The 144179-nt window shown below is 32.0% G+C and overlaps 5 protein-coding genes and 1 long non-coding RNA gene across 10 annotated transcripts in view; 4 read left to right on the forward strand and 2 right to left on the reverse strand.

Moving 5' to 3' along the window:
- The first annotated feature begins 6756 nt into the window (after positions 1–6756).
- LOC108766999 (neo-calmodulin) lies at positions 6757–58283 on the forward strand. 4 transcript variants are annotated; one of them, XM_018516615.1, is made up of 8 exons: positions 28666–28752; positions 37179–37220; positions 49262–49504; positions 53795–53828; positions 55899–56000; positions 56097–56232; positions 56708–56856; positions 57514–58283. In XM_018516615.1, exons 1-8 carry the CDS (start codon positions 28666–28668, stop codon positions 57543–57545), a joined length of 825 nt encoding a protein of 274 aa, XP_018372117.1. In that variant the 3' UTR covers positions 57546–58283. The 4 variants fall into 4 exon arrangements, with proteins under 4 accessions (XP_018372119.1, XP_018372117.1, XP_018372118.1 ...); XM_018516617.1 differs by lacking the exons at positions 28666–28752; positions 37179–37220 and adding an exon at positions 6757–6794 and having other exon boundaries at positions 57514–57545; XM_018516616.1 differs by lacking the exon at positions 37179–37220 and having other exon boundaries at positions 57514–57545.
- LOC108767099 (uncharacterized) lies at positions 19688–27968 on the forward strand. Its single transcript, XM_018516795.1, has 2 exons — positions 19688–19967; positions 27613–27968. The coding sequence occupies exons 1-2, from the start codon at positions 19688–19690 to the stop codon at positions 27624–27626; spliced, it is 294 nt and encodes a 97-aa protein (XP_018372297.1). The 3' UTR covers positions 27627–27968.
- Positions 58284–69528: 11245 nt separating the features above from the next.
- Positions 69529–73359, reverse strand: ERp44 (Endoplasmic reticulum protein 44). 2 transcript variants are annotated; one of them, XM_018516623.1, is made up of 7 exons: positions 73141–73359; positions 72213–72294; positions 71946–72101; positions 71502–71802; positions 71278–71325; positions 70496–70791; positions 69529–70411 (listed from the first exon to the last, which is right to left on the reverse strand). In XM_018516623.1, exons 1-7 carry the CDS (start codon positions 73195–73197, stop codon positions 70065–70067), a joined length of 1287 nt encoding a protein of 428 aa, XP_018372125.1. In that variant the 5' UTR covers positions 73198–73359; the 3' UTR covers positions 69529–70064. The 2 variants fall into 2 exon arrangements, with proteins under 2 accessions (XP_018372125.1, XP_018372127.1); XM_018516625.1 differs by lacking the exon at positions 71278–71325 and having other exon boundaries at positions 69546–70411; positions 73141–73358.
- Positions 73360–73878: 519 nt separating this feature from the next.
- On the forward strand, positions 73879–80526 carry Glg1 (Golgi apparatus protein 1). Its single transcript, XM_018516775.1, has 15 exons — positions 73879–74042; positions 74178–74539; positions 74609–75171; positions 75318–75735; positions 75917–76018; positions 76221–76499; positions 76654–76823; positions 77059–77176; positions 77260–77462; positions 77539–77758; positions 78297–78623; positions 79291–79470; positions 79635–79863; positions 80027–80133; positions 80217–80526. The coding sequence occupies exons 2-15, from the start codon at positions 74225–74227 to the stop codon at positions 80379–80381; spliced, it is 3396 nt and encodes a 1131-aa protein (XP_018372277.1). The 5' UTR covers positions 73879–74042; positions 74178–74224; the 3' UTR covers positions 80382–80526.
- Positions 80527–91004: 10478 nt separating this feature from the next.
- The window catches only part of LOC108767069 (uncharacterized), a 93044-nt gene continuing 39869 nt past the window's right edge, over positions 91005–144179 (forward strand). The window contains exons 1-2 of the mRNA XM_018516749.1: positions 91005–93345; positions 116157–116340. Coding sequence (XP_018372251.1) covers positions 91362–93345; positions 116157–116340 — 2168 coding nt within the window. The 5' untranslated portion in view covers positions 91005–91361. The remainder of the gene's footprint in view (positions 93346–116156; positions 116341–144179) is intronic.
- LOC108767070 (uncharacterized) lies at positions 130351–134439 on the reverse strand. The gene is made up of 3 exons (XR_001940412.1): positions 134425–134439; positions 133229–133302; positions 130351–130475 (listed from the first exon to the last, which is right to left on the reverse strand). It is a non-coding gene; the product is annotated as an uncharacterized LOC108767070 (long non-coding RNA).

The following is a 144179-nucleotide window of genomic DNA, read 5'->3' on the forward strand; positions in this document are numbered from 1 at the left end:
TATCGCTCTACATTACTATTATTTTTAATATTGTCAATAATTTTTGTTATATCAATACGTTTATTATAAGATTATAACTTAATTAAATTTGTTCATAAAATGTGTACGATATCGAGGACTGGTCGACGGTACGTTATGTTGCACTATGTACGCATAAACATTGTATAGACACCTTTGTTAGAATATCTAATTTTTCAAATCCTTATTTTTATTTCGTATTCTATTACGACGTTTTACAAAACCGATTGTTTAAATGTGTTAGGGGATCTTATTGACCTATTATTATTATAATATCAGTTATTAATTATTATATTATTATTATATTTTGCTGCTAGTAATTACAATTATTATATGACTATTGCTGTTATTATGAGTACTATATTGCTATTATCGCCATTCACCACTACAATTATCTTTTACAGCTAATACCGCTACCGCTACGTAATTGATATAGCTATTATAAAAAAAGAGTATATTTATTCGAAAAAATTCGTTGTGACGTATGTATTTCGTCCGCAAATCTGAGGCGAGAAGGAGGGAGATACATAGTCACGACGTGTGTATAAAGACTTCGACTCACAAATCGCAAGGGACGTCCGCTTATGTCATAAAATATTTGCCGACGCGCACGCGACAATGTATCGATCCCTTTTTATCGCTACATTGTAAGCTTAATTTTAGTTGCATCATCGTCACAGAGATCATAAGCTGTCGAAATGTAGAGCGGGTCGTAGAACGCAAAAGGATCCACGTGTTGCAAGAGCAGAGAAGATCATAATGATTTTTAATTTGTCGATTTCTTTTTTATTCACAATAAAATTCTCGTGTCTGGAGGAGGTTGAAGAGCATTAATGGAAATACGAGATTATCGCGAAGCGGAAGCAGTTCTAGCGTGGATTCTGCTTCTTACATTTCGTTTTGCATTTGCGTTTCTTCACCATACTCGAATCTTGACATAATGTTTAAAATCAAACGAGTGAATAACTATGCTATATTTCTCATCTACAAAATTGAGAAGTAAGGAAATTGCAAGGCTTGACGCGAAAATCCGAATATGTAACTTTTCTTTTCTCCACGATTAAAGATGATTGAAAACATTTTATGATACTATATAGATATTTACCTTAACCATTTCTAGCCAATTTCTAGCTGTGAAATAAAAATTTCAACCACTTGCCAAGTACATTATCGAGTGACGATTAATATTTAATTTTTTACAATCTTTATTCGACATTTAATATTTATTTCCCTTGAGTGTTTAATTTTATTATCGCTAAAAGGCAATGACATTTATTTTTCAAAATTATCTCAAAGTGCATTATATCGCGATTCGAGTGCGCCTACGCTTTTTACATCCCGTCGTATCAACCTATTCATTGAAGTCGAGCGATTTAATTGTAATAAAAAATGACGGCGTCTCAACACGAGTCCATATTAAGTTTTTAAAGCAACGGATCAACGCTACTCGACAAGAATTTCCGCACAATTTCGCGACGTTGTGGAATCTTCGGTGGACAATCACGGCCCGACTATAATTATAATGTAAACAAAGTGCAACACGCTGCCTTGCTGAACAGTACAAGTACAAAACGAAATACAAATACATAAAGAAAAAGAAGAAAAAGAAGAAAAAAAATCGCGTCTTCGATTTAATGGACGGGAACGATTACCGGTAGTTAAGGAATATCAAAACGAAGATAAAAACGATGACAAATTGTTAAGCCGTTAAGTGATGGAAGAGAACAAAAAAAAAAGATAAATAAATAAATAAAAAGAAAGAGGCTCCGTTGTGCATGTGACAACGGCTCGGATCCGTCGATCATACCATGCATGCACGAAGGCTAAATCAACGACGGTGAAAATGCGTTTGTTCACAGATACCTCAGTTGCCGTGGCCTCAGACCCTTTCGAGTTTTACAAATCACTTTTCGCTACAATACGTGTCTTGTCCGTCTGTCTGTCGCATTTATGATTTAAAGAGAGAGAGAGAGAGAGAGAGAAAGAGAGAGCGAGAGAGAAAGAGAGAGAAAGAGAGGGAGAGAGAGAGAGAGAGAGAGAGAGGAGTGTAGCGTGGAGTATCGTGCATTTGTGTAAACTGATGGATCGTGTATATAGATAATATTGTGTATGTACAGTCGTCGCGATAATTGTGTTAACGCGCGTCTACTTGGCTGGCTTGCGTCATTTTGTGTGTTTAGCGAGAATAATATACCGATATCAATCCTTGCTTCGAGTCTGCGTCCGGATCGTATAGAATGAACGATCGCTTCGACTATCAGTAACGAATGTTTTTTTTTTCTTTTTCTTAAACGATATATGCAGATCAAATTCGAGCAGATGATCAATTTGATCGGTTCGAAAGGTGTAAGAGATACAAGAATATGTAATTGCACTATAATCCAGCATCAAATTAGCACACTTCAACGTTTGAACGCCGAAAACGGAATGGATTTTTGTATCTCCTACGTCTTTTCCTGCAATATAATTTGAATTAGTCACGGGACACGCAATGGATATACACGTGCATATATATTTTTATCTCGTGAATTACATGCATCTCTTCTTCCCTCGCTGATCGTTCTTCCGTCACGCGTCTCCGAGCCGAAGAGATCCGTCGTGATCGTCATAAAACCGACCTTCGTGTGTAACGACTTCCGTAATTAGTATATACATATACGAGGCTCTCCCGTCGAGCGGTTGATTCCAAGCGTACCTCCGTCTACATTCGCGATATAATCGAGATTAAGATGAAGCAACATTTATTCCGACGAAGCCTATCCGATAAAGAGCCTAATTACGCCTCCATGAAATCATAATCCGGATTAGCTCCGGAAAAAGAGATCTACGCACAAATGCGAAGCTTCCCCGGCCACCGTCGGGTACGAAGCGAGACGACACTGCCAAAAAATCTATTGCATACAGCTCGTTAGGATCATGAAATTCCATCGCCCATCCTCCCACCCATGAGGATCATCCCGAATTTGTCTAAATAATGGATGTATAATCTTCCGCGTCTGAGGCTCGGCAATAAGATATACTTCTCATCATAAGCTACAATAGTTGTTGTACTTATTTCTTCTCTAATTTTTATCATCAGTCTCTGGATGTTAATGCGGCTACGAGCAACACGTGCATCGTTCGTATGCGACGGACTCCCATAAGAATGCACGGGAAACGAGTGATAGAACGACGCATGTGAGCGCGAAACTCGCCGTATTATTATTATTATTATTACTATTATTATTATTATATTATTATATTTTACAGAATGCGGATATTAGATATAAAGATATGTATAGATAGACCGTACACAGACAGAGACGTACACACAATGCGAGCGCGCAAGCACGCGCTGTACACGCGCACACATGTACACATATTGTTCCGTTATCGCCGTTATACCATCCGTGTAACATAACATTGCAAATAAACTTGCAGTTTATTAACCGATCAAACCTGTGACTCTTTCCAAATCATCCTGTTCTATATATATGTAAGATAATCGGAAATAAATGTTTCTCGTCTGCTTGGGCAGATCCGATTTCAATAGACATATTTCGTATCCAGGAAAGATCGATGAAGGTGAGAAAAAGAGGATTTATTTGAAGGTAAAATTAATTGCTGTATTTTACGTACGCATTAGTAAGTATGATCATTTATTTTAATATATAATTTAGATTGTAAGATATAAAGGCAGATAATTTCGCTCATTTAAATTTTCAGTTTTTGCTATAAAATATAAAAGAAAAGTTATTTTAATTTTAATTAAAACATTGTAAACAGATATTTTCAGTGCAGGGAAAACATTTAAATGGATTCAATAAAAGTGTTTATTTAGTTCGAGGATGTGTCTATAAATATACTATTCGAAATAAATATTTTGTGTAGTGAATATAAAAGAGGCAAATAGTATTTATTATTTACATTAACATTTACTTAAAATAAGATATTTATTTGACATTTTGATATTTCGTGGTTAAATAAATTCTATTTTCTGTATTTCTCAACAGCACAAAATATAAAATAGTAAATGTATCTCTATATCATATCTAGATATATGCATAGAAATACTGCTCACAATACTTTTGATTACCTATTCATAATAAATAATAGCTATTTATAATAAATAGAGCTATTTATATAATAAAATAAAAATATTAATAAAATAATGTAATGAGTGCAGTCTTCGTGGAATTCTTTGTCGAGCTTCCCGGCACAAGGATACTACAAACATGTGCTATCTTTTTTTACTTTTATTATTTTCTATTTATACTATTAAGAAATATAAAATAGTAAATAACAAATAGAAGAATTTATTTAATCATGAAATATCAAAATTGTAGTTGCGAATTATAATTTATTTTCCAATGCACATATATAAAATAAACTAAATAACATATACGTTTCGACCACCGAGTTTTCGGTCCTCCTCAGTATTAACGTTGAGTAACAAATGAAATACTGTATTACATACTAGACGTTGTTCTGTGACTTGTTTGAAATGCGTTTCCGTCGATAAGATATCGTTTAACATCAATAATTATGCTTAGAACAGTCAAGGTATCGCTTACATCGAGGAAGTCTAATGACGTTTCTATGCACGATTCTCGATGTAAGCGATATCTTGACTGTTCTAAGCACAATTATTGATGTTAAGCGATACCTTGTATAGTTAGAGTCTTTATACTTTTTTGATTGATCAAAATATTAAATAAATATCTTATTTCAAGTAAATGTTAATGTAAATAATAAATATCGTTTGTTCTTTTTATATTTATATGTAAAGTACTTATTTCAAATAGTATTTTTTATAGATCCTTTAAATAAACATTTCGACTAAATTTATTTCAATTTTTCCTCATACTAAAAATATTAAATAAACAAAAATAAAAAAATATTTAGGATGCAGATATTCTCAAAGCGTCGATTTAATCCCTATTATATAATCTGCTAATTTGAGGATTTCGTCAATCTGATAATTATTAATTATGTATGTCACAAATCTAATATTAACAGACAATATTAATTATACCATAGTTTTAATTACTATCATTAGCAATATTTCACACATATGATTTTGATTAGAACTGCGATAAATTCTATATTTTAAGTAATTTATTTTCTTTCATTATTTATTCTATCAAAAATAATAACTAACGTAATATATTATTGCGAGTATGAATTATGAAGTTACAAAAGTAATTGCGTAAAGTTATAATTTAAAAATAATCAGATTAGATATTAATCTAAAATAAATATGTCGTATATTGAAAAGAACGATTTTGTGAAAATTTAAAATTTAGCTTATATAGATACAAATCTAAAAATAATTTTGTTGGACCAATCAAAATAGTTACGTAGGAAACTTAAATATAATGAGCAATGCTACAAGTTTTGACATTTTACTTATCAATTTCTACGTGCTACGTAATTATTTTGATGATCGAACTAAATTATTTTCAAATCTCTATTTAGTTGAATTTTTTAGATATTTTAGTATGTCACAAACCTTCTTTCTGTGTATTTGAACTAAAATCGATCATGTAGCAGATGTAATATTCGTGATTGAAACCTGAGGTAAATGTTGAACGAAGAAGATGAGTAGTAGAACGACATGGATTGCTAGCAACTATTTCCACGAATATAGACCACGTCTCCACCCATCGAGCGACGGACGAAATATCGACGCATCGGCTTTACCATGAAGTCTCATGGCCTTGAACGAGGGGCGCAATCTTCGACAAGGCAGTATGGCGCCGGGGTGAGTTTGCGCGAGCGCGGCATCGGGTGGTTCCCCTATCATAGTCATAGCAGCATACCTCGTTCTAGTTGGATCTTTTCCCAATTGACCCTTAAGGCTAGATTTTAACTCTTAAACGTAGCGAGATTACGATAATAATATAATTGGGAGAGGCGAGATTAAGTTACCGATAAACGAAAGTAATTTAACGTTAATCAATGTATATTTGATTTGTGGATGTTGCTTCATGTTATTAACGTAGATCCATACAATTTCTCGAATAATTTTTAGGTTCTGAAGGAGAACCTAGAAGCCCTTCAGATATTGCGATTCGTTATTTTCCATTTAGCTTTTACACGGGCGAACGCAGGATGGAAGAAAATCGGGGAAATCGCGTGGGAGCGCGCGTGCGCTCGCTCGCACGTGTGAGAGGGTGTGCGCTGGATTAGAATCGACTGGGGGTAGGTGCGGCGGCAGGGAAGACGCACTGGCAGGGGTAGAAGTGAAGGAAGGGTAGAGGAAGAGCGCGCGGAAAGGAGAGAGAAGCAGACAGATACGATCGGCGCGAAGATTTAGTCAACAACGCGCGACCACCTGTAGTTGTAGCTTCCAGCCATCCCTGAGAGCTACCCTTCTCTCTCTCTCTCTCTCTCTTTCTCTCTCTCTCTCTCTCTCTCTCTGTCTCTCTGTGTCTCTCTCTCTCTCTCTCTCTCACTCCGCGTCGCGCACTCCGCAACTTTGTCCGTCCCATCGTGATAGCCACGAGAGTCTCAGTTCGCCAGTTCCGGGTTGCTAACTCTAGCTGACATCCGGGTCAGATAGAACGGCCGGACGGACCGCGGGGGGTCACCGACGACGATCTCGCGCCGCGACAAACGGCGGAAACGGAACGCGGGAGAACGGCTTCGGCTCCGTCCGAGAGCTGCGACGACGGCAACGACGCTGGCGGAGGCAGGTGACCCCGGACACCATCCCGATTTACATCTCGTAGCAAGTTGCCAGGATTACCACCAAAATGAAGACATCTTCGTTCTCTCTTCGCGTGATGCGCCGGGTGAGTACAGATTCCATCGTATATCCGTATTTCCAGCCGCCAATGGCTGACCGCCGCCACCGCCGCCGCCGCCTCGCCAAGGGACGAATTTCGAGAGGCGTCGGTGGAGTACTTTCGATGGGAAATTGCCTCGTTACTAAGGCACGGTTGAAACGTTTACTCGATGCGGATGGTTCCTTTTCGCATCGAGTGTCACGAAATAAATTAGGAATTGATAATTGCTGGGATTGATACGATTGTAAATTTCAGATTTTTATAGTGTAATTTTTTTTATAAAAAAAAAACAATTAACATAAAGTAGCGCAAAAGAAAAATTAAACGTTAACGTTATATATCGGTTATCTCTGGTAAATCTCGATAAATCTCTGAAATAAACTTGAAATTTCAAAACTGTATATTAATTTTTATGTGTTTTTTTTTTTATGTATTACACTCGTTGGGAAATAATCGAGAAAAAACTAATAATGGTACACACTATATGGGTGACTGTTGCTACTTTTGACCTATTTTATAAACCTAGTACGCTTTGTGGAAGATACCTATTCCTACGGAATTTCATTTTAATCAACAGCATGATTGTGTGAAGCGCGGACGGAGATCGATGCGACGTATCGCTCAGTACATTAATATTTATGAGTTTCCTTCCGGCTAGGAGAGAGTGAGTTTATCACAAGGTTCAAGTTAACTCGAATGCGCTCGAATAACGATCGAAGTTAGCGGTGAAGTTTGCAATTTTACGAAAAATTTAATTCGTAAAAAGGAAACCTTTTGCATAAATTTTCACGAGAAATTTATATGAGAAAGCCTGGACAATCGACAGTAACGAATGAAATCGAGATACTAGAGTGAAGATACACTCGAACAACTCGATCATCCTGGAACAATTGCGTAATTTGATCATTATGTTTAAACGTTCTCGGATTTCGAGTGTCGAGCGCGCAGCAAGCTTTGAAAGTACCGTTTATTCAGAGCCTTGGAGCTCGGCGTTGTCCTCTGTGCCTCACGAGACGTAAGGACGTGTTCGTTTCATAAGAGGTGAGAAAACCGACAGCACCGACCAGCTCGAGTTTCCTGTCGTGGTGTCGATTTGCGGATTTATCACATCTCCCTTGGATTCAGTCGAGAGTGATAAAATCGTAGACGACACGGTCGATAGTCCGCTCAATTTGCCACTCCCATCGGGTTTTCGAATTGTAGTGCTCACATAAAAAAAGAGATGAATAATAACGTTTACAAAAAATTTTTTTAATGCAACTTTTTTTCTTTTTTTAAAAGGCGATGCTGGAGTGTCGGACTTGATCGATGTCGATAGTACAGACTTTTTAATTTCAAATAAAAAAGGTTGATAATAGTGATAGCTTTAATTAATTTTTTACATGTTTTGTCTCATGCAAACGCATCTGTTCTTATCTAATATATTGCAACGCCATTTTTTTGCAAAATCGAACCCCTACTGCTAGACATAATTGCTGCTTTGTTTATCATTCTGAATTTTCGATCAGCATACGTATACACGTAATTTGCAGATCAATATAAATCTTTTTTTTTAAGCTTTTAATCTTAGTTTCATAAACTCATGATATTGTTCGTTCATGTAATCTGAAAGGCGGTGCATTGTTGTTTTATCCACGCTATAAAACTTTTGTATTAAGAAAACATCTATGTCAGATGACAGCTCTACGAATTGAAAATTGAAAAATAAGTAAGTTTTTAATTTTTTTTCGATTTTAGTATAAAATCCATTGCAGCACTTCTCCCAATTTTGCATCTACTTTAGTCCTGTAAAAGGATTTTTGATTCTATTCAGTTAATTCGAAGATTTTTATCGATCTGCAATGTGTCAGCAATTTGGTCGCTCCAGCATTCCTTTAAACTTTGAAATTAAAAGATTAAAAAGATATTATATACAGTGTATGCAAAGAACTCAATATATTTTGGTATTTTAGTTTATGCTCTTAATTTTCATGAGATAAGTACACACTGACTGATTTGTGTGTAATCGATTTTTCCTCCCTTCCGATTTAACGATTGTTGTAACTTAAAAAATTAGTAGTTGTAATTTTTACTGAAAATCTATTTAAAAATCGTTAAAAATTGATCAGTAAAATTACGATTATATTGCAGAATATCTTCTTATATAGAATTATGTGCCACGAAGTTGTTTACTTAAAATAAAAGACATAAACATAAAAAAGATGATAATATGAGAAAGGCAAATTACTTTTTGATAATGAAATTATAAAATAGAACATATATAAATTATGTATTATTTTATGTAATTAACATCTTATATTCTACATATTTTTACGGATAAACTCTCTAATCATATTACACAACTTTGTTTGAACTACAAATGAATATATAATGAGTCCAATTAATTTTCATAAGACTTTGCAAACTCGAATATATGTATACCGTGTTTACTGTCATAAAGTTAATATGAATATCCTCGCGTCATGATATGCGCGTGAGATTACCTAATCTATATATACTTATATATATATCGCACATTTTTAATAAAAATGTAACTACTTTTTTGACTCCCCGTGTCTCTCGCACGACCTTTGAGCAAAATTTTAAATCGAAAACCTTTATTCGCATCACTTTGATGTCGAATGATAACAAAGTTGACATGCAATACTCGACTTTTTCTTTCGATGCTCACTAGTGGGCGGTTATATACCACCAGTCGTCACATCGGGAAAAAGCAGATAGGATGTGCGCGAAGGAGAGAATTCTAACTGTATAACATATATACGCGTATATATATATATGTATATATATATATATATCTATCTATCTCCTCCAGTTTCCCAGGCAGCCGTAGGGCTGTAGGATGGGATTCTCGGTACGGCAATTCAGGACGTGACCTTCGGCGTCGTTTCTAATCATCTCGGTACCTTCACAAGAGAAATAGACTTGTACATCTTCTGCTGTCAGACTCAGAGATCTATGTTTAATTAATTATAATGTACGACAACTAGATATACAACTTTTTCTTACCATAAATTGGTAGTGGCAATCGTTTTAATGACTGTTATTGTTTCATTTTTTACATTACTTTGTAAAACAAATTCGAAAAGAATTTTAAACACACGCACACGCTAATTCTTATTCCATCGAATATTACAATATAGTTCAAAATTATATTTCTTGCCTTCTTTTTTTCCGCCATTTTTAATCGGTAAAGCATTTGAAAAGTGATTTTTATGTGTGACAACGTGATTATTTATAGCACACTATGATATAAAATCTTGGCAACCTTTAAATGGAAAAGGTTACAAAAGGGCGACTAACACATTTGTTAAGCAACAAGGTTGGCACTTGTTCAGCCAACTTTCGATGTTAATTTATGGCATACACCAGAGATTTCTGCTCTGTGGAGTATACCGGTATAACATGATATTATTGGCGCATAGTGTTAATATCAATAATGGACAGTAATTGTTTGAACGTTACGATGCAAGAAATATGTATGTCGATAACGTTGTATTGAACCAAGTTAAAGCCATGATACAACTTTGCTTCGATCGCGATGGCAAATGAGGACAATTGCGTACATCGCTAAATCGATTAACATAAAAAATTATGAAGGATATCTTTAGCGAAAGATGATAGTCGGATACTCTTGTTACGCAATCTTTTTTTTTTTATTCATTACGATCTGTTCGTTTATTTCAAAACGTATTTCAGTTTCAACTGTCTCGAGTTCAACATTTCAGTGCACTTCTATAAACGTAAATGGTGCAAAATATTCTATAGCTTTGTGCATGTTCAACTACTATAATCAATTTTTATAGGAAATAACCAGTAACTTCTAAATGAATTTCGTTGCGTCATTGACAAATTGGGTTATTCTATATAAATAACTCTAAAACAATTGATATTTTTTAATTAAATTTATTTTTCGCTTTTTGCGATGATCGAATAATCAATTTACAATTTATGGTGATATTATACAAAGATATCGTATCGCATACATAGAGTAGAGAAACCGGAGCCGGTTATCATACGGGAGATTGTCAAAAAGCTAATAACTCAATCAATATATGGCAGAACATTCTCTTCTTGTTACTATAGATTGCTGATATAACATTAAATTACATAAAATGGTTTATGCCAAAAGCGTCGTGTATATTATTGTACTTACAACGACTTTTTAAAAAATGAAATTAGTAATTAAATTTTTCTTATCTCTTATTTTATTTTTTGATAAGTTTTTAGCATTACGAACTTTAATTTTCCTATAATCGTAGAAAATGGTATGTCTTAGGTAACTTTTACTATAGTTAATTAATCATTATTGTAATAAAGTTTATAAATATAATATCTTTTACTAAAAACGGTCATAATTGACGAAAATGAGCCGAGGTCAATTTTAATCTCTTTAAGTCGATATGTTTTTAGATAATATGTTTACAAATATTACATAATATTTCATATAGATACATATATGTGTTGTTTCATTTTTCGTATAAAAATTATAATATAAAAGCAAATTACATATTTTATGATTAAAATAATTAACAAATTTTGCTTGTATTAATAATATTTGCTTGTATTGTAACATATAATTACTATTATTTTCTAAAATACAGAACATTAAAATAAAAATTGTACTTTTTATGTTTTATCCATAAAAAATTATGTTACTGGCAACTTTGAAACGTGTCATAATTAACCTCAACTATAAGGCTAATTATCACATTTTTGCAACTTTGTTTGAAATTAAATAACTTAACAAATTAAAAGAATTCTAATTGGGCTCTTGAAATATAATCAAATAAAGAACGACTAAAAAAGGGCAATTAAGAGCCTTAAACGCAGTAATTAGTGCGTGAATCAATAGTATAAATATATTTCTAGTTAATATTCCATACGTAGTATACAAATCTGAACGTTTAAATAACTTATTTTTGATGATAATTCAAGTATTCAAGTATAATATTTTATTTTTACATCTAAGGAATGTAAGTATATTATAGCGTATATAGTGTTTCAAACAATCTTACATTCGCTTTTTTCTAAAAATCATTATACATATAAAGCTATGACAACCAGTCCCGGTCTCTCCTATTCCCTTTGAGAAGAGGGAGAATTATACTCTATGATCGCTTGTACTGACAATCACGGTAGCTTGAAATATCTTCCTGTTCATGAATTATATACGGAAACATATAAAGTATCGAACTGGCCTAAAGGACAACAGCCCACCTGTTGCTAGGCCTACAGACGCGATATAGTAAACACCTCTGCGTTTTGCGACTCGCTATCGAATACCTTTATCTTTGACTAATCTTTATCGCATTTAAAATTGTGTCGTTCAATTTCCGGTTTTTACTTAATTTTGTAGTGTTAACTATATAAATAAAACTATTAAAATATATATATATATATTTGATACGAACAATGTGGCATACAAACATATAGACCATCACCTCCAATTAAATTTATGAAAATTAATAATAATCTTCATGGATACAATAAAATGATGGTAATAATAATAATAATAATAGTCCGTGTAAATATACTATATTGATCACGTCGCAAATATACAGGATATTTTTAGTCTAAATCTATTAGAATATTTAAAAATCCTTAAGTTTAAGACAGAAATATTTTAGACAGACAAAAGTAGCTTAATTAGGAGGAAAGAAGATAGTTGATTGATCTTAAGAATATATTTTTAGGTCAAAGTCCTTAGGTAAAATTTTTTTTAATTGCAATCTCCATTTTTTTATTCCATATTTATATAGCTGACTTTACAAGACACTAATATATTGTAATATTTTTTAAACACTAATATAATATAATATTTTTTCATTAAATACTTTACAAGTTGTAAGGTTCGAAATTTAACAGATCAACATTCAGTTAATTTACAATCTTAATGAAATTAAGCTCGAGACGAAGAGAAAATGATGATTTTTATTAACTTTGACATGCTGTTCTCAAGCTCAAATCGAGATTGCCTTGAATGTTTTAAATTCATTTTTTATCCTACCCTATTGTAAATATATTTTTTATCGCATCTTATCGTGAAAGGCAAGGGAAACTCACATTAATAAAGTACGCCGTTGGCATAAAGGGAATAGAAAACTACTACGTTCGTTGTTCTGGATAATGCTAAAAATAGAATAAAAACGCACTGAAAAAATTCAAGGTATACGAATATAAAACAGAGAAAATGGGGGTGTTAATTAAAAAATATTTAAGTGATCTTGTTCTGTCCTTCAAGATCTTATGGTCAATCAAAATTACCATCTTCTCTCCTCCTAATAACTGAGCAACTTTTGTCTAAAACATTTTTGTTTTAAATTTAAGGATATCCTAGTGGATTGATTAAAATAAAAAATTGTGTATATTTATCACGTTGTGCTTAATTAATTTAATAGATGATTCTCTCAGGGGTATCGCTTAGCTCTTCCTAAACTTATTCGGCTGTATATGTAATGTATATTTCTTATGTTTCTATTATACAGGCCCATCGCGGACCGACGGTTGTGCAGGTACTTAAAGTTAAGGAAAAGTTTGGGTTGTTTATTACGATACAGCTTAGGCGCCTAGATTAGTTTTGAAGTTATAGAGCCGTAACTCGCCGCCCTATTAGCGCATAGATCACAGCCTTCGAGACCGTTAGAGCAGATCTCGTTGCCAAGCAATTAATCTGTTTCATCTGATTATAGTTATTCTAGCGTGTAATCATTCTTTGGATCTCATATGATTCGGTAAAGCCGCTTGCGTTTGTAATTTGTAAGAAACAATTTGTGTTTCTAGGACTTTTACGTTCTATATTTATATAATATCTGACTATAAAATATTTCACAAAGCGGGATTTTCTGAAAAGTCGCATGAAACGCATCCTTGACGACTCGATATAATTCTTATCAGTCTATCTCTGCTCCCCTCCCCCCTCTCTCCCCTCCCTCCCTTCCTCCTGCCCCTCTCCCTCCCCCCCTCCTATCTCTCTCTCTGTCATGTATATTCGCCTGTATTAAATGCGGATGTGCAGAGGTATAATTAAAAGCCCTCGGTGTACAGCCTATGTAGTATAATCGCCTCATTCGCGCTAAGCAAGTTCTATAGAAAAAAAGTGGGTAGTACTAGGGTCGACCTTTGAAGTTATAGATCAGTGTTACTCAACTGTCGTATAGTGTAAAGGCATATTTTTTCCACGCCTTTTTACACGTTGTGAAACGCCAGAAGGAAATTGCGAAGATACCGTATTGATTTTATTTTTAATTATAAGGAAAAATTGAGGAACACTGAGCTGGATAATTTGAAGTTAGAGAAAACTTTATAAAGTTGTATTAGAAACGTTTTTGTACCTTGTGTGACCTTTAATAAAAAAATTCGAATGCGATATTTTATATCTAGCCTGTAGTTCGTATAGCATGAATGATATTTTAAGATGCATGAGACTAAGAGATAGTATTGAATCAGCGATTTCAGTTACTTTAAGAGCATGTTTTTTATTTACATATGTATACTGAACCGTGCTGCAGCATACGAGATATTTAATGCTCTTTTTCTGCAGATCATATAAATATACCAAACGTAGTCTATTTCAATTTATGTTTTAAAAATTTCTTTTAGTTTTACCTCTCTGGCAAAAGTTTTCTTAGAATTTTTCATGTAATTATTCAAAATTCTTAAATTTTAATTTCTTAGAATTTCTGTATAATTTTGTTTATTTTGGTAGTTTTCAGAAAATTTCTCATTTTTTATATAAATTGAAACATTTTTCAAAAATACTGAAAAATCTACATCTTTTCTAGAATTCTTCATAAGTATATATGAATTTTGAAATATTCTCAGACTTCTAAGATTTTTTATTCTATAATTTTTGAAGAAAGTATAAAAATTTTAAGTAATTTGTTTAAAAATATTTATGAATTTAAAATATGACAAATTCCTAAAAATATTATGAGATAATATAAAAATTTTTGTTACCAAGGAATGTTTATGGAATACGTTACATTGTATATGAAATACGTTATATATATATATATATATATATATAAGGAGACCTAGCTATTCTTATGTATTTTGAGTCGCTAAATACGAATCTGACATAAAAATAGGACCATCCAGGGCAAATTTTCAATCTAGAGCGAAAAATGGGTCAAAAATGGGAAAAATGGGTCATTTTTTCGCTCTAGATTGAAAATTTGCTCTGGATGATCCTATTTTTATGTCAGATTCGTATTCAGCGACTCAAAATACATATAAATAGTTGGGTCTCCACCCCAGCACAGGGTATTTTTTTTTGTGAGCCTGTGTTATTTTCAATAATTATTTCTGAAAAATAATTTTGCTAAAATATCTCGGGAAAAAATGTTTGATATATAATTATATATAATTATATAAAGTTATAAATAATTAAACATAAAATATGTCCATATATACAATTTTTTTAATTTGGTTAAATATACAGATATGAAAATTTTGTTTGAACTTTCAAAATAATTACGTAGGATGCTTAAACGGTTGCTGAATGTTTAAAGAATGTTAATCTTTCGCAGCATTGTCATCAATGTTTAAGCGTTCTATATATATAATTATTTCGATGGTTCAAAATAAAATTATTTTCAGATCTGTATCTAAGTTTTTAAATACTTTAGCAAGATTGTTCTTCCATTGTGAAACATATACTATCTCTTGCATTTTTCAAAACTCTAATCGTACACACGGCTTTACTTATGTATTGCTTTCTGATTATCTATTTTGCATTTTCTCTTTCGCGGTCAGTGATTTCCAAACTGTGCATTTGTTCACAATATATAAGTTTGTTGTACATAAATTGAATTGTAAGTAATGTTAATATCTATATATGATGCTCGAAGTTATATATTTATATTCTATAAATATATTCTTTTATACTAAAAAAATTCTTATTTGTTTAAATATTTAAAAAAAGAATTAAAGGCAGTTTTGCAGTGAACTGTTCCTAATTGAATACATTTGAAAAACACTGACAACTTTGTTGAATTATATGCTGCAGTTTCTCTCTCTCTCTCTCTCTCTCTCTCTTTCGATAGACTAATTGAGAAAGAAAAGAATCACTCCTCTAATGCGTGCCTCTTTTTTCTTTTGTAGGTAAGTGTGTCGCACAGCGCGCAGCTTTCGCACACCGTCGGTAAGTCATGGCTTTTTTCCCTTAAAAGTTGCAATTTCGTCGCGGATGTGACGTGTTCTGTCGTTCCACATGCTGAGAAGCTCCCCGGTGGTATTACCGCATCAGTCGGTACAGTTGAGAACGCACGAGATCGTTCGAGTCGTGAACGGGTTACCGACGCATACGCGCCACCCGGTATATATGTCGGTGTTGTGCTATTGTCGTACTACTAGCGCGCACTCAGGATTGGAACTACTCTTGCCTGTCCGTCTATGCCTGTCTGTTATTGTATCCGATGCCGCTTCCGGCACCTTTAAAAATGCTTGATGTCGCGTGCAACTCTTTCCTTTCGTTAAGCACCACCAGGTGGGTATGACAACTTCATTCATTGAAGTCACAGTATAACTGTGCTGAAACTTACACTCATCGTATCTTGCAACACATAATTATGCGTTATACATTCTGTTGGACAGATTATATATTCATGAGTTAGACTATGGATCAGTAATTATATTTCATAATTTACACATTGCGACCTCGATCTTTGAACAGCTTTGAATAATTTGACGAGATTGTACCAGAATTTAGCGCTAATTATAATCATGTATAGAATAAGTATTCATTACGATTACGTGATAATGATCATACGAGGCTTTCCCGATGAATTCACTGCACTTATTAAATAGCTATATTTCGTTATATTACACTACTATTTATTTATCATTATAATTATCATTATTATTTTTGTTACTATTGCTGTTGTCATTATTGTTGTTATTATCATTGTTATCGTTGCTGTCATTGTTATTATCTACATGATGTTTATAACGAATACAATCTATTGATAAATAGCATCGATCTTTTTGGGTATTACGCAAATCGTTTATAGAGCCAAGCGATTAAGTAGCAAACTGCCTGCATCGTCCGTCTAACGCGATACTATACTACTTTGCCATTTAAGTAGATTGGTCAACTTATATCTTTCGCTGAAGATAAGTTTCTGCGTTAATTACAATTTCCATTCGCGACAATAATAGAAATTGTTAATTAGTTATCACAGTTAATTGCAATATGCAAAATATAAGTAATTATCTTTAATAAATTAAATAAGATATATTTTTTCTTTTCTCTACTAATTTTTAATTAATTAAAAACGTTATAAATATACATTTGTAAATGTATAGTTATTGTAATACTTTTTGAGATTCTCTATAGATTAATAACTTCAAAGTACAAAATGTTATTTTTTAAAGGACGAAATGTTATTTATTGCATTTATAAATACCACAAATTTACTTAAAGAACTCAACTTTTAAAAACATTGTTAATCCTTTTTTTGCAACATGAATGTGAATAGTTATTTCTAACGTATTTTTATCTATTGAATGTGAATCCATTAATCAAATTTGACTATCACGTTACTATTGTGAGAAAAATACCGACAAAGAGACTAAAAAAACCGACAATTTGAGAATTTTTCATGTTGTAGCTTCGACAGCAAATTTTTTTTCGAAATTTTATTAGCGCCACACAAAAGTATCAATTTTTAATTTTAAAATGCATTTTATTTTATTTTTACTTTTAATTTTATGGTTTTTTATTTTCGAGATGATAGTAATTTGAAAATAGTTCTTTTTCCAAGTAATAAGTATATGAAAAAAATATATATATAGGTATATATTTATAATTTTTAATAGCTATATTTTTATACTATGCTACATCTTTATGATTTATACTTTACATTAATAGTGGATTAATGCGTTATAGTAAGCTGAAAGAGACATGCCGTATTCAGCCGCTTTAGCAGACAGATACTCTTTTACGGCTTGTCAACGTTACTTTTACAAAGCGGGAAGTGAATAGGGAAAAAATTCGATAACGAGTGATCCACATTGCGAGAAGACAAAGCGACTATGCAAAGTGAAATGTCAAGACCGTGATACGTCTCATTTCGTGGCAAGGATTTTCTCAACTGTCGAGTTGTCGCGACTGCGAAAGCGATTGGCGACACCATTCTCGTTGGTCTTCCAAGAATATTTGGTAGGGATGAAATGCGTTTATCGCCGTTTATCAGACGCGGTTAAGAGAACAATGAGGAAGCGAAGGGACTCTCGCAAGCAATTTACGCAATGTGTGCAGCGATAGCTCGTTTGACACCTGCCGATACTTAACAATGGAAGATTCACAAAGGCACGTGGTAACTCCTCGGAACTTTACTCCGCCGCGATACAAAGCGTATTGTACTCGACGCTTTCGATCGTTGATAGTGTTCTCAATTTTTCTTGCACAATCGTTCTCTTCCCGCGTTCTTGTATTCATTGTAGCCGTCATTCATTATATGTTCATTATTTATGCGACGTATTGTGGCGCGCTGAAAGAAAATATATCCTTGTTGAATAAAATTTTATATATACTTACGGGGATGCTGGAGTTATCCTGTTTGACCGATAAAATGTGATTAATTTTCAAATCCTCCAATCTTTAATTACAATTACACCAGAAAAATCCTTTTGCACATAATTGAAGTATGGACAAAACACAGTGCGCAGACAATAATTTCATACGAAAAACAAAAAGAAATTGAGAAAAAATTATAATTATAATATAATAATTATAATTATTATAATTATAATAGTTTCGTTATCGGCTTCTGCAGTCGATTCGTGATAACATACGCTGTATATGAGAATTTTAGACTTTCTTGTTACTTTGTATCGATTTGGATCGAAAACGACATTTTTCTCTTATTGTAGGTGTTTTAACAATTAAACAGTATATGAGAAATAAGACTGATAAAAATAAATCTAATTAATTTTTATAATTATACCATTTGATGGAGCAAAATTGCAGCTTTAAACATCTGTTTTCTAAGTTGCGTTACGATGATTTTGAATGGAGTTAGGCACAATCAAAAAGTTAAAATGCTCCTTTTATTTAATCTGGATAACTTAGTAACAAAAATCTTAGCAACATTAGAAAAAAAATGATTTTGTAAATTTTCTACTTTATCAAACTCATAGTTTTCTATAAAACTAAAAATTCCAAGCTCACGGAAACTTGAAAGACACAGTGACCTTTCGCGAAAATAGAAGTTTTAAACTTTCAAACTTTTTTTTAAATTTAAATTTTGTTAATTTTAACGAAGTTACGTATTGCTGTTTGAATTTTAAAGTTCATAGCGCTACGAACTTTTGTTCCAATTACCTAATATAATTCAAATGAAGAATCATTTGCGGAGCTCTGGACAAGAGAAAACGTAATTCGGAAAGACAGAGATGAAGGAGAAAAAGCTTAATAAAGAAAGAATGTTATGAAATGCGATAGAAAGATCGAGTATGGCAAGAGGCATTCCATTACATCAACGCGAGTTTGCTGCATAAAAATAAGAAAAAGATGTACGACGAAATAGCTGAAAAATTACACTGAGAGAAGAAGGCGGGCAAGAAAAGACGCAGCTAATATAAATAGATGAATACTAAAATACTAGGTTTTCTTCCTAGTACCAATCCATTAAATAATAAATAAATTATATCGAAATAAAAATAGAAAAATCAATTTTGAAAACAATTTAAAAATGACATAATTCTTGCATATGTAAACAACTTTAAGTAGAACAGTAATAAATAATTCTTCGGACATAAAAAGAAATTTTATATAAATATATCATGTGATTTTTTATTGCCTCGTATTTCATAATAAATTTTTACGATTTTACGAAGAAAAGATCTAAAGACCGAGATTAGAGAAGGAAGCTTTAGTATAACCGAAATAGGCCATGAGCGAAAGTTTAGCACGAGATAAAAATGTAGGACTCCTCGGTACCACACCAATCTTGTGGAATAAAAGGGTAAAGTCGAAGGGAAAGAGAATCGGCACGAGTAAGAAAGAAAAGACTACACTGTACAGTACGCGAGTGCGAGGTGCTGGCGAGGGCGAGGGCGAGGGTGCATGGACCTGCGCGCGAGCGACCGCCTGGAATTCGCAGCATTGGCTGCGCGAGGGCGCGTGGTGGATCGAGGGTGTCAGTCATAGACCATCTGCTCAGCGACGAGCACGTAAGTTAGCAGAACGTACGGTAATCGCTATCGTCTATGAATGAAATGACTCGCTGCAATCGCACGCTTGCTCGTGCGTCGCGACGCGACGCGACGCGACGCGATGCGACGCACCTCGCGGCGATCCGATCGTACTTCCGGAAACGTCGTCGTCGTCGTCGACGATGACGAAGGGTTTCCGCTTCCGCGGCGGACCGCGGCCGCGAAGTCCGCCGGCGGTTTCTGTGATTTCCTCAAAAATGGCGGGTATCAGGCACGAATACCATCGACGGCGCCAGCCCCGTTGGTTCCGCCTCGAGGACAATCGCGGGGGATCGCGGATTGCGAGTGTTCTTACGGGTCGTCAGCGACCGACAACTCGTTTCCGCCGGACGAGCCGATCGCGTACCTTCGCCGAGTGGTCAGTGAGTTGTTTCGAGGAGCACGGTGTCCGTTCCTGTCTTTCCTTCTGGCTACTCTTTCCTCTTTACCACGCTTGCCCTATTATATATATGTGTATCTCTTCATTCTAATTGTTGTCGCTAGAAATGATGTTTTAGATAAAGGGTAGATCATTCTCTCCTGCTAGATTTTTACACGGGATTCATAAGACGGTACCATTTTCTATCAGTCTGAATTCTAAACATTGCTCACAATTCCTCTCTGTGTCTTTTTGGTGACTGTTTCCTCGATGTAAGATTAATTTTTTAATCATATTTTTTTTGGTTTGACAGTTTAGGCTACTTCTTTTAATATACCACCTTTGATAGAATACATTCTATTATTAATTTCAAAGTTATGTTATGTATTAAAAATTAACATAATGCTACTCATAATGCAAATGTGTTTAAGGGGCCTGTTCTGTATTTATTTGTCTGAGCAGATTATATTGTTATTCGAAAACTTCGAGTTTTGTAAGAGAAACATTTCGTGCAAATTGGAAAAAAGTTTAGGATCTATTAGACAATATTATTGTCGTTAAATATAATAATAATGTTAAGGACATAAACGAACGAGACCCGCAAAATTTACATTTGTACGATGCACAGTGGAATAGTAGTCGGCTTATAAAGTATAGACGAGTATAATTTGATGTTTTCACGGGGGACTCTTAGGAGAGAAAATCATTATTCGCGATCCTTATATAATATAAAAATATTACGTTTGAAATCTGTGACACACATTTTCACAAAACAGATTTTCAAAAATAAATTATTTCTTGTTACATTTCATGAAAATTACGTTATACAAATTTGAAAGAAAAAGTAAAATTAGAAAATATTGAACATATAATAAATGGCCTTTTTTAATCAAGCTTTCTTATTGAATGCGTATTTTTTATTTTTCAATTGCTTAGTCGTAATTTTGAAAACGCTTTGCGTATCTAGAATGTTAATAAATTGCTATCGTAATATAATTATATGTATTAAATAATTATACCTGTAATTATTTAATTACAGAGTTCAGTATTATTAACGTTAGAATAGTTGATAACCCTTTTATATACGCGCGATATTTCAGATACATATATTTTAAATGATATCGTGTGATTTTCTTCGAGAAACAAACACATGTTATCATTTAAATTCACAATTGCACCTTTGATTTTGGCCTAGAAGTAGCTCATTATTTCGTTATCAACGTAACGAAATATTTTTCGGAGTGAGCTTCGAAGATTTTAACGAGCGAAAGTTCTGATTGTATGAAATTTCTAACTTTTCGCTCTTTTAAGAGTAATAACGATAAATTGGAACGTTCCCAGTACACTATATAAAACCGCGAAATTGAGAAGCTACATTACCGTAATGAGGACTTTGCTATATTGCGATAACTTACAAACATCGTTGTTTAAGTAAAAACTATGAGAATTCAAGGCTAGCGCGAAATATGAAACCAGCATTTAAACTTTCATGTTGCTAAAGAGCTTTAAACGGAATTACATTGCATGCATGTCGCACGCAGCGAAACAGTAATTAACTAAATTACAAATTATATTGTATCGCGCCCCAAAAATTCGAGGAATGTGAACAACTAATGAAAAATCTACCAATTATTATTTGTTGTTGCAGTTATTAAATTCCTACAATTTTGTCACACGAGAGGAATTAAATTATATATGCAAAATATTATTTCTAGTTATTACAAATTGGAATAGCAATCGATAATATGAATGAAAACTGAATTATATTTTCTGTCCATGTAACTATAAAATAAATATTTGAATTGATAACAAGACAGATAAACTAAAATATACATTACTGTAGTGTTAACTGAAATATGAAGGAGAGAACTTTTGTGAAAATATTAAATTTTGAATATACATCTTGAACATACACATCTTCGTAATAATATAATTTATATTATCAAGATATGCAATACTTAGAAAATATTTTTGAAAGAATTTTCGATTCATAACTTTATTCCAAGACGCTCGTCACAGAATCTAGAAAGGTTCAGGTTCGAATTTTGACTGAGGTAATGTTTTTAACAATAAATTCTTTACAATATTTTAAGAGATATTCATTATATCACTTATTAATTTAAATTTGTCATATTACTATCCCATTTTCAGTTCAAGACTGGATTTTAAGATTGAAAATTAAATCCATAGTATACAGAACTAGATATATAAATTTACACTAAAATATTATACCAAGATCTAACTTAAATCGAAAAAGCATTTTTCTACTGTATAATTTCCTATTGTATAATTTTTGTATTATTAAAAATACAACTATAACTACAGTAATCATATATCATATTTTATTACACAATTTTATTAAAATTATTTATATGACATTTGTATTTATATCATAGCCACGCATATTATACACCGGAAAATGTCTGGTTTACATTAATTGAAATTCTAGTGGAAAATGTACAAATCAACATTTTATTAAAAAGTTAAATCTATCAAATTCTAATCAAGATAATCGTTGTCTGATTATAATGACCAGAATTCTGATTGATATGATCAAAACCTATTGGTTCATTTTCAATCAGAAATTTTTCTCAGTGTATCATATCTTTTTAATTATAATTTAAATTTTATTTTTTAATTGTTTTACTCAAAAACAATCATAATATATAATTGAATTTTGTTGAACGAGAATTTTGTTGTTCGGTATTGATCAACAGTTTATAGCGATTGAACGCCCTTTTGTATTTCTTTCAGTTCATTGCCGTTGAGATTTCGTAGTCCTTTTTCTTTTTAAACTGATGTGTGATCGTTTTTTACCTTTATCTCAATAACAAATGAAATCGTTCTCATATACTGTCGCAGAAATAATTCGAGTTTTTTATATACATGCGAATTTCAGTTCAATTAATCAACGCGTGATACTCGACGTTGTTGTAGTGAATGATACATTTTACATTAATCTTTTCCCATATAATAAATGGTGAAATAACAACTGGAGGAAAAAAAATACCCGTTGACAGGTATTACAAAGGGCATGCAAATAAATGCATGAAATATCTACGTTATGCTTTTCAACGGTTAACTGAAGCGACAAATAGTAAAATTCTGCCTTCTATATCCGAGAATTCAAGCTCGCACTTTCATTTAATATTTGATCGATCTCACGAACATCGTACATATTCGTGGAAAACTTATCAGCGTTTTCCATGTGCTGCAAGGAAAATGATATCGCGAGAATTAATACTTGGAATTCTTTTCGAACGATGTCTATATTTATCGTCAGATTTTTCAAATTTAATAAAAATTATTAATAATTAGGAAAAGATATCTGTTGAGAGAAAGAATGATAATAATAACACAAATAATGATGATGTTGTTTTAAATAGAAATAAATTTTATTTATATATTGTGTCGTTTTATGTTAAATTAGAAACGCATAAAAAAAGATAATAAGACTTAAGCAGTAAGCAAATCGGCCAATTACAATAGAGAACGTAAAGTATAATTCTTACCATAATCTTATTTAATTTAAATAATCCGCGTGTCTCTCCAAACTGAAAAACTGGGTCTCAGAATAAAAACTTGGTGTTATACAATATTAGGAAATTTACATGATTGAGAAATGTGCTCAATATTATTCAAGGTACAGTGACATAGAGTAATAAAGCAGGGCATTACAATTCGTAATTACAAGCGAACGGTCAATGGCAGAAACGTTTTGCGGGACGGCCAACTCTCGTGCAGTTCGATATCGTAAGTAGGACGTGAACCTGGATAATTGTGCGCGCGCACTTACGTGCGCGCATACGCATGCATATTTCCGTTTTCCATCTAGGTACAAATATTTCGCAAAGTGTTCCGAGTCGTGGAACATCACCGAGATGATACGTTGTCGATCGCGATATTAAACTTTGATCAGATCTGTGATATCACGCGCCATCAACTGCGTTCAAGAGTCATTATGGTGGGCATGCAGTTTCTTTGTATTATCGGCAACAGGTGTAAATTTAGTATATAGTGGACTTTGTCTATGTCCACTTATGTACCACCTGATCGCCCGAAAAAGTTGATTCACTTGAGAAAAGTTATATTATTAATATAGTGCGATAGCACCGTTGGAAACTTTTTATCTCTTAAATTTTGTTTCAGTAATACACGTTAGTTTCCTATATTTATGAATGAAATGTATCTAATGTTTGACTATAATCTCATTATTACAATATTTAATGTAACAAGTAATTATTATAATTGAGTTAAAAAATTAAGTAATTATTTTTTATTAATTTATTTTAATCAAGATCGGATTGTAAAGTAAATTTAGCTTTACTATAAACAATATATAGAATTTTACAGTCGATATGTTAAAAAGAATTTTTTTTGTACGATTTTTTTTTCCAAATGTGACTTAGTGACATGAAAAAACGCAAATTTCCGATGAAAAAGCACATCAAACGTGATATCGCGACGCCTGCGGGCAAGAACAAAGGGGCACGATGTCGCGATGCAATCCGTGGGGAAGGAAGGGAGTCAGATTTAGGTACAGAGGTCGGAGGTCAGAGATCGGAGGTCGGAGGACGCGAAATGATGGTCGGAGGATGGGGCCGGGGGCCGGAGAGGCGGGGAGGGAAGAAGGGGGCTGCAGCCTGGGAATGATCAATACTACTCGTACGCCAAGTTCCCACGAGAGTAGCGAAGATGGGTCGAGGAGCACGAGAAATTGAACGTTTTCGATTTGCGAGAGTGATGAGAAGCTCGTTTACAGGGGAGTAGGGAGGGGGACGTATAAAATGATTTCCTGTCCATTGATACTTCGCTCGTATTGTGCTACACGTCTCAACCTCTCTGATTCTCTCGGTGGTGTCTCTCCTTATTTTTTAAGATAAATTACTAGAATGCTATTCAAATATAAAAAATCACGTACACTTGGTATATCACGGCAATGGACAAAATTGCGTTTGAAATTCATGTTTTCACGAATTTGAGCGCATTCGAACGCGGATACGCAATTTTAGCATTTTATTACGCACTCATCTCTCTCTGGAGATTATTTCAATATATCTGATAACAGCCACTTTTTCCGCTAGCTTTATACAAACGAAGTAATAAATTTCATTTTATAAATTGAATTAGCTCCGAAGTTTTGTTATCTTTATTTCAATCAAATTTTAATATAAAAATTTCGTTTTATCAGTATCGTACGTGATGCAAATTTTAGTTCTACATGGCGTATTTATTAGTAAATGTAGAATTTATATTTTTTATTAGTACAAATTTAATGAGGTGTTGTTATCCGTTAAAATTTTTTTAAATAAATATGTTGATATAATTTGAAGGTAGCTTCAAACGTAAAATTGACAAAGTTTCAAGGACGTATTAGATCGAAGAAATTGAAGAAAAAATCTCTCTTTTAGTTTATCTCAAATGAAAATTGCTCTTTAACAAAAATTTATAATTTTAAATTTAATCATGCTCTTAAAATAATTTATACTGACAATTTTTAAGCTTCGTAGAAAAGATTGATATTAAATTCAAAGAATGTACCATTAAACGGAGAGATTGTGAATTAAGGACGCTTTGTAGTTAAAATCCATTTCCTGAATATGCAAATACTCTTCCGCATAAACCTGAGATTATATTACTATTCCGTGAATTATTCTTACAGTTTCAAAAATATCGTTCTTTCTAAAAAGGAATACTTGATAGTTTCCTTCTCAGTTGTTCCTCGAAAAGCCACCCGTGTTACGCGTAGCGAAATATTCAATTGATGCCAGTTCGCCACTGCTATCGATTTGTCATGGATCAGCGATGCGCGACAGAGATTCTCCGATCAGAGCATCACGGTGGTGCAAACGATGTGTGTCGCTCGTTCGCGTGAAATGCATGTTGCCGGGCGACGGCGCGACATCATGACCAATCATGATGTCCAATAACCCTGAAATATTAACGATACGTGGTGCACGTGGACTCTCAAGGTTCTCTCTTGGTCTCTCTCTTTCTCTTTCTCTCCTCTAGGCGGTTAGAGAAATACATGAGTGCGGAACACGACGATGGCGAAGTGCGAGCACCCAAGCGAGTAACCGATTTCATGATATGTTGCATTTTCACATCATACGAGCGTGGAATTTCGCGGCATGCATCGTCGCACGAGTTTCGTGAGTTTCACTAGAATGCTGAGAATGATACGTGCTTGCGGGACATTTGATTCAACGAGGATCTAACGCATATTTGGGTTGCGAAGTCTCTTTGCAGAGAGATAAAATAGATATATAGGTACATAACAGAGAATGATAATCGGGAAGTTGCTGTGAGTTTTGAGAAACTCGTTCGACACCGGAGCGGACGTGCTTTCGCTTCGGTCCGAGTATTGCATCTTAATATTTTTGAAAAGTATGGCCGATTTCGAATTTGTATTGTATTCGTATTGAAATAAATTAAATTATTCTGTAAAAATAATCCCATTCTGTTTTTATAGCACACAACGTAAAAGAAGAAAAATTACAAGTTTTTTTTACAATATTTAATTTATTTCATTAAAGTGTTTGATTTATTTTATTTGGTTTGATTATGTCATCAAATAACAACGACTTAGTTTCAGCAACTTTTCGATTGTCAATTTATAGGCATAATTCAATTTATAGGCATAATTCAATTTATAGGCATAATCAAAATTTCTGTTAAAATAAATTACGTTTATTAACATAAAATGAAAAGAAGATATTTCATCTTCCAACTTTTTCGGTTTACATCCTTGAAATTTTGTTTATTAATTTTGCGTTTAAAGCTGAGTTATCAAGATAATTTATTTCTAAAAATTTTAATAAATAATGAATATATTTATGCTAAATATCCCGCATTTATCATGTCAAAGTTATCGATTAAACTTATTCCTCTTAATTCCCACACGATTTTTATACTTTTTCGTTGTATGCTTAAGCTACAAAAGAATTTTTTGTTTCATTTTTAAATCGATATATTCCTGAATTCTAATATACTTTTGGTGTTATAAACAGCGTCAACTGGATAGTTTAATTGCCAAGTGTCGTGATCTACATTATCCTTATTTCTTGCCCCGAAAATAAATTCCTTTCAATGCTCTCCATCAATTTATCGACTTCCGGTCGACTCCTCCGCGGGAAACGAGTTGCTGCTAACGCGATTGATTATGCGAGTCTCGCGTGTAGAATGTAGACTGCGCGCGTAAAAGCAAGCCACGAACCACCCTCTCCTTTATCTCTTTCTTTCTAGATCGATGGTTGTAATTAGGATAATCGTCGGCTGATTGACGCAACGGCACGCGATCATAATCACAGAGAGAAGTCACAAGGAGCACCAAAACCGTGAGAAATCTCGCCGTCGCATCCTCGCGAACGGAACGGAACGGAACGGAACGGAACGGAAGAGAATCGAATTGAACGGAAACGGAAACGGCATTGTCGATTCAGAAGCGCGTAATCACCACGTTACAGCGAGGCAAATGTTCCCGACGAGCTTTCGCGAGATTCCGCCGCCGAGTAGTACATCCAAGAAAAATCGCTGCCGTCGCCGGCAGCAGTACGACATCGGCATTATTGCCAATGCACTTCCGGTACTATCAATCGGACCGTCGCGATGAAGTGAGTCCTACCATTGACTCATTGGCTCCAACGACGATGCAGTTCACAACCGTCGGTTGTATCCGCATCCAAGCTCTTAAAACGTAATCGATAGTGTTCAGCGTCCGTCGCGTGTCGTCCCAGGTCAACCGATTTGAACGCGCTCCGTTTAAACGAAAGACACCGGAAGCGGGAGTACTTGCAGTCGAGAATAGAGATACGTTAAAGGGAATAGATCGGGGTCGAGAGACAAGGGGTCTTGCGACGACGTCGGCGGTGAGAACGGGAACGGGAACGAGAACGGGAACAACGACGACGATAACGATACGGGGCGGTAGTTAAACGATAACGACAAGAGGATCCTGATAAAACGAATATAGTGTGATCACGACGTTATAGCGTCGGTAGCTTTCGCATAAATTACCATACGTGTATATACAGGTAAATGCATACGAGCGCACAAGTATATAAGCGAAACGAGCAAATATACCTTCAAATATTGTGATACGCATACGTAACTATAAGCACGCGCACGCAGGCGTGTCGATCGACAAGCAATAAGAGCAATAAAAAGATATTATACTCTGTCGGATCGGTGATTCCTGTCACCCTGTGTTCGAAAGAAGCTCGTTAGTCGCTAAACTGATCGACGGGGTTTACCCTTTATTTTACCGGGACCGTCGGAAAAGAGTGCACCGACGACAAGATGGCGTTCGCCGCGGCAAGGATGATCCTCAAGGACAAGCGCAGGAAACCTAGCAAAGAGGACTTCGCACCGCGAAACAGAAGCAAGGTAAAATCGCATACGATCATGTGTATCAGACTGATTCTGTTTCATCATTCATGTATCGCGCTCCATAATCGAGCGGCGAAATTCATCAGGCTGAAATTCCATCCGGGAACAAATCGCGTAAAGGGGGAGGCTTCTTGGCAAGTTCTTAGTCTATGTGTATACATATATCATGTATGCCCTGAAAGGACGATTTAACTCGCATCATCGATTCCTGAGCAATCGGCGATCATTTTTCATTTTGAAGGGAACACAAAAAAAAAGGCGGTCTTATAGACTACTTCTGCAAAAAAGGAGAAAAGGAGCGCGAGTAAGGGTAATCAAGAGGACATTGACACACTAAACTATGATGTCATTAGAGCCGTAATTACATTAGCGATTACGCGACTGTGATCGGTGATTAACGATTAATTACTTTTCAACAACTTAAAGTAAAGCAATCACCTTTAATTGCTCTGATTGGTTGTAAGTAATCGCCAATCGCTATTCACAATTGCGCAATTATATTAGTGTGATTATGGCTTAACGCGCACCTTTATCGCAAAGTCGTTGTTGTGTTAGTGGAGTTATTGCATATGCTTGACTTTCCCATGATGACGATAATTCTTTTAGATAGCATGTGAGAGAAACGCTGGGGAAAATGCACAATGATGTTATCGACGCGGTAGCTGAATCACGCGAGACGTAAAATAAAAACGTATTGTTTTTATTAAGATAATTAATTTCGCGAAACGATCGTTGCGAGATACGAAACTTACCTCTATTTTGTCGAGCATCGGAGTGAGTGCCAAGTTTTTTAAGAGCGAGTGTCGGGTTTTTTTTAGATACGCAGGATTGATTGAAACATCGCGCCATGTTCCAATTGAAAACCGATATTACGAAGCTGATAAATGCAGACTTTAATTGCCAGGAAAACAATTGTATGTGGTCGTCTAATAATACATTAAGCGACTATGCATAAAAAGAGAGCCATTCATATAAATTAACTTGAAAGGCTAGATTTGCGTATAATAAAGCCATTCTGGATTATACTGTTATAAAAACTAAATATAATTTCTAGAAAGAACTAAATGTTAAATCTACCTTTAAATTATTACAGGCTTTGTTGCGATTTAATTCTTTGTGGATTTAAATATGAAATAATTATAAGAAAGTAATATATATACATAGTTATAATCTGTATTTTCTTTGTAGATATATGTAAGAATTTTGAAAGATACATTTAAGAATTCCATCATTTACAATAAAAATTTATTGGAAATGCAACAAACAATAAAAATAGAATTTGAGCATCGTAAAGATTCGAAGAGCCTGTAGCAATAATCAACGTGATATAAATGCAGAGCTATGGAAATATTTCTATAGTAGATGGCCAAAGAACTTATATCTTCAGAGAAAAAAACTTGATAGAGAAAACCGAAAAATAAAATCACAGTTTTATTGCTTCGATCCGTCGTCTTTAGACATATAGATAGATAGACAAAAATATATAAGTATAAGACAAAAAAAATATATAAGTATAAGACAAAAGTATAAGACAAAAAGTTGAAGACGCTGTCCGCATGAATTTATTACAAGTTAATTCGAGGGAAAAGCATAAATAACGTGTAATTCACACTTATATATACATATGATTAACACGTACACATCATGGTAATGAAGAAGAAAAAAAGGATTTTCTTTGACAATGGTCGAACGATATCGACTTTTCGAAGATTTCACACACACATACGCTTGCACATTGCTCTAAAGTTCTATCAAAATTGCATAACTTGTTCTGTCAACATTCGAGGCATTTTTCCGATATGCGTCCGTTTACGCTTCCGTTATTTCATGCAGCATCTGCACATTATCACCGAAACTTTTTGGGGTTTGATATTTTATTCGTTGATTCGTAACGCGGCGTGGTGTTACATCGTAAAAGCGATCAAATAAATAATTTTTTGTTTTTTAAATATATGTTTTTATTATATTAAGATGTCTCCATAATTTCTAACCGTACAATACTTAAATAGTATATTCTGGAGATTGATTAATTTCAATAAAAATATATTTTAATGTAAAAGTATTGAGGTTGCACTAATTTTCCATATAAACGATCAAATTTAGCACGAGACTATTACATAGAATTAGCGCACCAAGTCTTTAACCGCACCTATATTTACTATTAATTTTCATAGCTCTGGTGATATTGTGATTTTTATTCTTGAGCTGATTTTGTCTTCTCTTACACACAGAGACTATATAAATAACTATATAAATAACAAACCAAATAATAAAAAATTATCTAACGGTTGTTCCGCCGACTCGATGTCTCCAAATCTTTTTCTTTTTTTTTTGTTGTACACAACATCCACATTTTCAAATACAGTTAATTACGATCGTACATTAATCACTAGGAAAGGACAGTTGTATGATATTTTATACGACTTTCTCGACATTAATCACAAGTAACAGAAAAATGATGGATTTTGTAACAACAAAAGAATAAGTTTATAACATGAAAAAGTATGGTAATAATATCTGCGAATTAACACAATCAATCTAGCGAATGAAAGGAAGTCTTAAAACATTATCGATATATAAATATCGAATTTATTTTACACGATTGATAATTATTTGAATACATTGGGATGCTGCTCGAATCCAAATCAATTCGTTCTGTGTCACAATGTTCCATTGATGATTGAAAAATTCGGAAATAATGCAATTTCACTCTAATACATGATACTCAATAATTAATGCTTCATTAAGATATGATGAACTGTTTAAAAATACATAATCAAAATTCAATATTGCACACACAATATGCATCAAGTACATAAATTACGAAATGCATTTGTTGTTTATAAATGATCGATCCATCGCGGTTTTTTATTACACAAATTACTCGATTCTGCGATTTATTATGTACTACATCGAAAAATAAGCAAATTAGGTAAATATATAATTGATCACCGATTTTATTACTTTTTAGATATGTTAAGAGAGATATGTTGTTCTGAGTAATTCACAAAACTGAAGTAGGGAACGATATTGGTTTAGGTGATATAACAAATTAAAGTATCACAATAAGGCATGTATAAAGATATTTAATTTGTTTTTTTGTTATAGTAATGGATTTACATATTTATAATTTTCCATGCAAAGCAAAGTTTAATTCAAACCTACGTGTCTATTTTGTAGTCCTCTGAAGGAGGGTGCAAAGCACACTGCTTCTACGCATACACTTTGGATGCCTTCCAACAAGAGACACACATGACCCGGTGTGACACGGTGCATCATTACATCCTTGTTGTTCTACACCATTGTTAAACAAGGATGAGATAATCACTGTGTTATACGGAGTCGCTTGTTGTAAGGCACCCTTCATAACACAAAGCGAGGTTCCATACGGGTTTACAACTTTCTACGCAAAACGAGGTTCAATCTAAATCTATGTATGGAAAGTTTTACATACATGGAAACTCGCTTTGCATCGTAAAATATATGATGCGTAAAGACATTTCTATTCTCCCTCTCCCCTACAAAGAAGCTCTACTTTTAAAAAATTAAATATATAGGTTGAACTTCGCTTTGCGTGAAATGTTGTAAATTATTATATATAAATCCATAATAAAAAGACACAGTTTTTAAATATCTTTATACAAACCTTATTGTGAAATTTTAATTTATTATGACTACACTGTTCAAAATGTCATGAAATTTAATGTTCTTTTAAGAAGAGAGAGAGAGTTACATAAATTAAATTCAATTTATGACACTAAATTAAATTTAATGTATTTGCAAATGAAAAGTATATTTGTGTACATGTACATGAAATTTAGTGTACTTTTCATAAAATTTTTCGAAGTTATTTTATGTAGATATGCATGAAATTTAATGTAAGTAAACGTTAAATTTATGTTACTTATAACTTTATTTTCATTGAAAACATTAAATATGTTTAATGTACCTGCTTGAAAGTTGCTTCCGTTACATATAACAGTGTTTTATAACAGTGTACTGACCAATACCGACCGCTACTTAATTTTTGCAGGGAATTGCTCAGAACAATCTCTCTCTTTCTCTCTCTCTCTCTCTTTTTCCCTCCCTCCTTCTCTTCCCTCTTTCCTACAATATATCTAAACGGCAATAAAATCGGTGGGGTGTATATTTAAACTGTATTTGCCACAAATTATATTTGAATCAATTGAAAAATTCAGTTCAATACATGGTATATTCGAATCTACACTTCGTTGAGACACATAATCACTGCCTATAAATATCACAAAATCATAACTTGTAATGTGTATTATCTATTCGATTTCTTCTATATTATATTTACCTTCAAAAAATAATGGCTTCGATATTCATAATTCCTTGATCGGGAAAATTAATCAGTCGCATAGAATCGTAATTACTAATTGTTCTTATTATAGAGAGTGATAAGATTTTTTTTTATCCATCGCATAATCATGAGATGATACTGCGACAACAACACAACTATGAAACAACACGTTGGTATTTGCTAGTTCGCGCTGCGCGAATGGTTAGCACAGCGACCATGTGTAAACATTCACATTGTACGCTGTAAATAAAAAATAAACACCGATTACCCGTATCTGGTAAATCATTTTCTCACTACGAAACACTTACACACTATGAAACAAATGGATATCGAGTATTCTCTGTTAAACGAATTAACGAATAAATTAGCACTGCGCATTAAGTCTAATATGAACATATATAAAGTATTTGCTTTCCTTGTAAATTTTTATATTAAAAAATGTTTAATAAATTAAAAATTTTGCACATAATTTTAATAAAGAAGTCAAAATTATATATTCATATGATATTCATATATTCATATGATTTATTATTTATTAATTTATATTGTACGTTAAATTGACATAACTAAGTAAAATTTACTTAGCACGAAAATTATGTAGCAAGAATATAAGTGGGATTAGTTAAATCCTAGATAGTCTTCTTATAATTTAAATCGTAATAACATGAAAATTTTTAAATATTTTAAATTTAATTATTGGACTCGCAAATTATGTCAATAAAATGGTTAAAATTATGTTCAAGTATTTTTTACAATAGTGATAGAGTAATTATTCGCAATTTGTCATTGTATAACATTATATAGTATTTGAAATTTGTCACCTGCCTTAGTAACGCAGATTAATGGTTGAATTAGTCATAAATAATTATTTCATATGTGTAATAATTATTTCTTAACATATTGATTATTTTTTAAATTGCTATGATTTATGTATATTTTCAGTTAATATTTTAACTTTAGTTTTTATTACATCTCCGCAGTTATATATCATATTAGTGACTAACTTCCTTTTAATAGATCTGTGAAAATTTTATCAAATACCTATATGTATGTAAGAAATATATATATATATATATATATATGTATCAAATTAAAAGCTCAAGATTATTAGACATAAATAAAACATTTACAAATCCGTTTTGTGTATATGTATGTGTACGTATGTATGTGCCTGAAAATAGTTAGACTGGGACAGCTTACTATTAATATTTTATCTTGAAAATACGTACATATATGTCTGTGATTGCTATTATCAATTTACGCGAATATACGCTCATATATATAAAGAGGTATTTCACAGACAGAGTAAATTGGGTAAAAAGTGATAAATATCTAATGATTATAGAGTGACTTTTACAAATATCTCTAAAAATCTGGAAAATATTTTCTCTCTTTACTTTTCTTCAAACACTTTACGCAGATAAAATTATTATTCACTTTAGAAAGCTATGAAAACATGATATACTTATTAATATTATTTGAGTAAATGTGTGAATATCATTATAAAATACATTAACTAACTGAATATTTCAATTTATTGCTTAGATTGCTTAGATAAATAATGGAAAACGACAAGCAGAAGAGGAAGAGTTTAAAAGAATTAAAACTATAAAAAAAGTACAACAGTAATATCATTTTCATTTTATACTTGAATATTTACTTAAATTTACATATAATAATTAATATTTTTATTAATTAATAAATACACAATTCGTCAGTTGTTATTACACATATAAACTAATTGCTAATCACTATAGTGCACACAATATAAGAAACAAAAAAAAACTCAGTTGAAAATTAAAAATCGATATCACCAGGACTACGATAACGAATAATAAATTATTCGATAGATTAGTAAACAGAATTACAGATTTAAGTGAGCGGACTATACCAACAACCATATTAAAGTTGATTGCTAATTCGAAAATGATTATGACCTCAATATTTATGTATTCATGGTTTAGTATCCAGAAATAACGAGCTCTTTTACGATGGGGAATCATTAAACGAGTGCGGTAAATCTTGTGGTATTTAGTCGGATTCTCCCTCGTTCGAGTTTGTGACGAAACGTAATGACATTATTGTGAAGAAAACGTAAAATAGGTCCCACGTTAACAAGTAGTCGGTCTCGATTTAACACGCGACGTAAACGGTCACACCGGGTGTGTCAGAAAGGAAACAGTTCCGTCGAAACATAAAAGCGGGGTTCGATCAATGCGTCGTACTTTGCTCGGTAAACCCGTCACGACTCGCTGACGTGACAGCTTTCCGATTTGATAGTCTCTTTTTTTCTTGCAATAGATGGAAGCGAAGCCGATCATCAATTAAGTCAAGCTTTAGAGAAAGCTTTTCCAATAGTAAATGTATCAAATGGTAGCAGATCGTGTAATGTTTCTCGTAAATGTAATTATGTTCATATTCTCATGCGGACAGCGTACTCATTAATTATAAAAGATGCAAATCTAAATATTCTTCCATTTTGAAATTGCAGGAAATTATTACTATCATTATATGCTTCGCCAATAATGATTACAGTTTAGTTTTTAAATATTGTAAATTTTTTTGTTTTTAGCGACATTTATTATATTAGATTTATTATATTCATAAAAAGTTTTTATGCAATTTAAAAAAACAAACAAAATCTGTACTTTGTGATTAAATATGTTTGCGAACTTACGAGATTAACAATCCATTTATTGGAGAGGAAATATTCCGCACAGATAGCACAAAGAGTCGAAAAAGAATTCTTTTTTGATTCTCGACTTACGAAATGAATTCCTGTTTCGTCCTGTTTTTGTTCTAAAAGTATTCCTGAGAGTTCCAAAAGATATCACTTTTATGTTACTAATCGTGAGTGATGTTATCAATTTTCCAAATTTAAAAGATATTCTTTTTGTAATCTTTCTCTATTCCTTAATTTTATATAAGAAATTATATTTTGATTTTTATGCAAATTAAATATTACTTTTATTAAAAATAACATGCATATATATAAATATAAAATAAATATATTTATATAAATTTTTAAGTTTTTTTTAAGTTCATTTCGAATAGAATGCTCCAAAGAACTTAGGAAGATGAATATTTTTAAATTGAGATCAATTGTGCTATCTAGGTGATCGATTGATAAAAGGGTTTTATATGCTGATAATTTGGTGCTTTAACTTAAATATTGCATTGAATTTTTGATTAATATTATATATGCAAGTATAATCTTTCGTGAAAGATTATTACTCACTAGCGTGAGCGATCACAGCTGTTACTTCACGTTATGCTGTCATAACTTTCAACTTCTGCTATATGTATATTTTTGATATGTGAATGATAATGAATATAAACCACTATCCCGATATATGATACTCTTTTTTTAGCCGATATGGAAAGTTTTTGAATACGTATAATAGATTTGTTTGTTATTGCTGCACTGGACTGCACACTAGAACTTTTTTTTCCGTTTTTGTCAATTATATCAAATAGATACCTATTTTATTTTGAATACAAAGAGTGTACATTACACTAGTTCAAGTGTAAAAAAATCAGATTCTAATATTCCACCGTGTTGTTTAACAGAGAAAGAAGTTATTATATTGATTAGAACATTTTATATTGATTTAAATAAAACAGCATTGAGACGGATTTAATTCTACTTTTTTCTGGATATCTTGAAAATTCATTTTTCCATAGAAGGACTAATAAATCATACTATAGAATATATTTTTAATTTCTGATACTCTTTTTCGGCTACAACTGTACCATAGTATTTAGAAATGTTATTCGAAAGAATCATCAATGCCGACATCAATTGCAGATATTAATATTTGAACTTTGTCATTCTTCTAGCTTTTAATAGATTTTTATCATGAAATACGTATACAAAGACTTTCCTTACAGCACACGTTATTTGCATATCAAGTGCGAGTTCCGTTCTGACATTTATGAAACATTACTTCTATTCCTTCTATACAAATCGCACTTGTGTGCACCGTCAACCAATGCAACGTATCCGTAGTGTCGTCAGTGTTATATCATATCTTTATCTATACTTTTCTAACTATAGTGGCGTGGTAATTGGTGACCTATACTGTACTTGTGTTTGCAGGCTCGCAGCGCCAGCACAAGTAGCTTTAGAAGCCTAAGCCAGGTATATACCAAGATAATAATCCAGATCTAGTTGAGAGATTAGTCACTAGCTATTTAGCTAGATATAGTCATTCATTTATTACTTACTTACTCATTTTTAGACATATAGATACCATTACTCATGCGTAGAGGCGTAGAGCACGCGCATTTCGCTAAAACGTTCGACATTGGTCTGCAGATTGTTTCATTAATTGAAGATTCTCGATATATTATCACAGATAAAAATCGGATTGTGACGACATCGTACGAATTCTTTTATCACATCCTGCTTATTTGGATGCATAAGGTAAATGAAACGATTTGTGCGATTTATACGATTGTTGTCCGACGTGGTTACGAGAGATATGCTGCAAGCTTTCGGTAATCTCCTTTGCAGTGTCGACCTGCTGCAACACTCGTTCGCTGATAAACAACATTCGAAACACGACAGATTGTTGACGGATTTTATTGTCACTTGCGCATATTCCACGAGTTTCGATTTCTGCAATTTTGCCTCTCCATACGAACGTCTGATATACCTGTCTCGGCGTATTTCCGATAAAGCTTCCGATAACATAATCGGCTCGGAGTACAATTTTGGTTTTGGATGAAACACACGCCGTGTCGTTTCAACGGCGATACAATTCTTAACTCTCCGGAGCTGACGTGGGTCTATTGGACCCGCTCAATTATAGATTTATTTTTTATTCCTGTACTAGATTTTGTACTAGAATTTTCTTTCTAGAACTTCTTTCATCAAACATCAAACATATACTTATTTCAGTAGCAAAAGTGTTCACTAGTCCAGCTATAGAAAACAGATCTTCTATTCCTCCGAAGCTGGACGATGGGTCTGTTGAGTCCCCTATACAGTGATTGTTTGGTTAATAAAGATTTTTATGATTAAAAATAATTCAGCTTTTTCTGTGAAGTAGAATTAAAATGAAAAATATATTATTATATTTGAATTTGCTATCAAATCTTAATTTTTGCATGAATTATTGTAGCAGTTATACAAAAATGTCAAATAATTCAATTCTCTTTATATTTGCAAATTTGGATTGTCCTTATTAAAGCAAATTTAATATTTATCACAGTAAAAAAAATTGTGTATTTGTGTTGGAAACGGTCCACTCACGTTCTTGTTTGAATTTTTTAACATATTCGAGTGTTGTTAAATTTAACATAATGTGATTATGTCGTTTAAAGATTTTGTGTTAAATTGATATTAAATGTTTCAAAATGACACAATTTATTAGCAAATAACGCAAAAATAAAGTATTTTAAATTCTAAGATGAATAAATAAGATATGGGTTAATTTAACATATCGTAAATGTTAATTTTAGTTAAAAAAATATGCTCCCACGATTTATTTACAAACTGTTGATATTATCTTTTTTGTGTTTATTCTCTTACATAATATTTGTATAAAATTCTAACATATTCGTCTTGTGTTAAATTAATCCAAAAATTTGAGTGGACCGTTTGGGACATGCGATTTACGTTAAATTCGACATATTTTTTTCAACAGTTCTTTTTATATGAGTTATGTCATTTTAAGTACAAATAATATAAAACAGTCAAGGACTCTTAAAATTCAATAACAATATATAACGATAAAACAGGCGAGAATCGACTCTTATTTATCAGTTTTATCGTTATATTGTTATAATGTCATTTTGATTCCTTGAAATAAATTAGTACCTTTTAATTAACATACAATATATTAATTGGATCAAACTTATCCAGTATCCGAAACTGTTTTACGGATTTTGGCGTCAGCTCCCTAAAGGGTTAATCGAACGGTTCAGAACAAAAGTAGACGAGAACATAAAGTACGCAATCCAATACCGCATGGCACGTACTTCCTTCCGAGATTTTCGTCGACGACAAATGCGACCGCGCGTAGAAATACATGTCCCGTACTTTTGCTCCGTCTCGTTTCCTCTTTCCGCAAAGTTTCCGTGGAAAACGGAACAGTAAGTATATCATGAGAGACTCGGGATAGTGGACTACCGCAATTACAGTAGAAATGCCTCGCGAGAAAAAAAAGAAGAAAAAAAAAGAGAGCTTGCGTCGGGAAACTATATCCTTGTCGCAGCGCGGACGACGACACGAATATGTCGAGGAGCGACCCGTTAATGAGCGCATTTATGCAAGTCGGCCTCGTTAAAACCACAATACTTCCGTGCTTTCGTCGCTCTTGAATTACTCGCTCCTTTTATCTCGATCAACGCTTTCCCTTGCGCTAATGTTAATCTCGCGCGCTTGGCATGCTGTAATTCTAATAATGCAGCATTTTTTCTGCACGATTTCGTAGCGCGTTACAATGTTCGTGAAAGGACATGCTGCTTGTTTGGGTAAAATAAATAAAAGTGCGCACCGAAGAAGAGAACTTAATCGGTATTTGACTGGAACGGATCGATTAACTGACAACGTAAAAGTGCCGAGTTTGCAATTAAAACCTTGGTATTCATATTGAAAATGCCACAAACGTTAAGAAAATTTCAGGATAATCTGTGAAACTAATATTTATATACTAATATTTATATACTTTGAAAGGGTGAAAGCAAATATTCTTTCAAATATGCGTTTGTCATGAATATCTTTACTGCACTCATGATTTTATTGAGTGCTGTTGACTGTATGTAAGCTTATTTTTACAGTGCAAACAATCTCGTTATGGCGCTTACAGATGTGTTTTCAACAAATGAAAACCACTGAGAATAATATTGAATAAAGCATTATCCTACATTATTCGCGCTTATAGCTACTATTTTATCTATATATCGACTAATGTATCTTTCTTTTTATACATACATAATCGATATTATTGTGAAATTAAATGTATTTTAATATATTTTTAACACTTTGAAAAGTGGAATTTTTTCACAAAATAACTTATAAAAAATTTTGCTTTCTAAAAATGTTTAGGGTTGCTAAATTTAATTTTGGTTTCAGAATTGTAAAATTTAAATTTAAAAAAAATTATGTGATTAAATCGTGCACTATTGAAAAAAATGTATCGAATTTAACATAAATCGCATGTCTCAAACGGTCTACTCAATTTTTTAAATTAATTTACACATAAAGATGAATATGTTAGAAGGTTATACAAATATTATGTAAGAGAATAAATACAAAAAATGGTAATATTGACACTGTTTGCAAACAAACCGTGGCGTGCATTTTTAAAAAAATAATATTAACATTTATGATATGTTAAATTCATTCATCTTAGAATTTACGTTTTAAAACACATTATTTTTGTGTTATTTATTCACTTACTCATAAATTGTGTCATTTTGAAATGTTGTGAATATCAATTTAACACAAAATTATTAACATAATTACATTATATTAAATTAACATTCGAATATGTTACAAAATTCAATACAAACTGTTAACAAGAACGTGAATGGACCATTTCCAACACAAATACACACACACACACACACATACAATGTTTTTTACTAAAACTCGGTTTAGGAAGAGGTATCTATGGTATCTATGATTTAGGAGATGGTTCTTGGTATCTTTGAATTTGAATATAGTCTGAAAATATCGAAAGGATCATTCATGAAAGAGGATCTAGTGGATTCATAATCAGAATTCAAAAGTCAGTTTGAAAATCAGTATCATATATATAAATCTTTAAGTATCACTGATGAACTTTAAATAAAGCAATACTTAATAGTACTTCGAAATTAAAAATCGTCTAAAATCAAATTTTATGATAATCAAATTATTTTTTTTAATTCTGTCCGTCATATTCAATCCATCATTAAAAATTTTTTATTTTTCATCTCAGAGTCGAATAAAGCATTATCAAATTTTCCATTTTGTAAATGTTGAACGAGAAGTTTATAAAAGAAAAGGAGGTAATCTCAAACAGGAGTTATCAGAGTATAAAGAGTAAAGTCGCAAAAGATAGATAATTTATTAAATAGAAAAATGACATTACGCGGAAATAAGAAACGGGCTGTAATAAGCGTAGGAAGTTTAATACGAGCGATGTAGAATTAATTTTATTAATTGTGAATAAATGGCTATTGTCTACTTGATTATGTCGATTGATACATTAACTAAAATTTCACACAGCGAAGTTTTGCGTGCATGCTTCTATATATATGTCTAACACGTAAATATCGTAGGTCAAGGACTGTTTTTCGAAAGAATGAACATGCGGGAAAAATCGTTACCATGCTTCTTGTGAATTCGAACATAAATTACCTCCCTCTCTCACTTCTGTATTTCTAAAAACTATAAAAATAAAATAAGAGAGAGAGAGAGAGAGAAAATAAAAAAAAATCGGGATATTATGAGATTTAAGCGAAATGCTCTACTGCAATAAAGATTTAACGGTGTTTATTAGACCGTTAAATTGTGGAAAAATGAATAAAGGAACTTGAATAAATGCAACAGAACTGTTCCTCGAAAGAAAGCACAGAGATGAATAATTTTTTAAATCACTACTTCTCGCACATTTTAGTCGCCTCTAAAGAGTGCTCTAAAAAGAAAAGTGAGTCCGAGAAAAGAAATCCTCGAAATTAAATTGCGAGATTTAATATGAAATTCTCCATTGTAATCACAGAGTCTAATTTACTAATTCGACATTACCTATTGTAATGACTCAACATTTTCATATCATAAGTTCCACATTAAAAGAAAATCAAAGTAAAATCGAAAATGGACCGAGATTATTTGAAGTAATTACGTTCAGCGTACTACGATCGAGCCTCCTTTAAAATCTTATTTCAAAGATAGATATCTCAAATACCATTGCAATTATAGGAGGGATTTAATTTAAAAAGCATATGCGTTTTCGTAACGCTTGAAATGATTCCTAAATCTGGCACACCCTTAATACTTAGCAAAGATTAATCGTTCGCGTTCGTTATAAGAACAAACGAGAGATCGTCACGGAAGAGTCTCGGGACAAAAGCAAAGAGGAGTGTTACCTCGTGCTCATGTCAGGCATGGTCTAGAATCGAGAATGAGGATCGATGCCTTTGACCATCACAGTGCCCTCTCTCGTTGCTGAAGCGGCTGCGTTATTTGATTTAATTATTAATCAGTCGGTTCTAGACCTTGCACGGAAAGTGCAGTGACACACTTCAAGGACAAACGCTTTTCTCCAGGATTGTTTCTGCATATGACAAATTAAGCGGCAAATACGTATCGTTTGTTCTTGCGATACTTCTCCGATTAGTCATCACCGTGGCCTGAAATCGCGGTTCGTGCTCGTAAATCTTGCCACAGGAGACATTATTCAATCTGGAAAATCTAGGCCATCAATGGCTTCGCAATTTCAACAAAGGTTCGTAGTTTCGGTGTAAATTTGTTTCCGAAAATCTTGGAGCACAGTCAGAGAGATTTAAAAAGACTCCATTTTTATTTCGTTATGTAACGATCACGCGCGTATTCGTGTAATTTATTTCAGTTTATTTTTATCATTGAAAACGGATTGCTATCATCAAAATCTTTGCTCAAAAATTTGCAATTAAAACGAGACATTTACACGCGAAAAACGCAACGTACGCTATGGAATATTCGGAAGCTTTACGACTGGGAATACATATATGGAATCGATGAAAGCGACTCGACTTTTACAACGGCAATCACCGTTGTTTCTGTTTGGTTTATGATGCTCCAGTGTTTCGCAAAGTATAGCGTTTCAAGGGTACTGCAATCATCCCCAATTATTGATCCTTCGAAAGAGGTTTCCGGGTCTCGCTCGCAAACACTTCGAGCAAAACTTGAGTTGGTGAAATATTCGAGACAAAATTTAATGCCGTACGGTGTATGTGTGTGCGGTTACGCAGCCAAAAAGGACAAAAAAAAGGAAAGAAATCGATAGAATCTTCGTTGGATAATGTGTTGCAAATATCGAAATATTTATTACTGATGGACTTTTTCGCCTCTGTTTAATTCAATCAGAGATCGAATAGTTTAACATATTAATATTTTGAAAATAATGTTATATAACTAAAATAAATAGCCTGTTAGTTTCATCATAATAAAACAATGTAATAAAATATTAAACGGGCTAAAAATCTAAAAATTATAGTTGCTCAATCAAAAATCATACAAATTTAATATATCAATTTAACATTAATTATACATGCAATGAGCAAGTTTCAACTTCATTAATAAGGAGACTGTCGAAACTGTTCCTCTCATTTTAATGGACTTTGGGTATGTCGTAATTGTAAATCATCAAGAAATGTTAGACTCATGCTTTTTTATCTGCTTATCTTAAAGTTTAGGAGCTAAACTTCCTTGCTATAGTATTTTGAGTCGCGAATTTTGGAACACTCTGTATAGATCAGAAAGTTAAAACACAAAATAAATAATAAAATTAAGAAATGAAATCTATATGAACAAATGACTAACGTAATAAAAGGTCGCATCAAGACTGTCATGCATGAAACTAGTAACCAGGTCACTAACAAATCGCGTTAGCATTTAATTCGTTCATAATTGAATTATGAAAATTTATTCCCACGATATCTTTTTTATCTATATCTATTATATTCAATGAATCGTAACACTTGCAATCAGATGATTTTACAATAGAAAACATTCTTCACATAAAAAGATATAAGAAACCGTGTTATACATATCAATACTACGTACTCTCTCTCATCCTTCAGAAATATCACATATTTTCGTGATATTATGGCATATAATATCTATTGATAATGTAAGAAGATGCATTCAGCTACGATACAAGGTAAACTATGTATATTTCGTAATACTATTTTCTCGATTTCTATTAAGAACATTTTTTGCATCCGTTTCTGCAGGTATATTATCATCTTTTTAAAGATGAAAGTAATAGTAACAAAGGGAGACAAAGCTAGCCGTATTGACGAAAGAAAAAAGTGGCGTGCATAACGTTATCTAAGAAGGCAACGATCTAGATAAAGCTTTGCAATGTGCGACACGCGACTTCACTTTGTATGACCCTTGTTTTCCTTTAGAAAAAGGTTAGCTGCGGCGCGTCTCGTGGCTTGAAAAAAGTGTCTGAGAGACTCATTTTTCAAACTTACAACAATGCTACAGAGGTTGTTGATTTGCACACGAGTGCACTCGAGATTTTATCTGATTGGACAGTGATATTAAGATGACGGAAACAAGTCCGATGATAAATGGTTTTATAAGTATAGTCATTAAAAACTTTTTGTCTTGTCAATCTGTTTCGACAAATTCTGCAACGTTCTGAAGACATTGATTTTAAATTGATATTTAAAAATCCGTTTATTCCAATTATGTACAAAGAGATTATTAATACGCAAAGCGTTAGTGATGCAATTTAATGGAAATCAAAACTAATTTTTTTATCAACATATCACAGGCGATGCTCCTATCGATGCATTAATAATAATACCTACCTCGAGTAAATGATCGCTTTGACCTAAAATGCGTCAAAGTGTAAAAGTTTAAAGGCAAATTAATTATAAAATTGATAATTTGACGTCAACAGAAATTTATCATTATATGCAAATTGAACATGCAAAACGTGACCAAGAGACTAGATATAATAGTCTTACGCTTTATACTCTTTCATATTTTCTCTGTAATATGCAAATAAAGTTTATTACTTTAATAAGTTTTTACGATTAAGCTTCCAGCGTAATTAATTATTTCTTTTCATTTTTTACGATGCATTTAATATATTTTAATATATTAATGTACGTGGTTTATTCTCTCGACTTATTCAACGCTACATTTCTAGTATTTAATATCGCTTTCTGTTGTCGATCTATATATACGTCACGGGATTACGTACATATATGTAAATAGACGATTAAGTAATGACTATCAAAGTTCCATTATTGTGCGGAGTTTACTCTCTCAGTTTATTCAACACTATGTCTCTCTCTCGGCATTTCATATCGTTTTCTGTTTTCGGTTTACATACATCGCGGGACGATGTACATATATCTACGTAAATTGACGATAAGTAACGACGATAAGTAACGACTATCAAAGTTCCATTTGGGACTCATAAAATCGATAGTCCCTAAAGGCTAATCAACCCTTTAGTCGCACTATTCCATAATGTAAAACACCCGCAGTTAGCGACCTAAATCCACATTTCCGCGGTCGCTACTCAACGTACATACGTAACTGTGTTACTATGACACACTATGCGCTGGCGTACGAACGATAAATGGACACGATGCACGCGCCATCCGATCTAATCGACCGGATGAAAGTAAGTCATCCGCCTCTACACCCCGCACCACCAGCAAACTTTCGTAAGCACCCATTAGCGATCGTTATTAATTTCCTTCCCCGGGAGCGAGACTACCTACGGCTAGCTCGCCTCTGCAATAGCGAAAAACGAACTTTGCAAACAACACGGCAACGGATACGAAAAAGACATTGAGTGGTCTTGAAACCCCAGTGAGCCGACTGCCACTCGACGCAAGTCGTAACAAGTATATTGGCCTTCTTGCCGTTTTCGATTAAGAAAATAAATGTATTGTACAGATCGAGGACGTTGTGTGGTTGCACGAGAATTACGAAGTGTGCAACTCGTAACGAAAGAAGATTCAAATTGATAAACACTTGTCTTAGCTCTGCTTTTGAAATTGTCAACTGCTTTTGAAATTGATACTGCATATGAATTATATATCTAACGCAAACGGTAGAGAGTCAAACCGATAATTATAAATGATCTGAAACAATAGTAGATACTAATTTGTTAGTATAGTCACATGATTATTTTTTTATGTAAGTGATCACCTAATGTGTTTTTATATTTACACCCCAATTAAAATCATCTATCGTAAATTAACAACATATTATTGATTGTTTTACGATTTATTAATATTTAAGATTATGGATATGAATTTAATCACAATTTTCTGAAAAAAATAAGTAGTAACCAGATAAATATTAAACAGAATAAGCACGTTAAGTAGCTTATTATAATAATATTTCTAAAAAAGAATGAAGATTTTAATAATATTAATGTAACACCGTTTTTTTTATTGTAAATTTTTAATAAAATCGTATATTTAAATTCGTGAAGAATATTTAAAAAAGAAAAAATATGTTAATACACAATATCTATACAATATTTTATAATAATTTACATGTTTTCATCCCTGGAGTGTAAAAATATCTCACACTCTAAAAAATATCGATGTAAATTTAACATCAATGCGGTGTCTATGTAATTCTCATCGTTGATGTTAATATTAATATCAATACAGTGAGAATTATATAAACACCGCTATTTTTTAGAGTGCGGATAACGATTTCCGGATTAATCACATAACGGTAATAAGATGTGCAGAAATTTTGATCTTAGCAATATGATTATGCTGTATTTTAAAGAAACACTTAAAGAATGTGGGAATTACATACACGGAATAGATGATTCAGCAAAGCTATAGCTTGCTGGTGCAAGTTTATAATTAAAAAGATTTGATAATTTAACAAATAAATTATATCTATAAGCACACAACTATTACAAAATTTCTCGGGATACTACATTTACCACTAATTTATCTGCTTATACTGACAGTTGTAAAAATGTATTTGAAAATTTTAGGAGCCACCGACTAATAAATAATGAAGTAAAACATTTCCAACATATCTTGACTTTAAAAAAATTTTAGAAACTACCCAGCAAACGCATTCGTTTCGCCAGAATGGAAATTCATAAGACATACCGGAGTCGTGCAAGGTCGTGCATTTGATACTTCCAAACCTGACCGAGTTGCAGTTTAATTTTCCGAAATGCGCTTGCGCCTTGATAAAGATGGGCGGAAAGACAAGAAAAGCGTAACAATGAAAATTACTACGCATAAGCGAACACAAGCAGCTCCGTACGGGCCGTCTCGTAACGGTCGTGCACGCGAGTCCCACAATTAAATCGCCTAGCGCGATTTACATTAACTGTTTCCCTCGATGCTTGTGGATTCCTTAATACGGCTGCGTGCGGGGATAAGCATGTGGCTGTCATATCAAACAATACATTTGTTTTAATACACTTTTGATATACAACCGCGCGATCGATCCGTTCGTGGCGTCGCATGCGCAACGAACGATCACACTCAACGTATGCCCGGTCCGATCGATGTGCCGACTATTTTCCATGTTTTCGTACGAATCTCTCGCGACAACCGCAACCCTGGTTATTATCGGGTTGTTACCGGAGTGAGAGGATGAAGGAGAGCTCTGTAGCGATATTCTGTGTTCTGTGTTAACACGTGTTGAGATGTTTGATTACTGAAGAATATAGCATACGGTAATTGCTGTAATACTTTGTAATGTATAATAGTATTGTAATACATTGATAAAATATATATAGATGGACTCCTTTTTTAACGAGTAATTGAAAATATAAGATAAAATTTATTTATACGAGTGCTATTTGGAAAATATTTTGGAAGTATTTCGAGGAAAATATGACTTTGAGGAGATTGGAAAGTTAAAATAAACTCAAGTATAAAGAAAGTTAAATATAAACCTTATCTTGGCTCGGGACTTTGCTTATTAACAAGATGTAGAATCTCGCTCTGAAGGTCAATTAAGATGATCTTAATAAAATTATGAAGAACTTTGTACAATGATAAATCACAAATTAGGTAACGAAAAAACTAATAAGTTTTTACAAAACTTTGTACAAATTATCTTACATTGGGATGTAACATTTCGCACGTAAAATTTATTTTATTTTATTTTTAAAGACATTCCGCTTTCTCAGGAATATACGTTGCTTCATAATCGCTACATTAGTGCATTAGATCATTGTTTCATTCATAAGGAATGCTATTATTAGTCGTGTATACGTAATTCGATTCATTATGATATTATGTAGTTACTTACATTACATTTTATATTTACATTGTTATAGACATTTAGAATAGTCACGTAAATTTAGAATTAATTTATCATTCAGATACTTTTTTCTAGAGTAGACATTTTCACTTTGATAATAAATTTAGTATTTAATTCAATACTTATGATATTCGATAAAAAATTGTATAATATTTAGTACAAAAGATTTTTAAAGCATGAATTTATGTTCTCTGATATATTGAAAATATTTGAAATTAGAAGCTGTCTGTGGATAATCGAACAAATGACTGTAAGTACTGAGGATTGTCTCACGAAAGTAGAAATTCCGTAGCATTGTCGTACGCTTGAAAAATCTTGAATTACGTATTTATGCAATTTGTGTACATAGGAAACTCTGTTTGTACGTAGACTCTGTCAAGATCACATTAGACAGTGAGATCTATAATTATCTCGTTGGCATTCTCGCCCACGCGAAGCATTCAGTTTCTTCGTTCAGTTAATTATTAATTAAAAGGTTTATTTTTAGGTCATCTAAAGAGTCATAACGATTCGATCCTGATTTAAACGTCTTTTATCTCGAGTTGTTGACAAAAAAGTCAACGTACTTCCTGTTTTATAGATTTGCTATTTTATACATATATTCGCAGAATTTATTTTCACTTTTCGAGCAGCATAAAAATTTTTATCCACAACGTATAAACAGACTAACGTGTAAATAATTTTCGTAAACATACTGAATCGATTTTGACACAGTGAGTTAATACGATGATTATAGGTAAACTGAAATGACATTAATTAATAATAATAATAATAAATATAACATTAAATTAACATATCGGGGTCATATTATCCAGATAATTCAATTGTGATATAATACTTTAGGGAGGAATATTTTAAAATATGTGTAAGTTACACATGTAACTACATAAATATACAATGTATGTTATAATTTTTAGAATTCTAAAGGAAAGAACTTACTATAACCGAAAATTTCACAAAATATGACAGTTGTCAATTCATTAATTTGCTTGCAAAATTTATAATGCAAACATAAAGAATGGAAAAATTAAACGTTAAAGAGAAGGAAACTTCGGCATCGTGCTTTACTCCGACAATAATCTGGGATATATGTATTATACATACATATGTACTCGGTCCTACATTTGTTCTACTTGATTGTCTCTAATAAAATGTGTTGTACTTAACGCCTGACAGAGGTTTTGTCTCTTAAACTACAGGCACGCAACAAACCAGCGGATGGCGTGGGTCATGTAAACCAAAAAGGTGCTTCCGGTCAGAAAGCGCCAGCAGCTGGTCAGAAGGTTGCGCCGGGTGCTAAAGGCGCAGCGAAACCAGCCCAGAAGCCGTCAGCCCAGAAAGGTCAAGTGAAAGTAACACCCAAGGCGGCCTCCGTGAAGACCGGCAAAAATAAGAAGAAGGGACAACGACAACAATATGATCTCATCGTTACTATTAATCTGGTGAGTGCGTAATATCACCAATCACTTATTCTAGATCAAAATGTTTCACCCGGAATCGCTAGTCATTTATATACGTAAATTTTTTTAGGCTTGGTCTTATTTCAAAAAAATTAGGTTTATATATTTAATATGTCATAACTCATAAATATTTTTATAAATTGTTTCTTTAGTTCAAAAGTGACATAAGTTAAAAAATTAAGTTTCTTAGAAAAGAGGAAAACTATTTTTTTAATTGATAGAAAGTTGATTAATTAAATAATATCAGCAAAAAACATATTTTTAACAATTAAATGTTATTTTTGTTTCACAACTTTTTTGAATTGTGACGTTTTTGACGATTATTTATAAAATTAAATTATTCACTTTTGATTGAGTAATAGGGTAATATATTTCTTAACGTTTTTTTTTTATCATCCTTTTTTTAATTGTGTAGATTTTTTTATGAAGTTAAGCTAGTTTACATTTGATGATTGATAAGGTAATGTTTACGTAACTCGATTATTCATATGACTCAAAAACATATTTTTTAATTTGTGTCACCTTCGAAGTATAAGGAAGTGAAAATATAACAGATTATTTCGCAAAATTCTGATCTCATTTTAATGACGAATTTGAATTCTATCTTGAGTAAAATATTGATATTTTTTGTAGTTAAGGTAAAATGAAGTAGATTGACAGAAATTTTCAAATTGTATAAGATTGGGATCGCATATATATAATCTATTCAATTAAATATATAAAACATACACTACTGATAATGTATGTTTTGTATGTTTGATTGAATTCACTATTCAATCTTTTATACAATTAAAAAATTTCTGTTAACCTGTTCAAATTATCCCGTTTTACCCCACAATTCATAAAAAAAGAAATAAAGAATTTTTTTTCGCAAACTAAACTTAAATGATTAAAAGGATCCTAAAGTCATCTGTTTTATTGATTAAACACAATAATTTTCGTAAAGGATTATCGCATATATTATGTTTATAGATTTGGAAATTTTTTTCCAGAATTAGCGTGGAATTTATGCTCAGAAAAATTTTTGAAATTGATTTTTTTTATCATTTCTTAAAATTAGATTTAGACATCTAATTTGATACAATAAATCTTTATGAAAATGTAGGCGTACGTGTGCATGCAACATTGATGTATATATAATAGTACGATGTATAATTGTATATAATTATAGTGATGTGTCAATTGTCGATAACACGTAAATCATATGTGATAAGTCTTATATCGGTAAAATAACAATTCAAATCTCGTTTTTTCTGAAATATATCTTTACAGAATTTTAGTATATAATTTAATTGTTCATCAATATCACCTAATTTTGATTATTTCATATGCTTAACAAACAACTTTTCTTAAAAATTGCCTTCAATTTAATGGAGATTGAGCTAAAATAGAGTTTAATATTGTATTTTTTTAATAGGTTGTAAAAATTCGTTGAAAAACGTTACATACCGTAGTTAATTTCGACCAATTACTCAGTCTGCCTTAACATCATTAGCAATATTCCCAAATGATTTGCGTGAACAGGCCACCTAATTATTTCTGTTCGTAGAAATAAGAGCGAAATTATCGGTGACAAATCGAATCGCATCATAAGTCGCCTTTTGTCAACTTAGCGTGCACTTCGCGTAATGCGTGCACATTGGCAATAAATACGGCACGATCTGACCCAGTTGAATACGCGATGAGCGATCGATAAGTTGCTCATGTTCAGCTAATGTATAACACGTACGTGTTGTCAAGATATGCCGAAGGAAAATAATGTTGTTTTGTCATTATTGGCATAATTAGCGACAGTTCATCGATCGCGTTACTCTATTTTGGGATTGCAATTCCAGATTGACAATTTCAAATCTATCTGATATTTGATCTTCATGCAAATTGCGTATGCATTACGTAATTTTAGCATTATTATTCTCTACACTCATTATAAACTATTATTATTACGACTATTTATGTTATATGCCCGTCTATTATATTTGTTTCGCATAATTTCGATGTCATACATAACCATATAGAGGTATTCATTCATTGAGAATTTATTTCTTTTCTACTTTTATTTTTATCCCGTATGATTTAATTATTATTTTAAATTACATTAAGTATAATCTTTTAAGATTTAATTTATACTCGAAAAATTGTTCCCGCTTTATTTTTTGATGGTTCATATTTGATGTATCAGATTTTTTTATTCTTCCATAAAAGTATTTAAAGTAATGTCAAACGAAGAAATTTTTATCAAGATAATTAAATTTATAATATCTTCAAACAGAGTTGTATCATTAAATATGTTTTCTTGTTAATATTGTATAACTTTTTATTAATATTACTGCTAATATTATTAAAATGTTATGGACTTTCTACAATAAGCCTATTACCTAAACTTTAAGTCTTAAACCATAAGAAATTGACCAATCACAATAAAACGTGAGAAGAATAATTGACTATTAGTTATGTAATTAAATTATTATAGAAAGCTTAATTATTATGTGCTAGATCTATCATATTTGAATGTTGCATACGAATAAACGCCAAAAATAGGAATATATTACAAGTCTTTCGGAAAGTAAGAATCGAAAAGTATTGATATTTGAGATTGTCGAAAATATTATGATTAAAGACAGTATGTAAGTGATTACCGATAATTTATTCTTGTTAACGCGCAAAGTTATGACAAGCAAAATATCTGTCCATGCAACGTCGGAAGCGGGGAAGGGAATAGTCACCTAAGCGTCTAACCGATAGAGGGGACCTGGTAGTTAAAAACAGACTAAGGTTGCCAAAGTCCCAAACACACTCTTTGTCATCTTGCAGACACAGTGCTCAATCACACTCGACAGTCGACATCCGAGCGTTCGGAAGTCGCGCCGCGCGCGGCGGCAAGCGGTGCTCCTTCGAGGCGTACGCGAAATAATGTGCGTGTGCGACCGCGAAAGTTGAAGTCGTTGAAAAGTGAAGTGACGAGGAGGAGAAACGAATCGCGGCACGTTCCTCGATTTCATCCGGTCGAATCGCGAGGCGCGCGAAGTTCGTATTCCAAGAGCGCGCGTATTTCTCTATGCCACACGTGCATCGCGTCGGCTATTTTTACTCATCTGCGAGCTATCACATCTTCGAATAGTGTCGCCCATGTGATTACCACGGAATATCGTGCACCCAGTTGCCCGATTCGATGCGATCGTCTCTTTCGACGTTTCATTTTATTGAGAAAAACGACGAGATAGCTTTAGAACCGGTCCAAACATCGTCTTCTCAATTTTACTCATCCGAATAAATGTAAAGTAATCGTGATTGATGGCAAAAAAAAACGGCAGGAAGTCTAAGTGTCTTTCGGATTGCTTGCATTTCTCGGCAATAGTAACGGCCTTGGAAAAGCTGGCGAGCTTAGTATTAGAGTTCGGTTTCTATATCCTTTCTTCTTTCTTATTCGAATAACTTTCAACGAATCCGCGAATATATACGTTGACTTCGATTTCGAAAGATTGCGATAAAAGTGCGGTTTACGTATCTTTTTTTTTATTCTTTCTTTTTGCGCATTGATGGTCGGACGTCGAATATGACGTGCTTGTAATGGGAGGGAAATGTCGGTCTCGATGGCGACTCGACGGTAATTGGGACGAGACACCAGACGCTAGACATAGCCACGGAATCCGCAGTTAACGTATAATCTGGCATAATCTCATCATCGGTCACTTCCGACACACATTCCCGACAAGACCGGCGTGACACTTGAACCATGGCGGAAACAGAAAAGAGATACACGCACGCATATGGACAGCTGCGTAGATTAACGAGCACGATAGACGGTCAAATTAGGCAGTTGAGTGTAAGTAAGAGTACGGATCTCTTTGAACCGTGGCGGAAACTTAAAAGTGTGCGTGAAGTGTTGAAGTCGAGAAAGAAATTTTTGTTAAAGAAACTCGTGTGAATATCATTGAAATAAAACGTATTCGAACACAGAGCCGTGAGACTCGCTATCACGTTGCGACACGTTATTATTAATAATTCATTACACGACCTCCCTTCGCGCCGGAGTTTCTAGCGTTGGGCATCTCGCCAAAATTTCTTCAATATCTTCTCATACGAGTATCATTCGAGAACAGATCGTAGAGGAGTACTAGTTAAAACAAGATCATTCGCCTATAAGAGGCAATATATTATAGATGCCGCTTGGTGCTGTATGCATATGTAATAGAAATTTAATTCATAGATCAAACAAAATTGCATTATGCGTTATACGAAATGATAGGTGTTTTGTCCTTTTCTCTGTTTCAGTCCGAATATGGACTCACAGAAGATCAGGTAGCAGGTGAGTTAACGATTGTGAATAATTCAATAATTATAAAATAGGTCATAAAATAATTAATAAATCAGTAATAATTAATGTTTGTAATAGAATTAAAAATTCAAAATATTTTTTAAATTCGTGACATTTGTGCTTTTAATATTTTGTATTATAAAATATATAATCTATAAAATATTTTGTAATATAAACGGTTTTTTAAAATAATGAATATAGATACATGAAAGGCATAAAAATTATTGTTATGTGGTGTGTGTGCCAGTTGGCAGCAGTTTTTCCTGTTTACCTAATATCTTGATGCTGAGTCAGTTATAATGAGAGTTAGAAATAATTTAAAAGGGACAGAACACATAGTACATAGATTCAAAAGATACCGAACAATGAAATATTTCACTAGATGATCTAAACGAACAAATTCTCTGAACGTAAATAATTGATGTATAGTTTACGACACGCAGATGGGTCATTATCTCTAATGATATCATCGTTGACGCGCAAGAATATTGATTACATTTAACTCACGATCTAACTTGCTGCGACATTTGCATTTTTCTAGTTATAATTTCTTATTCTTCAGAATAATACTAGACAGAAGGGAGATAGAAAAATTAAGAAAACTTTCATAGATCAATTTATTCCTAGCCTATATAAGAGTATATATATATATATATAAAATTATTTAATTATTAAAAATTCAGATATTAATTAACCCTTCATTGTTCTCGCTCGACAAATGAACGTACTCTCGTATGAACGCCACGTCGTGCCTGTGTATATGTTACTGTATAGTGCATCGTTGCCATATAATTTTCTCAGGTCACGTCATTTCAATTTTCTCAGAGCAGGTAACGTTAAAAGGAAAATTAATAATAAAAAGAATAATAGTAGAAAATAAGAATGAATTAAAGTTATATTTACGTTTTAAATCTTTTTATATTAGTTTATCTCGATGTGTTAGCTGTATCTTTTTATTTTTCTATAATAAATAAAAATTGCACTAGCATTTTTTAACGCAAAAGTTTTTTATTATATAAAAAATTTAGTTTTGCTATTTGATGTTTCACGTATCATACTAAACAATTATTTACAGTTAAATTAATATAAAAATTTACCTTTGCGTCGACAAAGTTAAAAAGAAAAAGATGTCGACTGGTTTATTGATCTGTTATAGTAAATTTCAAGTTTGGCAACAGCTGCGCGAGTCGCGTTACGATTCATGCATATTACGATATTGCTCTCGCCATGAACGCCACGCTTAGATATAACGCGCGTTAACACCTTCAAAATTTTTATTAAAAATTATTTTTAACGAAATTGAGAAACAATCATACAAATATAATCTAAAAGGTTGTAAAAAAAGTTTCAGAAGATACAGAAAGCTATGTGGTGTGTGTGCCAGTTGGCAGCAGTCAATATTTGCCACATCCGTGCAATTAAAAAATCAAATTTGAAATGATCGTTTGCCTTACGAGAGCAGTAGAGGGTTAAGGAAATTTTATGTATAAAAATCTGTACGTATAAAACAAATTACATCGATTTGAAAGAGTAATCACAAAATCTCCTGTTTTCGATTCCGCGATTTTGGAACTGAATTGTGTGTCAAATGACCTTACGATAAGACATCAATCATAAATCAAGTTAAGACTAGAATTGAAGAGATTTCGGAAGGTCAAAGTTCATTAAAGCGTCAATCCATATACTTTGAAGCATGAATTTTTGTGTCAGTCCAATAATTTAAAACTTCGTATCCGAAAGTTTTGCTGGCTGCTGATGATGAATTTGAGGTCAAATTTTTAAAATTTAAAATGACCGATTTAATATGATGAATTATATATTTAAAAAGAACATTTTTTATTTCTATGAAAAATATCTTATTATTAATAGAAACGATTAATATAATAACAAAGATAAAGCCAATTATATTCATGTACTTATACATGTTTTCATCGAGCTTTGCAATTAACAATTAATCAGTGCATAATAAGAGAAATCGTTTCAAATACATCAGACAATAACTATTTGTCTCGAGTACGGTAACGATTGGCATGGTAACGACGAGGAACTCCGTTATTTCAGAATTCAAAGAGGCATTCATGCTCTTCGACAAGGACGAAGATGGCACGATTACGATGGCAGAATTAGGGGTCGTCATGCGGTCTCTCGGTCAAAGACCATCGGGTGAGTAATTTGCTCTTCGCTAATCTCGAATATATTCAGGATGCATGCGAGCGAATGTCCGGATAAATAAAGCAAACGATAATACATTTCTTTCAGAGACAGAACTGCGCGACATGGTGAATGAAGTGGATCAAGACGGAAATGGTACCATCGAGTTTAATGAATTCCTGCAGATGATGTCGAAGAAGATGAAAAGCGCCGACGGAGAAGACGAACTTCGCGAGGCGTTCCGGTAATAAGCTCTCTACTATACATAAGAACTCCAAGTACCTAATTGCTTCTGGGACAATTGCATTGAAAGAACGTCCCGAAGCAACTTTTGTTCATGGGGAGAATAGAGCTTTTAAGGATCGACAGGAGAGGAGAGACTTTTAGTTAAAGACGAATTTCTTTATGCTAAAATTATGACTAAAATACTGCATGAATAGCGTTTTAATTGCGATATTCATAATCAAGAAAGTCACCTGAAGGCTCGTACAGAGATTTTTTTGAAAAAAAGATAAAATAAAAATTCATTCTGCTATCTCATCCCGATGTGTACTGTAGTGTAAATGGAATGCATATAATTTTATTTATTATAATTTTTTAGAAATCAATTTGCAAAATCCGGCCTGTACGTACCTTCGCAGCTTCATAAAAAAAGAAGTCAGAAAGCAAATTTGGCAATTGGCAAAAGGCAATTTGGCATTTTGTTCGTTTCGTTTTAGAGTGTTCGACAAGAACAACGATGGCTTAATATCTTCGAAGGAGCTGCGACATGTAATGACGAATCTCGGTGAAAAATTGTCTGAAGAGGAAGTCGACGATATGATCAAGGAGGCTGATCTAGATGGCGACGGAATGGTCAACTACGAAGGTAACGCATTTTTCTGCTTATATGTTTCTTAATGTATTTCTGTGTGTGTTTATAATTTACCCTAAGCATTCATATACACGTTTCCATGACGTAGCTGCTAAAAAATATTAATATGAATGTAGATACGTATATAGAATCCTAAAATTCACGCCTCAAAATACTGTAATAAGAAAGTTCTTGAAAAATTAAGTAAAACAGTCATTGCTATATTTTTATTTTAAGTAGTTATTTATGAGATAATAAGGGTTTAAATATAGCCAATTACAGACTACGTTTATAGCTTGACATAATAATTATATATAGAAAGTGCTACAAAAGAGAGATATTAAAAAATATGAAAAAAATATTTATCTACATGTATTTTTAATATTACGGTACGGTATAAAATTGTAAAATCTGTCGCGAAACAGATATAAACAGTTAAAAATAATGAATGAAAACTATAAATATAATAATAATACGTAATAAAATGAATGTACGTGTGTGTACATTATATGCTTTTCAGTTAACAATTAATCAGTGCACAATATAGGATGTGAATATTAAATTTTTTATAAACTTGATATTCGGGTTGAATACACATATAACATTTGCATAATTGTTATCACAAATTATTAAATTATACGTTGAATTATGTGTTAATCACTCGTGTTTCAGAATTCGTGTCGATCCTAATGTCGAAAAATTAGTTCGGAGATCGAAAGAAGGATATAGATTCGAAAATAACGAAGGATCCTTGACGGAGAGCAAAAATGAATGGATCCGCCACTCAAGTTCCTCGACTTCGTAGGATTGCAGCGAGAAATCGTTTCATGAAACTATAATCGCAACCGTCGAGGGAAAAAAATCAAAAGCTCGACGACTGATCGACCGCGGGATGTACGACATTGTGAGATCGCGAAAGCGAATTGCACCAACATACCAATTTTACTCTATAGCTAAGGCTTCGTGAGAACGACCGGCGTGTTGAAGATTTCGCGCGTAAGTAGCGCAGGTAGACGATTGAGGAGGCATCGGAAGTCTTTTCTGGCTTCGAGCAGGATGCGCGAGTCTCGCCGTGAATAGTAAAGGCTTCGGCTTTACGGCCGGAAAACTGAGAGGAGAGACTTTCTTCCGCGAATTTTGCACATACGTACACGCATTATATACACAGATAACACCTCGCGCTCCTTCGGACTAATCTTATAGACGAGAATACTTGAAATTTTTAGATATAACGGAAACGTAACGTAATGTTAAAATAAAGAGAATATGTCCAAACGACGGGGGAGGGAGGCGTGACCCGCCGCTACCCGGAACAATCAACCGAGCTTCGTTTAGACTTTTACGTACTCCCTAATCTTTATCTCCCCCCTCCCCTGATAATTTTATGGAGCGGAGAATTTAAGAGTTATCTTAGCTTTCCCCATCGCCCCTTTCAACATCCCCGCGAGAAAATCCTGAATATATATATATTAGTACACGATATGTTTACGTGAGATATATATATATATATATACATATATACATATTATATATACATATGTTATTATATTATTACTATACGATATTCCTTTTACGTCGCTCATTTCCTTGCGAAATGCAACGTCCACGAAAAGTACTGTACTTGGAGTGTTTTTACCGCTTGTACTACAAGAGCAGAGACGCGCGCAAACCTAATGTAGTGACACACACGTCTCCCGTCCTTGCCGTTGCCCTCTCATTGCCATCACTTCTCTAATTGTTTAGCAATTTTAGAGCGGGCACATTGATGACACGCTGAAGAGTGATTGATACTATCGCTTTCGCACGTAGCGTGAACTGGCCGATAATTGTGGTGCCGCGTTTCTGTAATCGATCACCGTCGGGTGGACGAGTGACCTGGTTGAAAAAGAGAGTTTTGAAAGTCTAAACGCTCAAATTACTGCGACATTTCCTGTGGGAACAATTTAAGCAAAGCACTTGTTATCTAAGCGTGCAAGATTTGAAGAGATTCGTACGATGTTCGTTCCTTGATTATCAAAGGAATAATCTAACGATCTTTTTATCCACGGGCTCGTTGGTGAAGTTCCAAATGGAGTTAATTCTGTGACTGAATTGACAATCCCTCGTTACACACCCAATGGCTATATAGGTGCCATTATGATAATTAACAGGTGCCCTATAGTCATTAGGTATGTGACAGTGGCTTTTAAAGATAAAAGAACAAGAATCTAAGCAGAACAGAAAATCATCATGACATTAAAACGGAGTAAAAAAATGATTCCAAAATGATTATTAAAAGTCACTTTTATTCGATTAGTTACGGTTCATTTGAACATTAAAGTGGCATTATCGCGACTTGTTGTTCTGCTTGGCAAGCTCCTTGCTTTGCAAGCCGGGAACAATTCAACCAGGATGATTAACGCGAAGCGCGAGCACTTCTTCATTCATAAATACGAAAGGGATTATACAATGTGATCCCCTTAAAAGTTGAAAAAAATGGCACGACGTGTCTCCGCTGTCGCACAATCAGTATCGCTCGCCGCACGTCGGCGTCCGGATTCAGGAGCGTGTATGTGCGCATTATGTTATGGTACCTTTAGACGAGTTACGTAAGAGAAAATGAAGCTGTGCGCGTTAACACGCGTGACATAGACCCATAGGTAGTACCTAGCGACCCATAGTGGTATACATATAAAGAAACACGCGGTCGCAAGTATAAACGATAAACTGTACACGTGAATTATTATATATTATACGTGATGATGTTGCTACCATGAAAAAGAAGAGGAAACATACATGAAATACGTTCTAGATATAATTATATACATACGTCCTCTCCGCCGCCCGTGCTCCATACACATACACGCCCGCACGCACGCACGCACGCATGCACGCGCGCGCGTAATCCGATCTGAACGCGAAGCGGAAGTTTGATACGCGCGAGTCGCGGGAGGGATCGAGAGATCGAAGTGATAATAACGCGCGAGCGCATCTGTGGCGTACTATCAATCGGAGTCATTTTCTTCCATTTTGTGCACGTGATGTTCCGTTATTTTATTCAACTTTCCGTTATCCCTGATAACCGTTGTGATAACGTGCGTCGAACGCGTTTGAAAAAAAAATACGCACGCATTTGATTGGAGTAACCCATAAAGATGATGCTTATCTGACGTGTGATGTAACGTGTAATAAATGGAAATCAATGGTTATTTGTTTATATTCGTCTATTTGTATAGCGTGACTCTTCTGCGTGTTTATCTTGTTTTAATCATAATTTGTGAACTTTTATAAAAGATTAGATTTTCTATTTTCTATAAAAAAGTGTGTATGCACGTGCATACATATGTATACATATATGTATACACATTTTTCATATACTTTCATAATAAAGTACTAAACATTTGATTAAGAAAAGTTGCATACTTGGCAAATATTTAGTATTTGATTAAGAAAAATTGCATTGCAAATCAGTCTTTATTTATGCTTGAAAAGATTTTATTTGATATGTGGGAATGATCTATTATTTTTTCTTTGATTTTCTTGAATTTTGTCATTTTCTGATAAGCGTTCATAAATTAATGATATCATATTTATTGTGCTTGCTAAAATGACATTTAAATCACTAAAGTAAAATAAGCTACAGTAGGATTTTCCAATTTACAATTTCTTTCATGATTTTTACAAGAGTAAAAATATGAAAAACCATACTAGCTAAATAAAAGTTTATGGTAACAATTTTTTAAGGAAAGATATTAGAATAATTATTCCAAATTTTGACTTATATCCAAGTACTATCGTTAAATAATAATCGGTTAATTAATAAAATATGCAAACAAACTGTTATCATAATATATAAATAAGAAGTTTAGAAATACGAATTAAAATGCTCTTTTTTTGTTTAAGCACACGCGTTCTTTAATGAATCAATCTGGATTTTGCAATTTTTATTTGGACTTGTTAGTCCTTTCAAAGTATTTAAAAGCTTGAATACCATCGTGAATAACGTACCGCGAAAAAACCAATTTAAAACCTTATACCGATTGACTGTACGTACATGCGCTAAAAGATAAAACGGGTGAAAGAGCGAGAGAAAGGATAGATAGCATTTTTTTTTTAAGAAGAGAATCCGGGTGAAACGCGCGTGTTTCGAGATCCGGGCAACTCGATCACTATTCTTTCCAAATACGAGGAAAACATGAAAGGCGATTACGGCCTGAAATATTTGTCGGACGAAACGGTGATTGCGGGTAGGTACACACAGAGGCAGATAATAAAATCTGTTGCTCTCTAATCCGATCGATCGACGATTACGTTACATTTAACGGCGAGCCTACCGTATTATCACGGTACGAATGCGCGTTTATTTCGAAAGGATGGCACAACAGCGATGGGAGTTCAGGTTGTCGAGAATGCGAGGAACCTCGATGATTTAATAGATGCGATTACTTGTACATATGACGCGTGACGTATGATTAACATAAACTTATATTACTTTTGCAGGCGAAAACTGTGATTTTTGATAGAGCCGTTGATTTCTCGAACAATCAGAAACGTGGACAGGTTTACTACAAAGATAATCTAAATCAAAGTTTGAAGGTACGATCAATTCAAATAAGAGATGTATGCTTGACTAATGACCTAATCCGACGTAATGTATCTGTCTTTAAATCTTCAGAATTTGACTTACATTATTTTCAAGGTAAACAGTTCACGTCGCGCCTCCGATAGAGTACTGCCATAAGACGATGAAGATACTCATTTTTGAGCTTAAAGGTATAATTAAATTAATTTGTAAAAAGGTTTCAACAATTTAGCAGCAAATAAAATTCGATATTACTTCCACAATTCTAAAGAATTAATTTCTATCTTTTTTTAAATTAATTTAACAAATATTAATATGCTACTTCCAAAAGTAATTAAAGTAATTAAATTTATGACAGTCTCTTTTCGATGGTGCAGTACAGTTTACGAAGCGTAATAAGCGAAAGAGAAAAAAAGCAGGAAAAGGAAAGGTATACTTATGTAGCCGACGTTCATAGACAGAGACGCTTCGACACGCGAAATATGAAAGCGAAGTGATAGCCGCGTTTTTGACAATAATATATTTTCTTAACGCTTATATATCTCGAAGCGAGATGTCCCACCGCGCAGTGTCTTTCTTTCCATTGGGATAGCACCGTTTCATAGTAAACGCTACGTTCATTATGGTTTTCGATCTACCAATGCTCGTGATGATCGATTACGCTTATTCGTCGACGTACGAACGTTCGCTCTCTCTCTCGCGTTCGATGGTAATGCGAAGTACCAAAAGCACCGCGACTCGAAACACCGCGACCTGGAATTTGGAAAGTCAGGCACCTGACAGCGAATCAGCACGGCGAACAGCGACACACTGATTGATAAGGAAGAAAGTAAAGTGTCAGCTTGATAATACGTCACAAATAGCAATGTATAACGTCCGAACGACAATATCTCTAATGGTTTAACTGAGAACTTCGGTAAGAGTTCCCGAAGAAACAGATATATACGCAGGTCCGTTCCAAGCATTAAGTATCCTAAATTATATACCTATACAGCGCAACAATGAGATAAGCCACTGCACGTCGCTATTTGTTCGTCGCAACGTCACGCATATTAGATTTCCTATTAACCCTTCGCATCTCTCCTCTTTAAAGAAAGTTACCGTTAATCATTTTCGGGAATGACGATACGCACCCGTGAGTTTGTTATGTACGACTTGCAGAAGAAATGGTTAAGTTATAATGCGGAATACGTACGGTCAATAGTGGCAGTTATTAATTGCCATGTAAGGACCGTTTAGGACAGACAAGGGTTACTTTGAACCTTAAGGATAACTTCACAATTCTAATAGTAATTTAAACTTTTTTTATGAAACTCTGTAATAAAATTTTTTTTATTGAATACTTTTCTTTTATTGTTTAAACAATTTTTCGTCGTAGGATTCCCTGCTAATCACGAACAAAATGCAATGCTCGGATTAAACAGAAATTAAAAAGATCTCTTGTTTTGATATAACCGAGGTTATCCTTACGAATCAGAAAATGTAATTGTTTTTAAGGTATCAAGGTTTCCGAAACAATTTTAGGGATTTGAAAATGTGAATTTGCTTATACTGAATTTTGCGAGAAATTTTGTAACGCGTGTATACGATGTGACTTTGTCTAATTTTTGTCTACTATCAGTGTAGTGACAGTGCGACACGCGCAAGTGTAAGTACAAAAGGATTGCTGACGTAAGCATGCAGTGAATTTCTATACATATGCATAAGAAGAATGGATCGTCTGCCGACACGATTGAAAAGAACGTTATCGCGAAAAAAATGCAGGAATCGTATCTGTACGCTCAAAATGCAGCGTAAAACGCTTTTTAGATTTTAATTATATTAAACGCACTTTATATTTGAAAATGATAATTATCCTAACTATTTGAGGGGCAAAAGAAGTCAATGAGCATTTGGTACATTTATGCAGAAAGATATAGACAATTGTTATTATTACAATATCTGTCATTTTAATCACATTTTATCGATATGAAAACTGATAGTGATGTGCCCATATTGTACCACCAGTTACGTAATCTTATATTATAGTTATTACTAAGTGGTACATAAATTGTTCCTATCATCCCTCAAAGAGTCAGGAGATCAAACGTTCTTTGCTCGAAGTGAAGATTCTCTCTCCCCTGTCCCACACCTCCGTGATTACATTTCTGTTCAATGCGAGAATCGATTTCTCGGAAAACCGAGATATTTATTATTATATTATCGTTTGTGCGCTCCAGAGCAGAGCAGAGATATTTTTATAGATTACATTTTACGCCAAATCCTGCTGTGCAGAGTAATACGGATCATACGTTGAATGTATTACATTTTTTACAGGGTGTATCGAAAGTTTCGCGCGGTTTCTTTCTGCTACAATTACCGCAGATTGAAGTCACAATAAATTAAAAAATGAATTAAAGTATAATTTAATGTAAAACAGTAAAAAATAATATAATTTTCTTATTAATTTTTGTTAAACATATTTTTTATCCAAGGCTCTTATTTACCCAAATATTTAATAATTAAATGATTGTGAAATTTAATCGAATTTTCTATAATGAATAGCTTACTAGACATTCATCGTACAATTTCATGCAGAAAGAGTGCAAGATACTTGATGCACCCTACACACGTTAATTGTATTATATTATACATATATACGCATATATACAAGTTATATATTCTCTATCAAGTTATTTTGCGAGCTGGAAATAAATTCAAGAACTAACGTTCTTGGCCACGTTCTCGCAGATCTGCCGTTAATTGTCACCTATGTACAGGATGTCTTGGAAATACGCGCTTGTGTAGAAAATGGAAATTTTAATTATCTGTGCAAACATATATCTCGTATATCTTAAGCGCAGAGGAGAGTACGCGTATATTTTCATTATATATTCCTTAGGACACCCTGTACATTTTAACGTTGCCCTCCAGAAGTAAAGGTGAGTCTTCCTTCCGACGTGTATTTAATTGAGACTTTTCTCTTTTATTGAGATTTTTTATCATCGATCGTTGTCCGCGTGCAAGCCATTTGAATAGAGAGCTCGAATGGTTAACCGTTGCAATTATAAATGGAAATTATAGAAATTGTGGAAATCAATGAGATTTTCTTACAATTTCTTGCACGGATACTTTGCGTGATGTTTAAACGAAATTTCATGACTCATCTTGGCGATCGTAGTGGCATCGACTAGCAGAGCGAATCATTTCATTAGTAACTGTCTCTTGCGTTATTTTTATTACTGTTACGAAATCTAGGGCTAGTTTAAGGGACAAATTTTTTCACCAAATGTATTTTATCACAAAATGTATCGACTTCGTTATCAATATCTCGTTGGCACGGAGAAATATAGTTCATAAAATACATATTTAATAATTATTTAAAGAGGGAAGAATTATTAAAAGTTGTCGACGTATTAAAGATTATTTATATTTATGTATTGTTACTAAACTAAAGAGAATTTACATAAAAATAAGAGAAAATGAACGCTGATGTAAATAACTCAAAGAGTTGCATTTTCCCTTAAGCATAACCCTATTTGAAACTGTTATATGTTTCCTCGAAAATTTATGAATCGCGCACTGAGCAAATGTATTTACATCTCTTTACGAGAAGACGTGTCCATAAGATTGAACAGTGCTGTTATTTCCTGTTCCCGATAATCAAGATCACGTGTTTGATTCACTCATTTTAACGGTGCTTCGCGACCTTTTGGAATTCGTCCCAATTTCAAATCAATATTTCAAGCGTAGCCTGTAAAACGAGCGACTTCGAGGCACCTAAATCACTTCGAGGATGTTCGAAGTTCGCCTAAGCAACGCAAGCAAGCAAAAGGTGTAATATCAGCTAGCTTAATATCAAACACACGTTGAAATACCGCAAACACATAATAATCAAATTACATATACGTTAAATAGATATGCGTGAAAGAACCTGATTACCTTAGACGTATGATAATTAAATGATAATTGTTAAGTAAGTGTAACTAGATTATAATCGGCGAATGGAAAGTTACTCTTTAAAAGTAACAAGTTACAGTTACTTGTTACCGAGTAGAAAAAGTAACAAATTACTATTACTAGAGAAAGTAACTTTTCGTTACTTTTTTCAAAATTGACGACCACCAATCACGGCGGACGGGTGTCTAGAGGCTTTCTAGTCTCAAGCACTATGAGTAGCTTGTGTCCAATCGTATGCAAAGTAACGATAAAAGTAACTGTAAAATTCGTTACCATTACAAAAAAAATGTAACTACGTTACAGTTATGAGAAAAAATAACGCAGTTATCAGTAAAGTTACCCAAAAAGTAACTTGTAACTGTAACTTCGTTACTAGTAACGAGTAACTTCCATTCCCCGGTTATAATACATAATTGCGAGGGCTGTCGCTACTAAGCGACACGATCTTCCGTTCATTAAGGATCTGCGATTTTGTCGTATTATATCGGTCCGTATTACACCGCTTTCTTACGAAACGATTTATAGGGTGTGATTGTAGGCAACGTGGGAAATCGTATGCTTGGCATGCAACATTTTTGTAACGTTGTATCTTTTGGGCGTCGTTTGAGAAGTTGCGTCATTTTCTAATTTCTCCGCTCATACCAATTACTTTCAGGAAGCTTTTTTGCATCGATCAAGGGCGGTTCGTTACATTAATTTCAGCCAGTAACAACGGAGAGACGAGCTCCGCACGTTCTTTGTGATTGTCTTTTCATCGATCCTCTTTTTTTTTTAGCCGCGTGATGAAACTTCTTTGCGCCTAAATGCCACGCAAGATAAAAATTAGATAAAATCGCGGGAGCAGGCAATAATCGTGTACCATACAATACCGCGGCCGAGACATAACGATGTTCAAACTAGTTGTAATAAGGAAATGTCTTTCATCAACTTTGTTAAACGTTATGGGAAGTACAAGCCATGTTACTGGACAAGTATGTGCGTGTATTTCTATATTTCAGTCTAGTTAACAGAGTGAGAAAACGTCTGACAGGGATTCTGCACAATCGATATATTGCATCTTCAGTGGAAGAAAATCCCAACTGCTAATTATTTTTCTAGAAATCAATTAGCAATGAAAGAAAGAAAAAAATATTTATATTATTAAAAATATTTATTAATTAATTAAATAATTTATAATCTAGTTATAGAAAAGTAATTAATCACAAAAATAAATTATATTAAACGATACAACCGAAAAGAAACTAAAGCGAAACTGTTTATCGCAACAATTTCAGCTTTCATTTTCTATAAATTAATTTTTCATCATATTTCTAGTAAAAATGGTAATTCTTATAGTTGCGATTTTTTTCTACTGAAAATAATATCAATCCTGAAAAACACGGTGCAAGGAGACGCACGAAGTAAACTAATAATGATGAAGCAAGTTGTGATTGAAGATTATAATCGGGGGACGTATTAAGAAGATAGGGTAAAAAAGAAAACAATAAATGGATCTACATGGAGAGTTATATCGTGCTGTGAACGAAATATTTATATTTTTACTTGAAAGAAAGAAAAGAAGGCTATGAGAGGAAACGTTTGTAATGTCGAATAACCGCGATAAGGAATGCGATAAGGTGCATGACGTTATTTTTCTAGACTCTAGAGTGAATATCTAAATAGTTATATTATTGCGTTATGGCGAAACATATTCTCAAGCGACAAGCAGGCCTAAACGCGACTTTTTACGATGATAGACTTAATGCGTGTACGAGCATATTTGGTAAAGAAGGAATACGTTTGTCGTTTATTTGTTTTGTATGTACTACTTGATGTTGTGCGTTGCTAAAGTTACTCCGCAAATTATACGACATGTTTCCTATAGATCGTGAGCGACTTTCCCAACCGGTTTGTATCCGTGTTGTTGCTGCGAGTTTGGTGTAATTATTCAAAGCGCTTGTACGTCTAACACTTGAGCAGTTACGTTTTCAATATAACTGCAGCTTTTTGGTATTATAGTCGCTTAATTGATTTTTCATTTTAATTGTGCTTATCTTATTCGAAATTTTTTCAATTATATGCTTCCTTTTCCAACGTCATTTATTTGAGAAGCAAATTATTACTTATTAATGATAAATAAAAAACTATTCGCGTAAGATGATAATTATGATTTTGCGTACGCAGTTGAGTGCATTCAACGCACATGTATGTATATACATGTATGTAATAATGAGATAAAGAATATATTATTCTTGTTTTTTACGCTTAATTGGCTTCTTTGTAACAATTTAATGATTGATGAGGAAATTCGTAAATATATCTATATTCTACGATAGTAAATTAATAACAAGTATAAATAAAATATATTATCTTGACGGCAGATGCACTCAATAATTTTCGAGATAACTTTGACTTAATAATCAAAATTTAATAAAAAAAATTCAATATTATAGTGCGAGCTAAAATAGTTAAGCCATAAAGACTGGCTATTGTAGCTATCATTCATAAAATATACGAATAATCAAAGGATTAGAGGAAAACAAAATAACGATATTTTAATATAATTAAAGTCGAAATTTAAAGAAACAAAATTACGTGAAATAGGAGAATAGAATAATGAAAACAAGTCCGTTTTAGTTGTCATTTTTAAAACGTTATTTAGTTACTTTTTTAACCTGTTTATTAACTGCGACTTTTCAAGTGAATACTCTACTCGCGTTTCGTCCTAGATAGGAGAAAAGTCAGAGAGGACAGGAATTCAGAAAAGAGTACTGTATGTCTGTTTATGCATGTGTGTTTGTGTGTTATGTGATGTTAAACGTACGACCATGTTACTGTGACGTTATGTACTATAATATAACACAACATAAAAAGTGGTGAACACTGTGTACTGGTGAAATGCAATACATGTATAATCGAGTTGCCCCTAAATACAGCCATTTTATAATGGATATTCGTCCGTAATTTCATTTTTTGACTTTAACCTTGCGTCAAGTTTATATAATAAAGCCTATTCTACAATGTGCTTTTTGTTTCTTGTTTTTTGCTTTTTACTACTTTTTACATCTTGTCTTCTTGCTTCTTATTTCTTATTCCAATTTTTTGTTTTATGTCGCCCGAGATAAAAATTAACGAACTTCGAAAAAAACAAAAAATACGTAGCAAGCAACAAAAAATATGTCTTTTGTAGTTTAGACATCGCTGAAAGTGATTCAATCCTCACAGATTAGATTTCTCGACGCCAAAGACATTTCAATTGATTGAAAATGAACCGCTGTAAGCTGTTTTTTCGACATGTACTTCTTCCAATTTTCACCAATTAGTGCTCTGCCTGTGTTAAAGCGCTGTTGCCTGGATGAGGATTCGGGCTCAAGCGACCGAAAAATGTTTTCTCGGCCGTTCGGCGTGTATCAAGAGGCATGGGGACATTCTAGATAAAATAACTTTTAATAAATCGTAATAATCATATACCTCTCCCATTAATCTAGAATATTATAAATCATGTATACACATTCACATGTATATTTTTATCGCGTTTTAATAAAAAACCAATGTAAAAATACAAGAAAAATCTCGATCGATTCTGGCGTAAAAAAGTTAGACAAAGTGATAATGAAATTGCTTATAATGAGATACTTCTGATAACAATTCGCAAAGTTTACTTTTAAAAGGACGATCGTAAGAAATACGGAATAGGTTAAACGTGATTTATGTGGAGAAAAGTAAGCAATGTCATACTATTAATTAATATATAAAACGCAATTGACTTAGAAATTGTTTATTAACAGGCAAAACAATATCATCAATCATACAAATAATCAATAATGCATCCTATAACTATCTTACGAGGGCACGCTGAGATTTCACTTACTCGAATCATGCGATAGACAAAGTACTCTCTCTCTCTTTCTCTCTCACTTTCTTTCTTTTCTCTTTTATACACTTCATTCAGAAACAATTGCCCTATATGCAATACGGTCAAAGATATACGCATGCATGCACGCATTAGATAGTATTGTATATTCTCGAACACATTTACACTTCGGATTCTCGACGAATATAATCGCATATAAATGTTACTAAACATTGTGGTAAAAGTTCTAACGTAACAGATGAGATACGAGAGAGGAGAGATACATAAATCAAATCTATTTACATATAAAGATCATCTCGCATTTATATCGGAATTGTAAAAAAAACGATATTAAGTTGCACGATTGCTTTATAACATATGTAAAAAAATCTGATACGTAATTATTGACACTGGTAGATGCAAAGTTTCACAGTCAATATAAAAATGTTCTCAGCAAATCACTTTTTCAGAACCACAGACATATTTTATCAAAAAGAAAAGAACTTTCTGTTCTTTGTCGTTCGTTTGCCGACAATAAATCGTACAAACGCGTGAGATTTTTTTATAAAAAATAAATTGCTATGTTGTATCTTGTCTATATGGATGTGAAAATCATATATAATTAACAAATAATCTCTATCGACATTTTTAATTAAATAACAAGTTAGTAAATCAAGAAATCAATCTCATTCCACGAAAAGTATAGAGGGAATAAGTTGTGGAGGAAAACGGATTCGTCGAGGTCTGAGAAGACTCGCGTTACAAACGCACTACGAAAATAATATATATCTATATCGAATGTTGGAAAATCCCCGATTGCAATTCACTTTTTCTTTAGTATACTGCATATAAATTAATTACGAAAATTCCACTGTATTGCGCTCGATCTCATTACAGTTCATCCTTAACTATTGTATACCTATTTTTGCTTGGCGCCAATTTTTTAAACGCGGACTCTGGAGGCGTTGTAGGCGTTTTTACTTGTTTTCCAGTAACTGACATTTCATTGTTAGTGATATCAGGACCGTAGTGAAACTCGCGATGGAGCTTTCCAGAATACAAGTCCTGTAGAAAAGCTTTCAGTTTTCCTTCTACAAAAATGTCATTGAAATCATTGAATAGGTACATGTGTCTAAAGCTATCTATTGCAATCAATGGCAAGTCTGCTGTGCTTTTCCCTAAATGGTGCAGCGGATGCGCAAATTTCAGGCCGTCGGCGGTTAAGAAATTTATATTCTCTGGAAAAAAAAATCAAATCAGCATGATTTGAAGCTTTACGAAAAAATAATATAAATAATGTAAGCAAAAATAGAATGACATACGTTTTTCACTTAATAATGACTTAGTTACGATATATTTGTATTGCTTGACGCTTTGTAAGTCATCAGGAGCATGAAACAATATAAGAAATGGCAAGCCTTCCTCTGTTAGTTCTTCAGCATTTTCGAATGTTATTTCTCTTACAAATGGTACACACTTCTCCTGCGCCCATACATTTAATTCGTCATAAACTGATAAACTTCCTTTGTAAGTTTCATCCATTTCAACAGATAAAGCCTTGTCTGATCGGAAGGCAATGATAGGCTCTCCAGGAGGATGCATTGCTTTACTTGCATTCCTACACATATTTCAATATATTCAAACTACAGATCTTTATTCAGTAGTAAATATATATTGTTTCAGTCACACATTAAAAACATATAGAAATATAATTATAAAAGGAAGTATTCTCATATTATTCAATCTATACAATATAAATAAAGCATTTAATTGAACTAATAAAATCTCATATAATTAAAATAAATTATTAAAAAATAAATATCAATTATTCATTCATCTTGTGTTAAATTAACATAAAAATTTGAATGAATCGTTTGTGAAATGTATTAAATTCAACAATTTTTCAACTGTGTACTTTGATATACTATGAAAAACGTGCCTATAAAATAATGATATCTAATATAACCTTTACAGACTAAAAAAGATACAATAAAATTGTATATTATGCAGAAAATAAAGAAACAATATAAAATAGATAATAAAAAATATAATTTTGTATATACTCAGTACAAAAGCCATGAGCTTATGTATACCACTTACTTACAGCAAATGTAAATGCTGACCAATTTCACAGTTTTGATTGGAACATGTGCTTGTTAAATAAAATATTATAATTATAATATTATGATTATTAAAATGCAGATTATATGATATTGTTATGTTAGCAAAAAAAATTTCTTATCAGTTTTTTAAAGAAATATTTGTATCATAAAGAAAAATTTTTGTTACAATAATATTTTATTGTACCAAAAATAAAAAGAATCTTACCCAAAACCAACATAAAATTGGCAATCATCCTTCAAATTAGTGGCAACTTTTCTGAACAATTCATATTCTGGTACATCTTTTCGTTCAAAGTACCCTATAATCATACGTTTTTTATCGTCAAGCTGTTCAAGCTCTTTCAAGTCGGAAAATTCTTTAATGGGATCTTCCAACTGCTTTCTGACAAATTCTTGGAATGCTTCTACTGATCGTTGTCCTCTGTATTCTCTCTTAGTCGGTTGACCATTTCTTATTACTTTTAACGTTGGATATTTGGTTATATGAAACCTAGATGCTACAGAAGCTAAGAAAAAAAAAACTTGTATTAATTTAAATGTATACATATAAAACCTAATCTATTTAATATATATATATAAATTAATATTCAAATTCTGCTTATATCTGTTTATACCATGCATTTTATAGTCACATTTTAGATATATTTACTTTCGCGGTCACAATCCACTTTAGCCATTACTACTTTTCCAGACTGTGGAAATTCTTCTTTAACCTTATCTGCAGCTTCATCAAATATTGGTGCTAATAAGTTGCTGAAACGACACCATTGTGCATAAAAGTTGATAAACACCAGTTCATTGTCAGCTGCAAACATTCATAATTAAAAAAATAGGTACTACATTCAGTTATATTTATTAGCATTAATATTTACTACACATCATGTATATGAATCATCATTTAAATAATGTATTTTACCTAATGTTTCGTCAATATTTTTACTTGTGAGTGAAAGGGCACCTTCTTTTACTTCCTCTGCTATATTGTTTGGCAAACGTACCTAGAAATACACAGTATTAATTATGCATCATACATCTGTTTTATTAAAATCTATATCCATATTCATAGTTAAATCTTATATTTAAGGAAGTCTTAAATATAAGACCTGACTATATGAATACAGGCACTAATGTATGTCACGCAAGTTGATCTTTTACCCTCAGATTCCACAACTCAGGATTAACCGAGATTTAAATTATTTTTTATCTTTTTCTAATGCTAGAATTGAAAAGAGATGAGTTGAACCTCGGTTAAGAGTTAACCATGAGCTGTAAAATTGGGTCTTAGTAATAGTTATGTATTATGTATTTTGGAACAGAATAGTTAAACATTGTCAGATACATATAATTTACTTTTATCGATATACGACCTTTATTCTGAATCATAAATCCTCTACCCTGATGATTTTTAGGCCATTATAAATATAGATTACAATATGATAAATATTACAGAACTACAGCAATAAGCATATAAATAAGAATGCTATCTGTTATCTACAAAGTATTCCAGTAACGTGGAAGTATGCGAGGATATTTTAAATTACCTTTTTGCAGCAAATCATGCAAGATCTTTTTTTTAAAATCAATTTATGTGTAGATTGATTAGATTGCATTTTTTCATATACAAGATTATTGTATTACGACGGTAGAGGTTATGCAGCATAAACACAACAAGGCAGAAGCAAATTGTTGATTTGTGCAAGGTGTTTAGATAAATAATAATTGGGAGATAAAAAACAAACAGAAACATACGTTGTGGGTGACTCCCGTTAATAGGTAACTATTAAATTGACACCTCGCAAGACGTCAAATGACGTGGCAACGCAACGACGTATTTAATTACTTACCAGCAGACACGCGAACGTAAGTACTTTGAAGTGAAATATATCACAGTGGGACAGCATTTTGCGATTTCGCGACGACTAACTCGACGGTACGATGAGTTTTGGAAACACCATCAGTGAACGACCGCCTGTGCGTCAATTGCTACGAGCTAGCGGCACATCGTCAAATCGAGCGTGGAGCAATGAGCATCCTCGAGACTCGAGACATCGATTATCGCCGCGTCTGCCGATGATGTTTTTCAAAATTCCAGTAGATGGCACCTCATAATTACACGCCCGCGAGTATTCTACAGTTGCGTTTCATCTCGCTTCGATTTTTTAATAATAAATATAATCCTGAATAAGTTTAATTTGCTATTATTGATATTTTTAATTTGGAATTAAAAAGATTTTAACATCAATCAGAGAGACGAAATAAGATATCTTTCAAAATTCTTTATATATGTCAGCTCTTGAGTCTGAATCATTCTGTATATATGTAATAAATAATAAATAATAATTAATTTTTTGTCGTTGTCTAACCTAATAGCATAGAAAAGAACTACAAAAAATTATTGCCTACATTGTCAATAAATAAAATGAACAGCTTTGTCCAAATTTCTACGTTATCGACAATTGAACAATTTTGTGCCGACTCGAACTATTAACTATCGATAATGTACTGCTAATAATATACAGTATGCTCTGTAAGATGACGTTGTAAAAACATACAACCGGTAATCTTATATTCTTATTTCGTACGTCATATTATTTCGCTCCAATCGTATCTCTACTTGTTCACTGACAATTACTGGTATCAGTACCAATCTGTATTTACTCGTTCATGACGTTCACGTCATACGGTAGATGATCAACAAGCGCAGAAAAGAATATAAAAAACCGGCTACGGCGTAGAGATCTGCAAGGTCGTGTTTTTCTCTTTTGTTAAATTTTCTTTAATTAAACGATACTCTAATCTATTTCTAATGTTAAATAATTCTTAATGATTGAGTGACATCAAGTAATTTCGAACTGCGTTCAATGATGTATTTTTTTTACAGGATAATGATTCGCTTTATTAGCTTATTGTAAGGTTTGAGTGTCAAGAATGGAACACACGGGACAAGTACTGTTCGCGATACTCATTTTGTCGGTGTTGCATTGCACAACTTCAACGTATTTCGGAGATGTATTCGCACAGCAAGCTGATGAGCCCTCTAAAATTGGTTGGCTCTTCTCCGATAACTTTGTCCAAGTTAAGAGGATTCAAAGATCTCCATACGATCTTAAGAGAGAATCCGAGGATGATGGTTCGCCAAAGATCATCAATGGTCAATGCCGGGATAAGTTGAATCAGCTTTGCGGGGATATAGATAGGAATAACGATGAGCTTATGCTGCTCGAATGCATTCAGACTTTCAAGGTATATGTCTACACTATATAAAAGAGCAGGATGAATATTAGATCTAATTGTTGTTGTAAACTTTTTCAGCCCACTGAGATATCTGGAATTAATCAGAAATGCCAGGAAGCAATTTGGTTCTATATCCAAAATATCACAGATAATCAAAACATAGAAAGGCTAACTAGAAGAGTGTGTGGTTCACAATTGGATAACTTACAGTGCTCCAGTTCTGACAAAATCCATGGAGCTTATTTATCTTGTCTGATCGATAAACGAGAGATGGTTAGAGATCCTGACTGCATCACTTATATTCAGAGATTAGAGTGGATTGCTTTCAGCGATTTCAGAATTCTGACTCCCTTCAAGACAGACTGTGCAAATGATATTAGAAAGTTTAAGTGTGACAGTTTACAACCATACAGAGATATATCACAAGGTCAGATATTAGCTTGCTTGCAAGAACACGTCGAACAACTGCAGCACGAGTGTAGGAGGCATATTCTCCATGTATCTGAAATTCAAGCTGAAAATATCAGATTAGATCGTCAACTGTACATGGCTTGTACTCATGATCGCACTAAGTTTTGTCCTAATATTCGACCAGGCAGTGGTCAAGTCTATAAATGCTTAATGAAATATAAAACTGACAGGTAGATATTTAAATGATAATCTAAATGTATATAAAAAGTTAAATATTGTTACTTTATTGGTGTAAGAGATTTGTTAATCTAGAAATCTTCTAGATATGTACAATACATATACATATATGTATTTGAGATTATTTTTATATTGACAGATCGATGACTGCACAGTGTCAGGAGCAATTAACAAGGAGAGAGAAGCTTATTGCTTCTGACTACAAAATTAGCAAAGGCCTTGTTAAGGCATGTAAGGAGGATATTAGAAATAATCACTGCAGGCGGTCCGTGTCCGAGGATAAAGAGATTAAACTGGCGCAAATTTTGCTTTGTCTGGAGTCTGCAATGAAGAATGGCAGCAAAATCGATGGAAATTGTCAAGCGGAAATGTTTGATCACAGGAAATTATTAATGGAAGATTACAGATTATCGCCAGAAATTGTACACAAATGTGCCAACGACATTACGACTTTTTGTAACAGTCTCGAGGTCGGTGGTGCCACAATACATTGTTTAATGGAACATACGAGAACAAGGAAAAGAAAATCGAGAGTCGCGCCGGAATGTCAAAGAGCGGTAAATAATTGATAGAAGAATTAAGAGTTTTTTAGGATGGATTTTTTTCTAGAATTAATAATATACTTATTTACAAAATTCTTTGACTGATCTTCTAATATTTGTAAAAATGTTATGTTGCAAAAAGAAATTTCATAATCTTTTAATGAAATATGTATCACGTAATCATGTAATTTCACAGTTAGAAGAGTTAATTATAGAAGCTGATGCTGGCGAAGATTGGAGAATTGATCCAGTTTTAAGAGAACAGTGTCAACCTGTGGTCAATTTAGCTTGTAGAGATGTAAGTGACTTATTTTTACATACCTAGAATATTATAGATTTTAACCCAGCTTACATAACTAGTGATTTTGTATAAAAAATCCTGGACTCTACATAAAATTTTAAACTTGCTTTTTTTATTCAATTATATTTTGCAGCTTATGTATTTGTCAAATGCATTTATTATTTCTTGTTTTTATTAAATATTTGAATATTGAATTTAGGTACACGGTGGAGATGCTAGAGTAATATCTTGCTTAATGGAACAACTAGGAACAGAACGAATGACCGAGGCCTGTGAAACTGCCTTGGTGCAAATACAGTATTTTATCGCCAGAGACTTCAAACTTGATCCGCAATTGTACAGAGCGTGTAAGTTCGATGCCGTTCGTTTGTGTCACGCAAGAAACGCATGGACTGGCAATGGTAAACAAATGGATCCTGAAACTGGACCACTGGTATTGCCATGCTTGTATCGGCATGTGTACCAGAAAAATATGACAGTAAGATTATTAAATGTATAATTACTTCTTAATTGAAGTTAAAACTTAATAATTTAGTTTTCAAATTGTAAGAATTTACGTTATTAACACTTTATTATTATATTTTTACAAAAAATCTCGTTCTTAACTATTTCTTTTTTAATATTCCATTTAGTTGAGAGCGGATTGTTTAGAAGAAATTAGACGAGTCATGAGGCAGCGTGCTATGAATGTTGATTTGCAACCCGAAATAGAAGAAGTATGTTTCAATGAACTAGCAACACTTTGTTATGACAAAACTGCAAAGGGAGAAGAAATTCTATGCTTGCAGGATAATTTAGAGAAGTACTGATTATCTTGAATAATAGAAATTACACAAGAAAAATTTGAAAAAGCTTGAAGAATTACACTGTTGATAATTTTTAATTATTTTATAATTATCTCTCGCATACGTAATGTTTTGATGAATATTTTTGTTGCAACTTTTTCAGAAGTATAATTCCGAGCTATTTTTTTTATATTAAATTTTAGTTAGATATAAAAATATTAAATTTTTTGTTCAAATTTACATTAATTATAGCTTGAAAGAAAAATGCAAGTTTGCAGTTGGCAATTTTACTGAAGAACAAGCTGAACGTGTTGAATTGAATCCCATAATTTCTTCCGCATGCCAACATATTATGGAACGTCATTGCGAGGTACGCCTTTAATTATTCATTTTATTGTTAGTATTTATTACTATTATTTTTATTTTATTGTTAATGGTGTTTACTCTTTTTAGGAAGTATTAAATATAAAATATGGAAAAGATGAAGGAGATATGATGGAATGTCTTATCGAGCATAAAAACGAGCTGGATGCACGCACCGACTACAAATGTAAAGCAGCTGTGGAACATTTTCAATTGATATCTTTAAAGAATTATCATTTTACATACAAATTTAAGGAGGCATGCAGGCCTTACGTTAAGAGATGGTGCCCTAAGTAATTCAATTTCTTAATATATAAAAATTTTAATATTTTGAACGTAAAATAAATTGTGTAATATATTATAACATAGATCGAAGACAAAGGCCAATGTGATAGAATGCTTAAGCTCCATTGTACAGGAAGATATAATGAAAGATTCTCAGCATCGTGTTATGAAGGATTGCAGACAACAGCTGCGAGCACAACTTTATCAGCAACGAGAAAATATTAATTTCGATCCGTTCCTGCAAGCGGCCTGCGCATCAGACGTCAAACAATTCTGTTTTAATGTGGAACCAGGCAATTCACAGGTATTGACAGTGTTTTGATATACACTGAAAATTTATAGTATATACGTAACATAAACTATAGATTTTCAGTACAGGCAGTGTATATCAGAAAACAGCTAATGTCATTTAAGACAATGCTTTTTTTGTTTTTTTTTTATATACAATTTCTAATTTTCGACTAATTTTCGACAATTTTTAGTAATTAATATCTTGTTAACTATTACGAAAATTGTAAAATGGCAAAGGACTTTTCTTTTCAGTTTAGTCCATTTTGCCCTTATGCAAAAGATTTTTCATTAATTATCAAACACCCTGTATATCGTATACATATGTATAAATGTTGAAAATGGAGAAAATATTTTTATTAAATATTACATTTTTTCAAGTTAGAATATAAACCTACTTAATACTTATTATATTTTCATTGTTCAATATTTGTTAATAACAACTGGTATCTGTTCTTTGTTTTCTAAATTCTGTTGCTGGCTCTTTGATTAAATAGCTGCTCTAGCAAATTCTAATGTTATGATAAACTTTACTGAAACTTAAGTTATTTTAGGTATTAGAATGCTTGGCATCACACAAGTCTAAACTATCGGACATGTGTCATAAACAGCTGTTCAAGATAAGGAAACAGGAGTTTCAAGATAGTTCTAGTGATGTTCCTTTACTGAGCATCTGCCGAGCTATGATAAAACAGTACTGCCATGATGTGAGCAAATCACAAACTTTGGATTGTCTTAAAAGATACAAAGACGAACTCACTTTCGACGATAAATGCAAAAACATTGTGGTTCGAAGAATGATTGAACAAAATACGGATTATAGGTTCAATACTGCATTGCAAAATTCGTGTGGCTATGACATCGAAAGACACTGCAAAGAGGTAGAAAAGAAAATCTATATGTAACTAATTTAATCCTCTAAGACCATCCTGAATTTTATCATCTCAGAATAGTCAGATCTATAGATCACGGATCGCGGAGCTCGCTGAAGAAACTGTTGTGTTTTTCGAAAGGTTTTTGGATTATAAAAAATCTGAAAAAAATCCCGATATACTCTTTCAATATTTAAGAATACAAATGTACGGTTTTATGATCGAAAATGTTTTTTGGTACATGTTTGAATTTGAGGTAGAATCGGAATAAAATGTAAAATGCATTTGTTGCAATAAAAATTTATAATTTTTTTTATATGTGTATAAAAAAAATCTTTTTAGTCTTAAACAGTCCAAAGATAATACTTACGAAAAAAAAAAAATAATAGTGGTGCCTGCTTCAAAAGAGTATAATTTTTGATAACCTAAAGATAGTAATTATGGTTTATAAAAAATACTTTTCCAAAAAAATCAGTATTTTATTTTAGAAATGATTACTTAAAACAAATATAAATAGTTTGAAGAAAAATGTATTTATTACGTATACATATGTGATACTCCCACCTTAAGTACGGGCGAATCTGTTCTGAATTTCTACTTCTATTATGATGCCAAGTAGTTCACGGTGTGGGTTAACATAGTTTAATAATTAATTTATGAATATATATTACTATAGGTTATAATACACGAACGCACTGACAAAGAACTCGAAGGAAAAGTAATTAGATGTTTGAAGATCAGATTTCGGGAATCGAAGCTGACAACTAAATGCGAGCATCAAATGGCTAACATTCTCAGAGAAGCTGCATTAAATTATCATTTAAATCCGTTATTAGCAACGATGTGCGCGCATGAGGTAAAAAAAAATCATAAAATTATAATTTACTATTTATCTCATGAAAAATTAAGAATTTATATTGAATAATTTATGTTGAATACTATTGCATAAGACTTTATAGAGAGAGTTATTATAGAATTCAATTTCAAACAAGTTTACGAAATTTCTCTTCTGTTTTTTAGATTGAAACTATATGCCAATCGGATGAAAACGAGCCTGGTGCTGTTGAAGAGTGTCTTAAAAGGAAATTCAATGCTGGAAATCGAGATATGAGGGAAGAGTGTCGTTTGGAAGTTGCGGATCTGATAGAACAAAGCAAAGCTGACATCAATGTAGATCCCTTATTGCAGAAAGCTTGTGCTGTGGATATCAGCAAATATTGCAGTGCTATACCTCAAGGCGCGGGAAGACGTATGTAATATTGTTTATTAGTAACTACAGATTGAAAATACAAGGTAATTTCGTCAAGAACGAATCCTTCCAAATTAAAATCTACTAAATTTTATTAATTTTTGCATGTACATGTATGTGTTAAATATAATAGAATTAATAATTTGAATAATAATTGTATTAGATATAATGTGCTTGCAAAATGCGCTAGAAGACAGTAATAAATCCTTGCAACCTGATTGTTACAAAATGTTGACTACGAGAATGGAAATGTTTAAAAATGCTGCCAAGGTCTGTAAAAAAATACCATTATACATATCTATTAATTTTTTTGCTTATCTCGGAATAATTGTATTTTACTTATTGCATTACAGTTAATCGCGCCAAATACGTTCGAGGAATTATACACGACGGTAAATCGTTCTCCAGCGAGGCGTTACTTCATAATCGTTGGTTTTACTATAATCGGAGTGATTTTCATCGTTGGCATGTTCTGCGGTCGCGTGACCAGGCGGACGATGATTATGAAAAACAAGTGACGACACACCCGTCCACTAGTGAAATGACTTTCGTGAAATTAGTCGAAGGATTGTAATAGACTACACATATGTGTTGATATGATCGGAGTGCAAGTTCACGATAAAAGAAAAAACATTGGTCTTTTTATACCTTTGTTTATGAAATATTTTAAAATGCGGACCTTTGTATTAATAATTAGGGGGGAGGCTACGAAGTTTTTAACGTGGCTGTTACATACACGCGATATTAAATGCAAAACGAAGATCGTAAGCGTCTAAGAATATACGAATATTCGAGGATTTAACAACATAAGAAGATTTAAATATTTAGATATATATTATACTGTAACATTATGATTCCAAAAATACAGGGTGTTCTATAGGATTTGTAACAAACTTAAAGAGCTCATTTCTTTATACTCGTCGAAAAGAACGCTCTCAAGTTTGTTACATGAAATAACGAAAGAAATTATGTTGTTTGATATTATTATTTTATATTCTGTACATGTATTCTGTACTGTAGAACGAAAGAAATTATGTTATCTGATATTATATTCTGTAGATTGAGATTACCGCGAAAGAAAGAGGTAATTTATTCATTTTCTCGTAGAATTTATTCGTAGGATTTTTAAAAAGCAATAATTTTTTTCTTAAGGCGAGCGATATTTTATCTTTACCTGCGAGCAATTTATTTGGAAACAAGGAATAAAAAACAGTGGAATAAAATAACCAGCGAATTCATTCGCCTTTGTTAGCAAAGACGCGATTTTAACGAGAGAGCTGCCGACATGCCAAAGATTCTTGGAAATATATGCCGCCCAAGAGACGAGTGTGTGTACTGTTGTTGCCTAGAGTCCGTTCCGATTAAAAAACCTATACGCGGAGAGAGATCGTAAGTGGCAAAAATACGAGCACCTAGTTATTTGAAGTGCCGGGGGTGTTCTGTCTCTTCCTTCTCCCAGAGGTTTCGTTCAATCTTTGCGATGAAGTTGGAGAGAAAACGGGAGCATACATGCCTGAGGGTTCGTCACGGTGCTGGTTCTCGAATAACCAGTTTGAAGCGACTGTGCAACGATTATTCCCGAGAGACCCTCGAGGTCATCCCGCGAGAACGACTCCGTGTACAAGCCTTCCCATGACGACAGAAGGACAAGTTTCTGCGACTCTGATGAGCTTTCTGTACCTCGTGTAATATGAAGATTCTGTACAGAGCTTGCGAACGAAGTGTGTTTCTAATTGATTTAAATCCAAAGAGACACACGCTCGATGGGCACAAGTTAGTCCGAGTCTTCCATTCTTCAAGCCTCAATTCCTCGCCTGTGACTTTAATACAATGTGCACATATACGCCTATATCTTCGGCTCTCATGTAAATATATACAAGAATTATAAATTTTTATTTGTCAGAAATATATATACGTATATATAATATACATATATACATATGTGTGTGACGAAATAGCAGCATCAATTATTTACCACATTTCTAATTATCTTTTCTAGATGAACGAGTAACTTAATTGCGATCCTAAATAAACGAACAATTCTTTTACAGATAAAAAAATATTAAGACGAAAGCATGAATTTTTGCGTAATAATCACGCATAATTTTGTCGAGGTCGAAGAGAAACGCGCGCTTTACTCTAAAATGTTAAACTAAAAAAAAATATAATTTAAAGCTCATCGTTAATTATATATAGCATGTATAATTGACGATGAGCTTTCAATTTTTATTATAATTAAAAATGTTACGAAAAGGTTTCGGATTAATTACGATTACATTAAATTGTATAGGAAAATTATCTTCTATATATGCGTCACTTTAATTGCGATCCTATATAAATACATAAGTAATTTGAGTAATTTCACAAAAAATATCATTGACAAAAGCATAAATTTTTGCGCTCATAATCACTGGCTTTCATCAAAACAAAAGACACACTAAAATGCTAAACTCGAAAAATATAAAAAATTGAAAGATTTATTAATTGTTATTGTCCATTATATCCATTATTATTATTATTATTATTATTTATTTTAATCCTTGCCTTGCGGCTTTGGATGGCTTCCAGTCTACATTTTTCCACATTGTTCTTAATTTAATAAACATATACATATAAATATTTATAAGATCTCTAAATACATCATTATATCCATTATATTTTTAATATTAAAAAAATAATACTACATATTTTTTCTGCTGTATTTTTAATATTTTAAATATAATATAACATTTTTTTTAATAAAAAATGCATTGCGAGAAAATATCTCGGACTAATTGCGGATGTTACATTAAATTTTATGGAATAGTCGATCGTTTACCATTGGTTGTGTGCATGTTATCAATTTTTTAACGCAATCCGCGATAGAAAGTAAACGCGTTTAGCTGAGTGGTTCACCGCGACGGAGAGCCCGCCATATTTACTTTGCGCCGCGTCGCATCAGTTCGAAAAATCGTCACGCCTCGCTCGCGTTTTTCAGTCCATCACGAGTTAATTGCCTGGTGAAATACGAAGTTCCTTTCCCCTGCGCTGAAACGGGGCGCATAATGGAGTTAATTAGCGCATGCTACCGTTGCAGCCAACTGTGTTGCTCAATATTCGCAATTATCCACACTGATCACGCGCGCAACATCGCGCGCGGCAACAGCAACAACAAAAAAAGAAGAGAGAAATAAAATAGGTAAATAGAATAGAGAAATAAAATAGATACTAAAAGAGAATAAGCGCGAATTTTTTTTAATTTGTGAGACTGAATTTTAATCCTTTGAAAAATTATTGATTAATAAAGTTTTTAAATAAATTTGCGGCGCAATTTTTTTTAGGTTAAGCGAGAACGTTGACAGGCTATTCTTTTAGCGCTTTCATTTTTTTTTTTTTATTTGTTTCAACAAAGAGGAGTTATGATAAATTTTTTTATACTTTTATGTTCTATGAGGGAAAGCAAAAAAATTCGGTCTTGTTCCGAAATATAATCTTTTTGTATCGATCCGTGTTTATAACGTAATATGTTAACAAATCTAGATTTTATGTATGAGATAATCTGTATTTACATTTTACTTTTATTAATTAATATACACGCATTTATTTTTTAAATTCTATATGTAACACAAGATTGTGCATTTACGTGCAAAATATAATAATATACATTTATGTATATAAGTAAATTATAGATATATTATATTTTACGCAAACCCTCATTTATGTAAACAATCTATGATTCATCGAAGCTTATGTTCTTTGTCGTTGCACTAGAGTTTTTATCTTTTTTTTATGTTTTTATTTATGAATATTAAAATTAGATGCATTAATTAACAATCGTAAAAATTTATGTATTTTACATTGCTTGATTCGTTTATATAAAAAGATTCGTGTAAACTTAACGTTACGTAAACAATTCCATGTAAACTTAATCATAAAATATAGGGCAGGACCTTGATGTAATGTAAACTGCGTGCTAAATGTGCACATTTATCGATATAAAAGTGAAGTGTGAATACGAACCATATATACAAGAGAGCCTCTCACAGACTTGTTAGCGCGCTAACATTATAAGCACGTTCTGAATACGGACCTACGTCTCTTGTGATAAATCGATCGCAATAATCAAGATATCAATACGTACTTCAATACGTACATTCTCTCGCGCGTACAGTATATTGATATCTCAACATTCAAAAGATAAGGTCTTCAAACGCAGAGATAGAAATGAGAGATATCAGAATTTGGCGATTTTTGACGAAACTCGAGGTGTGTTATCGTCATATTTATCGGTTTATGTGGGTGCATGCATGCACGTAATTAGGCGTTTGTTTCCGGGTTGAGCTCGCAAATCGACATCCTTATTGGTAGTAATCAGAGAGATCTCAACTTCGATATTCTCGGCGGAAATTAAAAAGATTTGATTGTATAGCTTGAAATTAGATGAAAATGACAAAAGTGAGCACATTTATTAGAGACTGACTAATGAAATTATAAATATTCTAATAAATTTGCTCATTTTTGTAATTTTCATCTTATTTTAAGATACACAATCGTTCTGCTCAATTTTATCGTCTGTTTTCAGGCGGAAGCTGAATGAATTTCGACCTCAGCCCCTTTCCTCCTTTTCGGAAGTTGAAATGTCGTCAATAATTGTGTGAGACAACTCGGTAAGTGGATCCTGCACATTGAAATTATTTGTCGTCTTTGTAATAATATGATCGCGCGACAGATCGTATTATTTGAAAGTTGAAATTTATTAATTTATACCTTTTCAATAAGATTACAATCAGATTAATATTAAGCTGTTCGTCTCCAAATATAAATTTTAACACGTTTTTCGTATCTAATTTTGTTTTTTCATACATTTTTCGTACTTCTGTTTCTTTTTTTTTTCTTGGTCGAGCCACACATTTATCTTTTTTTTATGATTCGCACTATCCCGAGTGGCCGATCGCAATTCGATCAACTCTCTGATTTTTGGGCTTCCTTTTTTTCATCTCGTCCGAAGCGTGCATTTTTCGCACTCGAGAGCGAAAGGGTGTTTGGTTGGAACTAGAAAATTATAAAAAATATAAAACAAGGAAGCCGTACTCTCCCCAGTGACGTTAACTTACACATCACGTTGGAAATACTATATCAATAACTTTGTATGTCATACGACATACAATACGATACGGTCAACATTTTTCGGAACATGGATTAATTCGTGGAATTTTTGTAAAACTAGAAAACTTGTGTTTGAAATGTATTCAGATTTTATATAAAGTACATACGTTTCAAGTTAAACGTATATTAGCTAAGATTTCTAACATCGCGTGATAAATCTCGTTGAAATTTTCATAAAAAATCATAGAAATGTCCGAGTTTCTTCTTTCTTTTTTCTCTTTTACAGCTGTGATTAATGTAACAATTTTGATTGTTTATCGAAATTAGCTTCCCTAATCTGTTTACCTCAACTACCGCAATTGTTTATTTCCTTTATCACGATATAATTATGCGGCTATATGTTATATTTGGAATTGAAATTTATTGACTCGTGCTTTTCAAGCTTAATAAGCTTAACGGGCTTAATATTAGTCATCCCTAAAAGCTTAATATTAGGCTTTTAATCAAATATTTACGATACGGAATGAAACGAGATGAATCATAACAGGCGAAAAAATCGGGTCAAATGAATAAAGATGATATTAATACTCGAAAGCAGAGATAAAAGAGTTTGTTTTCTCAAAGTAAGAACATGTAAACACGATACTTATTTTTAATTATTTTTTAATATTGATATATACGTTTAATTTCTGATTTTCGTATATTTTTTATACATAATTTTAAAGATTTACACTTATACAACAAGCGTATATGGAGTGTTTTATATATATAGAAAAAAATACAAGCAGATAATGTTATATTAAAAATACGTCAAGACAAAATCAACGATTAAATGTAAATTAATATATACATTAGAAAATAACTAAAGATAATAATAGCGTTGAAATTTTAAAATTTGCAGGATAGAATTATTGACCAGTCAAGAGAAAATGTAAAATGAATATAATTCTTTTAAAACAAATAACAGCGTTAGTTATCTTTTTAAAACTTTTTACAATAGTAAATAAATAATCGTGTCATTAAAATATATTATAAAATGAAATATAGAAGTTCGTAAAAGAGATATATATTTTTAGCGCAAACATTTCCGAAGTGAGTTCTAAGAACTTTAGTTTTATCGAGGCGGGCTTGTGTTTTCACAGATAATAAATTTTTTAATTTGTTTTTTTTTATAAAAAAAGTTGTTTATACCCGATGAATGTAACTATTTATTTATGTCTTCGTGATGGTCGTCTTTATCTTTTGCGTTTAAAAGCGGGAGCATCAAGTCCTTTAAATATAGGATACACAATATAGGCTGCATGATGTGAATGGTTCAGATAATAAATTAATTAAATACATATTAAGAAGGGCTACAAACCAAGTGAAAACACAAAAATGTAAGTGCTAAGCAAATATATTAGTAAGCGCTAAAACAAATTAAAACAAAAATAAATAGAAATGAATATAAAACAAACGGCATTTCGATTCCGATGGGGTTATTATCAATGTTAGGCATGTAAAAACTTTCAATAAATTAATAGTATAAACATATTTGAAATAGCAACGGCCTATAACTAAAAATTACAAACTACGAAAATAAAAACTTTTTTAATTAATACTAACTTCAGCTGAATGTACAAAAAGATATCTAGTAAAATAACATACTATGGTTATCGCAACGGTATTAAATGGTATTAAAAATATTGCTGTTGTATCCAATAGAGATCATCTTTGTAATTGTGCGTAAGATGGTCAGAGAAAACTCGCAATATTTATTTTATTGCTGTACATATATCGGCGCACTGTTTGTACTTTGAGTTTTAAACCTTTTGTTTTACTAATATTTTTATATTCTGACTGATATCATTTTATTTAACATTGGAACTAATTTTAAGGTTATTTATTTTAAGATTTTATTCCTTTTTTTGTATGAGCTCTTTATCAACGAATATTTTGTCATACTTTATATTATTTTAACAGACTGATTGCTTTTTGAATCTCAAATTTTTATACAACCGATATTATATTTTTTCACATTCTGACTGATGTTATTAATACTTAGCATTGAAAATTTGAAGGTATTTATACTAACGATTTTTTTTTATGGGTCTTTTATTAACGAACATTTCTTATTTTATACTTTATATTGTCATTTTGACAGACTGTTTTATTAGCTATTTGTCATCAACATGAACTTAATATGTTAACTAACGTTAATTATTGCGACATGTCTATAGCGAATTTTCTCTGTACCATCTTGCGCACAATTACAAAGATGATCTCTATTGGATACAACAGCAATATTTTTAATACCGTTGCGATAACCATAGTATGTTATTTTACTACCATTTTGTACATACAGCTGAAGTTAGTGCAATTCAAAAAGTTTTTATTTTCGTAGTTTGTAATTTTTAGTTATAGGCCGTTGCTATTTCAAATATGCTTATACTATTAATTTATTAAAAGTTTTTACACATCTAACTTTGATGTAATGACCCGATCGGAGTCGAAGTTTCGCCGTTTGTTTTATATTCATTTCTATTTATTTTTGTTTTAATTTGTTTCCGCGCTTACTAATACATTTGCTTAGCACTTACATTTTTGTATTTTCACTTGGTTTGTAGCCCTTCTTAATATATATTTAATTAATTTACAATATGGGATGTTTCGTGTCTTCGCACTTTTTTTAATTAGCTAATTTCAGTCGGTTTTTTTTTACATCGGGGATGAACGCAAATGGAGTGTCATATACAAAACGAAATAATTCTAGTTTTTGAAAATTACATTCCGTAGCTGCCATCGGATAAACGAAATTTATTCTTAGAATAATTTCATTTCGGGTGTAGATGTAATAAAACGTGTAACATGTGGAGAATGTTAAAAGTTACTGAACGTTACGTTAAATTTTCAAAAAGGCAGTCTGGCACGCCCTATACGAGCGTATATTTTGTAACTGCACGTTCCTCAGCCACGGCGGAATGGATCGTGGCAGGGGCTCCATTCGTACGTCCCACTAGGAAGCATAAAACGGCACGGAGATGGCGTACCGAAGATGAAGATTAAGATCTAGATTAAGCGACGGAAGACCGTCGGGATGCCGGCGCGAGCGAGGCTCGTTGCATCGCTCGTTGCAAGAGAGAGGGGTAGAGATCATGCGCCCTGCATTCACACATTGGTTGGTACGAAGGGTGGCGGGTTTCCCAACCCTCGTCGTCAGTTTGACGCCGCGTGCGAGCGCATACAGATCTGTCGCGATCGCCGACTCGCGCGCGCGAGAGGGAGCAGAATTGGGGAAACTGAGAGAGAAAGTTCGTTGTTCTTCCAGGGAATCATCGTAAAATGATCGCCCGCAGGTCGAGTCTGTACACTCGATCAGTCGATCCAACCTGAAACTAGATAAGAGAGCCCGATCGAGAAGCGCGAAAGAAAGAGAAATCACGCCGTCAGAGATTCTCTTCTGTAAGGTGGATCGCACGCGATTTTTTTTTTTTTAGGAAACACGAGATTACAAGGAGATTACACGTAGTTCAATTCGTGCGATTGCGATTGCAAGAACTATGTCGATACACGTCCGTTAATCCGATTATCAATCTCGAACATTTATGACAGATGACCGATTATGAGCGATTCATGTATAATTGTTCGAAAATGATTAATAACGCCAGTTTAAAATGGAATTCTATAGGATATATTATTGATTTATCAAATTAATTAAAAAATAGCGTTAGAATTTTGTTTTTGAAATTTCCACTCTTTAATTTAAAAAATAGATCGAATATGACACGATTCAATTTGTTGTAATAGAAAGAATGGGATTAATTGTTATCAGATTTTCAAAAATGAATGCATTTTGGAACAATTTTTAATCCGGAGAGATAATGCGGCTTTGTAAATCGAATTTTGAAGACAATTTAATAAGAATTGATTATCAAGAAAATTGCCGTAGCTTTTTGGTACTTTAAAAGTATTAAAATTATAAAGAAATTCCCTTCGCGTTTCTTTATTTTGAAAATATCGGTTAAATTCTTGCAATTTTTATGTTTATCTTTTGTACTTTTATGCTTTTTTATTCACGAAAAAATAGGAGAAAATTTGAGAAAATTGCCGAAGGAGAAGCCAAATTAATTATCTGATATTATAGAGGAGAGAGGGAGAGAGAGAGAGAGAGAGAGAGAGAGGCGAGGGGGAGGGGCAATTGTCTTAAAAAGATTATTTATTAGATCGATTAAAATGCGATATTCTACTTGTAAATGGAATTTTTGTGGTCTTCAGTATTTAGCTGATTATGAGTGAAGTTCTATATAAAACCGCGGGGCATTTATCGAAAGATCATATTAGTTAATCTGTAATCGAACCTCGAGTACACTTCAAAGGAAAGTTATTAATTTACGTAATTACGGAACAATATGCCGATGTGGATTTAATTTTCGCTAATAGAAATTGAATTGTATGCAACTTTTAACGTCAATTTTGCATGGACATTATTTCTGATGAAATCATGGAAATATTGTGCTAACTCTCAATATTTTCGCAGAAATTGATGATTACCATATAATTGAAGGCACATTTAATTTGTATGATTTATTATTATGGCAATATGCGTTTGTGTATTCTTGCTCTCATTTCGCATTTAAATTTTATCGATGTTTAACGCCGTTACCGAAAGCGCAGAAGTAATTTATAATTAAAATGGATGAAGAAAGCATATGCGCGTTTTACGGTTCTATCCACTTAACTGTTCACTTAATTACATAAAGCATATGCAAGCACGCGTTACGTAAACGATTATGATTGTTCGCCAAACAAGTGAACATATAAGCAAGGAAACAGTTGACTAATGGAATAAAATAAATACATGTATATACTCTATAACAATTAGGCGCACAACGATGTTTGGAACGTCAACGCTATCATTAATCGCTAGTGGATCAAAACGGCGACAGATGCCTGTAGACGATTTTGCCGCGTGCGAATTTTCCGTTAAAATACCGTCAATACATTGCGAATGTCTGCACTTTTCACCACGACAGATTTGCCGTGCAGGAACATACGATATGTGAGTGTGTCATGATCTATGATGATGTGCGCGAATCACAAAATCGGGATTGAAAAGGACAAATCAAGGCGGTATCAGGTCAGTGAAAATTAATTACAATTTGCATTCGTGTGAAATTACTGACGAAGAAACGGAATCATATCAGAAATATCAGAATCAATGGAGAACTTTTTATCGCTTTGAATCGCAAACGGTAGCGATTGCGCGATAATTATACGCGATGAAATTGTCGATCAATCATAACGATATGGCCGCGTCCAGAGATCGGTTTGATAAATTAAATCAATGTAACGTTCTCGAGAGATCGAGTATAAGGCTTTCGAATTTCGGCTTTGAACGTTTTTCATATTCGCCGATCGATCCAATAATGCATTAGCTCCGGGATTGGCCCTCCGCAAAACTTTGATCTACGTGAGCTGCGCAAAAATCGACCGAGGCGTATCTCTGCGTGGAAATCGGATTACCGCTCAGAGAGAACGGGGAAGTGGGAGACTTCTCGATTAGTAATTCGCGCAAAAACACTTTACGCACGGTCTAATCTCAAGAGCAACGAAAATGGATCACCGACAGATCGATTTACCGTTGGGTATCCACCGTCGAAGTTGTGATCGTGAGTTTCGATGGTAAGAAAAGCAAACATTGAAATAGTGTTACAGTTTCGGGCGGAAGATAAGTTGATTGTGGAGATACCGAGAGGAGCAATTAAGTATCGAGTCTATTAAGAGAATATCACTCATTAAGGGCTATAATGTCTGGAGAGATGTAAGATTGCGCAGAGATTCTGAAGGCGCTACCCAACACCGGGATTTGTTAAATACTGTAAGGAAGAAGCTGTAAAATTGCGAAGATGTTAGAGAGTTATTCTCATTGGCAATAGGATTTAAATTGAGGACCAGAAATTCAGGAGGAATGTAAGAGTCATTAAAATAAAATACTTATCTTCAATGAGATCTTTTAAAATATTGCATTATTAATATATCGTAATTAGAAGCAGAGGTATTGTAAGTACGACTTGCGAGAAATTAATATCCAAGTTGTGTAATGTTTGAAATTATGTTAATCTCGAGAGAAATCATAATATAATCATATATGTTGTCGGGGAGAGATGGATGACGGTCATTTGATAGAGACGTTGAAATTAATTGCGGCGAAGAGGAGAGTGTTAAATTGATCTCAAGAAACATATAATGTTCACTAATGTATCAAGCATGTCACGTTATCGCAAGCAGCTGTTGCAAGCCGCTGGTACATGCGAATGATAATCACATCGTGGAGATGTCGGGATTGAGATCGATTAGGCTCGAGGAAACGTGCCATCGCGGGTGGATGTAACAAGCGGACGGTTTGTCGCGAACGGGAAGATGAGCGGCTGAAGATGAGTGCGTCAGGCATCTGGTACGCGCTCATCCTGCTCACGTTCACGCAAGATTCCCTCGCCAGCCACCACGAGAAGGTCCCTGAAATCGAGAAGTCGAAGGAATACCTGCGGCATCAGTTGAACCACCGCTCGACGACCTTTGTCGACCGCAAGCTCGTCGACTCGGCGGAATTCCGCACCGTTGAGAGCCGCTCGATGATTATTCATCCGAACGCGGAAATCGCACGTTCAGACGCGGAAGCGGCGGAGATGCTGAATCATCCTTCGGAATATCATCGCGCGGAAATCCGTCCCATAATCGCGCGAGATCGCCCTATGAACCACTTCCGGCCGACGGAGATCCATTTCGCGTACGAAAATCGTTTACGCGCGGAAGAGTATCCTACGGAAATACACTCGAGTTTGGAGAATCTCGACGGAATAGTGGAAACGCGCCCGACGGAGAGCCGTCGCGCTGTAGCGATACGTTCTGTAGAGATTCTTTCGTCGACGTCAGCGCGTCACTCCGCGGAAATCGCCCTCGACGCCGCCGGGAAAGTTCGTGCCTCCTCAGCTGAACTTGCCGCGGAAGTTGCAGGAGAGCAGCGAGCCACAAGAATTCGCTCCGCGGAAACGCGTTCGCAAACGAAGGATCGTCATTCCATGGAGGAAGTTTCGCCGACAGAGATCCGACCGATGGAGATTCTTTGGACGGAGATCGAGCAGACGGATATGTCGAGCATCGAAAGATCGCAGATCCGTCACGGGAGATCCAGGAGCCATTTCGCGCGGCAGAAGATAGAGGATTCTGCGAGGGATAGTTCGAAGGATGCGGCAAATAGGATCAGAACCGACATTCGCGAGGATCATGAGAATCACTTCAAGACGCGTCAAGTGGAAAAAGTGAGTGATTTTCTGGAAGGATCCGTTTCACCGAAACGTAATCATTCTTGGCTTCTTGAACAAAATTTCTCAAAGGATAACTCGGTCAACAGCCAATCTCTCGATCGAATTGAGAATAATGTTTCAGAAGGACTGGAAAGTTTACTCAAGTTGTATCAGGGAAAGAAAGGAAACGTAGCTGAAGAAAACTCCGCTATTCCTCTCACGCGTAATCTTTCCTGGATGATTGAACAGAATATTTCCAAAGATAATACGAACATCCGGTCTTCGGATCACATCAACGATGAGACTGCGAAAGATCTCCAAGATACGTTCAAAGTGCATTATTCGGAGAACCACGGTATTTTGCGATCGAATCCCGATTCCCTCAAGAGCTCTTACAAGGATGACGCCCTTAGTAAATTGAGGAAGGCAATATCCTTAAATAGGACCGTTGTGCCAGCAGCTGCGATAGACCATAACACAACGGAGACCCTCGGTATCGATGCACTCGAGGATATCAGCGAATCCACCCGTGACCTCGAGGAGGAGATTTCGCAGGATGTAGTGTTGGATTACACAAGTTACGAGGAACCGACGAACACTTCATCACCCGAGTCGGTTCGCAAGAGACCCCAAGCCGCCCAAGTCGACATCGTGACGCGTTTCTTGCGAATAATCGAGAACCAGCATACTCTGGGTGAGAACTGCACCGCAGGCACTGATTTAAACCTCGGCGAAGGTGTGGTGGACCAATATGCGCAGGAGAGGTTTAGGCTAGAGGCAGAATTCGCCGTAAATCGTGCCAACATGCTCACACGGCTCTGGAAATACGCGCCGGAAGTGATGCTGTCCTCCGAGTATCTACTGCACGCGAGCGTTCTCTCCATGGTCGAGTTTGATGAAGATATCTTCGCCGCCGGCAATTGTTACGACAAGTTACAGTATCGGGATCGGTGGTTATATTGTCCGTTCGCTCACCGACTGCCCAATCAGGATGGCGTCCTCGTGAAGGACCTCGCAATTCAGTACAAGTACTTGAGCAATAGCAGCGAGTGGTTCTACATCGCAAGAAAGAATGCTGAGAGGGTAATTGCCAGTTACGAGCAGTTCAGTCGAGGTAAGTTATCGTAGCTATATTACTATTTTCTTTATTGCATTTTTTGGTATTGGCTAGATCGGAAAACCAGGACAAAAGAGGTTGATTTTATTTTTTCAAAAAGCTATTCAGTAGAATATCTAAGTGAAAACTTCCTGAGGTAAACTTTTCTGAAAATTATTTAAAATAAAGAGAAAAGGAAAAATTAAACAAATAAACATATAGAATAATTATTTAATGTAAATTATTATTATTATTATTATTGTTATTATTACGTTGACGTTAATTTGTTAAATAGATAAATTTATTTGAATTTATAAAAAACAACAGGCACTCATAGGTTGCTCTATTTAATCATTATAAATATTTTTCTATAATTATAATATAATTATATGTATATATATATAGAAAACTTTTAGATTTGAATTAACTCATTTTGCCGAAAATTTACATATTGTTCACATCTAATAATTCACAGATACTGTTTTTATAGTTTGTAATTGCATGCAGACATTGAACACGTGTTGATAACAAAACGCAGCGTTCGCGAACACCCACAGGCAAAATTACACCATAGCCGTAGCGGTCAATTAGTTTAGCAAGCAGTGGTAATAGGTAGAGTTGTGTATAACTGCGGAGATAATTATAATACAATACTCAAATTTACAATATATATATATATATATATGTATATATTATTAACAAAATTGTTTTATTATACTAATGTATAAAACAAATATGCGTAAACTGCGGTAACTGCTTTGTTTCTACTTTTTGTTGTATTACATTTGCATGATTTGTTTCGTATTGAAATTCTCAAATCAGAATATATTCGGAATATATCATATTTTGTACTACGAATATTACTGTCTGTCTTAAACATTTCATATCTTAACCGTCTCTTTTTGCCATCTCTTTTGCCTTCTGCTTCTATACATTCGTCTGTAAGACGATGGTGTTTGCAGATGCCCGCAGGGCATTGCTCGTCTGTCAACTTCTTGAATAAACTGTTCCATTTTTAGCAGACAGCTACAATGATTACATCTTTCGTTTAAACTTAATCTTTTTCGCTCCACAAACTGTATGAAAGTGTATGTCACAAAGGACCTTTTTATTTAATAATTTTAATTAAATTTAAATTATTGTTTTTAATTTAAACAATTTCTATTTATTAAATGTTTAACAAACCTTAAATGTTTATTTTTTTAAATTAGAAAAATGCTGCAATTATTTGCAGTCATTCAAAGTATGATAGATGCATTATATAATTGCATGTAGCATATACATTAATATTTAAACAAACTATAGATATGAAACTTGTGTTTTTAACATTCTATATTTATTAAACGATACATCTCTATAATTTATACACTTTATGCTTTATTTATATGCTTTATGTATTTATTTACATTTATTTATATTTATTTATTTATCTATATTTTATTTATTGTTTTTATTTTTATTATTATAAATTAAAATTTAAGCAATAATAAATAAGATCTAAATGGATAGAATTTATTTATTTCAGCTTATTTAGTCAAGAAAGGAAACAAAATTCTAAATATGTTTGCATAAGTACTTTAAATATTTAAAACGATTTATGTAAAGTTTTATCGTGATTCACTGATTAGTTATAAAGATTTAGAACAAATAAATATTAGTTTATATACAGAAAAATTAATTTTTAGAGCACAGATAAAAAAATACTACTCTTATTAAAATATCTTTTGATAAACCATCGTTAAATATTTTGCATTACTTTTATAAATGTGGTATATAATAATCGGTGAAACTTTTTCATAATTTTTTTATTATTTTGTGAAATATCTATTACATATTTAATTAACGTGAATTAATTAGTGCCATGCAAATTATCCATTGCGAACTTGTGGAAATTTCTTGCGTGACAATTTTGACATGCAATAACGATCTATACGAAGAAAAGTCCGCAATTTTCCCCAGTTCACAAAGAACAATTTACGATGAGGCGTATAATCATCTTTTTATGTAGCTCATTCTATATTTTGAGATATATTGTTGACAAAAAAAAATGGTGTTGCATTTACTCTCCATGAAAAACAAGCTTGTCACATTGTAGTAAATATTTTTAAAGGAAAGAATTTTTTTCTTCGATGCCGCTTTTTGTCTTGGTCGCTTAAGTTTAAGCTCACGAAATATTGCTTTTCTCGGTAAACGATTTAAGCTTGTTAACCCTTTGTCGCGTAACTTTTTTAATCTCGTCGATGCAGGTAGACAGACGTCCTTTTTAGGGTGCGTATGAGAAAAGAAGTCGTATAACAGGGATACGAGTAGAAATAAAGAAACAGGTCATTTCTGACTATTTAATTATGTTTTAAATATATTACTCTCGGCCGAGGTAATATTTTTCGCAATAAGAATTAATTATTTACAGATTTTAATATGTTATTCATCATTATTAAGATCGTGTCGAAGATGCGAATAAGTATCAAAAATTTGTTAAATTGCCAGTGAATTTAACTCGTGATATTACTGCGGTAGTTTAATAGAGTTAGCGTTTCAAGACCGAAAAATCATTTCGGCGCGCGTTTCTAGGGACTACATACGTAGTATATAAATTCACATAAGAATCATACAAGCATTAAGATCCAACTAGACCGTTTAAGGCTTTGATTTCTATAGTTTGTGTTATTACATATACAGTCCTATAATATATTATATTAAATATATTAATAACATTTTTTCCCTATATATTCCTTTAAAGTAAATTTTTATTTTCCTTAAGGCAGGAAAATTTTTATTAATGAATTAAATAAAACTTTGTTGATAAAAAAAACAATTTTTTTTTCTTTATAGACTATTCAATTATTAAGATAAAAAACAGGCAGAAAACTTATTTGAATTAAAATTTAAAAAGTCTTAATAAATAAAAAGTCTTTATCGCTGGCTTGTATAGAATTTTTTATAAATTTTTTGTTAGAGAATTATTTTTTAATATAATATAAATTATGAGAGGTAAATAAAAAAATAAAGGGAAAAAAGGTGTGACATATTTTTGCTTTAAAGTTTAAATATTTGCATATATAAACCATATTTACACATATAAATTGCATATATTTATGTTATAAAATATTTATCGTCGTATTATGTACGACATTGTTATAACGATTTTAATTTTTTAAGTTCTAAGTAATTCATTAAGAAAAATAGTATTGATTAATGATCAAGTATCACGAATTTTTAATCTACGAATCATTGTAAATTAAAATATGTTATTAAACAAAAAAGCTCTAGAGGAAGTGATTAATATAGTAATTATTACATAATTTTAAGGGTCTATTCTGTAACTCTTGACGATTGTAACTGTAATGTTACAATCGTTGCGTTGCTTTTTTAGCATGTGTAAAACCTGCACGACGACAATATAACGCTACAGTTCCAGATATTAAGAGTTATAGAATAGGCCCCTTAGGTCCGATTTCTCAATATATGGTTACCTAAAGATTAAAACCAAGAAATTCATAAATGAATTTCATTGATGAATCTATTGGTAACCTTTAACTATTGTATATTATTGCATATTATTGCATCGTCGTGTAAAAAATCGAATTACTGAGTCAACATAAAAGAATTCCTTATGATGGACAAGTATAGAAATCTTCTCAATTTAAAACGAATGAAAACTTTTAGAAAAACGCAAATTTTAGGAAGCATGATATATATAAAATATAAAATATAATATTCGGCTCTAAAAAAAAGAGTAGAAGAAGAGTAAAAAATGAAAAAAATATAAAAGAAAAAGTTTTTCTATAATGAAATGTTATTCTCCTTGACAGAAAAGGCGGATTGCACATACTGATGAAATCGAAATATTTGTAGATGATAGTCTAGCTACCAATAGAATTCTCCAGAGTAGAAATAACGTAGGCCAAGAGCTTGAATTGAGTGTCTCTTAACAAGTTACGGAAAATGTTCTTTAGGCAAAGTAAAACGAATCTTTTTCTATAATTAAAATTTTTTTAATTATCAATATTTAACCTTTTAAATTTTTATCTACACGTGAAGTTTACAATCTTATTTTAGATAAAGAATATCACTAATTAAAGGTTGCTAAATGGACGAGTTATTTAAAAAGAATTTTACGTAAAAAGAAACGAGATGATGATGATATATATGACAATGCGTAACGTTCAAAATCTGTTAAAGTAGACAGAGAATTTTTCGAGAAAATTTAAGAAATATTAGGTGAAAAATAAACACAGCTGTCGAAGAAATCAGATGGCAAGGAAGTGATATAAGAGATATCGATGAGTAATGCGTTATGATAGCAGAAACATCAGAAACTGCTGCGGTGCTGCTTCTCTTATTTATAGGACTCTTAAGCAGTATTCTATGATGTATGTCGTAGACGTTGAGCCAAGGAGAGTAAAAGTTATGTGTTATATGCAGAACTTTTGCGATACATTTAACGCATGTACTTATTAAATGCATTATTTATGGACCATCAGAAAAGAAATCTGGTAAAAGAATTTTACAATGGATTTGTAGGGGAGACTAGAACTGGTTGTCATAGTTTTTAAATAATGATTTTTAGCAAAAAGTGGATGTAATGTTCTGAAACACTTATAATATATCTCTGCATCCCTTAGATATTGAAAAAATATTACTCTTAAACATATTATCGTACAAATAAGTTCCTCTCTTAATTTTGAACAAGCTGCGAAAATGTAATAATTAGCCTTGTACTCGGGATGATGGCTACACGTTCCAAAGTTGGTAGTAACATAATTTTTATGGATAAAACATACAAAAATACAGTTTTTTTAAATGTTAGTTTTATAAGGTATCTAAACCGAATAAGGCTCCTTTAATTTATTTTACTTTTTTAAAATTTTGTTTATAGAGATATTGAAATAAGATGTGAATAAAACTATAAGAGAATATTAATTTGTGACAGTACTACGGTTTTGTCAATATAGCGTTTCAAGACCGAAAAATCAATTCGACGCGCAGTTTGGCAGAATTTGATACGCAATATATAAAATCGTACCAAATTATTTAAACACCAAAGATTCAGCTTTGAGCATCTTGGACTCTATTTTCTATTAGTTGTGTATTCACATGAACGGTCCAATAAAGTTCTTATTGTAATATTATATTAGTAATCTACAGTAAAAAGAAGAGAATGTTCTGCCCATATACTGATTGAGTTTATTAGCTTTTTGACAATCAACCCCCCATGACAACCGGACACGATCTCCCCTACATTAAACATGTTACTCCATGTTTCACAATTCAAAATTAATGTTTAATGTTAATGTGAAATAATGTAATTAATGATAACGAAAAGTTTAAATGTAACGTAAAGTACTCTCGAAGATAACGAGAGCAGAAAGGTGAAGGGATAAATAATTAATTCTAATGGAGCTTTTATATGTTGTTTTCGATATTTTCGAGGACGAAGAATCCAGCATCGCACAAAAGCGGTTCTGGGAAATGTCCAAGAGATAACAAAAATAGCTGAAATAAACCGTCCATGGTATAATAATATGTTTAAAAAGTATCGTAACATCGTACCATATATTCTCATTTTTATCCGGGATACCTTGCGTGTTGCGAAATCATCCGTCATTTACGTTCCCGTGGAATTACGGAACCTTTGTTATGCGTTCGTATTCGCAATATGAATTTAATACGGAACCCTTTTGTGCACGGCGGTTAAATTAGAAATTCAAATAACCCGATCATTTCACATTCCGCGAGTGCTATCGAATACTTGGCATCGATCATTTCGTTGGCGGATTTTCAAACGATCCGCATAATAAGACGATAATGGTCAAAATTATAATGATATATCGGTCGTGAATTCATACGATTTGTTTTATTCCTTTGTGGATCGCGATTCACGTCGCTAATTATTCAGTGCTTATTCCGTTCAAATGGAATGGATACTAGAGAAAGATCAATGAGAACGGTATACGGGTAATCAGTTTTGCTAGAGAAATTTATAGGTTCTTGTTTTCGAGTATAATAGTATCATTAATTATGCAACGATTGTTGTTAATTATAATAATCGCTGATGTGTGAGTCTTTTTATTTTTATTAAAAATTTATATATTATAATTATCAGATGCTGCAATGCGTTCAAAAAAAGGAATTTTTAATTACTGAGATAGAATTGGAAATCGATCTTATTTTTCTTGTTAAAAGAGAATCTCCGATATCTCAAATACTTTTGTTTATCTATTTAAGTGATTATATGTTCATCTAATTTCGTTGATTGATTCGTCTTTAATAAATTCTTTGTTGATACTGATTCGCAAATAAGCACGGGTTCTTGCGAGCGGAAAAACTTCGATTAGCGTTTGTGTTTGCACTTGAGATTCGCGGACGTATTTTTACACGTGAATGTGCATCCGAATAAGAAAAGGGACGCGATCGATTCCTGTACTGAACTATTGAAAATAACTGGCCTTTTGACCTGAAGTATTAGCCTCAAAAACATTAGCGCTCTGCTCATTGCGTTAATTAGCACGAAAATCAAACATACGTTAATTAATGTATAAGTCAATCGCACAATATCCCGCTGACTAGTGGAATATTCAATGTTTATGCAATTGCCATTGTTCTATTTCACTGCTTATTGTTTATATTATTATTTATTGAAAACTTTTACTGCAATTGTAATCGTTAGTATACATAAATAATAGTTACACAGATTTTTTGTGTGGTCTGATCATTTATGTATACTAGGAAAAATATTTTATTCTGTAAAACAAAAATTTGGCTGTAACAACAAAGTATATAGTTAAAATATGTACCGAACAAAAATATATACTTTACAGAAGCAACTAAATTTTTTACAACAAAATATTCGGTTGCTATTAAAAAATGCCTCAATTAAACAATTTTGCTAAAGACACTAAATTCTTTTTCTAATATAACTTTCGTACCTTTAATTTTATAGAAAAACTGGCAAGTTTCGAAGGTATGTGGTATAATAACAGTTAGCGAGTAAAATCGATTGAGAATGGAACCGAAGGATAACTCGAATTTTAAATTAAAAAATCGTCTGCTTCCGCTCGCTTCAACCTACTTTACTAACTCTCGCATCGCGGCGTGCGAAGCTGTTACCCCTTCTATCCAATCATTATAGTTTTTCTACAACGTGAGTTTATAACTTAAATTCGATACAGTCTCCAATAGATTGCATTAATCGGTTTAGTTATTTGGACGCTGCAAAAGGCACACACACACGTACATACAATACGATTTCATATACAACTCCACACACCGCTACACGCATTACATACACTATACATTTACAATTAAAATTCCAAACTTCAGGTAAAATACGTTGATCTATAAAAAAAAAGATCTTTTAACATTTTAATAACACTGTAAAAAAGATGAAGTCAAAGTTTTCTTTTCTCCTCAGGCACGTATAAAATTCTGAATGATGCAATACCTATGAATACTTTTTAAATATCTTTTTGTATTAAACTTAAAACGAAGACAGCAATTTTACAACTGTCGTCCCTTTATCCAAAGTTGAGAACTGATAACTATCGTACAGAATCCTTAACTTAAAATGATCTATGATCTCGACCACGTCCTGCAGTACGAAGCGATTGAAAAAGTTGGTTTTGTTCAGAGAACACAAAGAATCCGACTGGGATTTTAATAGAGAGCCAGCTCGGGATTACTTCTCGTTTCTGCGCAGGACCTTGATTGTCCGCCGAAATTGAATGATCGCGAAAGAAAGCAAAACGAAATCGAATTATTTCGTCCGATAGTACGATCCGTTCAAGGAGATAAACTGTCCCGGGACGCGGAAACAAGACGACGGTTGTCGATGTTGGAACAGATGGCATTCTTTGGTTTGTTAAAAACACAATATATATAGAGGGCTACGTTTCTTTAAGGTACGAGTGATGAGAAAATTGCAAGATAGCAATTACGACAGAGTAAAAAAAAAACGTAATTTTACGCCGGAGTAATACATTTAACATTTAATTGCTACAAAATGTTTAAAAAATATATTTACGATCACGTATTAATGTAAAACACGTGGTTTACGGTTTTTATCCGCCAGCAACGGAGGTGATAGTAAAAGCTTGTTTTAATACCGTAATATCCATTTCTATATTCAGCATTCTTAGTAGGTTAATGCGAGTCTGTTTTGCTTTCCTTCGAGTTCTTATATTCTTAGACCTTTATCCTTGTTGTACATTTAAAGTATAGCCATCTCCTGCTAGATTTTATTTTGAGATACGACCAGATCGAACGATTTATTTATTTGACATTGTCGAGGACGTAATGGACAAACATCTTCGAACTACTTACAATATGAGGAAAAATATCTCTTCATAAATTTTCAAGATTTTAAAGATTGTAAAGATGTTTATACACACAACACGCTATAAAAATAAAATACTTATAGTGTTCTTTATAGTAACAGAGAAGCTTTTAAATTGTTAGATCGCTAGATTTTTAGATTAGATTTAGTAAACCTACATCTTTAAGACCGCTGGTTTCTGAGTGAATTCTCATCGGTGAGTTGTAAACCCTCAAAACTTTCTGTACTTGGTCGGTGACGTCGTGAATAATCGCCGTTCTGTTTTATTCGACCCAGAGTGTCTGCGGTTAAAGGATGATCTGGCACAATCTGTGCAATAAATAGAAGGGTCACTAGAGAGCTTTAAAAACTAACTAAATTGCATACTAAATTGAACCGTTGAGATCCGATAGCGAGATGAACAGGAATAACTGGGAAAAATTCATTAGTTAATTAAATCAGATTTTAATTTATCAGCGATTAACTGAAATTCGCACTCGACGTTGTCTTTTTTCACGACTTTACCAATATTTAGTTACGAACGCTGCGTATCTTATGCAACACGGCGTTTTATTAACTATCCAATACACGTCGGGAAGAGAATTATTATTATTTACTCTGGCGCTTTATGTTGTTTACGATCGCACCGATTAATACGAAATCAATACAAACTTTTCAATATTTGTTCGTTTTACCATCTGCGCGTTATACACTTTTGGTGCGTGAGAAAAATGGGATATGCGGAATCAAAAAAAATAGTTGAGAGAGACGATGAGAGTGGAATCGACGATTCTCGCGCGTTATACTGTCGTACAATAACAGCCGTCGGTCATCGATCTCTCGGGTTTCCTTCCGCCCGTAAATCCGCGCGTAAAGGAAAGGCAGTGAGTTTGCTCGTAATTCGCAGCGATATAAAACGATCACGGGGACGTGAAACGATACCGGTGCATCGCACTGCCATTAAAACGGTAATTTCCGGGCGAATTGCTGTCGGCGCGAATGTTACTCGTGATTTTCGCGCCTCGCAATTTTGTTTCATGTAACTACAGTTCAAAGTTGGGAAATAATGTTTTACTTGTAATGCCATTATCGGTATCGTTATTTTTTGTGATCTTCCTAACGTAATATCATGACATTTTTACAATAACTCCAACTGGCATAGAGAGTCCAAAAAAAAAACTCTTTTTTTGATTTCCGACTTGAAATGAAAACTCTTATTTTGTTCCACTCCTGTTCTGAAAATATTCCCAAAAGTTCTTGAGAATATTCCCAAAAGGTTTCACTTTTATGTCACCAATTGCGAGCTCTTTCTCAAATTCAAAAGATATTCTTTTTCTATAATCTTTTTCTATTTCTTAATTTTGTACGAGTATAAATCATACTTTGGTTTTTATGCAAATTAAATATTAATTTAATTAAATATAAAATGCACAAATAATATGCATATAAATTATATATTTGTATATATTTTTAAATTCTTTTTCGGTTCATTTCGAACAGATTACGTTAAATCATAAAAAAACTTAAGAATGTGAAAACTTTTCGAGTTCAATAAATCACGGTTTAATCCTCCGATATTCTGTCGGAGACTTCCTTTCTACAAAAGCTTGCTATATTAGAAACTAACTTAGAGTTTTAAACTTTAATATTGATTGTTATGATTAAAATTGATTATTAAGTAATTTTTTAATCTACACTGTAATTTATTGCACATTTTTATTGTAAGGATATTGTAATTTCACAAACACTTCTAACAGTATATATAATATCTTACCTTAATAATATTACAAAAAAGGTAACGAAAAAGTTAATGAATGATTTATTTTCTAAGTAACTGTAACGCGTTATTTTTTAAAATTAGTAACGATCAAGTAATGGCAATGAGTTAAAGTCTATATCACGTTGAGAGTACCAGTTTTTGTCCGAATGATAACAAGTTACTTTTTATAAAAAGTAACGACAACGATGTCGCATATTTTTATGAAGTACTATTCCCGACCCTGCTAGAATATATGTCTACTCACTTATTCCTTTTCTCTCTTGGATTTAACGCCTTCAATTTTGTATTCTCTTTTCGTTAAATACCGAAAGGATATGCTAACGTCACATGACGAAGGAAGAATTGTGAAAAAGCACATAAATAAACGATGAAATTCAGAATAACGTTTTCCATCGTTTTTAAACTTGCTTGTTGAAAAATAATATTACACATTTTTCTCATTTAATCTCATATTAAGTCTTAAAATTAAAGCTTTTCAGCTTCTATATAACATGTTTCTGGTTAATTTTTGATAATGATGGTATGTTTCGAAAATTCAGCGTTATGACAACTCAAAGTACTTTAACGATTTTACGTGGACACATTTAGTGATACGTAATAATTAAAGAGCATGATTTCTGCTAGCTCTTGGTCCGCTAGACTGAGCGAGCTTTCGTGGAAATTGAAATGTTTAAATCATGAAATATAGGATGTATGTAATACCTGTTAAGAGATTTTAGTGGTATTACGTAGTCTGGTATTACTAAACATTCGTCTGTCTAGATGATCTGAAATGTCCCAAGGGACATCCGCGGTAAAATATTCTAAGAAAATTGATAACGCTTTTTCACCTTCTTGTCTACTGCACCACAATATCAAGCTACTTATGTAATAGCTTTTTAGACACAATGGTTTCAATTTTCTTGCCCTCGTCATTCAATTTCTAAGCTTATGCACGATCGTATTTCTCATCTACCGCAGGAATGTAATGCATCCTTCTCTAGCTATTTGCCCTTTCAAATATTAGACACGAGAGACAAATGCGGGTTCCGCAAGCCCGATAATTGGTGCGGTAGAGAGCATCGATATATTTATTGACAATGTGTATCGATTGTTCTGAAGGTATATGTGTATATTCTCTGGACAAGACCATCCGACATTTCACTTATAATCAATGGCTTGTCTACATGGAATGTATTCAAGGACAATCAAACTCTTTCAATTATGTATTTGATGAAACTTGCTCGCGCGCAGTTTGTTCGCAGACCGTCTGAGATCTAACGCGCGTAAATTAAATTAGCGCGAAAGTTTATAGCGAAATGGGCCGAGAAAATGTAGAATGTTTGTTTTAATGCATAATTGGAATACTACTTTGTAACGTTTATATTATTAGAGGGACTATGTGTGTACTCTAAAGTCTGTAATTAAGTACAATTTATAAAAACATTGTGCTCACATTGCTTTACAGAATGCTCTGTAATTTACAACAATAGCTGTTGCAACACACCATTAATATTGTGTACAATAAACCTTTAATGTCAAGCTGCGAAAAATAACTGAAAAATATTTATTAACAATATGTGTGTTACATTTTACATTTATGGTTCAAAAGCCGAAAATATTTGATTTATGACAATGTATTTATAATATACGGGGATTACGTATTATTACGTTTGAAGGATTTTATGAGAGACAAGCTTTAAAAGTGTATAAATTTTTACAAAGCTTATTTTTTAAATAATTTAAAATGTGGATTATTTATTTATAAAACAAGTCTCAACTTCGGTTGAAATTAAAGAATTAAATTACAATTTCGACAAATAGAATCCTCGGTTGAAACTTTAGACACAAACTTCTGAAAAGTTTTTCTTTGATCATCCTGAAATTCAGTTCACATACAGATTACATCTTAATAAAAAAGTAGTTTGAAATAATCTTGAAGCACTCGATAATTTTCAAGAGATTTTTGCTCGTTTTATTTCTTTCAGCTATCGATATGCATTTAAAGAACAATTACTCATTTTTATGGGTATTTTAGTAACAGTTTTATGTGAGTACAGATATAAATATAAAACTTCTATTTTTTTACGCATTTATTTTTATTTTTTTTTTGTTTGATAATCTCCATATTGTGCCACCGGATAAATGAATATTGAAAACATACGAGTAATGATTCGAAATAATAATTAAAGAATCACAATAGCGAATCTTGCAAATTTGTTTTTCTATCGCGGACAAACACGAAACGAATGAAATTATACATAAACATTGTTACCATTTATCTGATCACTACCGTGGGTTTTGATTTCACGATAAATCTGACTGAATAAGCATTTTTAGCTTAAACACTCAGTTTCCGTTCCGGTATTGCGAACTGGTATTCAATATGTAAGTTTTCAAAAACTCGCAAATTGGAACCTACTTTGATTTTCGGAAATACCGAAGTTTACCGCGAAGGACAAAGGCTCGTAGCAAACGTCTCGTTTGCGGGAACAATGTGGGAGCATAAAGGGAGACTCGAAACTCAATATTGTGCTTGTGCGCAGGCACACGATGTCTCGAATGGGCTCCATCAGAAAATTTCTGAGCACTTTCTGCGAAGAAGCTTCACGTTGTCCAAAGCGTATGTACGAGTATAAAATCGACGAAGAATCGATTTCACAGACGAGATGTGAAGCGAAGAAATAGAGCACTTGACTTGCTTAACTTTTACGTTTCTCATTTATTGGGATGGGTTGCCGGAATATTCCGTCGGCAATATTCTGGAAAAAATATGTCTGAGGTGTCGACTGGTCGTTTACATATTTATTTCGTTACGAACTCGAGTCAATTATGATAATAATAAGAGAGCATTAATATTAATGTATACAATGAAGTCTCTTTCACGCAAGCTTTTAGACTGTAGACACGATGTGTGTGTGTGTGTAATGTGCTTATGTGATACACGTGTAATTTTAATAAAATTCGTCAGATACTTTCGTGAGTTACGATAAGTACGCAATTCTCGGCCTGTCTTTTCTGACAAACTAATTTTGTTATTATATCATTATAATTATACATTTTGTTATTAATAGTTCCATATCTTTAACATGCATTATTGCATTATTCAACGTTATTGCGTAACTGTAAACATCGACAAACTTCTTGTCTTTCTTTAACAACGCTCGGAGTTAACTTTCTGCTGGGGACTAAAATTTCCTTAAAATGACCATGTTTTCTGTTGTAAGAGTAACTCGAAAATTCTTGAACTTATATAACTTCTTGAAGAACAGAAAATTGAATAATAAAACATATTTATATATATATCTTGTCCTTTATTACTTAAAAAGACTTCTATTTTATAAAATTACTTTGCGTTACTTACGAGATAAAACTAAAGATAAGAGAGGTTCAAGGAAATTAACTTTATACACGATTTTATCCATCTTATTAAAAAAGTTTTCAGCACCTTATTCGCCCGTCGGAGACTATCACCAAGACATAAAAATATATAGTGACGATGAGGTTAAATCGGAGGGCAACTATTACGTTCAGGTCTTTGCCCCTTTTGAAAAGTCTGCGGTTCATATGCCTTTCGCCCTCTTTCTGTCACCCTTCCTTCCGCGCCTTTTGCCTTCCCAGCAATTGCCCGACCACCACCAGCCCGACCATCTTTCCTGGCTGTTACCGTCTGGTCGCGGTTATTGGCTGCTATATTCGCGGAGGCGACATAAATTATTGCTACATTCTGGTAGGCGAGCACGACTTGCTTCTCCACTTTTACGACAATTGCTTCGACCGCTTTCACTCGTGTAAAACAGTATCGAGGGAAAGGTTAACCCCCGAACCATCTAGGTCAATCCTCGACTAAGAAGATATAATATAACATTAACCCTTTTTGAACCTAGAGATTTTCTTTTCACGAAATATATCTATCGAAATGTTTCATGGTTTCTGTATTTAAAATATGTTTGGATCTCTATCTTCCAAAGTTTGTATTTGATAAATAAGAGAGATTAATCTCTTTTAGTTTAGAAAATGTGACGATAAATCGTCATTTATTTCTTCGTTCCTATTTAATGTACAATACGTTTGTAGAGTACATGTATTAAATATCAGGATCAAAGAGATAAATGGCAGTTTAGCATTACTCTTCGAAGTTAATAAAGATAGATTTCGTATTTATCAAATCACAATATTCCATTAAAACTTGGTGCAGTAACATTAGGACACACCGTGCATACATTATTAAGTCGCAGTAAGATCGAATAACTGTTTCAAAAGTTCTTAAACATAGTCAGTACTTTCCGAGTTTCTGAGCTACTGCATTATTTCGTCATTTTCACGAGAAGTGATTATTCTATAGATTTCTAGCGCGTTTTTCAATAAAATTTCAACATGCTGAAAAGAAAACTTTCTCGCACGAACAGTTGTCGAGATTACAAATAAATTTTTGTCGCTTCGTGACAATTTCCTGTTTCAGCAAATAGTTTCCGTCATAAAAACGTGTTTCATCGTTTATCGTTCAACGCTTTTCGCCCCTCTGTCCGCCGTCCATGCGTTGTTCTGTAATAAAAATACTTGAAAACGGAGAACTACTTAAATTAAATCCAGCCCCTCCGCGTGTGTACATTGCAATACAATTTACACGGTCCCGTGCGACCAACGTAACCACATAAGAAGGAATAAAAGACTTGGGAAGTAATTTCGAACAAATTAAACGGACTGTCCCTTTGTAAAGTGCTCCTTCTCCAGTCGACACTAAAAATAGAAAATATAATTAAACTGGTTTTTTCGATACCTAGAAGTTTAAATGAAAGAAATAGCCGAAGGCTAAGAAATTTCATGAGCTATACTTTTATAAAATAATTATTATATAGGCGATGAAGTGAAGTGGAAATGTCACTATCATACAGAAGAGAATAAATGGCGTATATAAAAGGAAGATTCTTCCGTATGCATTGAGAAAAAAAACAATTTTAAAATAAGAAATCACAATATTGTTAAAAATTGAAAGATATGGTTTTCAATAGTATTGTTGATATACCAGATAAAAATTTGCGTAATGCTTGAAACCATATAAGATATCGATCATTATATGTATCGATTTCTAAAGAGAAACGCGTAATATTCTTCGTGTGTGTGTGTGTGTGTGTGTGTATGAGAGAGAGAAAACCCCCATTCGTGGATTTAATTATTTTTATTTGCGTATTTCATTCCTTTTGCTCGAAATATTCTATTTACAAGTCTTATTTTCATAAAAATTAAAAAAATTAATGCAAAAACGCTTGAAAAATTTAATCTCTTAAGTGTTAGTAGATCTAAATATGACTGCAATTAAAACTGCATCAAAAAAGAAGATTATACTTTTAATTAGAAAGAAGTGATCCATCTTGCACACACACGCACACACACACACACACACGTTAAAGTATATTTTATTTTGTCTTTTCCTTACAAGAAAAATATTTATCATATCGAGGAAATTTTACCTGTAATCGTTCTTTTGTGATGTCCGCAATATTTGTGATTTTAATAACGAAAGATAAATGTATCGACAGTTTGTATCGCGATACTTAAAGCCTCATAAAAGATTTAGTATCGTTCAGATATTAAAACCTTTCTCGAATTAATTGGAAAAGCATGTTCCTTTTAATTGATACTCGCGAAACGTATTCAGTTTAGCAGAAAGCGATGGAAACTCGATTTATTCCTTTGTACCTCGTTGCCCCCCGGCCTGTAACCGAGCGGCGCCTCTCGAAAAGTAATAAAAAATTTTTCCGCGGAATTAATGATCGTCCAGATATGGCTCGCTATTGCGGAACACCATCCCGGAAACTTTCTAGAAAGATTGCCGTTCTACTAAAGACTCGTAGATTCTTCGGTATCGATATCGCGTTGAAAAGAACGGAAATGTCACGGCGACGCGCACGTTCCTTCAACATGACGACAGACAATGCTGAGCTCAGCGTTCTGTCGCAAACTCGATCGATATGTCGTGAACTGTGTAGACGCGCTGCCTTGTGGCGACGTGATCTCTTCCATCGCCATGCCAATGCCGTGACGATACCGCTATTGTGGCACAGAGTGTAATGATATCGCTACTCGCTGCGCGGAAGGAGAGGCCCGATACGTCTTGTTATAAATCTTTCACAAAAGACTTCCGTTTCTTGGCACGAGGAATTATACGTCTCGTGTTAAATTCCCTTTGTTATAGAATATCTCCTTAGGAGGTAGCTCTATACTTGTTCGGTATATATTTCTCTCGAAGACGTAAAGACAACTCTTTGCAATATAAGCCTTTTGTGATTTCGTGAACAAAGTGCGTCTTTCTCGTTTGCTTCTTCATCTTCCTTTTATGGTATATACCTCATTTATTCTCCTCTGTATTGGAAGACGGCGTCAGTTTTTAATCTCTCATATTCTCTCTGTAGCTTATATAATTAAATGAGATGGTTTAAATTTCTTTATACTGTTTATCATTTTTATGTAAAACGAATAAAGCGTAATCGTATGCTATGTTTAGCGTTAAACATGCCATGATAACGTGAGCCATTATAGCTTTACAACCCGCATTCCCGCTAATATTTATCGTGAAAATTTGGCTGGTTTATTTTAAATATCGGAATTTCTGTATATTTATGTCAGTTATTCTACATATTTTTCACGAACGGGTACGAAGAGAGGAAACATGCTAAATTATGATAAATGCGTTAAAAAGGTACATTTAGGTGAGCGGATTCAGGTACACTTAAGCGTGAAAACATAGCGAATAATTCACACGCATTTTACCTCCCAACGTTTTACCCACCTGCTTTTTACTAAAACCTTTATATCAAAGAATTGCCCTCAAAAATTATATTAGAGTTAAAAATATTACTTTCCCTGGCTTCTCGTGCTGTCTGCAAAAACCCCCTGTGGGCGCACAGACAAATTCTCAGCAGATCTCAGACAATCTCTGAGAACGCATATCCATTGCATGCACACGTGCGAGAACTGCATACAGCTGCGGTTCCGTTTCTTGTCGTGTCTTGGAGTTTCGTGATGCGGATAAAAGCTTGCAAAAGACGCTTGATAACGTAACAAACAATAGATGCTTGGACGAGCAGCGTTCGACGATGAGAAACGAGGACTTCGGGGACTCTTAAAGAGACTCTTTCCATGGCCTTTTTATAGACTAAAGGGAATGCGGAAAAGAATCCCCGTTTAATCGCCACCGATTACGACCGATCCATGAAACTGCGCTTGAACGTCATTGCCGCTAAATATCTTTAACAAAACTGATGTTATCAGCAATAAGAGAGATGAAAAGGTTTATAGATTACTGTAATTACTATTATTATATCCTATATTGATATATAGGATATCCCTCTTTTAGTGTCCCGTATTTAAATGGTCAAACTTTGAGAACGTGTAGGGGATCGATAAATGAAGAAAAAAAGCCCTTTAGAGATATCTTTGTTTTTGCTTCGTTTTGAAGAAAACTGCAAAAAGAAAAAACGTAGTTTTTATTTTTGTAGTTATTTATTATTTATTCATTCACATTTATTTATTCTGCACGTTGTCACTTACTTAAACGGTTGCCAGGTCCCGAGCACTGTACGGCCGGAGCCCGAAGGTCCGTGCGTTGGAAATTTCATATTTTTACTGGAGGCCGGCCGATCATTAAAAATAAAAAGAGAAAAAAGTTACAGACTTTCTTTTTGTTATCAATATTTAACCAACATAAAATGTTAACACAATCACAGAGACTTTTTTTATTATTATTACAAGATTACATACAGCGCGAACACAATTACAAACTTTTTTATTATTCATAAAATAACAATAAAATATATAAATACAATTTGTATGCATCTTACACTCTCGAATTAAAAATATGAAAAATTCAGACCTATAAGTCAGGCTAATAAGAGTCAAACGTAGGTCAAAAAGCGTAAGGATTCTTCTTCCAAAAATAAAAATTTTCTTCAATCAATTCGATGTTGTTGAATCATCTTTATTAAAAGTCTTGAACGTTTCGATTCTCCTTCGAATCTTCTTCAGCAATTATCTTGATATTAATTTAGATTCTGCGACGGACGATATAGGTTACTCACAAGTTTCCAAATAACATGAACTGCGAACATAATCACAGATTTTCTTATTACTTTCCACGTGATTTAAGTATGCAATTAATAAATATCCCACGCGAGCGAAAAACTGAAGATTTTTTCCGTCTGCTGGAGAATTAGAGAACTGGAGATTGATCCCGAAAACTGGAGTCTCCTGGCAACCGTGTAACGCGGATATTGTTCAAAATATTCGCCTCCTGCAGCAATGCATGCATTGCATCTTGTACACGGACAATTTATTTGTGTTGCAGTTAAACACTGATTTGGTTAACATATAATAGGCGAATTCAAGACGATAAAGCGGCATGCTTACCGAGCGATTGATATGATTGGTTGGATCTATAAGTAACAACCAATTATGCTCATTTGCTTGGCATGCAGGCCACAACCGCTTTGTCAATTTGAACGCGCCCGCAATGACTCGCCGATTCAGCACTCTTGTGTTTGGAAATCGACGCGTATACTCTCGCACTGTTTCTGAAGCATTGTCGCTGAAATCGTACACGAAAACAATAATATTTCGCTTTAAAAACAATAATATACAAGGATGAAAATTACATTTTGTCTTTATTTACTTTTTTGCAATATTTCAAAACGAAGCAAAAAACGAGCATATCTCTAAAGGCCTTTTTTTCTTAGTTTATCGATTCCCGAAATTTGGCCATTTAAATTCGGGACACCCTGTATATTTTATCTATATTCAATACTCAATGCAATATGCCGTTGCTAATATTCGATGAATATTACGATAGATGTTCTTTTAATTTTCCAAGCGCAATGTTTTATGTGCAAATATTACGCGAATATATGAAATATAAATAAGCAATTCTGGACCAATTGCAATAAATATGTAATAATCTATATAGCGGCGTTATTTACGTTAAAATAAAAAGCGGCTATTGAATTTTAATACGATAATAGTGATATGTATATTACATATGTTATTACTAAAATGTGGAAGTATACGATATATTATTACCTATGATATAAAAGTTTTGATAAAACGAGCATTTTTGGACAAAAAATTTTTAACGCAATTAAAGAGCGAAATATTATTATTGCTATAATGGCTAATATAAGACGAATAGATTGAAACATTAGGGCCATAATCTAAAAGATTATAATAATAAGATACTTTACACTCTATTTGATCTGTTTAAGCAATTTAAAGATTATTCCCTTAACATAAACGAACCTCTATCACTTTATATCTTACATCTGCTGTAACATTTAATTACTAATTTTATATATTATCTGCAAGTTTTACTGATTTCAAAATTTATAAAGCGTTAAATATCTAAAAGTTCAAAAGTTTTAAAGTAAAGGTTTAAGTAAAAGTATAAATTACAGTAAAAGTATAAATCATAAATTCAAGATTCCAAGGACTCAAGCTTGCGAGGAATGCCTCGAGAATGTCAAATTCAAAAGATTCGAGTTCGTAAATATATTAAAAATCGAATATATTGGCATGTAACAAATTCAGAATTTTCAGATGTAGATGTAATCAAAGATCTGGAATTAAAAAAAAACTAAACGAATGGTAATGCTACCGAGAAACCAATAATGTACTTCATCATCAATCAACTATTTTTTGCCAACGGGATATTGAAGAGAAATGTTACATAATATAACGGATGTTTCTCATATATCGTGCATTTTATGAAACACTCAAGAAATATGTGGTAAAAAGTATTGATGGTAAAGAGACAGAAAGGAAATAAAGTAAGTGATTCGATCTAGAGTAACATACACTGTAAAAGAATTTTATTTATTTAATTCCACTATTTTCTGGATGCTTTCCTTTAAAATGCTTCCCTTCTGCTTTTTCCATCTTTGCTCGTCTCTGCCTGACTTTAATGGCACTGGAGCTGACCTGAAATCAAATTGAATATTTTTCTACGTCAGTAAATCTTTTGGTGTTTTTGCTGTCCGCCCTTTGCGACTACGTTCAATCTTCTTTGAATCCTTTCAGTGATCAGAGAGTAAGAGTTCAAGTCTCCAATAAAGCGAGTGTGTACCCACAGAAATATATTGATTAAATTCTATTAATTTTTCGAGTTTTGTACCAAAATGTATAGAAATAAAAGCAAAATAAAATTTAATCATCCAAATTCGTTTATTGTTATGTTTTCAATTTGTTGAAATTAAATGAAAGGGAATCTAAAAGATATCTTATTATTGGTAGAGAAAGCACTTTATCAATAGAACTTTTTAACGAGATAGCAAAATAAATTTTGTTTAACGGCTTGAAGACAAATATTTTTAATTGTCATTAGATAACTTAATAGTTAAAAATTCAAAAGTATTTAAGAATATTAATGATCGTCATTGTAGTGGCGGCGGTTAATAGACATGCATATTTCCTAAATAAGTTTCAACAGGATTTGTATTAAAGGAGGAAATACCGTCGAATAAATCAAGCTGGGATTTTGATCTTGCAGGTAGGACGGGAACGAGGGAAAGAAATGAGAAGTAAGGGATGAGAAATAGTAGAGCAAAAAAAGAGAGAGCACGCGTTACAACTTGGCGCCGAATCAGGGCGCTTTTTCGATTTTTTTTACCAGCCTCGAGAATAAAAACGCGTCTTGATTAAGACCGTCTTAATTAAGGGCATTTCTCTGCTTGGTTATCTTCGTACGCAGCTATTTTATTCAGTAACATTCACTATTCATTAGTTCATTATGAACTTATTCAAGCAAGTATATACGTATGTGGTGTATCGTTTCTATTTTGTATTTAAAGCAGTGATCGTCTGTCATAATTTTACAATATTTTAACTGTTGACACACGCGTCAGTTGTATATCTTTAGCTTGCTTCGAGTGTAGCATACGCTGGTCATTTGCGCTAAAATATGAATATACGAGAGAACCTGTACGGAACACATATTCTTGTTTTACATATATGTATAGGTAGTAATATTAACTTTTCTTTTTTCCCCTTATTTCTTTTTATATTTATATTATGTTTACCTTATTATGTGTCTGTAATAAAATGCAACAATTCTTAAAGCGGCAATTTTCTAAAACAAAATGTACAGCAACTAAAGTTTTTTATCAACATATAACATTTACAGTTATTTTTGTCAATCTATTTTTTAAATTTATGTTATATACGTAAATAAAATAAATTCTTGTTATTATCATCTGAAACACACAAGTACTAAAATATGTTAAATACTAATATACTAGATCGTAAAGATTCTTTATCTGACCAATAAATGTAATAAATATAGGTAAGCAGTTGTATTGATCATCACCTATGATTAATTACATGTGATAGGATCAATTTGAAATTTATAGATAATTATAACTTAAAAACGTAAAAATATCTGTATCGTAATTATCTTAAATGGCAATTCTAATTCGTACCAGTTTAACTATATGCGAGCCCTGATAAATATTTACGAGACTGCATAATTTTATTACCGTTTGCCACGATAGCAAGTTTAGTTGCTCTTAATATAATCTGAGATGCCTAGCATACTTGAGAGTTTGTGAACCTGAGATGTTACCTACTGCGTCGGAAAGGGAAGTTACATTTACGAACGGCATGGAACTAACCGAAAAAGTACGGATACGGTGGCCCGTACTGTGCTACATAAACGACAATGCTTGAAATGGTATCGATTATCCCGCAGCATGACACGAGGAAAATTGGGCGAATAACATTTTTCACATTCAGGCGGATCATGACCGATAAAGCTCAGCAATTTCTTCATGTAAGAAGAAAACGGCATCATGACCGACGCTGGTGGCGAGAGGTAGAGCAGGAAAAGAGAGTAGCAAGCCGACGGAAAAACAGATACGACGAAACTCGTTTCCTTTATCTACCCAGAGAACTCGGGACAATTTTTCGCGGCACCTCCTTCCGCTGTACCTCGTATATTTATACGAATCCTTAATACTCTCTGCAGTCAGTACGCCGCACATACTGAGATACACGTGCAAGGCTCTTATTGTTAGATCCTTGAATTACCGGAACCTTACTCGGAACCTTACACTGTGGATTTCCAGAGAGCTGGGTGTCTGGGGATCACTGAATTTCTGAAGATTAACTTCTAGAAATGTTATCAAAAGCTAATGGTTGTAAGATCAAAGATAAAGAAAAAATAGTTTTGAGAAAATTAATTCTGATGAAAGACCGTAGAAAAAGTAACGTGGGTTTGGTTTCAAGATTTTTTACATGAAATAAAAGATTAAGTGAAAAATTATATATATTGCGTGAAAATACTGTAATAAATAGTATAACGTGAAAACAAAAACACACACATTTATATTTTCTAGCTTTAAGAGATTTTTGAATCTCAAATAAATGATAAATAATATACATAATTACTATCAAATAACTATGAAGATAAATAATTGATATAATTAGAAGAGAGAGTATCCAATTGAAATACAATTTCAATCCAAACAATGCGGTTAATTTTTGATTAAATTTATAATTAAATTTTTAATGTCGATGTAATATTGATTAATTTGCGCGGTAATTAATATTAACATATAAAAACATTATAATTGCTTTATATTATACTATAAATTAATCAATTGTATACATATACTAATTAAGTCGTTATTAGAGGATGGAGATCCTTTAATTAAATTTCGGGGGAGAGAATAGACTCGACCTATTTAATGATTTCTCTCTGTCGCTCTATTCCAGGATTCCACACTTATACGCTGAACGAAAGCGCGCACACGGAAAGGGAGGAGGACGAAATCTTGACAGTGAAATACGAGGATGGCAGATGGTCGAAACCGTATTACGACTGCGGGGGTGGCAATATCTGGATGCTGACCTACACCGTACCCTTCTTCGGATACATCAACGATACTTACTTCTTCAAGTGAGTACATATTCTTTTTGTCATATCAAACGATTATCTTACTTTCCCCATTGATAAATTAAAAATGTATACGTGATGGTCTTTCGTAATTCTCTTACGTTAGTAGGGAATACCTGGATTGACACGTTGAGTCCAAGGGACAAGTTGAGTTCCGTTTGTATATTTATAGGATGGAATAATGGGAAACTTCTCGCAAAATATCTCTTTTATAACATAAATTTTTTTTATATCATTTAAATCAAACAAATATTACAATTAAAAAAAGAGAAAAATTTGATTCAAGAGGAAATAAGTAAATTTTCGATCGTTTTAAAATTTCATATGTATTTTTCTGCTTGAGAAAGTAAATCTAAGAGAGACGTATTATTATTTAAGAGGAAAGTTTCTTGATATGTTATGGGAGGGCTCCGATTGCACACATGTATCGTCGATTGGCCAATTTAAAAATAAAATAATCTCATTGGCAAAACAGTGAAAAATTACTAGGCACCAGTTGATATGAGTGGTGTGTACAATCAGAACTGTAGGCAAACGGGATCCTCCTATATGTTATATTGTAATAATAGTCACTTCTTATAATAGAATGATTGAATTTAAATATATATATAAGAACTGAAGTACATTCTTGTACTTCTAGATTTTAGGCAAATTTATTAGCTTGACTTGCGGTGCGTGAATGTGTAAACATTCAATTACAATTATAATTTAACTGATAAAATGCGTGATATTTAAATATTTCTATATGAAGCAAGTTATATCTGTAATAGCTTATATTTACTTTTTTCCGCATTTTGCTATTCAATTAAAATAATTTTAAAAAATACAATTTTTATCAAAAAGTACATATCTACGATTTCTTTTGACTTTTATTACGTTTTCATTAATTTAATATAGAGTTTGTCGTGTAGGGAATTTACACTGTAATATGTATCAGCTTTTCCACTATATTTTCGAGGCAAACTGGTTACAATGCAGTATGTTCGTATTTCATTTAAAGTAATTGGACCCTATTTATTTGGTGATTATGGATAATTAAACAGTAAATTCAACAAATCCGGTTCTACCAATGTAAAATGAATTTTAATCTCGGTCCGATTTATTCTTTACCTTTTCTAATTCTAAAAATGAAAAAAAAAATAGTAATTTAAATCGAGATTAAAGGTAAACTTCATCGGTGGAACCGGGTTTAAGTCGTGCAGACTGTCCGTCTGACTCGATTGCATTAGTTTATTGCTCAGTTTGTTTATCCTGTTACTGTCAGTAAAACAAAATGCAGAACGTGATGTAACGTTTCGTAGGTAAGTAATTGCTTTCGATAACTACTAAAAGATGGTTTTTAATTTCTGTTATTTTACTTCTTGTTTTTATACTTTAGCTCTGTATTTATACTTTACAACACTGTATTTAGTTTATGTTTTTTTGTTACAACGTTTTATTTATATTCCACTAGAAAAAACTCTTTGCGAAAGTAGAATCAAAATGGCCAATCTACAGGTATACTGATAATAAGTATAAATACGTCGATTGTAACGTTTTTTTTTTGTATTCTTGTGTAGACCATGATTTCTAATTCATTTGTTAAACGTTGTAAAAATCAATAAATAAGTAGATTAATAGAAGTAAGTCAATTGTTTTGGAAAATAGTTCTTTGTGTATTCCTATAAGTTAATAAACATGTTAATATATCAATAAACTCATAATCTTATAAAAATAATATTGTGGATTTATTTTTAATTTTTTAACACTTCTTATGAAAAAAAGAGATACTTAGGTCGTATTAAATACATGTACCTGTACATGACCTAAGTATATATTTTTTCTTTTTGTTTTACATTCCTTTTTTTATATTCTGTTTCTTTTCCATATTTCTATATTTCTTTTCTTATGTTTTATATTTCAAAATTATAGACATTTTCAAATATTTACATGGGTGCATTGCAGTGAAGATTTTCAGAAAAAGTAGCATTTATTATGTATCCAATATGACTCAAATGCTACTTTTTTTTATCTTTACTGTACTTACGTAAATATTTAAATATGTCTTACATTTTTTAATGTTCGGAAAAATTTTGTTTTAAATTTTTAACCATCAGTTTTCAAATTTAAACCCAAAAAATTGCAAAGCTTAGGTAGGATATATATAAGTTTCGGTTATCTTATTTAGTCGTCCTAAGAAATTATATACTATACGTTAGATAGAATTGTTCTTAGCAAAAAAAAAATGAAAATGTAGAAAAAGGGTCTGTCTATCATAATAATTATAATAACAGTTTAATTATAATAATTAGTTGTTTAAAAAGTCGAATGCCGAAATTGTGAAAACTGTACCAACGAACGGTTTCGCCTATCATTTACATTTCGTTTACTGGCCTATCATTTTCATAACGATTTCAAATTTTAATTATATATGACGTTGAAATCAAATCTGTTTACGAAACGTAATGAAAAATTTCTATGCTTAATCTGTCATACAAAATACTCGAATATAAATATAGATGGGAATTTATATAATGTAATCAGATTGAATGAAATGATAATTTCAAATCTTCATTATTGGAATATGGCAGAATACGGTCGGTTCTATTATCGAAATATTACGGCAACTCATCAATCTTTAACTACGTTGAAAAATACGAACATAGATGAAAATTTAAGAGAACGCTGCGTAATGTAAGTGCCACTTACATTATGAACGTACACACATTACTATTCGCAGATTAAGGACAGCCTGTGTCGTTCGAGAACTTGTACCGTCATTTTCCGTGAACATATTTAAATCTAAGGGTTTTTGAATTGAAAAATCTCAGAATGTACAAGGATTCCAGAAACTTCTGGGAACTTGGAAGAATTTGAAAAATTCAAGTGTCAAAGTGTGGAGTTGAAGGATTTTAGAATGCGATAACGTACAATATTTTTGTTAAATCGTAACATTGTCTGAAAATATAGCGCCGAACTCTTTCACCAACAAATTTATGCTGATATAAAGGACTGGCAAGTCCTTTGGATTTATTTAATAATAAAATACTTTTCCCTCAGAGCGCTGGAATTACATTACATAGAAAGAAGTAATTAACTGTAACAACAGTAATTAACATTTTCCTTTATCAATTTGGTTACGTAAAAATTCAGTTTTCATAAAAATTTCTTTTCTCTCATGGCGATATTCGTTTCAAGTTGTAGAAGTATCACAATTCTTTCTATCGTTTTTCATCTAGAAACCGGTTTTATATATCCAATGTGTCAATTTGATCGTAATTACAACGTAAATTTGATCAGCAGATTGGTACCATTTGCGTAATAAAACTGTCGACAATATAAAAGGAGAAAAGTAATATGAAGGATCGTATAATAATCACGTTGAATTTTTTTAATGATGCTCTCAATTTAAGGATCGGATAATATTCAGTTACATTCCTCGATGTTCCACTTTCCGCAAAAATTATATAAAGATATCATTTTCTGAGTGCGCTTCATAATAGCGATGTCTTTTTCGTTAATGAATCTGAAAGGAATAAAGAAAAGAAAAATAGGATAAATGAAGAAAATCTGGCGATACCCAATATTTTAAACGTAATAAGTTCTCGAGGGGGATTGCACGATATATGTATAAGTTCTTCAAACTAACTACCTAGGTATTGAGTAACTTGACAATTCCGATTACGGTTTCTTAAGCAAACTTAAAGTCAACGTTTTCTCGAAAAGGCAATTATTCCGTATTTAAAAGTTATTCATAAAAATAACAAAAATTTAATGTCTTGATAAAACGTTCTTTAGTCAATTTTGAGATAGAGTTTATTGCGAATAAACAATGCAAATTAATTTAACTGTCTTTATATATTTTTAATGTAAATTCTATGTTGTCTATTTCACGACCACTGGTAACTAATTTTTAGCCAATATATGAATAGTGACACGAAGTTTAGATGTTAGTTTAGATATACAGAAATAAATAAACAAGCGTAATGTATTTCCCATGAGAAAGAATTACATATTTATCGAAGAAAAGACAGGGAAAAAGAGTTTTTCATAATATATGAAAACTGTTATAAGCAGAAAACAGAAATAGAGTTTTATTGAGATATTCGTTATAAACTGTTTATATATACTATTTCTATTTTATTTGTTTATCAATGTAGAGCTTGTGGAATGAAATGACCAGAGTGCCATCGAATCAGTTTATTGAACATTATATTTATTATTCCGCTGTATCGCGTCGCATTGTACTTATATAGCTGATAAAGAAGTAGAGAAGCTTACGTCTTTTCTCCTATGAAAGTGCACTTTCTAAGGAAAAGCGCCTTATGGATTTTCTATTTTTATCTCTTTTTCTCTCCTTGCCTAATATCACAAAATTCTTTATTCTCAAATATCAGACAAAATTATGATAACATTATTAAATTTGTAGTCAATTAAATTTGTAGTCAAGTAAATTAAATTCTTTGAAAATTAATTTTACATGAAAAACACGGTGTGTAAAATTAATATAAGAAGAAAATTAACAAAATAATTGTGCGTTGATACTAAATTCTACAAAAAAAGATAGCTACAATATAATGTAATTAGAATAATATTGTAATATATGTATATAAATAATATAATAATAAAAGAATCAACCGATATGTGAACAAATAAGTAAAGAAAGCCTTATTTAGTCAAAGTAGATCTTGGTGTCTAATATAATATTTAAAATAATACAATTTTTAATATTATATACAAGTAATTGAAGAACTTGCTACAACAATAAACTAATCTAAGTGTAAAAATTGAATAAATGAACTCTAAAGTTAAAGTGAGAAAAATATCAATATTACACGTTCGGCTATTAGTGTGTAAGCTCTACAACGATATTGATTTTTTCTCATTATTTTCTAACTTTAAGAGTTTCATTTATTCCGTTTTTACAAAATATAGATTAGACCACTGGTGTAATAAATCCTTCGATTATAAATTATTAGAATCAAACTTCTTAAGAGTTAATATATTATATATTGGCAACAAAGCGTAAATTTTAAAGTTAATATGAGCACAGGAACAGAATACTGAGATCGTAGCTGTTGACTGGCGCGTGGATATTCATTGGCCTGCAAGAAGAGTTATGTCATTTTGGAACAGCTAAATATACAGAGGGGAGTTCATGATCTTGTTTTCCTTTGAGAGAATCGGCGAAACTGTGCGCGGCACGAGCAGAGAGAGCACAAAAGGCAACCGCATAGTCGCATTATGCTACGCTAATGATAGTTCGCCCATCGCACTCTTGCTTGCCCCCGCGTGCATACAAGGGGGGCAACAAGTGAGTGGGTGGAACGGACGGTGAAAAGTTACACTGAAGTTACCAACTCGCTCGGACGCAACCTTGTCGATATTAGTGGCGAAGTTACTCGCCAACAAACTGTCGTAACTAGCGAGAGTTTTCCAAAGATCTACCGTCCAGCCAACCCCACAGCGTAGAATCGCTCTCATTCCTTCGTTCCTGCGTTTATTCGAAATCGTTAAACTTCGTCAAACTATAAGGAACTTCTGGTACGTGAATACAAAAATAATTGAAGTATTTGTTAGAAAAAATAAATAAATAAAAAATTCCAAACAGTTTCATACTTTCTTAGGAGTTTTTCGATAACTAAGTGTTTTCAGTGCGAAGAAATTATTATATATAGATTTAGTAAAAATTATGTTTTTCCTCTCTGACAGCTGTCCTCCTTAATTCGTAATGAGGAAGATAAATGCGCACGACATTCCGGAATGGCTATGTTATGATGTTTGATTTATCACGAGAATATGGAAATATAGTCTTTGAGCAACTTTTAGTCGCTTTTCCTGCGGGTTAAACTCAAATAAACAAGGATAATATATCAGTAAGCTACGCATTTTCTGAGTTCACTATCTTTGAAGAGATGTTGGAAACAGTTTGCAAGAAGAAAGAAAACAAGAAACTGCAAGGAGTTTATATCTGACTCAAAAGAAGAAACTTCGTTTTTCTTCTTTTTGTTATTTAGATTAAACTTGCGTTATAAAATGTCTTGACGTTGTTAGATAAACTTGAAATTTTATTCTACGTGGAGCGTTTGAAGCAATATCCATTTGGCACATGCAAAGTTATTCCTTATAAAAAAATTGAAATGATATTCTCTATTAATGATGTTGGAACATAAGTAGCTTTCAATTTCAATGATTAAAACTATTTTGAAAAATATTTAATTATATTTTAATAAAATTTTTATTTCAACTATAAGATACATTATTATTAAAAAGAGCTATAAAAAAATATGACACGCATTCAAATATTAGTAAAAGAGAGAATTAATACAATTTTTTAATAAAGCATATTGTCTTATATTACCAAACACCATATTTGAGACAGAAATAAATCTTAAATTACCGGTTTAATACTACGTTAAATGATATGGCGACATCTTCCGTGTTTATCTTTCCTCTGACTCTCAGGATAAGCATTTCTATTTGGAACAGTTATAAAACTAGATTTGGCATCATTGATACAAAATAATCTGTCAATATTTTGTTCGTTGATGTTTCAGCCATCAATGTTTCATCTGTCGATGTTTCCTCTTTACAAGATTGGGAGGGAATTACAATAGCTGTCAGTATCACGATTATTAGCAAGATAACATTCACGGGCAATTTCATTTTCAAATAATAGGTTCTGCAAAACCCAAGTTTTTAAATAATAAAAAGTTTAGAAAATCAAAATTCAAATATTGTTTATTATTTTTCTTTTAAATTACATTTTCTACTAATTATCATTTTAATTTTTTAAAAATAAATTACTTGTTTGAAATTCTTGTCTACTACCTTCTTATTTATATATTGCTACGTTTAATAAATCTTTATTAATTTCCTTTGTCACACTATTTTACCTGTTTAATTCCAGTAAGTAAATAAACTTTGCAGTCTGTCTATTGCGAATCTACCATTTATATCTCCAATTAGTAAGCGAGAAAAACTGGTTATTAACGGAATCTCATGGCAGTCACGACTACATTCGAAAAAATTACAACTGTTCAAAAAAAGTTTAACTATTTACATAGTAACTAACCTTGATGTGCTATAAAATGTTTGATAAAGTAGAATAAAATTTTTACATACATGAAAGAATATTAAATAAAATAATAAATAAATATTTATGTGGTGATTTGCGAAGTGATTATGTTTGAACATGAAGACAGAGGAAAAGTGTATAAAATAATGGTAGCAATTCTACCATGTAAATTTTGTTAGCTGAGCATATTTAGATATCTTATTATTTTTTTTACAATTATCTTATATCTCAATTTTTTTTATAATTATCTCTGTAGGGTTGAATATTAATTGATTAATTTATTTGTTAACTAAAATAATTGACTAAAAATTTAAAATACATGTAATCTCATAATTAATGTAATTAATTAACAAAATTAATTGTCAAACAATTTGATATAATTAATCGGTTAAATTTTTACTCAATTAGAGTAATCAATTAAAAATTAACATGATAGGTACAGGACTATTTTAATCAATTATTGAAATCAATTAAACACTACATTAATTAAAAAAATAATTATTATTAATCGTTAATTTTTAATTTCCTTTAAAAAATTATATTCATAAATTTTATGAAATATTATTAAAAAATGTGTTTGTTGTATTGAAAAAAATATTCGCTGTTTTTAGATAAATTTGTCTATGTTTTTATATCTTTAGTAAACTGGGAAAAAAATTGTATACATTAATAAAATATAGTTATATTATATTAGCGATAGTTATGTCTATTTCTTTGTTGGCTTTTTAAACACGGATGGAGATTTGGAAGATCTTCGATTCGGAGCAGTTATGATTTCAATTGCGATAGCTTTTCTTTGTATACTTTAACAAGTTTCAGGTAGGATTACAAGCCGCCAATATTACAATTACAGCAATATCTTCACAAGAAATTTCATTTTTCTGCAATATTACATGGTTCGAGAAATAATAAAAAGTTGAAATTGAATTTCTCAATATCGTTACGTATACCTATTTCTAATATCTTATTTTCCTCATCCTTTTCTCTTTCTCCAACAGATATATAGTGTTATTAATTCCTTCTTATATTTCGATATTCCACCTTTTCGAACTTTTTGTTAGACATTTTTCTCATTTTTTAACTTGTATTAATGTTTGCGAGTTGTTATAACTTTTATCTTGACTCACAAAATTATTTCTCAACTTTCAGTAAATAAACTTCATAATTTATCTGTAGATCCAATATTTATTTTCCTTCAATCGGACCTTTTATGAACAAAACTGAGAAAAAATATTTTAAATTTTAATGAATATTTACCTGAACAGTGTCAACTAAACATTTACTTACAGTAAATAAACATTTACTCAATAAAAAAATGATAGTTAAATTAAATTAATAATTAATAATTCTTGTATCTCTCGAATAAATGAATATATATATATATATATTTAATAAATATTAAGTTGACACTATTCAAACAAATAACTTATTAAAATTTAATATATTTTTTTCAGTATTGTTTTTAATGAAATTCAGCGATCGTTTCTGAGAAATAAGAAGTTATATTGGCGATTATTAACTATATTTGTAAAAATTTACGTATGTATATAAAAAATATTAATTTTAATATATACTTAAAGACGTAACTGGAAAAAAATGAAACAGTATTTGAAAAAAATTTGTGACACGTAACAATAAATATAATGCATAACAAATTAACATTCACGAAAAATTCTTTTAATAGACATATTATGTTTTCAATTTTTTTTTACCTTTAGATTTTAGATATTTCACCTTTTTGAACTGTTTATCAGATTTTTTTTTATTTTTAGATTTCATTAATTATTGGTATTATAACTTATCTCTTAACTTATAGATTTATCTTCTAGATTCCCACATAAATTAATTTTATTGCCTGTTGCATACTTGATACATTTATTTGTATTTTCTGATCAAGCTTTTTGTTATGAACAAAACTGGTTATGTTATTCGGTTAATGACATTCGGTAATTATTTCCGAAAATTAAGAAGTTATATTAACAATCACTAATTACAATAGTTATAAAGATTTACATTTGCATAAAAAGTGCTAATTGTAAGAGCTAAAAGATATGGTTGAAAAAAGAATAAATATGATTGTATTCTGAAAGATGCTTATAACTGGATATAAGATATAATGAATAAACATTTTTCAGAAATCATTAAATTTAATTAATTACAAATTAGAAAAAATGCAATTAAAAATATATAGAATTGTATTTTTCTCTCTCCATATTCTAAATATTTATAATATTTATATTTCTTCAATTATACAAATCTTTTTGTCAAAAAGAAACTTAATGGAATTCCACGATCGTTTCTGCGTAAATGATAAACAAGTATAAAGATTTAGTTATCCACCTATGTTATGTATCAATCTTCATATGTCAGAAAATGCTTGAAAAATAGAATTATTGATGGGACATAGCTGTAATATGTAGCGAATATATTCTAAAAAGCCTATCGATCCGGAAAAGATATGCAATAGTATCTTTCTTGTGTGAGAAATTATGTTGCATCGTTATATACCTATTTAAAACGAGATGTTATAGCGTCTTAAAATGTAGCAAGACAGAGAGAGAGAGAGAGAGAGAGAGAGAGAGAGAGGGGGGGGGGGGGGGGGGGGGGGGGGGGGGGGAGAGGTAGGGAGGGAGGGAGATAGAACGAATGTCTCTTCACTAAATATTAACCATACTTAATAATAAAATAAATTATTGAGAACCAAGGAACTTTGATTGCTACATAAATATTAATTGAGTATTTCTTGACACACCAAGAATACTTAAAATGGTTCTTACCATAAAAATTCATAATATAAATCATAAAATAAATGATAACGAATAAAAACGCTGCAATCATCATATTTAAATGGAAAAATATAGGAAAGATGGAAATAAAAAGATATGATGAAGATATAAGGCTCTGTGCATTTAAAATACGATAAATTTTTTCTTTTCATCTCATATGTTTACAATTATGTTGCAATAAATACCTTGTTTACGAGTTAAATGATCCGGCGACAATTTCCGCTCTTATCTTTCCTCTGGCCTACCGGACAACGAGGGAAAATTCTATTTGGCACGAATATCATCATACTATGCGGGAAATTGCGAGACACTGTTGTATCAATTGAGTGTCCCTGACAAACTTCAGGTAGAATCACTATGACTATTAATAGTGAAATTACTAGGAAGATATTCACGAGTAATTTCATTTTCAAACGATATTTGGAAATTTTATGATTGCTTTTACTAGAAATTGTGATCATTATATAAAGATATTTCTCTATATATATAAATACTAACTATCAATGTTGATATGTTTGATGACAGTATATAAAAAGTAATGAATTATGCATTGATAACAGCTATGATAAAACTATTCAAGTGAATAAACATTCATTTAATTTCCACGAAATTATACTTGAATATAAGGATGGAGCAAATAAATATGCGATAACCTTGTATCAATCCTACATATTTATCATTAGATAAAGTTATCTCATTTCATTTTCATTGGTAGGCGATATTTTACGTACGTTAGACGTAAAAATTATACAGGAAGTACATAACGGTATTTTCATATTAGCGTCATTTTTTGTGATAACTACTTGCAATTTCTTTTCGCATCTCTATTATGTATTTTCTTCTTTAAAATTTATCTTAAAATTTCTGATAATATTTTTCAAATGACAGTTTTCTTTTTATTTCTTTAAAATATTTCTGTTTTACAACTTTATTGTTACTGTATATAAACTTACAAAAATTTTCTAGATTTTTTAATGATGAAGACTTTATACCTTCGGGAAATAAGCGCGTATATGTCATTCTTTCTTTCTGCATATCTACTATCTATAATCTGTATAGGATATGTTTTTTAGATTATATGAATCCATTAGCATAATGGAAAAAACTAATTATAAACTAGCATATTTTTTTAACACAAGTTTGCGAGCTCAGCGATACTAATGGAAATACATATACATATATACGCTGTCGAGATAATCAAATTTAAATAATAATTGTATATAATTGTATATATAATCTTTATATAATAATTTTATATAATTTGTATATAAGTCTCAACATTTTATTGAGGTAGATAAAATATTCATATGTAGAAATTTTTCTGTGTGCTATTTTACTACTACATATACTGCTGCTATCATATGATGTTTTGGAACTTCGCATCGCATATAGCTTTCAACTGACATACCCGAAAAGCTGAGTTTCTGTAAATATTTGCAAGCAGACGTTGAAGACATATTTCATATTTCTGGAAGAGATCTATTGCGAGCTAGAATGTGTAGTTTTTGATAAGCATTGTTCAATAAAAGTACTTCAGAAATCGAATTATATTTATGACCGGAGCAGTTAACGTCGAGATTTTGTCTTCGTAAAACAATTATTGAAGTTAAAGTAAACGTGTAAATATGCTTCTTCTCTGTTAAAGCTGCATTGGACGGAATTTCCGTCTCATACTCTCATCTGACATAAACTGCGTTATTGACATAAAAATTCTATGATCAGATGTAATTAAATTAATGGGACATTAGCAATAAAAGTCAATTTTACCACTATGTGTGCGTATATGTAAAATGCTATTAAAATAAATAATTTCTTAAAAATAAATTAGCGCGTTTGTTAAATAAAGAAGTTTCAAGCTTCATAAGTGTATTATTTGCGCGACGTCTTCTGCGCCTGACTCCTAAAGCCCGTATTCTTTCCAATTCTTTGATTTATAAGGAGTCTTGGTTACTTTGATTTGTTATACGAATTTAAAAATAAATATTATAAAATTTAATTAATTTATTTATTTATTCTGAAAATTATAAAATATGAAAATTGATAGATCATGGCATTAATACAAAAATTGATATATAACTTTGTTATTTTGAATTTCTTAGATTTACTCATCTCCGATTTTGTCCGAAAATAAATAAAATTTCTACATGGCATTTGTAAGAAATTAGATAAATCCAATTACACCAGAGGTGTAAATATTTTTTTATTTACTTTTTTAAAAGAATATAATTAATTAGGCGCTGTCAGTATATTAAAGTAACAAATCAGGATATTTATTTTATTCAATTATTTTCAAATGCTCGACAAACACTTTCAAAACATTAGTTCACATGCATGTCGAAAACTGTTTGACTCCAAAATTTTTAATTTAGTTATGCGTATAATACTTCATATGTTGCAATATTCTATATTACATGATTTAGAAATAATTGTGCGTATTTACGAGCACAATTATAATTTTAAAATACAGCTAAAATATTTTTCTTAATTATTGGGTAATTTCTTTATAAATTTATTTTAGCAAATAATTCCTTATGTTGTTATTATTTTGTCGAAATATTATGTCGAAATTAATTGCGCAAATAGTTATCAATATTTAAAAAAAAATCAAAATTTCTGCAATTTTTGCAATTTAAATATATTAGGTGTTAAACTTAATTCCTGCCGTTTTTCCTCTTCAAAATTGATTTGTTTCGAAGGGAAATACCTTAATCAAAGTATTATTAATAAAGTATTATTAATTAGTAATAAAGTAGAAAATGGAGGAAATTACTTTGATTAAGGTATTTATTCATCTTTCCTTCGAAACAAATCAATTTTGGAAACGAAAAACGGCAGGAATTAAGTTTAACACCTAATATCTGTATAATTGCAGATTACAAATTAATGTTATACAAGATTTTATCATATAATTTCATAAATATTGACCTATCGAGTATGTAGTTACTTATAATATTTAGAATTTTGCAATAGTTTTACTGTTTTGTTTATTTAAATTCTTCGAAAAAAGTAAAACGTTTATAGGTGCGTTCCGTATTGCGCACGATGCGCATGATGCATCCATTGTCCTTGTTTAACATTTGGTGAGCAACAAGGGTAAACGATGCATTATGCGCATCATGCGAGAAACGGAACGTACCCCTTGTCTATTCTCTTTCTTTCTTTCTTTGTTCTTTCATTTTTCTTTTTATTCTAATTTCTTTGTCTTTTATAATCTTACCATAATTTCTTCCGTTTTTCGCGAATTCTATTCGTATCGCTACGCCTGATCGATTCAACAGATTGAACTGCATTGCTCTCTCCAATACTCATTATATATAATCCATGTTTTTCGATTTACGCAAATTTTATTACTATTATATATAAGAAATTACGCTCGCTAAGATATAAATTTAAATATATAATTATTAAATTGACTTGAATGGATCTAGGAATTTAGAAGTTTTTTTTATCTATTAACATCTTTTGTTATAAACAGATCGTTCAATTAAACTAGAAAAAAATAATATTTTTTAAATTAGATTTAATGATTTAATTAATTTATTAATTATAATATAGAGACTTTACGAAACAATATAATATCTAGTACTAGCACGAAAATTGAAATTATTTTATAATTCAGTGTAGTTGTACATTACTCTTATAAATTAGTTCATCGCATATATGTTAGATTATTCAGCGAGTTTTGAATTATAAAAGTCATCGATATCCATGAATCTGTAAAAAAACAAAATCACAATGAGAAAATAAATGTATATAAAACGTGAATTGTAAAAAGGTGATTGGAATTTCTGATATTTCTGAATTATTAATTAGTGTAATATTTACATGTTATAGTATATATCGATTAAATAAAATTCTTTCAGTACAATTACATATCGAAACTCACATTTCTGATATATTTTGAATATTGGTATGCAATATTTAAAAAACAAAAAGAAAATTTTTTAATGAACGTAAAAGTTTACGTTCATTAAAAATTTTTTTTGTTTTTTATTTCTTTTATTATTTTAAAAGTTTACGTTTATTAGCTTGAATTAATAATACTACGGTTTAACATTTCTATATTTAATAACTTCAGCTAAAATTCATTTTCCTAACAGCTTAAACAATCGTACATAATTTATTTGGTTCTCGCAGCTTTGCATTATATTACCGAAAATGTTGGCGCGATTATGTTTGAAGTTTTACTGCTTCTCTGTTAGAAATTGAGTGTGAAATATTAAATTGATAATTACTTGCATATTATCTTTGTTGAAACAGCGTCTGACATGTCCCGTGAGTATCTTTTCTCTGTCCTGTTGGGTAAAGAGACTATCAATGATATATGGGATAGATAAATAATATTTTATTTTGTGCTAGTACCCATAGTCATAGTCGTAATACATATTTCTAATGATATTATTATGACCATCATTAACGTGATTGTCGGCAAAACATCAAGGAATATTTTCATTTTTGTATTGCGAAAATCTGAATATTTTATGTGATCTAGAAAATACCGTACCAAATTAAACGTCATATCGTTTATCTATTCTTTTATTTCAATGAAATAGTCGAATATATTATATATAAATCTTCTATTTCTTTTAATTCTTTTAAAATTTTCAGAATATTTCATTAGCATATTTTCAAACGTTTAAATATTTTTTTGATATTTTTAAATTTTGTCCTTAATTTTTTTATTTAGTAAAATATAAAATATAAAATATCTTGATAATTTTGTTATAAAATATAAAATAATTTGAAGGAATTTTAAGGAATTCTTATTTTGCCGCTCTCTTTGTTTCTTCGTGAAAGATAGCTTCTCTTTTTTCAATATTCTTAACTCGATTTACTGGATCTTTAGTACGCACTTTATCTTTTTAACAAAGCGCGCAGTACTATTTCTTTCCTATACATCTACTTCCTCTACTTATAGTTATCGTATCTTTCCTGATTGTGCAAGCTTCATGATCATCTTTTAAAAGAACCAGTTATGAAGCAGTATATTCTCCTTTATTCAAACGAGAAGTTACAACGACAGAACTTCACATCACAAAGGAAGGTCAAACGTGTAATTATACGTATATATTTTAAAAGAATATTACATTTAATGTGTCGAAAATAACACTATTTAGCAAAAAAAAAAATGCGTAAGAATAAAGATAATTATTTCCCGTAGTTTTTTGAATGTTGAATATAATCCCGTTAAATTATTGTATTACGTTAAATTTTTAGAAATTCATATTTAAAATTACAAAAAGGCAATTTTTAATTATTTCAGCATATTGTAACTACGATATATAATATGGTGGAAAAGTTTTATTATGATCAAAATTAAGTAGGTTGCCAAGATTTCTAGCTCTTAAAAGCTGAATTTTTGTTGTATCGATCGATTATAATTAAAAAGATATTTGTGTTTAATGTAAAATCGAGATTACATTAACCACTTAATGTAATCGTGGGACAGAGTCCTCGAAATCATTATAAAATTCATATTAAATTTCTATGTATAATCCAATAATTACGTATGCAACCACGATAAATCATTGTATAATATTAAATAAATTCGTATATTTTACCAAACGACTTCATATGTAGCGAAAAAAATTATTTGTAATCAGATGAAATCATCTGATATCACGTAATTTGTGGGACAATATTTCAGCTAGTGGTTACCCCCTCGGTAAAATATATCACGTTATTAAAACTGTAATTTACATATATTTTTAGCATATGTAAATTATCTTCTAAAATATATAATAAAGCAATGCTAAAAGCTGAATTCTTGTTGTATCGATTATAGTGCCAAAGATATTTTTGATTAATGCAAAATCTGTTGCTTTGAAGTGTTGTAATTTACATATGCTATTTAGGGTATTAAAAACTTTTTAATTATATGTATTATTTAAATTTAAAGGTTTTCATACCGCTGAATATTAATCTATAAATATCAAAATTGACACAATGAGTTCAAAATGGCAGTAATATTATAAACGTCAAAATTAAATTCAGTAACAGTTCTTTTAATAATAACTTTTTAACATAATTTTATAATTGAATTTATTAATAATTTATAACTTTTTTGTGTGTGATATTAAAATTATATTGAATGATTTGATAAATTTTAAATAACAAAATATTTGATAGAATTTTAATAAAAACTTTCGAAAAAATCATTACTTCGATGCAAAAAATTTTATATTAATTTTATATTAATTATAAATTTTATATTAATTATAAATGTCTTCTAATTATAATCGACATCAATTTTATTTAACCTTAGCTACTAAGGTACTCACGACGATTTATTTATATTGCTATAACTTTTTTATAGTATAATTCGAACAGCTGGATTGAAGTTCAAAAAAACTTTAATTATCTATAGATACGATAAGCCTAGAAGAGCAGTTTTTTGCGTTATTATTCAATGTGAGAGTGTACGAAATTTCAAGAGGAGTACCTGATAATTACCTTCGTGTAATTAACTCGTTTAAAAAGTTTTCTGGGTACTCTTTCGTGTTTTATTAAATATACATTTGCTAGGTTTCAGATAATATAAAAATAAATGTATGAAATCATAGGATTGAAAAAATTATTTTATATACAGGTCCTAGGTATCCTAGACCACCCACACACCCCTTTTATCTCTTCGCAGAATAAGGTACAATTAAAAATATATTCAAACAATAATTTTAGGGTTTACAAAGATCTATTTACTAGTCTTATCTCACATAATTTGACCTTAAGTGCTAAGATTAGATCAAGCTCACATTGATCTTTTAAAATGGAAACCCTTATTTTTTATTGCATATTTTTATAATTTATTTTGAGAACTTTTCAAAACAATGTAACAAAATATTTTTTCATTAAATACTTTTTGAGTTATAAGACTTAAAAATTACAACACCACCGGCATTAGCATTATCTAAGGTGTTCGATTGATTACAACTTTTTAAATGTTGTTCAGGAATGTCAAGATCATGATCAATGCAATTAAAATTAACTGTACAATTTGAATTTATTATAATCCTGATGAAAATATAAAACGTATAGTGTGTATTTTCACCTTTCTGTTCGTTGAAACGATATTTTTGGGTCTCGGTTTTAGCTGATATTGCTGAAATGTTGATATCTACAAGCCTGCAAACAGATATAAAATACATATGTATCTAGGGAAGCCAGAACATATAATTTTCAGAGATACTGCACAATTTACACTTTAGTAAATAAATTTATTCAATAATATTATAAACTCAATATAGCTTGTTAAAATAGTACAATGATTCATTTTACATCTTTGTATATTGTAAATTAATATAGTTTTATTAAAAAATTATATGCATATGTATTTTGTTTTGATTATTGTGTATGTTAATGTATTTAAAGCTGTAATATTCAAAACTACCAATATTATTAGCGTTAATAAACAATTAATTGAATATTTATTTTCTGATAAATAATAAAAAGGTATGAAAATGTATCAAATAGAAATATTATATAGAATTATTATAATGTATCACGAGGAGGAAGGTTGTATAAATGAAAAATTTGAAATTATTGAGGCTGATCGATAGAGTAATATGAGTAAATTTGGCGGATCTGGGGATTCAGTACATTTGGTACATGATACATGAATTTCGAATGCTGTCATATTGTATATGGTTTTGAATCCATATAATCCCCATATCTGCCAGTTCCGCACGATATTATTATAGTTGATTTAAGATCTATTCAATGTATTGCTATATAACGTTATAAAGAGAATTAGAGAGCAATGAAGAAAGCTACCTCGAATATTCAACAGTATAATTATGTATTGGCAAGTCGGTAATAGTTTTATATTTTATATTTTTATGACCACTGACTAAATTAAAGGTCGAAACGTGTGTTTAGATTTAATGTAATTTTATTTTTATGAAATTACGTTCAATTTTGCATAAGCTACCAGCCCTGTTAGCTCGAATAGCCCTTTGATATTTATTTTATTTGAATTCTATTGAACCGTTATTTCTATTTATATTTTTAATTGTTATATGTAAAATATTATATTAATATAGATTATATTAATATAGAAATATTATATTAAAAATATTCACATATCGAAATCCAGAGTTTTCATATAAATTTATGTAAATCTATACGTTGCCGAATCTGGAGCATAATTGAGCGTGATTTAATTACGTTCATTTGAAATCTATGGTTTGCTTTTAAAGATAATTTGCTCTAACAAACCTAAATACGCTTTACCAAAGAAACTGTTACCTGTGTTCTCGATCGTTATATGGGTGAGCGACATACTCCTCTGGAATCTTGTCTCTGGCCCTGCGGACATGGTCTTGCAGTTGTTCTTCTAGGTGCATCTATAATGCTTGTAGGTCGTATTACCTTACATTCAGTGCAGGGTGTCTTAATCTTGGGTTGTGTATATATTACATCCTTATTCTTCTGACCGACTGTCAGTGGCACCAAGATTAACATCATTGTCACGAGTATCAGGAAAACACCACCAAAGAACTTCATTTCTAAACGACGCAATAATTTTTTTGTTTAAAAATGCAATTTGAAGTGCGAACAAGGATCGAAGTTCTCGCATCACTAATATTGTTAACTAATCTTTACCGTTTTTTCGATTCGCTTTTCTTGACTTTTCTTGATTTTCTTTCTCGTAACTTATCGCAAAATTTTCCAACTTTGCTTGCACTTAATACTTCTTTTACTCTGTTTATCTTAGCGAGTATTTTGCCACTGTGCTATTGCATGTTTCCTATTTATACTCAGATGTTACTTCCAACTATGCACTTTGCTTTATTACAATAAAAAATTACAATTATGCAGATTAAAGGCGTGCTAATTATCGTAATCAAAGTATTATCGCAATACTAATATCAATATTGTCAATAAACATTGATAGCTATTGCGTTCTGTTATTTTCCCGTGAAAACGTCTGTGAAATATTAATAATTAAGCGTAGCGTTTACACAACTCTAACAAACTGATAAATAATATGTATGTTGGGATAATATATAAACTGTTCAACTTCATACATATATCGTTTCTTATGACTTCCATCCAGACTATAACTCTGTTATAACTATAGAGGAACGTAACAGACTAACATCGATCTTGACATAGTTGTAAAGATGCTTTAAAAATAATAGCTTTTGTTGATCAATAAAAAAACAGGTTACTGTACATACCGGTGAACAATTTTATGTCTGAATAGAAAACTGAAAAGACACATAACGATATCGGAGGCTCGTATTTTCGTATTTTGCCGCACGTTCGGCATTAAAATTGGCTGCTGGCGTTTATTTTATGCTCAATACCGCCGTATTTAGACCAATAAATGTCAAAATCTGATAATACAACTGACCGAAAGAATATATTTGAGACAAAACTGATATGCATACACAGCCATTAATAACGATATATTTAATAATGTTTATTGTATTGTATATTTAGTATTGTATATTTAATAATGTAAACTTTTTTTCTATACGGGATAAAAATTATAGGAAGGTATTTTCACGTATTTTGCTGCACGTTTGGCATTAAAATTGACTGCTGGCATTTATTTCGTGCTGTCAATACCATGGTTGTATTTAGATCAATAAACGTTGGAATCTGATAATATAGTTGACCTAAAGAACGTGTTGGAGACAAAATTGGTATATACACACAGCTATTAATATTTTATTTAATTATAAAGAACAATAAGGCTCGATAATAGTAAATAAAACAAATAATTTGAAGAGCTACGAGCCAGAGAAACAAAGAAAGTATATTTTAAAAAATTATAAATATAAAATTACAACAGACAAACAAACGTTTCGACGCCGATCGGGTCATTCTCAATGTTAATAAAAGTTTAAATATTAGAATATTACAAACTGCAAATTATATAAGATTTCTATAACTTAATACGTGTATAGAGTGATGTGAATACGTAATATTTGCTGAAATGCTTGCAAAGACCTAGTTATTCTTGTTAGTCCTTCAATATAATCCAAAATTCAATTAATAATGGCATTTTGCTTGTGTTCTTGTAAACGTTGTTCTTTCTTATAAAAATGTTGAATCCAAAGTTGAAAATCTCATAGTAGTCGTGAAAAGCCTTGGAAGTATATTACAGCAGTGCAGAAGTTAACATAAAAAGATCTATAAAACCCGTATAAAGTAACCGTAACAGTCGGAGATAACACTATTATGCAACTGTGAGGATAAACAAAATTAAAAAAAGTAAAATTACCTTCATAAGTAAAGAGTTAAATCTCGTTACAAGAAGAAATTAACAATCGCTTATAGACTTCCATCTTAAATTGGAGCAAATTGCAATGAAAAAAAAAGATATGTTTGTACCTCTGGCTCGTAGCCCTTCAAATTATTTGTTTTATTTTATTTAATAATATTCGTTGTAGCTTTTTTTCTACGCCGGATAGAAATTATTACTAAACGTCTATTATTAGAGAAAAATCAGTTTAAATTCGACAATTCATTTGTCATTTAAATTTCAATACATATAGTGTGATGTGTAGTTTGCATAAACATACAACTCTGTAGGCTTTTTCTATTTATTGCCAGATTTTGTTGACATACATGATTTTTATTTGACGCGAAAAGAAATGAACATAAAAAAACATAGATAAAAAATATATTTTATTATGATAAATCGGGATTCATATTATAATTGCAAGTTATTGCGCAAAACACTAAAACAACTAATAAATAATATACATTTATAATCGCATTGATGGCGAAGTTTGTTTCTCTGATGCAAAGCGGACAAATAGCTTGGCCAATCTCTTGACATGCGTTGTTATGATATTTCACTGTGACGTTTGTAGGATTACACCGCTCGTATCGTTGTATCTGCAAACAAATATAAAAAATAATAGCTCATGAATGAATGATCCTTGTTTGGCGACATAAAAAAGGAATTATATGCAATGGTTCTAAATTTTTTATATTTTTCTTTTTAGATACACATACACACACACATTTTGCTCTATTGGTATATTTAAATAGCTATGGAATGAGCCGGAATAATATAATCGCTAAAATAAACATGTGAAATATATGCAGGAATGAAAAGGAAATGAATATACGTGTTTTTCAAGGGCAATTGTTGGTTCAGGAGCAATACCAAAAGTTTGCACGAAAAACATAAATTTTTGTTGATAAATGTATTTTTAAAAGACAGATTAAAAAATATATGTTAGAGATTAGAGATATTTACACTTAAAAATTTTATAAGCTATTTTATATGTGGACATTTTAATAAATTAATATAATAAAAAAATCTTTAAATGTGTAATTCTGTGAAGGAATATCCTAAAACTAGTTCTCTTGAATTATTATAAAACATTTGCAATGTTAACTGCAAAATTGCAAAATTGCTGAATCATGCTTCACTTTTTGTTTTAGAAATTTTTCGATATTTTTTTATTTGAATCACGTCGCTGATCGACGGAATACAAAATCCATGTGTCATGAAACACAGATCGGAGCCACTATCACATGTGACCGAGAATCTAGAATTCAACTATCGTTGATTTTTCGGTAGCAGTCAATTCTTTTTATTTCCGACAACGATGACAACGCGACAGTCATCATCGTCACGGAGGAGATTAACAACGTGGCTTAAATTTTCATTTTTGTGATATTCACACAAAACATTTGACCCCGATTCCTCTAAACGACGCTTATAACGTACGAAATATCTTCGTTAAAAGAGCATTTTCCCGCTAATCTCCTGTTATTTACAACGACGTCGTCGTTAACTCGGGAATAGTTATTTAATTTCTTTTTTTTTAAGTAAACGATCACCTGGAGTACGTGTTTTTACACTTTAATTCAAATTAATATTATTAACAACATATTGTACATTATTGATTGTCTTCTTATTTATTAATATCTGCGAACATTATAAATTTAATTATAATTTTCTGAATAAAGTAGATATAAATTAAATATTAAACAGAACATATACATACACGTTAAGTATGTATATAAGCTTATTATGACCGTATTTCTAAAAAATAAAGATTTTAATTAATATAACGCCTTTATAGCGAGTTTTCGGTGGAATTGCATATTTAAAGATTTGTAAAGAATAAAATATATAAATGAAATATATATATATATATAAACAGAGAAAAAATTAAACACAAATAAGAACGCATATGAGCGCGAGCGTGGCATAACAGAGAGCGCACAGGTCTATCATGCTAGAAGTCCTCGGTTCAAATCCCAGGAACCAAAATATTTACGCTCGTGTCTCCTCTTGGGAAAGGTCGGCAATCTTCCGAGAGTATCCTTACCCATAGAAACACCTCTCGAAAAATCCACCGTTTAAAACCGGCATTAAAACTGTAGGTCCCATATGCTCGTGGCAATTGAATAATCACCACAAGCATTTGAGAGAGGTGTAACACAGACCACAGGCCTAACATAAGAAGAAAAAGAAGAAATAAGAATGCCATTTATAGTCAAAGCAGGTCTTGGTACTTATAAAGAAACACAGTTAACTGATGAATCGTCCCCAATTTTAATAAGCTTTGGGTATGTTAAAATATAAACAAAAATAAGAAATACAAAAAAAGAACTCTTTTGAAAAGATCAGTTTTTTTTCTTTAAAATGAATGTCATCGAAACTATGAGAGATAGAAAACAAATGTCTTAAATAAAAGTAAAATGGTTTCAAGAATACTTCATAATCAAAATTAAAAAAGATAAAAAAATTTTTTTATTAAAAAAATTTTTATTTAAATAACTTTTTTATAATAAATATTATAAAGTACTCTTGAAACCATTTAACTTTTATTTAAAACATTTTTTCTATCTCTCATAGTTTCGATATAGTATATTCACTCTGAAATAAAAAACCAATTTTTTTCAAGGAGATTTTCATCCTCCCAACATGTATAAAAAAAATGTATCTTTTATTTTCGTTTATATTTTAATCTAAAGCTTATTAAAATGAGAGGGAGTGTTTGTTGTGTTTCCTTGTTAGTAATATTTATATATGACTATACAAATACAATTTTTAACCGTATAAATTGCCGATTCAATTTATCGGACTTAAAACACAATCATGAACTGAAATAATTATCTTACAATTAAATAAATCACGACTAAAAATATATAATCTTACAATTAAAAAAAATACTAATTGTATAATCTCACAATTAAAAAAAAATCGTTAGTCTATAGAATTAAAAATTGCATTTGTATATTCACATATGAATATTACTAACAATAAGCAAAACCTACTTTGTGACTAAAAATAGCACTATTCTCTTTTATTCGTAAAAAATGGTTATTAAAAAAGAAAGAAAATATATTAATCAATATCCATACAAAACAATATTTTACAACATTTTTTAACATAAAAACACTCTAATTGATTATTTCCGGGTTAATAACATCAAGAAATTTTCCCGAATATTCCAATTATCATTCTCTCCTGCAATTTCTTTTATTTTTTCCTTATATATTTCTTCCTAATTAATTTCTACGATCCTCGGCAGAATTACCGCACTTTGCCTTATTTACAAGTTATCTTACCTATAGTTTCTCTTGAAACTACTTCTTACGATTTTTCAAAAACCATCGACATTTTCCGTTCGCGTCATGTTTAGGTGGACACGGAAGAAGTCATTCCGGCACCGCTACGATATTTTTTATTATGAACATACCATCATTCGTCATCGGTGTTTTCGGAGTTGATTCGAAATTTGATTGAATTTTCTTTTGCAGCGGTGACGATGCGATAGTCATAACCATCATAGCAATCATTAATAATAACGCGATACAAAATTTCATTTTCGATTTTCACCACAGAATGCAAACCGTTTCAAAAATTTGAGATTCCGATAGTGTCCAAATAATGCATACTACTTGTGAAACATTCTCGAAAAAGCAGAAGCTTATACAGACGCAGTTGTTAACGCTGAGCAATAATGACTGATTAGTTTTATACCGAGGATTTCACGAATCAACAAAACCATGGTTTATGATAAAATCCATTATAGAAATTACATTATATTTACACGATACCTTGTCAAAGGTGAAGCGTATTTTTGACAAGAGATTATCACTACATGCATGAGTAATCTTGCAATATTTTGCAGAAATGATAACTAAATTCTAATTTTCCTTTTTCTGTAATTTCTTTTATTTTTTCCATATATGTTTCTTCCTAATTAATTTCTATGATTCTCGACAAAATTACCGCACTGTACCTTATTTACAAGTTATCTTACCTATAGTTTCTCTTGAAACTACTTCTTAAGTTTTTGCAAAAACAATCGACATTTTCCGTTCGTGTCACGTTGTTGGCCAGGTGGACACGGAAAATCCGGCACTGTTATGATATTAAATGGAGACATTGTTACATTTGTCATCGATGTTTTCGGAGTCGATCCGAGTTGAGTTTCTTTTAGTAACGGTGACGACGTGGTAGTCATCACCACCATAGCGATCATTAATAACGTGATATAAAATTTCATTTTCACCACAGAATGCAAATTGATTCAAAAATTTGATTTCAATAATATCCAAATAATGCGTACGACTTGTGGAACATTCTCGAAAAGCAGAAGCTTATAAAGACGCTGTATTAACACTGCGCAATGATTGATTAGTTTGATACTGAGGATTTCACAAATCAACAAAACCATGGTTTATGATAAAATTATTATAGAAATTACATCATATTTACTCGATGTCTTGTCAGAGGTGAACCGTATCTTTGATAAGAGATTATCACTACATGCGTAATATTTCGCAGAAATGATAATTATAAATTCTAATTTTAATTCTCACATATATATTTACATAAAAGTATTTAAAAACTGTAACTAATAAATTTAAAGGTTATACAAATTAAATTCTAATAATAATTTGCATTTTAATATTTTATACTTATGTTTATTATATTAGCTCTAATTGATTTATCCCGCGTGGTAAAATTAATTATATATTTTAAAACATTTTGTCAACATACATATAATTAAAAAGATAATATGCGTAATAGTATAATATTTAATATAATATTTAATCAAGAGCTGCAACCGTATTTATTAATTGACAACTATAACTATTAAACATTATTACTTATCTTGTTTACTTATTCACCTACTACCTTAAATTTTTTTGAAATATATTATTTCATATATATAACACTTCTTGGAAAATAGCCAATAATTGTAATCAAAGTTGTTTAACTTAAGGTTATCGAAACAGTCAAATATCATTTTGCATTTCAAATAGCATATGAAATTCTATAAATATGCATATGCGAGTGGCTTGCAGAAAGTATCTTGTCCACGAGATTGCGCGAATATCGAAATTATCGAATAATAGAGAGAAAGAGAAAGGGAGAGAAGGAAAGGGAAAAAGGAGAGAGAGAGAGAGAGAGAGAGAGAAGAAAGAGGAAAATAGAGAGAAAGAAAAAGAATATTACAATAGTTCTTTCAGTAAATTACTTGAAAGGTTAGAAATATTAAACAAGCGACAAAAGGTTTTATTTACTTATTATTGTTCAAATATTTCCAAAGCAAAAAAATTTGTTCATATTTTATGAACTCAATTCACAGATGGTTAATTTTTTATAGAAAAAACAAAACCGTTGTGCAAGAAACGATTGATTTTTATAACGATAGAATTTGGCTTTTCAGTCCAACAAATATTTGACTTCTACCGCGAATAAAGTTTCGCTTTTAGTAACGAACAGAGTATAGCTTAAAACAAGCCCAATATATCTCTAGTTTCTAAATTGGAAAAAAATTTTACCGGCCAGAGAGTCGATTTGATTTTTTCAAATAAAAAACATTTAGCTTTTAGTATAAAATTTAATTTTTTAAACGCGAATACAATCTCAAATGGAAGAAATTTGTTTAGTTTCTATACAGAAAAATTTAACTTTCTCTTCTTTCTAAAGTAAACCGCGTTTTTACTATAAGAGTGGTTTTTAAGAGCTTTTTTAAATTTGACATTTTTACTGTTTTTAGGTTTATGAAAAGTTACTTGCAGATTAAAAAAAAGTTAAATTTGATTGAACTTTTATAACAAGGTAGCTTTTAGGTTAAAAAATGTAATGTTTAATCCTAGAGTATAATAAAAATGAATATACTACCAACGTTTAACGTTCATAAATCCGATATTAAATACGTTGTTTCCTAAATCGAATCCTTTTTATAAAAGTATTTCCTTTATAAATTAACAATAAAATCATGCACCATTCGTTTTTTTTTGCAAAAATAAAATCGTTTTACTATATGTCCAATTGACATTTTGTTTATTTATTATTCATTTATGTGCTTAAATCTATTATTTATTAATTTTGAATACTACAATAATCACAAAATTAATAGCATACAAAAATTTTAAGATCGACTACGAAAATATTTTTAATGAATAACATTAATAATATTTTAGTGGTTATTGTGAATATTAATAAAAAATTTTGATTTTTAAATGGCCACTTTAAGCTTGAAATATTGTTTGAAATCAATAAATTTAAATTATATGAGTTAAATTATAAATTGAACTTTAAATATGATATTTTGAAATATACCAAATAATACCATAAGAATTTAAATAATGTTTATGTATTGACGTTAATAAAAATTTATTACACTAACCATTTAAAGATTGCGTGAATCTCATAGACATAGACCGTTAATCAAAAATTTAAAGAGCACTATATGCAGAAAAAACAAAAGAACAAACTAACCGTGTGAAACGTTAATCAATACAATACGCGTCTCAATTGCCCGTTCTTATCGTAACGATATCTCATCCCTTCTATCTCGATCTCGACGTTTTGTTCGGGCACGGTGATGATGTTCCTTCTGACTCGCTTTTTAATTTCGCTTCCGTCTTCCGTGACAACCGGCGTCTCTACCAAAATGGCGTCGACCTCTTGCGTCTTATCGGGCGCGATTTCTTCCACTTTTTCACTGTCAGGAGCCGGCGTTCTTTCAGCCATTGTAGCGATTCTTCGATTGTCAGGATCCTAAACGATTTTCGATAATCCTATTTTTCCCTCTAATCTGCCGTCAAATCTTTGAAGGATCCCTGTCTTTGGCTCTTCTAGAATCCGGCCGTTGCTTCTGAATATTAAATAATATAATAATTTTGAATTTTAAATAACATTTTTAAATATGAGAAAGAGAGAGAGAGAGAGAGAGAGAGAGAGAGAGACTAGGAATATTTATTATTTTAAATAATATTTTGAAATGTATTATAAAAAATTATTAAATCTTAGAAACTTGAATAACGTTTAAACATTTAAATACGGTTTTTTAATTAATTATTTTGAGATTTTAAATCATATATTCTTTAATTTCAAATTATATTTTTAAATATTAATCCTTGTGTCAACTGGATCTATTTCTCATATTCATTTCGACTTTTTTTTGAAAAAGTGCTTTCCATTTAAATATCGCCAATCGAATTCTTATTATTTAGATAATTTCACATAAATACATCAATTTACTTTAAAATATTTGAAAAGAAATTTTAAGTTTGTGAACATTAAACTTGACTATACGTATGTCCAATGCTCGGCTTACTACATGCATTTTCTACGTAGAAAGATGGAAAAGAGAGATTTATAGTTCAGTATATTTAGGTATTCAAAGAAACAACTTACTTGTACAACTTACTTGTACTAGAAACAAGGAAAATGCTGTATTTTAAAAAAGTTTCAAAAGTTTAAAAAAAACTCATAAATCACTGGAGAACGATATTTCATCTTCTAGTAGATTCCTATACTTTTCTTTTTGTTCTGCGCTTAAATTAAAGATAAGAACAATAAAAATATACACACACGATTTTTCTATTACACAATGTAAATCAACAATTTTACACATTTAGTATTAATTAATCTAATTATACTTAATCTAATTGTTCTTTGTACTCGCGTACTACAATTGACTTTTTCATTTTTCTACTGAGATAATATTTGATACGTCGCAAGAAGTCATCAAACTTTTATAATAAAAATACAA

This window comes from Trachymyrmex cornetzi, unplaced genomic scaffold (genome assembly GCF_001594075.2).
Source record: "Trachymyrmex cornetzi isolate Tcor2-1 unplaced genomic scaffold, Tcor1.1 scaffold646, whole genome shotgun sequence".
Lineage (NCBI taxonomy): Eukaryota > Metazoa > Arthropoda > Insecta > Hymenoptera > Formicidae > Trachymyrmex > Trachymyrmex cornetzi.

Coding starts and splice junctions, on each gene's coding strand:
- LOC108767099 (XM_018516795.1), top strand. CDS start 19,688: ATGAGCGAAAGTTTAGCACGAGATAAAAATGTAGGACTCCTCGGTACC.
- LOC108766999 (XM_018516615.1), top strand. CDS start 28,666: ATGGCGTTCGCCGCGGCAAGGATGATCCTCAAGGACAAGCGCAGGAAA. Junction 49,505..53,794: donor TCATCGTTACTATTAATCTG/GTGAGTGCGTAA, acceptor TCTCTGTTTCAG/TCCGAATATGGACTCACAGA. Junction 56,233..56,707: donor GAACTTCGCGAGGCGTTCCG/GTAATAAGCTCT, acceptor GTTTCGTTTTAG/AGTGTTCGACAAGAACAACG.
- ERp44 (XM_018516623.1), bottom strand. CDS start 73,197: ATGCTGTCCCACTGTGATATATTTCACTTCAAAGTACTTACGTTCGCG. Junction 71,803..71,945: donor AGTGGATTGTGACCGCGAAA/GTAAATATATCT, acceptor TTTTTTTCTTAG/CTTCTGTAGCATCTAGGTTT. Junction 71,326..71,501: donor CAATTTTATGTTGGTTTTGG/GTAAGATTCTTT, acceptor TTATTTAACAAG/CACATGTTCCAATCAAAACT.
- Glg1 (XM_018516775.1), top strand. CDS start 74,225: ATGGAACACACGGGACAAGTACTGTTCGCGATACTCATTTTGTCGGTG. Junction 77,759..78,296: donor TGGAACCAGGCAATTCACAG/GTATTGACAGTG, acceptor AAGTTATTTTAG/GTATTAGAATGCTTGGCATC. Junction 79,864..80,026: donor ACCTCAAGGCGCGGGAAGAC/GTATGTAATATT, acceptor TAATTGTATTAG/ATATAATGTGCTTGCAAAAT.